The 144,179-nt window shown below is 47.1% G+C and overlaps 1 protein-coding gene across 2 annotated transcripts; it reads left to right on the forward strand.

Moving 5' to 3' along the window:
* Positions 1–1,158: 1,158 nt before the first annotated feature.
* Positions 1,159–117,587, forward strand: WBP2 (WW domain binding protein 2). 2 transcript variants are annotated; one of them, XM_063960574.1, is made up of 8 exons: positions 1,159–1,345; positions 49,012–49,120; positions 75,834–75,969; positions 77,493–77,585; positions 80,013–80,144; positions 113,966–114,091; positions 114,888–114,961; positions 117,096–117,587. In XM_063960574.1, the coding sequence occupies exons 2-8, from the start codon at positions 49,019–49,021 to the stop codon at positions 117,147–117,149; spliced, it is 717 nt and encodes a 238-aa protein (XP_063816644.1). In that variant the 5' UTR covers positions 1,159–1,345; positions 49,012–49,018; the 3' UTR covers positions 117,150–117,587. The 2 variants fall into 2 exon arrangements, with proteins under 2 accessions (XP_063816644.1, XP_063816643.1); XM_063960573.1 differs by lacking the exon at positions 1,159–1,345 and adding an exon at positions 27,535–27,727.
* Positions 117,588–144,179: the final 26,592 nt, after the last annotated feature.

Genomic DNA, 144,179 nt, shown 5'->3' on the forward strand with positions numbered 1-144,179 from the left:
TGGGTCATACTAAATATAGTGCCACATGATAATGGCACCTAACAGATATACCCAAATTGAGAGCTAACTTACCTGGAGCCACCCCTGGGATCTCCATATGGCACTGTAGGAACCAGCATGCCCTCCAAACACTGGTCCCATCTATGCCTCTCATACTAGCAAAACAGAATGCAAGTTGCTCATATCAATTTGACAATATACTTCAGGTGCTTGAAAGGGAGGGGTAATTCTAAGCAAGAGACAGGATGGGGATTAACCCCTGGTGTCCCCCAGCACACCAAACTATATGGGTAACATGACTTCCCTTTTACTAAGCTGTTTCAGAATATTTACTTAGATCACCTCCATTGCATTTTTTGAAGTGCAATGGAGGTGATCTAAGTAAATTTAGCTTTAAAGCACTGGAGCATGTTAGGTTAGATGATAGAGGGAGAGATATTCTGAAACAGCTTAGTAAAAGGGAGGTTTTTTGGATCCATGCGCTAGAGACAATTAGTCCATTAGGACTAAACGAGAATTATGATATTACCCCTTTTTTACATTAGATGTACCACAGGGACCTCGCTTTGTGCGGCATTGTAGTCGGATCATTGATCCCTTTGCCCCCACTGTGAGCTGAGCTCCTACGGGTATATTGGAATACAGGCTTAAAGGGGTTAACTTATAATAAATGCCTTTGCTAAACCTAAGCATATCAAAATAAGTATTATTATCTGGATTTATCCCTTGAAATGATTTATTATGAAGGTTGTATCTGTTGCCAGTCACCGTTTCATTTACTCTCTTTCAGGTTGTATTGCGCTAATATGTGATATCTGGAGTACCTATATTTGTTGTGTCTTTTTAAAATTCCTTTTTAAATTCGTTATTATATGAGAGCTACCAGGTAGAGATATGATGTTGATATATAGTAGCGGTTTTATAAATAATGGTATATGAATAGATATTTGTAAAAGTTTTTTGGAGAGATTACACTGTATATAAATCTCTTAAAAGCATATGATTCTGATATTTATATATGTGTATAGAATGTGTTAGCAAGAATGCTTCCAATCCTTGTAGATTGCACAGGTTTATAGGATAATTACGTACAGGTGTTTCTTGAGGTATAAATGAAGTGTGAGATAGTTCATAGCCACACCCCCTGACGAAGTCCATTGACGAAACGCGTTGGGCGTGGCCTGTGGAGCTGGTGACAGATTGTCATACTCTGGTCTTGTTCCCGGTGAAAGAAGGACTGACTGCCCGTGATTCCTAACAGAGAGACGGAGGATCGGTTGTGGGAGAGAGCGGCTCCGGGGCTTGATTGCTGTGAAGGACGGAACACACCATTTTAAACTGAGATGTATGTGAGCATTTGTTTTTAATAAATGGAATTGTAAACCTTTTACTTACACCTGCGCCCTCCATTCTCCTTTCGATATATATATACATATAGTGTGTGTATGTGTAATATATATATATATATATATATATATATAATACAGGAGCATGCAAAGAATCTCTAATTTTGGAGTTGGGGGGGAGGGTTGATTCTATTTCGGAGTGGGAGAAGGGACCTTCTGACGTATCTAGGGGAGGAGACACGTCACCAGGGGGAGGAGCTACGGGCGAACAGGGTAACCGAAAAGTACTCTCACGGGCTCGGTGGCTCGCTCCGCTCCGCTCGCCACCTGATTACTAAAGGTAATAGTTGGTGGCGTGGATAGTAGAGGAACTATCCCGCTGGCCTTGCTCCTCCCCCTTGTGTTGTGACTCCTCCCCCAGACGGAAAAGGTCCCTTAGCCCACTTGATTCTAGCATCTACCTGGGGGGGAGGGTGGTGGACTTGGACGGGATGAGAGTGGGGCCCAAAGCATTTTGTTGCACCTGGGCCCACTGCTCGCTAGTTCCGCCACTGCTCCATACAGTCATTAACCATCACCCATCCATGTGCTCTGTTCCATGTCTCCATGCCCTATACCATGTACAGTGCAATCTATGCAGATCCTGCGCTCCATTCTTCAGTCTCCCTCTACCAGTGGCGTGCGGTGAGGTCAGAGGCTGGTGAGGCACTACAGCCATAATGTCCGCCAAATCCTGCCGATGACCCCTACCGCCGCCGAGCCAATGCCTGCTACTGCCTCTGAGCCGATGCCTGCTGCCACCGCCAATGGCTTACAAACTCGCCCACCATCAACTGACCCAGCCCTCCGCCACTAATTTGCATCTCAATCCGATGCCGCCAATGCCCGCTGCCTGCCTGCTCATCATACTTGTGATATATTGTACATTTTTATAGAAAAAAAATAAAATTAGTGTTTGGGAAGGGAGTGGGAGGAGGACATGAATGCAATTTTGTTGTCCAGGGCTTCCATTAACTTAATGGAGAAGGGTCTGAATGGGTTAAAAAAATAAGAATTTACTTACCGATAATTCTATTTCTCGTAGTCCGTAGTGGATGCTGGGGACTCCGTCAGGACCATGGGGAATAGCGGCTCCGCAGGAGACAGGGCACAAAAAGTAAGCTTTTAGGATCACATGGTGTGTACTGGCTCCTCCCCCTATGACCCTCCTCCAAGCCTCAGTTAGGTACTGTGCCCGGACGAGCGTACACAATAAGGAAGGATATTGAACCCCGGGTAAGACTCATACCAGCCACACCAATCACACCGTATAACTTGTGATCTGAACCCAGTTAACAGTATGACAAACGTAGGAGCCTCTGAACAGACGGCTCACAACAAATAACAACCCGATTTTTTTGTAACAATAACTATGTACAAGTATTGCAGACAATCCGCACTTGGGATGGGCGCCCAGCATCCACTACGGACTACGAGAAATAGAATTATCGGTAAGTAAATTCTTATTTTCTCTAACGTCCTAAGTGGATGCTGGGGACTCCGTCAGGACCATGGGGATTATACCAAAGCTCCCAAACGGGCGGGAGAGTGCGGATGACTCTGCAGCACCGAATGAGAGAACTCAAGGTCCTCCTCAGCCAGGGTATCAAATTTGTAGAATTTTGCAAACGTGTTTGCCCCTGACCAAGTAGCAGCTCGGCAGAGTTGTAATGCCGAGACTCCCCGGGCAGCCGCCCAGGATGAGCCCACTTTCCTTGTGGAATGGGCCTTGACAGATTTAGGTTGTGGCAAGCCTGCCACAGAATGTGCAAGTTGAATTGTGCTACAAATCCAACGAGCAATCGTCTGCTTAGAAGCAGGAGCACCCATCTTGTTGGGTGCATACAATATAAGCAGTGAGTCAGACTTTCTGACTCCAGCCGTTCTTGAAATATATATTTTCAATGCCCGGACCACGTCCAACAACTTGGAATCCTCCAACTCGTTAGTAGCCGCAGGCACCACAATAGGCTGGTTCAGGTGAAACGCTGACACCACCTTAGGCAGAAAATGAGGACGCGTCCGCAGTTCTGCCCTGTCCGTATGGAAAATCAGATATGGGCTCTTATATGATAAAGCCGCCAATTCTGATACTCTCCTGGCTGAAGCCAGGGCCAGTAGCATGGTTACTTTCCATGTAAGATACTTCATCTCCACCGATTTGAGCGGCTCAAACCAATGGGATTTTAGAAAATCCAAGACTACGTTAAGATCCCACGGTGCCACTGGGGGCACAACCGGGGGCTGTATATGTAGTACTCCTTTTACAAAAGTCTGGACTTCAGGAACTGAAGTCAATTCTTTCTGGAGGAAAATCGACAGGGCCGAAATTTGAACCTTAATGGACCCCAATTTGAGGCCCATAGACAATCCTGTTTGCAGGAAATGTAGGAATCGACCCAGTTGAAATTCCTCCGTGGGGGCCTTCCTGGCCTCACACCACGCAACATATTTCCTCCAAATGCGGTGATAATGTTGTGCAGTCACCTCCTTCCTGGCCTTTACCAGTGTAGGAATGACCTCTTCCGGAATGCCTTTTTCCTTTAGAATTCGGCGTTCAACCGCCATGCCGTCAAACGCAGCCGCGGTAAGTCTTGGAATAGACACGGTCCCTGCTGAAGCAGGTCCCGTCTTAGAGGTAGAGGCCACGGATCCTCCGTGAGCATCTCTTGAAGTTCCGGGTACCAAGTTCTTCTTGGCCAATCCGGAGCCACTAGTATCGTTCTTACTCCCTTTTGCCGTATAATTCTCAGTACTTTTGGTATGAGAGGCAGAGTAGGGAACACATACACTGACTGGAACACCCACGGTGTTACCAGAGCGTCCACAGCTATTGCCTGAGGATCTCTTGACCTGGCGCAATACCTGTCCAGTTTTTTGTTGAGGCGGGACGCCATCATATCCACCATTGGTTTTTCCCAACGGTTCACAATCATGTGGAAGACTTCTGGATGAAGTCCCCACTCTCCCGGGTGTAGATCGTGTCTGCTGAGGAAGTCTGCTTCCCAGTTGTCCACTCCCGGAATGAACACTGCTGACAGTGCTATCACATGATCTTCCGCCCAGCGAAGAATCCTTGCAGCTTCTGCCATTGCTGTCCTGCTTCTTGTGCCGCCCTGTCTGTTTACGTGGGCGACTGCCGTGATGTTGTCCGACTGGATCAACACCGGCTGACCCTGAAGCAGAGGTTTTGCCAGACTTAGAGCATTGTAAATCGCTCTTAGCTCCAGTATATTTATGTGAAGAGACATCTCCAGGCTTGACCATACTCCCTGGAAGTTTCTTCCTTGTGTGACCGCTCCCCAGCCTCTCAGACTGGCATCCGTGGTCACCAGGACCCAGTCCTGTATGCCGAATCTGCGGCCCTCTAACAGATGAGCACTCTGCAACCACCACAGAAGAGACACCCTTGTCCGTGGCGATAAGGTTATCCGCTGATGCATCTGCAGATGCGATCCGGACCATTTGTCCAGCAGATCCCACTGAAAAGTTCGTGCGTGGAATCTGCCGAATGGAATTGCTTCGTAAGAAGCCACCATCTTTCCCAGGACTCTTGTGCATTGATGCACAGACACTGTCCCTGGTTTTAGGAGGTTCCTGACAAGTTCGGATAGCTCCCTGGCTTTCTCCTCCGGAAGAAACACCTTTTTCTGAACCGTGTCCAGAATCATTCCCAGGAACAGCAGACGTGTCGTCGGGGTCAACTGAGATTTTGGAAAATTCAGAATCCACCCGTGTTGTTGCAGCACTAGTTGGGTTAGTGCTACTCCGTCTTCCAGCTGTTCTCTGGATCTTGCCCTTATCAGGAGATCGTCCAAGTAAGGGATAATTAATACGCCTCTTCTTCGTAGAAGGATCATCATTTCGGCCATTACCTTGGTAAAGACCCGAGGTGCCGTGGACAATCCAAACGGCAGCGTCTGAAACTGATAATGACAGTTTTGCACCACGAACCTGAGGTACCCTTGATGTGAAGGGCAAATTGGGACATGCAGGTAAGCGTCCTTTATGTCCAGGGACACCATAAAGTCCCCTTCTTCCAGATTCGCTATCACTGCTCTGAGTGACTCCATCTTGAACTTGAATTTTTGTATGTACAGGTTCAAAGATTTGAGATTTAGAATAGGTCTTACCGAGCCGTCCGGCTTCGGTACCACAAATAGCGTGGAGTAATACCCCTTTCCCTGTTGTAGGAGGGGTACCTTGACTATCACCTGCTGAGCAAACAGCTTGTGAATGGCTTCCAATACCGTCGCCCTGTCTGAGGGAGACGTTGGCAAAGCAGACTTTAGGAACCGGCGAGGGGGAGACTTCTCGAATTCCAATCTGTAACCCTGAGATACTACCTGTAGAATCCAGGGGTCCACCTGTGAGCAAGCCCACTGTGCGCTGAAATTCTTGAGTCGACCCCCCACCGTTCCTGAGTCCGCTTGTAAGGCCCCAGCGTCATGCTGAGGGCTTTGCAGAACCCTGGGAGGGCTTCTGTTCCTGGGCAGGGGCTGCTTGCTGCCCTCTCTTACCCCTTCCTCTGCCCCGAGGCAGATATGACTGTCCTTTTGTCCGCTTGTTCTTATAGGAACGAAAGGACTGCGGCTGAAAAGACGGTGTCTTTTTCTGTTGGGAGGGGGTCTGAGGTAAAAAAGTGGATTTTCCGGCAGTTGCCGTAGCCACCAGATCCGATAGACCGACGCCAAATAATTCCTCCCCTTTATACGGCAATACTTCCATATGTCGTTTGGAATCCGCATCACCTGACCACTGTCGCGTCCATAAACTCCTTCTGGCAGATATGGACATCGCATTTACTCTCGATGCCAGAGTGCAAATATCTCTCTGCGCATCTCGCATATAAAGGAAAGCATCCTTTAATTGCTCTATAGTCAATAAAATACTGTCCCTATCCAGGGTATCAATATTTTCAGTCAGGGAATCCAACCAGACGACCCCAGCACTGCACATCCAGGCTGAGGCGATGGCTGGTCGCAGTATAACACCAGTATGAGTGTATATACTTTTCAGGGTAGTTTCCAGCCTCCTATCAGCTGGATCCTTGAGGGCGGCCGTATCAGGAGACGGTAACGCCACTTGTTTTGATAAGCGTGTGAGCGCCTTATCCACCCTAGGGGGTGTTTCCCAGCGCGCCCTAACCTCTGGCGGGAAAGGGTATAATGCTAATAACTTTTTTGAAATTAGCATTTTTCTATCTGGGTTAACCCACGCTTCATCACATACATCATTTAATTCCTCTGATTCAGGAAAAACTACAGGTAGTTTTTTCACCCCCCACATAATACCCCTTTTTGTGGTACTTGTAGTATCAGAGATATGCAAAGCCTCCTTCATTGCCGTGATCATATAACGTGTGGCCCTACTTGAAAATACGTTTGTTTCATCACCGTCGACACTAGATTCAGTGTCTGTGTCTGGGTCTGTGTCGACCGACTGAGGTAAAGGGCGCTTTACAGCCCCTGACGGTGTCTGAGACGCCTGGGCAGGTACTAACTGGTTTGCCGGCCGTCTCATGTCGTCAACTGATTTTTGTAATGTGCTGACATTATCACGTAATTCCATAAACAAAGCCATCCATTCCGGTGTCGACTCCCTGGGGGGTGACATCACCATTATCGGCAATTGCTCTGCCTCCACGCCAACATCGTCCTCATACATGTCGACACACACGTACCGACACACAGCAGACACACAGGGAATGCTCTTATCGAAGACAGGACCCCACTAGCCCTTTGGGGAGACAGAGGGAGAGTTTGCCAGCACACACCCAAGCGCTATAATATATATGGGAACAACCCTATATAATTGTTGTTCCTTATAGCCGCTTAAATATATAAAAATATCGCCACAATATGCCCCCCCTCTCTGTTTTACCCTGTTTCTGTAGTGCAGTGCAGGGGAGAGTCCTGGGAGCCTTCCTCACAGCGGAGCTGAGCAGGAAAATGGCGCTGTGTGCTGAGGAGAATAAGCCCCGCCCCCTATTCCGGCGGGCTTTTCTCCCGGAGTTTTAGACATTTGGCATGGGTTAAATACATACATATAGCCTTAATGGCTATATGTGATGTATTCTTTTGCCATAAAAGGTATTATATATTGCTGCCCAGGGCGCCCCCAGCAGCGCCCTGCACCCTCCGTGACCGTCTGGTGTGAAGTGTGTGACAACGATGGCGCACAGCTGCAGTGCTGTGCGCTACCTTCATGAAGACTGAAGAGCCTTCTGCCGCCTGTTTCCGGACCTTCAATCTTCAGCATCTGTAAGGGGGGTCGGCGGCGCGGCTCCGGGACGAACCCCAGGGTGAGACCTGTGTTCCGACTCCCTCTGGAGCTAATGGTGTCCAGTAGCCTAAGAATCCAATCCATCCTGCACGCAGGTGAGTTGAACTTCTCTCCCCTAAGTCCCTCGATGCAGTGAGCCTGTTGCCAGCAGGACTCACTGAAAATAAAAAACCTAAAAAACTTTTTCTAAGCAGCTCTTTAGGAGAGCCACCTAGATTGCACCCTGCTCGGACGGGCACAAAAACCTAACTGAGGCTTGGAGGAGGGTCATAGGGGGAGGAGCCAGTACACACCATGTGATCATAAAAGCTTACTTTTTGTGCCCTGTCTCCTGCGGAGCCGCTATTCCCCATGGTCCTGACGGAGTCCCCAGCATCCACTTAGGACGTTAGAGAAATAAAAAAAAAAAATGCGTGAGGTCCCCCTTCCTAAGTATAACCAGCCTCGGGCTCTTTGAGCCGGTCCTGGTTGTTTAAATACTGGGAAAAATTTGGACAGGGGTTCCCCGTATTTAGACAACCAGCACCGGGCTCTTAGACCGGTCCTAGTTCCAAAAATACGGGGGACAAAAGATGTAGGGGTCCCCCGTATTTTTAAAACTAGCATCGGGCTCCACTAGCCAGGGACATAATGCCACATCCGGGGGACACATTTATGTAGGTCCCTGCGGCCGTGGCATTACCCCCCCAACTAGTCACCACTGGCCGGGGTTCCCTGGAGGAGTGGGGACCCCTTAAATCAAGAGGTCCCCCTCCTCCAGGCACCCAAGGGCCAGGGGTGAAGCCCGAGGCTGTCCCCAGCAACCCTGGGCGGTGGGTGCCGGGCTGATAGCCATAAGTGTGTATAAAAAAGAATATTGTTTTTAGTTGTGGAACTACAATGCCCAGCAAGCCTCCCCCGCTTGCTGGTGCTTGGAGAACCTCAAGTACCAGCATGTAGGGAAATAACGGGCCCGCTGGTACCTGTAGTTCTACAACAACAAAAAATAAGAATTTACTTACCGATAATTCTATTTCTTGTAGTCCGTAGTGGATGCTGGGAACTCCGTAAGGGAATAGCGGCTCCGCAGGAGACTGGGCACATCTAAAGAAAGCTTTAGGACTATCTGGTGTGCACTGGCTCCTCCCCCTATGACCCTCCTCCAAGCCTCAGTTAGGATACTGCGCCCGGACGAGCGTACACAATAAGGAAGGATTTTGAATCCCGGGTAAGACTCATACCAGCCACACCAATCACACCGTACAACTTGTGATATGAAACCCAGTTAACAGCATGATAACAGAGGAGCCTCTGAATAGATGGCTCACAACAAGAACCCGATTAGTTAACAATAACTATGTACAAGTATTGCAGACAATCCGCACTTGGGATGGGCGCCCAGCATCCACTACGGACTACGAGAAATAGAATTATCGGTAAGTAAATTCTTATTTTCTCTGACGTCCTAGTGGATGCTGGGAACTCCGTAAGGACCATGGGGATTATACCAAAGCTCCCAAACGGGCGGGAGAGTGCGGATGACTCTGCAGCACCGAATGAGAGAACTCCAGGTCCTCCTCAGCCAGGGTATCAAACTCGTAGAATTTTGCAAACGTGTTTGCCCCTGACCAAGTAGCTGCTCGGCAAGTTGTAAAGCCGAGACCCCTCGGGCAGCCGCCCAAGATGAGCCCACCGTCCTTGTGGAATGGGCTTTTATTGATTTAGGCTGCGGTAATCCTACCGCAGAATGCGCCAGCTGAATAGTGCTACAAATCCAGCGCGCAATAGACTTCTTAGAAGCAGGAGCACCCAGCTTGTTGGGTGCCATCAGGATAAACAGCGAGTCAGTTTTCCTGACTCCAGCCGTCCTGGAAAAATAAAATTTTCAGGCCCCTGACTACGTCCAGCAACTTGGAATCCTCCAAGTCCCCAGTAGCCGCAGGCACCACAATAGGTTGTTTCAAGTGAAAACCTGAGACCACCTTCGGGAGAAACTGAGGACGAGTCCTCAACTCTGCCCTATCCATATAGAAAATCAGATAAGGCCTTTTACATGACAAAACCGCCAATTCTGACACACGCCCGGCCAAGGCCAACAGCATGACCACTTTCCACGCGAGATACTTTAGCTCCATGGTTTTAAGTGGCTCAACCAATGCGACTTTAGGAAATCCAACACCACGTTGATATCCAAAAAGTGCCACAGGAGGCACAAAAGGAGGCTGAATATGTAGTACTCCTTTAACCAAAGTCTGAACTTCAGGCAGTGAAGCCAGTTCTTTCTGGAAGAAAATCGACAGAGCCGAAATCTGGACCTTGATGGACCCCAATTTGAGGCCCAAACGTCACCCCTGCTTGCAGGAAGTGCAGGAATCGACATAGTTGAAATTCCTCCGTCGGGGCCTTCATGGCCTCCCACCAAGCAACAAATTTTCGCCAAACGCGGCGATAATGTCTTGCGGTGACATCCTTCCTGGCTATGATCCGGGTAGGGATGACTTCCTTCGGAATACCCTTTTCCTTTAGGATCCGGTGTTCTACCGCCATGCCGTCAAACGCAGCCGCGGTAAGTCTTGGAACAGACAGGGTCCCTGCTGCAGCAGGTCTTGTCTGAGCGGCAGAGGCCAAGGGTCCTCTGCCAGCATCTCTTGAAGTTCCGGGTACCAAGCTCTTCATGGCCAATCCGGAACCCCGAGTATGGTTTTCACTCCTCGCCTTCTTATTATTCTCAGTACCTTGGGTATGAGAGGTAGAGGAGGAGACACATAAACCGACTGGTACACCCACGGTGTCACTAGAGCGTCCCCAGCGATCGCCTGAGGGTCCCTTGACCTGGCGCAATATCTTTTCAACTTCTTGTTGAGGCGGGACGCCATCATGTCCACCCGTGGTCATTCCCAACGGTTTACCCGCATTTGGAAAACATCTGGATGAAGTCCCCATTCTCCTGGGTGTAGGTCGCCCATCGGAGAATCCTTGTGGCTTCTGCCATCGCCATCCTGCTTCTTGTGCCGCCCTGTCTGTTTACATGGGCGACCGCCGTGATGTCGTCTGATTGGATCAGTACCGGCTGGTTCTGAAGCAGGGGCCTTGCTTGGCTTAGGGCATTGTAAATGGCCCTTAGCTGCAGAATATTTATGTGAAGCGAAATCTCCTTGGAAAATTTCTTCCCTGTGTGACTGCACCCCAGCCCGGAAGGCTGGCATCTGTGGTCACCAGGACCCAGTCCTGTATTCCGAATCTGCGGCCCTCTAGTAGATGAGCCCTCTGCAGCCACCACAGCAGCGACACCCTGTTTCTTGCTGACAGGGTTATCCGCTGTTGTATCTGTAGATGGGACCCGGACCATTAGTCCCACAGGTCCCACTGGAACGTCCTTGCGTGGAGTCTTCCGAATGGAATTATGCTTCGTACGAAGCTACCATTCTTCCCAGGACTCGTGTGCATTGATGTACCGACACCTGTCCTGGTTTTAGGATGTCTCTGACTAGAGATGACAACTCCTCGGCTTTTTCCACTGGAAGAAACACTCATTTCTGGTCTGCGTTCAGAAACCTTCCCAGGAACAGAAGACGTGTCGTCGGGACCAGCTGTGACTTTGGAATATTGAGAATCCAGTCGTGCTGTTGTAGCACTTCTGCTACCCCCACTACCAACTGTTCTTTGGACCTCGCCTTTATCAGGAGATCGTCCAAGTACGGGATAATAAAAACTTCCTTCTTGCGAAGGAGTATCGTCACTTCGGCCATTACCTAGGTAAAGACCTTCGGTGCCGTGGACAACTCCAACGGCCGCGTCTGGAACTGATAGTGACAGTCCTGTACCACATATCTGAGGTACTCCTGGTGAGGGGGGTAAATGGGGACATGCAGGTACGCATCCTTGATGTCCAGGGAGACCCTGTAATCCCCCTCGTCCAGGCTCGTAATAACCGCCCTGAGCGATTCCATCTTGAACTTGAATCTTCTGATATAAAAGTTCAAGTATTTTCATTTCAAGATGGGTCTCACCGAACCGTTTCGGTACCACAACCACTGTGGAATAGTAACCCCTTCCTTGCTGAAGGAGGGGTACCTTGACAATCACTTGTTGTGATTATAGTGTTGAATATCCACCAACACCGTCTCCCTGTCAGAGGGAGGTGCCGGTAAGGCAGATTTTAGGAAACGGCGGGGGGAAGAACGTCTCGAACTCCAGCCTGTACCCCTGAGATCCTGCTTGAAGGACCCAGGGATCCATGTAAGAGAGCCCACTGTCCGCTGAAATATCTGAGACGGGCCCCCACCGTACCCGGGTCCGCCTGAGCAGCCCCAGCACCATGCTGTGGACCTACCGGACGCAGGGAGGACTTCTGCTCTTGGGAACTAGCTGTGTGTTGCAGCTTTTTCCTCTACCCTTGCCTCTCGGCAGAAAGGATGAGCCTCTAGCCCTCTTGCTTTTCTGGGGCCGAAAGGACTGTACTTGATGATACGGTGCTTTCTTTTGTTGTGGGGTAGCCTGTGGCAAAAATAAGAATTTACTTACCGATAATTCTATTTCTCATAGTCCGTAGTGGATGCTGGGGACTCCGAAAGGACCATGGGGAATAGCGGCTCCGCAGGAGACTGGGCACAAAAGTAAAAGCTTTAGGACTACCTGGTGTGCACTGGCTCCTCCCCCTATGACCCTCCTCCAAGCCTCAGTTAGGATACTGTGCCCGGACGAGCGTACACAATAAGGAAGGATTTTGAATCCCGGGTAAGACTCATACCAGCCACACCAATCACACCGTACAACTTGTGATTTGAACCCAGTTAACAGCATGATAACAGAGGAGCCTCTGAAAAGATGGCTCACAACAATAATAACCCGATTTTTGTAACAATAACTATGTACAAGTATTGCAGACAATCCGCACTTGGGATGGGCGCCCAGCATCCACTACGGACTATGAGAAATAGAATTATCGGTAAGTAAATTCTTATTTTCTCTGACGTCCTAGTGGATGCTGGGGACTCCGAAAGGACCATGGGGATTATACCAAAGCTCCCAAACGGGCGGGAGAGTGCGGATGACTCTGCAGCACCGAATGAGAGAACTCCAGGTCCTCCTCAGCCAGGGTATCAAATTTGTAGAATTTAGCAAACGTGTTTGCCCCTGACCAAGTAGCTGCTCGGCAAAGTTGTAAAGCCGAGACCCCTCGGGCAGCCGCCCAAGATGAGCCCACTTTCCGTGTGGAATGGGCTTTTACAGATTTTGGCTGTGGCAGGCCTGCCACAGAATGTGCAAGCTGAATTGTACTACAAATCCAACGAGCAATCGTCTGCTTAGAAGCAGGAGCACCCAGCTTGTTGGGTGCATACAGAATAAACAGCGAGTCAGATTTTCTGACTCCAGCCGTCCTGGAAACATATATTTTCAGGGCCCTGACTACGTCCAGCAACTTGGAATCCTCCAAGTCCCTAGTAGCCGCAGGCACCACAATAGGCTGGTTTAAGTGAAATGCTGAAACCACCTTAGGGAGAAATTGAGGACGAGTCCTCAATTCTACCCTATCCGTATGAAAAATTAGGTAAGGGCTTTTATAGGATAAAGCCGCCAATTCTGATACACGCCTGGCTGAAGCCAGGGCTAACAGCATTACCACTTTCCATGTGAGATATTTTAAGTCCACAGTGGTGAGTGGTTCAAACCAATGTGATTTTAGGAATCCCAAAACTACATTGAGATCCCAAGGTGCCACTGGAGGCACAAAAGGAGGCTGTATATGCAGTACCCCCTTGACAAACGTCTGAACTTCAGGAACTGAAGCTAGTTCTTTTTGGAAGAATATTGACAGGGCCGAAATTTGAACCTTAATGGACCCTAATTTTAGGCCCATAGACAGTCCTGTTTGCAGGAAATGCAGGAAACGACCCAGTTGAAATTCCTCTGTAGGGGCCTTCCTGGCCTCACACCACGCAACATATTTACGCCAAATACGGTGATAATGTTGCACAGTTACATCCTTCCTGGCTTTGATCAGGGTAGGGATGACTTCATCCGGAATGCCTTTTTCCTTCAGGAACCGGCGTTCAACCGCCATGCCGTCAAACGCAGCCGCGGTAAGTCTTGGAACAGACATGGTCCCTGCTGGAGCAGGTCCTTTCTTAGAGGTAGAGGCCACGGGTCTTCCGTGAGCATCTCTTGAAGTTCCGGGTACCAAGTCCTTCTTGGCCAATCCGGAGCCACGAGTATAGTCTTTACTCCTCTCCTTCTTATGATTCTCAGTACCTTGGGTATGAGAGGCAGAGGAGGGAACACATACACTGACTGGTACACCCACGGTGTTACCAGAGCGTCCACAGCTATTGCCTGAGGATCCCTTGACCTGGCGCAATATCTGTCCAGTTTTTTGTTGAGGCGGGACGCCATCATGTCCACCTTTGGTTTTTCCCAACGGTTCACAATCATGTGGAAGACTTCTGGGTGAAGTCCCCACTCCCCCGGGTGGAGATCGTGTCTGCTGAGGAAGTCTGCTTCCCAGTTGTCCACTCCCGGAATGAACACTGCTGACAGTGCTATCACATGATTTTCCGCCCAGCGAAGAATCCTTGCAACTTCCGTCATTGCCCTCCTGCTTCTTGTGCCGCCCTGTCTGTTTACGTGGGCGACTGCCGTGATGTTGTCCGACTGGATCAACACCGGCTGACCCTGAAGCAGAGGCCTTGCCTGACTTAGGGCATTGTAAATGGCCCTTAGTTCCAGGATATTTATGTGAAGTGACGTTTCCATGCTTGACCACAAGCCCTGGAAATTTCTTCCCTGTGTGACTGCTCCCCAGCCTCTCAGGCTGGCATCCGTGGTCACCAGGACCCAATCCTGAATGCCGAATCTGCGGCCCTCTAGGAGATGAGCACTCTGTAACCACCACAGGAGAGACACCCTTGTCCTTGGAGACAGGGTTATCCGCTGATGCATTTGAAGATGCGATCCGGACCATTTGTCCAGCAGATCCCACTGAAAAGTTCTTGCGTGGAATCTGCCGAATGGAATCGCTTCGTAAGAAGCCACCATCTTTCCCAGGACCCTTGTGCATTGATGCACTGACACTTGGCCTGGTCTTAGGAGGTTCCTGACTAGGTCGGATAACTCCCTGGCTTTCTCCTCCGGGAGAAACACCTTTTTCTGTACTGTGTCCAGAATCATCCCTAGGAACAGCAGACGTGTCGTCGGAATCAGCTGCGATTTTGGAATATTTAGAATCCATCCGTGCTGTCGTAGTACTACTTGAGATAGTGCTACTCCGACCTCTAACTGTTCTCTGGACCTTGCCCTTATCAGGAGATCGTCCAAGTAAGGGATAATTAAGACGCCTTTTCTTCGAAGAAGAATCATCATTTCGGCCATTACCTTGGTAAAGACCCGGGGTGCCGTGGACAATCCAAACGGCAGCATCTGAAACTGATAGTGACAGTTCTGTACCACAAACCTGAGGTACCCTTGGTGAGAAGGGCAAATTGGGACATGGAGGTAAGCATCCTTGATGTCCAGAGACACCATATAGTCCCCTTCTTCCAGGTTCGCTATCACTGCTCTGAGTGACTCCATCTTGAACTTGAACCTTTTTATGTAAGTGTTCAAGGATTTCAGATTTAAAATAGGTCTCACCGAGCCGTCCGGCTTCGGTACCACAAACAGCGTGGAATAATACCCCTTTCCCTGTTGTAGGAGGGGTACCTTGATTATCACCTGCTGGGAATACAGCTTGTGAATGGCTTCCAATACCGCCTCCCTGTCGGGGGGAGACGTTGGTAAAGCAGACTTCAGGAACCGGCGAGGGGGAGACGTCTCGAATTCCAATTTGTACCCCTGAGATACTACCTGCAGGATCCAGGGGTCCACTTGCGAGTGAGCCCACTGCGCGCTGAAATTCTTGAGACGGGCCCCCACCGTGCTGAGGACTTGGCAGAAGCGGGGGAGGGCTTCTGTTCGTGGGAAGAGGCTGTCTGCTGCAGTCTTTTTCCCCTTCCTCTGCCCCGGGGCAGATATGAGTGGCCTTTTGCCCGCTTGCCCTTATGGGGATGAAAGGACTGAGCCTGAAAAGACGGTATCTTTTTCTGCTGAGAGGTGACCTAGGGTAAAAAGGTGGATTTCCCAGCCGTTGCCGTAGCCACCAGGTCCGATAGACCGACCCCAAATAACTCCTCCCCTTTATACGGCAATACTTCCATATGCCGTTTGGAATCCGCATCACCTGACCACTGTCGCGTCCATAACCCTCTTCTGGCAGAAATGGACATCGCACTTACTCTTGATGCCAGAGTGCAAATATCCCTCTGTGCATCTCGCATATATAGAAATGCATCCTTTAAATGCTCTATAGTCAATAATATATTGTCCCTGTCCAGGGTATCAATATTTTCAGTCAGGGAATCCGACCAAGCCACCCCAGCACTGCACATCCAGGCTGAGGCGATTGCTGGTCGCAGTATAATACCAGTATGTGTGTATATACTTTTTAGGATATTTTCCAGCTTCCTATCAGCTGGTTCCTTGAGGGCGGCCGTATCAGGAGACGGTAACGCCACTTGTTTTGATAAGCGTGTGAGCGCCTTATCTACCCTAGGGGGTGTTTCCCAACGCGCCCTAACCTCTGGCGGGAAAGGGTATAATGCCAATAATTTTTTAGAAATTAGCAGTTTTTTATCGGGGGAAACCCACGTTTCATCACACACCTCATTTAATTCATCTGATTCCGGAAAAACTACGGGTAGTTTTTTCACACCCCACATAATACCCTTTTTTGTGGTACTTGTAGTATCAGAAATGTTCAAAACCTCCTTCATTGCCGTGATCATGTAACGTGTGGCCCTACTGGAAAATACGTTTGTTTCCTCACCGTCGACACTGGAGTCAGTGTCCGTGTCGACCACCTGAGGTAACGGGCGCTTTAGAGCCCCTGACGGTGTTTGAGACGCCTGTACAGGTATTAACTGATTTGCCGGCTGTCTCATGTCGTCAACAGTCTTTTGTAAAGTGCTGACACTATCACGTAATTCTTTCCATAAGACCATCCAGTCAGGTGTCGACTCCTTAGGGGGTGACATCACTAACACAGGCAATTGCTCCGCCTCCACACCATTTTCCTCCTCATACATGTCGACACAACGTACCGACACACAGCACACACACAGGGAATGCTCTGATAGAGGACAGGATCCTACTAGCCCTTTGGGGAGACAGAGGGAGAGTTTGCCAGCACACACCAGAGCGCTATATATATATATATAGGGATAACCTTATATAAGTGTTTTTCCCTGATATAGCTGCTGTATATATTTATCTGCCAAATTAGTGCCCCCCCTCTCTTGTTTTACCCTGTTTCTGTAGTGCAGGACTGCAGGGGAGAGTCAGGGAGCCTTCCTCCAACGGAGCTGTGAGGAAAAAATGGCGCCAGTGTGCTGAGGAGATAGGCTCCGCCCCCTTCTCGGCGGCCTTTCCCCCGCTTTTTTAAGGAAAAATTGGCAGGGGTTAAATGCATCCATATAGCCCAGGAGCTATATGTGATGTATTTTTTGCCAAATAAGGTGTTTTTATTGCGTCTCAGGACCTCTTCAGTCTTCTGGCTCTGTAAGGGGGCCGGCGGCGCGGCTCTGGGACCCATCCATGGCTGGGCCTGTGATCGTCCCTCTGGAGCTAATGTCCAGTAGCCTAAGAAGCCCAATCCACTCTGCACGCAGGTGAGTTCGCTTCTTCTCCCCTTAGTCCCTCGGTGCAGTGAGCCTGTTGCCAGCAGGTCTCACTGAAAATAAAAAACCTACTTTAAACTTTTACTCTAAGCAGCTCAGGAGAGCCCCTTAGTATGCACCCTTCTCGTTCGGGCACAAAAATCTAACTGAGGCTTGGAGGAGGGTCATAGGGGGAGGAGCCAGTGCACACCAGGTAGTCCTAAAGCTTTTACTTTTGTGCCCAGTCTCCTGCGGAGCCGCTATTCCCCATGGTCCTTTCGGAGTCCCCAGCATCCACTAGGACGTCAGAGAAAAAATCGATTTCCCAGCAGTAGCTGTGGAAACGAGGTCTGAAAAACTATCCCCAAACAGTTTTACCCCCTTATAGGGCAACTTCCATGTGCCGATTCGAGTCGGCATCGCCTGACCATTGTCAAGTCCATAACCCCCGTCTGGCGGCAATGGACCTAGCGCTTATTTTTGATGCCAGACGGCAAATATCCCTCTGTGCATCACGCATGTATAAGACCACGTCTTTTATATGCTCTATTTTCAGCAAAATATTGTCCCTATCCATAGTTATTTTCCGACAGGGAATCTGACCACGCAGCGGGAGCACTGCACATCCATGCCGAAGCAACGGCTGGTCGCAATATAATGCCCTAGTGTGTGACCATATCTTATAGGGTAACCTCCTGCTTTCTATCAGCAGGTTCCTTCAGGGCGGCCGTATCCGGAGACGGTAGTGCCACCTTTTCTGATAAGCGTGTAAGCGCTGTATCTACCCTATGGGGTGTTTCCCCGCGTGACCTATCCTCTGGCGGGAAAGGGTACGCTGCCAATAACCGTTGTAGAAATTATCAATTTCTTACCGGGGGAAGACCACTCTTCCTCACACACCTCATTTAATTTCTCAGATGCAGGAAAAACTACTAATAGTTTTCTCTCACCAAACACAATACCCTTTTATGTGGTACCTGGGGTATAATCATAAATGTGTAATACATTTTTCATTGCCTCAATCCTGTAACGGGTGGACCTATTTGGAGGGTACACCAGTCTCATCGATGTCGACACTGGAGTCAGTATCCGTGTCGACATTTGTGTCTGTTATCTGAGGTAGCGGGCGATTTTAAAGCCCCCCATGACATTTGAGACGCTGGAACAGGCACAAGCTGAGTAGCCGGCTGTTCCGTGTCGTCGACCTTTTATGTAAGGAGTTGACACTTTCACGTAATCCTTCCATAAGTTCAACCACCCCAGTGTCGACCCCGCAGGGGGTGACAACATATTTACAGGCATTCGCTCCGCCTCCACCTCATTATCCTCCACATACCTGTCGACACAGCCATACCGACACACAGCACACACACAGGGAATGCTCTGATAGAGGACAGGACCCCACAAAGCCCTTTGGGGAGACAGAGGGAGAGTATGCCAGCACACACCAGGGCGCTATATATCACAGGGATAGCACCTATAAAAAAGTGTTTTCCCTTATAGCTGCATATATTTGTATACTGCGCCTAAATTGTGCCCCCCCTCTCTTTTTAACCCTTTCTGTAGTGTATTAACTGCAGGGTAGAGCCAGGGAGCTTCCCTCCAACGGAGCTGTGAGGGAAAATGGCGCCAGTGTGCTGAGGAGATAGGCTCCGCCCCCTTCTCGGCGGACTTTTCTCCCGCTTTTTTCTGGAATCTGGCAGGGGTTAATATACATCCATATAGCCCTGGGGGTTATATGTGATGTATTTTTGCCAGCCAAGGTGTTTATATTGCTGCTCAGGGCGCCCCCCCCCAGCGCCCTGCACCCATCAGTGACCGGAGTGTGTGGTGTGCATGAGGAGCAATGGCGCACAGCTGCAGTGCTGTGCGCTACCTTGGTGAAGACTGATGTCTTCTGTCGCCGATTTTCCGGACCTCTTCTTGCTTCTGGCTCTGTAAGGGGGCCGGCGGCGCGGCTCTGGGACTGGACTCCGAGGCTGGGCCTGTGTTCGATCCCTCTGGAGCTAATGGTGTCCAGTAGCCTAAGAAGCCCAAGCTGGCTGCAAGCAGGCAGGTTCGCTTCTTCTCCCCTTAGTCCCTCGATGCAGTGAGCCTGTTGCCAACAGGTCTCACTGAAAATAAAAAACCTAAAACTAACTTTTATCTAAGAAGCTCAGGAGAGCCCCCTAGATTGCACCCTGCTCGGTCGGGCACAAAAATCTAACTGAGGCTTGGAGGAGGGTCATAGGGGGAGGAGCCAGTGCACACCAGATAGTCCTAAAGCTTTCTTTAGATGTGCCCAGTCTCCTGCGGAGCCGCTATTCCCCATGGTCCTTACGGAGTTCCCAGCATCCACTAGGATGTCAGAGAAATACCCAAATAAAAACATAACACACACACCGTGAAAGTAAAAATTTATTAAAACACACTTACACACTCACACATACTTACCTACATCCCACGCCGATCACGTCCACTTGTCCATGTAGGATCCAATAGGTGGTTCCTGTAAAAATGAGAGAGAGATTACTTACCTACATCCCACGCCGGTCACGTCCACTTGTCCAGTAGAATCCAATAGGGCCGGCACCTGTAAAAATGAAAAATAAGATTTTACTTACCGATAAATCTATTTCTCGTAGTCCGTAGTGGATGCTGGGGACTCCGTCAGGACCATGGGGATTAGCGGCTCCGCAGGAGACAGGGCACAAAAATAAAGCTTTAGGATCAGGTGGTGTGCACTGGCTCCTCCCCCTATGACCCTCCTCCAAGCCTCAGTTAGGATACTGTGCCCGGACGAGCGTACACAATAAGGAAGGATTTTGAATCCCGGGTAAGACTCATACCAGCCACACCAATCACACCGTACAACTTGTGATCTGAACCCAGTTAACAGTATGACAAACGTAGGAGCCTCTGAACAGACGGCTCACAACAATAACAACCCGATTTTTTTGTAACAATAACTATGTACAAGTATTGCAGACAATCCGCACTTGGGATGGGCGCCCAGCATCCACTACGGACTACGAGAAATAGATTTATCGGTAAGTAAAATCTTATTTTCTCTGACGTCCTAGTGGATGCTGGGGACTCCGTCAGGACCATGGGGATTATACCAAAGCTCCCAAACGGGCGGGAGAGTGCGGATGACTCTGCAGCACCGAATGAGAGAACTCCAGGTCCTCTTTAGCCAGGGTATCAAATTTGTAGAATTTTACAAACGTGTTCTCCCCCGACCACGTAGCTGCTCGGCAGAGTTGTAATGCCGAGACCCCTCGGGCAGCCGCCCAGGATGAGCCCACCTTCCTTGTGGAATGGGCCTTGACAGATTTAGGCTGTGGCAGGCCTGCCACAGAATGTGCAAGTTGAAATGTGCTACAAATCCAACGAGCAATCGTCTGCTTAGAAGCAAGAGCACCCAGTTTGTTGGGTGCATACAGGATAACAGCAAGTCAGTTTTCCTGACTCCAGCCGTCCTGGAAACCTATATTTTCAGGGCCCTGACAACATCTAGCAACTTGGAGTCCTCCAAGTCCCTAGTAGCCGCAGGTACCACAATAAGCTGGTTCAGGTGAAACGCTGACACCACCTTAGGAAGAAAACTGGGGACGAGTCCGCAGCTCTGCCCTGTCCGAATGGACAATCAGATATGGCTTTTGTGAGACAAAGCCGCCAATTCTGACACTCGCCTGGCCGAGGCCAGGGCCAACAGCATGGTCACTTTTCATGTGAGATATTTCAAATCCACAGATTTGAGCGGTTTAAAATGTGATTTGAGGAATCCCAGAACTACGTTGAGATCCCACAGTGCCACTGGAGGCACAAAAAGGGGGTTGTATATGCAATACTCCCTTGACAAACTTCTGGACTTCAGGAACTGAAGCCAATTCTTTCTGGAAGAAAATTGACAGGGCCGAAATTTGAACCTTAATGGACCCCAATTTGAGGCCCATAGACACTCCTGTTTGCAGGAAATGCAGGAATCGACCGAGTTGAAATTTCTTCGTGGGGCCTTCCTGGCCTCACACCACGCAACATATTTTCGTCACATGTGGTGATAATGTTATACGGTCACCTCCTTCCTGGCTTTGACCAGGGTAGGAATGACCTCTTCCGGAATGCCTTTTTCCCTTAGGATCCGGCGATCCACCGCCATGCCGTCAAACGCAGCCGCGGTAAGTCTTGGAACAGACCTGGTACTTGCTGAAGCAAGTCCCTTCTTAGCGGCAGAGGCCATGAGTCCTCTGTGAGCATTTCTTGAAGTTCCGGGTGCCACGTCCTTCTTGACCAATCCGGAGCCACGAGTATAGTTCTTACTCCTCTACGTCTTATAATTCTCAGTACCTTGGGTATGAGAAGCAGAGGAGGGAACACATACACCGACTGGTACACCCACGGTGTTACCAGAACGTCCACAGCTATTGCTTGAGGGTCTCTTGACCTGGCGCAATACCTGTCCAGTTTTTTGTTCAGGCGGGACGCCATCATGTCCACCTTTGGTCTTTCCCAACGGTTCACAATCATGTGGAATACTTCCCGATGAAGTCCCCACTCTCCCGGGTGGAGGTCGTGCCTGCTGAGGAAGTCTGCTTCCCAGTTGTCCACTCCCGGAATGAACACTGCTGACAGTGCTATCACATGATTTTCCGCCCAGCGAAGAATCCTTGCAACTTCCGTCATTGCCCTCCTGCTTCTTGTGCCGCCCTGTCTGTTTACGTGGGCGACTGCCGTGATGTTGTCCGACTGGATCAATACCGGCTGACCTTGAAGCAGAGGTCTTGCTAAGCTTAGAACATTGTAAATTGCCCTTAGCTCCAGTATATTTATGTGGAGAGAAGTCTCCAGACTTGATCACACTCCCTGGAAATTTTTTCCCTGTGTGACTGCTCCCCAGCCTCTCAGGCTGGCATCCGTGGTCACCAGGACCCAGTCCTGAATGCCGAATCTGCGGCCCTTTAGTAGATGAGCACTCTGCAGCCACCGCAGAAGAAACACCCTTGTCCTTGGAGACAGGGTTATCCGCTGATGCATCTGAAGATGCGATCCGGACCATTTTTCCAGCAGATCCCACTGAAAAGTTCTTGCGTGAAATCTGCCGAATGGAATCGCTTCGTAAGAAGCCACCATTTTTCCCAGGACCCTTGTGCAATGATGCACTGACACTTTTCCTGGTTTTAGGAGGTTCCTGACTAGCTCGGATAACTCCCTGGCTTTTTTCTCCGGGAGAAACACCTTTTTCTGGACTGTGTCCAGAATCATCCCTAGGAACAGCAGACGTGTCGTCGGAAACAGCTGCGGTTTTGGAATATTTAGAATCCACCCGTGCTGTCGTAGAACTACTTGAGATAGTGCTACTCCGACCTCCAACTGTTCTCTGGACCTTGCCCTTATCAGGAGATCGTCCATTTTCTTTGAAGAAGAATCATCATTTCGGCCATTACCTTGGTAAGGACCCGGGGTGCCGTGGACAATCCAACCGGCAGCGTCTGAAACTGATAGTGACAGTTCTGTACCACGAACCTGAGGTACCCTTGGTGAGAAGGGCAAATTGGGACATGGAGGTAAGCATCCCTGATGTCCCGGGACACCATATAGTCCCCTTCTTCCTGGTTCGCTATCACTGCTCTGAGTGACTCCATCTTGATTTGAACCTTTGTATGTAAGTGTTCAAATATTTCAGATTTAGAATAGGTCTCACCGAGCCGTCTGGCTTCAGTACCACAATATAGTGTGGAATAATACCCCTTCCCTTGTTGTAGGAGGGGTACTTTGATTATCACCTGCTGGGAATACAGCTTGTGAATTGTTTCCACTACTGCCTCCCTGTCGGAGGGAGACGTTGGTAAAGCAGACTTCAGGAACCTGCGAGGGGGAGACGTCTCGAATCTCCAATCTGTACCCCTGGGATACTACTTGTAGGATCCAGGGGTCCACTTGCGAGTGAGCCCACTGCGTGCTGAAACTCTTGAGACGACCCCCCACCGCACCTGAGTCCGCTTGTACGGCCCCAGCGTCATGCTGAGGACTTGGCAGAAGCGGTGGAGGGCTTCTGTTCCCGGGAATGGGCTGCCTGCTGCAGTCTTCTTCCCTTTCCTCTATCCCATGGCAGATATGACTGGCCTTTTGCCCGCTTGCCCTTATGGGGACGAAAGGACTGAGGCTGAAAAGACGTTGTCTTTTTCTCCTTTATACGGCAATACTTCCATGTGCCGTTTGGAATCTGCATCACCTGACCACTGTCGTGTCCATAAACAACTTCTGGCAGATATGGACATCGCACTTACTCTTGATGCCAGAGTGCAAATATCCCTCTGTGCATCTCGCATATATAGAAATGCATCCTTTAAATGCTCTATAGTCAATAAAATACTGTCCCTGTCAAGGGTATCAATATTTTCAGTCAGGGAATCCGACCAAGCCACCCCAGCGCTGCACATCCAGGCTGAGGCGATCGCTGGTCGCAGTATAACACCAGTATGTGTGTATATACTTTTTAGGATATTTTCCAGCCTCCTATCAGCTGGCTCCTTGAGGGCGGCCCTATCTGGAGACAGTACCGCCACTTGTTTTGATAAGCGTGTGAGCGCCTTATCCACCCTAAGGGGTGTTTCCCAACGCGCCCTAACTTCTGGCGGGAAAGGGTATACCGCCAATAATTTTCTATCGGGGGAAACCCACGCATCATCACACACTTCATTTAATTTATCTGATTCAGGAAAAACTACAGGTAGTTTTTTCACACTCCACATAATACCCTTTTTTGTGGTACTTGTAGTATCAGAAATATGTAACACCTCCTTCATTGCCCTTAACAAGTAACGTGTGGCCCTAAAAGGAAATACGTTTGTTTCTTCACCGTCGACACTGGAGTCAGTGTCCGTGTCTGTGTCGACCGACTGAGGTAAAAGGACGTTTTAACGCCCCTGACGGTGTTTGAGACGCCTGGACAGGTACTAATTGGTTTGCCGGCCGTCTCATGTCGTCAACCGACCTTGCAGCGTGTTGACATTATCACATAATTCCTTAAATAAGCCATCCATTCCGGTGTCGACTCCCTAGAGAGTGACATCACCATTACAGGCAATTGCTCCGCCTCCTCACCAACATCGTCCTCATACATGTCGACACACACGTACCGACACACAGCACACACACAGGGAATGCTCTGATAGAGGACAGGACCCCACTAGCCCTTTGGAGAGACAGAGGGAGAGTTTGCCAGCACACACCAAAACGCTATAATTATACAGGGACAACCTTTATATAAGTGTTTTTCCCTTATAGCATCTTAATATATATAATCATATCGCCAAATAAGTGCCCCCCCTCTCTGTTTTAACCCTGTTTCTGTAGTGCAGTGCAGGGGAGAGCCTGGGAGCCTTCCCACCAGCATTTCTGTGAGGGAAAATGGCGCTGTGTGCTGAGGAGAATAGGCCCGCCCCCTTTTCGGCGGGCTTCTTCTCCCGTTTTTCTGAGACCTGGCAGGGGTTAAATACATCCATATAGCCCCAGGGGCTATATGTGATGTATTTTTTAGCCAGAACAAGGTATTCTCATTGCTGCCCAGGGCGCCCCCTGCAGCGCCCTGCACCCTCCGTGACCGTTGGTGTGAAGTGTGTGACAACAATGGCGCACAGCTGCAGTGCTGTGCGCTACCTCATGAAGACTGAAAAGTCTTCTGCCGCCGGTTTCTGGACCTCTTCGCTTTTCGGCATCTGCAAGGGGGTCGGCGGCGCGGCTCCGGGACCGGACTCCATGGCTGGGCCTGTGTTCGATCCCTCTGGAGCTAATGGTGTCCAGTAGCCTAAGAAGCCAATCCATCCTGCACGCAGGTGAGTTCACTTCTTCTCCCCTAAGTCCCTCGTTGCAGTGAGCCTGTTGCCAGCAGGACTCACTGTAAAATAAAAAACCTAAAAACTTTTTCTAAGCAGCTCTTTAGGAGAGCCACCTAGATTGCACCCTGCTCGGACGGGCACAAAAACCTAACTGAGGCTTGGAGGAGGGTCATAGGGGGAGGAGCCAGTGCACACCACCTGATCCTAAAGCTTTATTTTTGTGCCCTGTCTCCTGCGAAGCCGCTAATCCCCATGGTCCTGACGGAGTCCCCAGCATCCACTAGGACGTCAGAGAAATTATACTTACAAAGTAATCCACAGGAGGAGAGAGAGAAATTAATGAATATTGGGGGTAATTCCAAGTTGATCGCAGCAGGATTTTTTTTAGCAATTGGGCAAAACCATGTGCACTGCAGGGGAGGCAGATATAACATGTGCAGAGAGAGATAGATTTGGGTGTGGTGAGTTCAATCTGCAATCTAAATTGCAGTGTAAAAATAAAGCAGCCAGTATTTACCCTGCACAGAAACAAAATAACCCACCCAAATCTAACTCTCTCTCTGCACATGTTACATCTGCCCCACCTGCAGTGCACATGGTTTTGCCCAACTGCTAAAAAATTTCCTGCTGCGATCAACTTGGAATTACCCCCATTATACACTCGCTGACGCGGGAGGACGTTAGCATAGACAGGGGAGAGTGCTGCTGCTAGCTGGGATGATGGAGCAGGCTCCCCCAATAGTTGTGAGCCTAGTAGCTGTACCCCTAGTAGCTTTGCCCCCTGTAGCAGTGCCCCCAGTAGCAGTGCCACGAGTAGTTGTGACCCCTGTAGTTGTGCCCCCAGTCGCTGTGCCCCCTGTAGCTTTGCCCCTTGTGGCTGTGCCCCCAGTAGTTGTGACCCCTGTAGCTGTGCCCGTTGTAGCTGTGCCCCTTGTAGCAGTGCCCTGAGTAGTTGTGCCCCCAGTCGCTGTGACCCCTGTAGCTTTGCCCCCAGTCGCTGTGCCCCCAGTAGTTGTGACCCCAGTCGCTGTGCCCCTTGTAGCTTTGCACCCAATAGCTGTGCCCCGAGTAGTTGTGCCCCCAGTCGCTGTGCACCCTGTAGCTTTGCCCCCAGTAGCTGTGCCCCCAGTAGCTGTGACCCCTGTAATTGTGCCCCCAGTTGCTGTATCCCTTGTAGTTGTGCCCCCAGTTGCTGTATCCCTTGTAGTTGTGCCCCCCAGTTGCTGTGCCCCCCAGTTGCTGTGCCCCTTGTAGTTGTGCCCCTGTTGCTGTGCCCCTTGTAGTTGTGCCCCTTTGCTGTGCCCCTTGTAGTTGTGCCCCTGTTGCTGTGCCCCTTGTAGTTGTGCCCCTTTTGCTGTGCCCCTTATAGTTGTGCCCGTGTCTGTGCCCCTTGTAGTTGTGCCCCTTTTGCTGTGCCCCTTATAGTTGTGCCCCTTTTGCTGTGCCCCTTATAGTTGTGCCTCTTTTGCTGTGCCCCTGTTGCTCTGCCCCTTATAGTTGTGCCCCTGTTGCTGTGCCCCTTGTTGTTGTGCACCCCAGTTGCTGAACCCCTGTTGCTCTGCCCCCAACACACACATAAAAAAAACACACACACACATACTTACCGCTCCAGCAGCGCAGCTCCATTAGCGCTGTCCTCCGTCTCCGACCGCCGTCTCGTCTCTGCTGTACTATGGGAGAGACGTCATGACTCATGACGTCTCTCCCATAGTAGCGCCGCTGGCTGCAGCGGGCGCCCACACAGCCCACGGCGCCCGCTGCAGCCGGGAAGGGGGCTCGCTAGTGATTGGACAGCGGATCCAGCACTGGATCCGCTGGGCCAATCACATCTGGGGCACTGACAGGGGCGTGCATTCATCGGGGCTGAATGCACGCCCCTGTCATTGCGGCACCAGTATAGGTGCCGCTTCCCCATTCATTTTCAATGTTCACAGCCCATTGCTGCGCCCCGCCCCCCGCTGCCCGAAGTTTTAGTGTTAGCAGCGGGAGGCACCTCTCCCGTGCCTCCTACCCTCACAAGCAGCCACAGGGGGGGGGATTATTAAAATAATGAAAAAAGATATTTATAACAGACTGTGTTATAAATATCTTCTTTTTATTATTTTAATCATTATGACAGGGGAGGCACTGCCTCCCCTGACTGCACGTCCCTGCCCTCTACCAACAGGGTTGTGTACCCTATCAACAGTGGTGATGGCGTGGATAGTGAAAGAGAACTACCCCACCTGCCTAGCCCCTCCCCCTACGTCAGAGGTCCTTTAGCACACTTGGTTCTAGCATAACCGATATCTACCATAACCTATACCGTCCCGCCCAGGTACGTTTTCCGTCCACTTCCGGGTGTTGAGTCTACCAGCCAATCAGATCGTCGCAACAGTGTCAGGGTACCGTTCCAATAACGCCATAACGGAGGAAGACGTGGTTAAGGCGGTTGCTAGGTGACAGTATCGCCGAGGGCACTGATTGGCTGCAAGCAAGGTGCGGGAGGTGTGTCTCTGCGTATCTGCAACATGGCGCTGAACAGAAACCATCTGGATAGCGGAGGCATCGTAGTTAACAACAGCGAGAGGTGAGTGAGCGCCCGGACATAGAGATGGCCGCTGTCACTGCAACCGCCTGGCTCACCCTCCCGGATTCTCGTTGCAACACGCAGCGTCAGTGAGGGCGGGGCTCTGTGTGATGGGCACGACTGCCGACCAGTCAGGGAGCGCGGAGGCTGTAATGCGCACTTGTCCTGCCAGCGTATGCTAGTTGTAGTTCAAGTGCATCAGACATTGCTTGCACAGACAGTGAGACACTGCAGCAGGGATGGGACATCGAAAGAAAACATTGGTTAAACACTGGGGGTTTTTTAATACTGGTCACAAAACATTGTTTAGTCCTAATCATTGGTTCTGTAAGTCCGATGGTGACCACTGTAAATCAATGTTTCTAGTTATTTAAACAAACTGGCTACCTAGGCAAATAATCCTAGGCGTGCGCAGAAGCTGTCATGGAGGTGCTGCTCTGGGGTGTACCTCCGCCACATTATGGTGAAATATAAATAGCATTGTGAAAATAAAACAGTCCAGCATTTGTGGGCTACATGCAAAAGCAGTCCGTATTTACGCTGCGTCTGAGGACAGTAAATGTTTTTGCACCCCTTCAGTTAAGGTGCATACACACTAGAGATGAGCGCCTGAAATTTTTCGGGTTTTGTGTTTTGGTTTTGGGTTCGGTTCCGCGGCCGTGTTTTGGGTTCGAACGCGTTTTGACAAAACCTCACCGAATTATTTTTGTCGGATTCGGGTGTGTTTTGGATTCGGGTGTTTTTTTCCAAAAACACTAAAAAACAGCTTAAATCATAGAATTTGGGGGTCATTTTGATCCCAAAGTATTATTAACCTCAAAAACCATAATTTACACTCATTTTCAGTCTATTCTGAATACCTCACAATATTATTTTTAGTCCTAAAATTTGCACCGAGGTCGCTGTGTGAGTAAGATAAGCGACCCTAGTGGCCGACACAAACACCGGGCCCATCTAGGAGTGGCACTGCAGTGTCACGCAGGATGTCCCTTCCAAAAAACCCTCCCCAAACAGCACATGACGCAAAGAAAAAAAGAGGCGCAATGAGGTAGCTGTGTGAGTAAGATTAGCGACCCTAGTGGCCGACACAAACACCGGGCCCATCTAGGAGTGGCACTGCAGTGTCACGCAGGATGGCCCTTCCAAAAAACCCTCCCCAAACAGCACATGACGCAAAGAAAAAAAGAGGCGCAATGAGGTAGCTGACTGTGTGAGTAAGATTAGCGACCCTAGTGGCCGACACAAACACCGGGCACATCTAGGAGTGGCACTGCAGTGTCACGCAGGATGTCCCTTCCAAAAAACCCTCCCCAAACAGCACATGACGCAAAGAAAAAAAGAGGCGCAATGAGGTAGCTGTGTGAGTAAGATTAGCGACCCTAGTGGCCGACACAAACACCGGGCACATCTAGGAGTGGCACTGCAGTGTCACGCAGGATGTCCCTTCCAAAAAACCCTCCCCAAACAGCACATGACGCAAAGAAAAAAAGAGGCGCAATGAGGTAGCTGTGTGAGTAAGATTAGCGACCCTAGTGGCCGACACAAACACCGGGCCCATCTAGGAGTGGCACTGCAGTGTCACGCAGGATGTCCCTTCCAAAAAACCCTCCCCAATCAGCACATGATGCAAAGAAAAAGAAAAGAAAAAAGAGGTGCAAGATGGAATTATCCTTGGGCCCTCCCACCCACCCTTATGTTGTATAAACAAAACAGGACATGCACACTTTAACCAACCCATCATTTCAGTGACAGGGTCTGCCACACGACTGTGACTGATATGACGGGTTGGTTTGGACCCCCCCCAAAAAAGAAGCAATTAATCTCTCCTTGCACAAACTGGCTCTACAGAGGCAAGATGTCCACCTCATCTTCACCCTCCGATATATCACCGTGTACATCCCCCTCCTCACAGATTATCAATTCGTCCCCACTGGAATCCACCATCTCAGCTCCCTGTGTACTTTGTGGAGGCAATTGCTGCTGGTCAATGTCTCCGCGGAGGAATTGATTATAATTCATTTTAATGAACATCATCTTCTCCACATTTTCTGGATGTAACCTCGTACGCCGATTGCTGACAAGGTGAGCGGCGGCACTAAACACTCTTTCGGAGTACACACTTGTGGGAGGGCAACTTAGGTAGAATAAAGCCAGTTTGTGCAAGGGCCTCCAAATTGCCTCTTTTTCCTGCCAGTATAAGTACGGACTGTGTGACGTGCCTACTTGGATGCGGTCACTCATATAATCCTCCACCATTCTATCAATGTTGAGAGAATCATATGCAGTGACAGTAGACGACATGTCCGTAATCGTTGTCAGGTCCTTCAGTCCGGACCAGATGTCAGCATCAGCAGTCGCTCCAGACTGCCCTGCATCACCGCCAGCGGGTGGGCTCGGAATTCTGAGCCTTTTCCTCGCACCCCCAGTTGCGGGAGAATGTGAAGGAGGAGATGTTGACAGGTCGCGTTCCGCTTGACTTGACAATTTTGTCACCAGCAGGTCTTTCAACCCCAGCAGACCTGTGTCTGCCGGAAAGAGAGATCCAAGGTAGGCTTTAAATCTAGGATCGAGCACGGTGGCCAAAATGTAGTGCTCTGATTTCAACAGATTGACCACCCGTGAATCCTTGTTAAGCGAATTAAGGGCTGCATCCACAAGTCCCACATGCCTAGCGGAATCGCTCCCTTTTAGCTCCTTCTTCAATGCCTCCAGCTTCTTCTGCAAAAGCCTGATGAGGGGAATGACCTGACTCAGGCTGGCAGTGTCTGAACTGACTTCACGTGTGGCAAGTTCAAAGGGCATCAGAACCTTGCACAACGTTGAAATCATTCTCCACTGCACTTGAGACAGGTGCATTCCATCTCCTATATCGTGCTCAATTGTATAGGCTTGAATGGCCTTTTGCTGCTCCTCCAACCTCTGAAGCATATAGAGGGTTGAATTCCACCTCGTTACCACTTCTTGCTTCAGATGATGGCAGGGCAGGTTCAGTAGTTTTTGGTGGTGCTCCAGTCTTCTGTACGTGGTGCCTGTACGCCGAAAGTGTCCCGCAATTTTTCTGGCCACCGACAGCATCTCTTGCACGCCCCTGTCGTTTTCTAAAAAATTCTGCACCACCAAATTCAAGGTATGTGCAAAACATGGGACGTGCTGGAATTTGCCCATATTTAATGCACACACAATATTGCTGGCGTTGTCCGATGCCACAAATCCACAGGAGAGTCCAATTGGGGTAAGCCATTCCGCGATGATCTTCCTCAGTTGCCGTAAGAGGTTTTCAGCTGTGTGCGTATTCTGGAAAGCGGTGATACAAAGCGTAGCCTGCCTAGGAAAGAGTTGGCGTTTGCGAGATGCTGCTACTGGTGCCGCCGCTGCTGTTCTTGCGGCGGGAGTCCATACATCTACCCAGTGGGCTGTCACAGTCATATAGTCCTGACCCTGCCCTGCTCCACTTGTCCACATGTCCGTGGTTAAGTGGACATTGGGTACAACTGCATTTTTTAGGACACTGGTGAGTCTTTTTCTGACGTCCGTGTACATTCTCGGTATCGCCTGCCTAGAGAAGTGGAACCTAGATGGTATTTGGTAACGGGGGCACACTGCCTCAATAAATTGTCTAGTTCCCTGTGAACTAACGGCGGATACCGGACGCACGTCTAACACCAACATAGTTGTCAAGGACTCAGTTATCCGCTTTGCAGTAGGATGACTGCTGTGATATTTCATCTTCCTCGCAAAGGACTGTTGAACAGTCAATTGCTTACTGGAAGTAGTACAAGTGGGCTTACGACTTCCCCTCTGGGATGACCATCGACTCCCAGCGGCAACAACAGCAGCGCCAGCAGCAGTAGGCGTTACACGCAAGGATGCATCGGAGGAATCCCAGGCAGGAGAGGACTCGTCAGACTTGCCAGTGACATGGCCTGCAGGACTATTGGCATTCCTGGGGAAGGAGGAAATTGACACTGAGGGAGTTGGTGGGGTGGTTTGCGTGAGCTTGGTTACAAGAGGAAGGGATTTACTGGTCAGTGGACTGCTTCCGCTGTCACCCAAAGTTTTTGAACTTGTCACTGACTTATTATGAATGCGCTGCAGGTGACGTATAAGGGAGGATGTTCCGAGGTGGTTAACGTCCTTACCCCTACTTATTACAGCTTGACAAAGGGAACACACGGCTTGACACCTGTTGTCCGCATTTCTGGTGAAATACCTCCACACCGAAGAGCTGATTTTTTTGGTATTTTCACCTGGCATGTCAACGGCCATATTCCTCCCACGGACAACAGGTGTCTCCCCGGGTGCCTGACTTAAACAAACCACCTCACCATCAGAATCCTTCTGGTCAATTTCCTCCCCAGCGCCAGCAACACCCATATCCTCCTCATCCTGGTGTACTTCAACACTGACATCTTCAATCTGACTATCAGGAACTGGACTGCGGGTGCTCCTTCCAGCACTTGCAGGGGGCGTGCAAATGGTGGAAGGCGCATGCTCTTCACGTCCAGTGTTGGGAAGGTCAGGCATCGCAACCGACACAATTGGACTCTCCTTGTGGATTTGGGATTTCAAAGAACGCACAGTTCTTTGCGGTGCTTTTGCCAGCTTGAGTCTTTTCAGTTTTCTAGCGAGAGGCTGAGTGCTTCCATCCTCATGTGAAGCTGAACCACTAGCCATGAACATAGGCCAGGGCCTCAGCCGTTCCTTGCCACTCCGTGTGGTAAATGGCATATTGGCAAGTTTACGCTTCTCCTCCGACAATTTTATTTTAGGTTTTGGAGTCCTTTTTTTTCTGATATTTGGTGTTTTGGATTTGACATGCTCTGTACTATGACATTGGGCATCGGCCTTGGCAGACGACGTTGCTGGCATTTCATCGTCTCGGCCATGACTAGTGGCAGCAGCTTCAGCACGAGGTGGAAGTGGATCTTGATCTTTCCCTAATTTTGGAACCTCAACTTTTTTGTTCTCCATATTTTATAGGCAGAACTAAAAGGCACCTCAGGTAAACAATGGAGATGGATGGATTGGATACTAGTATACAATTATGGACGGACTGCCACGGTTAGGTGGTATAAAAAAACCACGGTTAGGTGGTATATAATACAATTATGGATGGACGGACTGCCTGCCGAGTGCCGACACAGAGGTAGCCACAGCCGTGAACTACCGCACTGTACACTGGTTGATAAAGAGATAGTAGTATACTCGTAACAACTAGTATGACGACGGTATAAAGAATGAAAAAAAAACCACGGTTAGGTGGTATATATTATAATACAATTATGGTTGGACGGACTGCCTGCCGAGTGCCGACACAGAGGTAGCCACAGCCGTGAACTACCGCACTGTACACTGGTTGATAAAGAGATAGTAGTATACTCGTAACAACTAGTATGACGACGGTATAAAGAATGAAAAAAAAACCACGGTTAGGTGGTATATATTATAATACAATTATGGATGGACGGACTGCCTGCCGAGTGCCGACACAGAGGTAGCCACAGCCGTGAACTACCGCACTGTACACTGGTTGATAAAGAGATAGTAGTATACTCGTAACAACTAGTATGACGACGGTATAAAGAATGAAAAAAAAACCACGGTTAGGTGGTATATATTATAATACAATTATGGTTGGACGGACTGCCTGCCGAGTGCCGACACAGAGGTAGCCACAGCCGTGAACTACCGCACTGTACACTGGTTGATAAAGAGATAGTAGTATACTCGTAACAACTAGTATGACGACGGTATAAAGAATGAAAAAAAAACCACGGTTAGGTGGTATATATTATAATACAATTATGGATGGACGGACTGCCTGCCGAGTGCCGACACAGAGGTAGCCACAGCCGTGAACTACCGCACTGTACACTGGTTGATAAAGAGATAGTAGTATACTCGTAACAACTAGTATGACGACGGTATAAAGAATGAAAAAAAAACCACGGTTAGGTGGTATATATTATAATACAATTATGGATGGACGGACTGCCTGCCGAGTGCCGACACAGAGGTAGCCACAGCCGTGAACTACCGCACTGTACACTGGTTGATAAAGAGATAGTAGTATACTCGTAACAACTAGTATGACGACGGTATAAAGAATGAAAAAAAAACCACGGTTAGGTGGTATATAATACAATTATGGTTGGACGGACTGCCTGCCGAGTGCCGACACAGAGGTAGCCACAGCCGTGAACTACCGCACTGTACACTGGTTGATAAAGAGATAGTAGTATACTCGTAACAACTAGTATGACGACGGTATAAAGAATGAAAAAAAAACCACGGTTAGGTGGTATATATTATAATACAATTATGGATGGACGGACTGCCTGCCGAGTGCCGACACAGAGGTAGCCACAGCCGTGAACTACCGCACTGTACTGTGTCTGCTGCTAATATAGACTGGTTGATAAAGAGATAGTATACAATACTACTAATATACTGGTGGTCAGGCACTGGTCACCACTAGTCACACTGGCAGTGGCACTCCTGCAGCAAAAGTGTGCACTGTTTAATTTTAATATAATATTATTTATCATGTACTCCTGGCTCCTGCTATAACAACCTGCAGTGCTCCCCAGTCTCCCCCACAATTATAAGCTTTATATACAATACATTGATGTGCAGCACACTGGGCTGAGCAGTGCACACAGACTGAGTCACTGTGTGACTGTGTATCGTTTTTTTCAGGCAGAGAACGGATATATTAAATAAAACAAACAACTGCACTGTCTCTGGTGGTCACTGGTCACTGTGGTCGTCAGTCACTAAACTCTGTCTGCACTCTCTTCTAATCTACAGTATCACAGCAATCTCTCTCTCTCTTCTAAATCTAATCTAAATGGAGAGGACGCCAGCCACGTCCTCTCCCTATCAATCTCAATGCACGTGTGAAAATGGCGGCGACGCGCGGCTCCTTATATAGAATCCGAGTCTCGCGAGAATCCGACAGCGTCATGATGACGTTCGGGCGCGCTCGGGTTAACCGAGCAAGGCGGGAAGATCCGAGTCGCTCGGACCCGTGAAAAAAAAAGTGAAGTTCGTGCGGGTTCGGATTCAAAGAAACCGAACCCGCTCATCTCTAATACACACTGGGCGTTTTTGCCCAGCGTGTATGCAGAGCGATGATCGCTGACATCGCTGGGCTGAAAAGCTTTCCCTCCCTACCCAGCGATGTCAGCAGGGGTGAGCGGCTTTCCATAGCAAGACGCCATAGAAAGCCACTCACCTCGCCGTTCATGTACTGGTAATACTGGTAGATGAATAGCGTCCGCCAGCGATGAAGCGGGAGCGCGCATCAGCGCTCATCGCTCATCGCTGGGGCATACACACTGGGCGGCTTTGAGCTGAAAGCAGCTCAATACTCCAAAAGTAGCTGCTTTCAGCTCAAAATTGTCCATTGTGTATGGGCCTTTACAACATGGTTTGTCCAAGTGCAACATTACTTCTGTTTTTCACTTTGCTCCTAAGTCCCAAATCAGAATCAGCCCTTTGGGGCAATTTTCTATGCATTCGCGGTAGGCAGATGTTGTTTCAGCTCAATAGCCTGCAAGCAGAATCTGCCATCGACAGTTAATGCCTGGAAGCAGGGCCAGATTAAGGTCCTCATGGGCCTGGAGCTGAAGATATTCTAGGGCCTATTGTGAGAATCGGGGCCTATTGTTAGAATCGGGGAGGTGTGGCAAGTGCTGTGTGGGTGTGGCCAGAGCCGTATGGGCATGTACTCCCCTACAATATAAGCCCCAATGTCTCCCTAATTATCTAAAAATAGTCAAATTGCATCATTTTGTGGGGATAAAATAGAAATAGAATCTTAATAGATATGATTTATGGCAACTATGTGGCCAGCTGATGGCTGGTCATCATCATGATGGGCCTATTTTAATGTGGAGGCCTGGATATGTAGGTCCATCCACCCCATTTTTAATCTGGTCATGCCCGGGAGCCCCCTTGACCCGTTCCTGTGGCTTACGCATCTGATGGAATCTGCCTCTAAAGGGCCCCATACACTAGAACGATTATGCCCGATTTCAGCCCAATTCGGGATGATATATTGGGTGAAATCGGACAATTTGGCTGTGGATCCGATTCGATGCGCGGCCCTGTGAGCGTCGGTTCGACTCCTCTAGGTCGTTAGTGCTGCACTCGTGATATGTCGGTTCCCGCAGGTATGGCTGGGATCGCATACGATATATTGCTTGCAAAATGTACCAAATCATATGGAACCGCTCTCGGGAGAGTTTAAGGGAAATCACCTCTGACTTCAGCCTCAGACATATCGTTGTAGTGTATGGGGCCCTTAAGTGTTCAATCAACATGAGTTACAACAGTCTGAGACTCTCACCCTGAGAACTCCGGAATAGAATAGAGTCACACTAACTACAGTATAACATTGGCCCTCATTCCGAGTTGTTCGCTCGCAAGTGAATTTTAGCAGATTTGCTCATGCTAAGCCGCCGCCTACTGGGAGTGAATCTTAGCATCTTAAAATTGCGAACGATGTATTCGCAATATTGCGATTACACACCTCGTAGCAGTTTCTGAGTAGCTTCAGACTTACTCGGCATCTGCGATCAGTTCAGTGCTTGTCATTCCTGGTTTGACGTCACAAACACACCCAGCGTTCGCCCAGACACTCCTCCGTTTCTCCGGCCACTCCTGCGTTTTTTCCGGAAACGGTAGCGTTTTTTCCCACACGCCCATAAAACGGCCTGTTTCCGCCCAGTAACACCCATTTCCTGTCAATCACATTACGATCGCCAGAACGATGAAAAAGCCGTGAGTAAAAATCCTAACTACATAGCAAATTTACTTGGCGCAGTCGCAGTGCGGACATTGCGCATGCGCATTAAGCGGAAAATCGCTGCGATGCGAAGATTTTTACCGAGCGAACAACTCGGAATGAGGGCCATTGTTCCATGCAACAAAGCTTACGTATGTTAAGTGTTTGTTGTTGGTGAATATATTGATCATCTTTTCAATACTTAATTTGTTATTTATACATTGTAATTTGAATTAAAAAATATTGTAATTTAAAACTTTTTGTCAATTATCTTTATAACGCAGAGCTGTATGGTCTTTGACGTCTCTGTATACTCACAGTTCAAGGGTATTTTAATAGAGATGGATTACTCCTGTCACTATGGCCAACAGTCCAAAATTATGATCAAAATGTTGACACTCTTACATTCTGTTTGACTTATAAATGATTGTGGTCAATTCATTTAGGTGTGAGATAGGTCCTGCGAACCGTTCTCACAGCGAAGTCGCAAATTACATTGCAATCCAATATCAAACTTGCATTCGTTTTTTTAGAGTAAATTTCCTTTTTATTTTGTGTGCACACCTCTGGGCAGGTGAAAAGGTAAGGAAAAATCTTTATTTCAAGGTAAAAATGTCAGAGGTGCACAACCTCTAGTGCACCCCTCTCAATGTAAATTCATGTACTTGTAGGGGTTTAAATAGTATGTTTTTGCCCAATAAAGACATCAGTTTTCAAGTGAATTTCTCTAAAAGTCTCAATAATGGGTTAAATGATGTGGGACAGGTACCTGAAGTTGTATTTATGGAAGAGGAGTTTAAGAACTTGCAGATGGGAGCTAAAATTGTTTATTCCAACTTTTTACAGACTTGTATAAAAACACTGGAAAATCATTTTAAAAACATTTTTCCGTAGCCCGAAAATGCTGGAAACACTTTAATGAAAAACATTTGCTTGCTATCATTTTTCCACCAGTGCGAAAAAAAAAAAGGTTGACATTTTTTGAGAACCTCCAGTGCTTTCCTTATGGCCACTAATAGCCTTATATATGGTCCTGCTATCTCTGTTGCCACTTTTGGGGTCAAGGGTGGTTTCCCACTTTCTCTGACGTCCTAGTGGATGCTGGGTACTCCGTAAGGACCATGGGGAATAGACGGGCTCCGCAGGAGACTGGGCACTCTAAAAGAAAGATTAGGTACTATCTGGTGTGCACTGGCTCCTCCCTCTATGCCCCTCCTCCAGACCTCAGTTAGAATCTGTGCCCGGCCACAGCTGGATGCACTCTAGGGGCTCTCCTGAGCTTCCTAGAAAGAAAGTTTCTCTATCGTCCTAGTGGATGCTGGGGTTCCTGAAAGGACCATGCTGAATAGCGGCTCCGCAGGAGACAGGGCACAAAAGTAAAGCTTTCCGATCAGGTGGTGTGCACTGGCTCCTCCCCCTATGACCCTCCTCCAGACTCCAGTTAGATTTTTGTGCCCGGCCGAGAAGGGTGCAATTCTAGGTGGCTCTCCTAAAGAGCTGCTTAGAGAAAGTTTAGCTTAGGTTTTTTATTTTACAGTGAGTCCTGCTGGCAACAGGATCACTGCAACGAGGGACAGAGGGGAGAAGAAGTGAACTCACCTGCGTGCAGGATGGATTGGCTTCTTGGCTACTGGACATCAGCTCCAGAGGGACGATCACAGGTACAGCCTGGATGGTCACCGGAGCCGCGCCGCCGGCCCCCTTGCAGATGCTGAAGTAAGAAGAGGTCCAGAATCGGCGGCTGAAGACCCTTGCAGTCTTCTAAAGGTAGCGCACAGCACTGCAGCTGTGCGCCATTTTCCTCTCAGCACACTTCACACGCAGTCACTGAGGGTGCAGGGCGCTGGGGGGGGGCGCCCTGGGAGGCAAATGTAAACCTATATACTGGCTAAAAATACCTCACATATAGCCCCCAGAGGCTATATGGAGATATTTAACCCCTGCCAAACTTCACTAAAGAGCGGGAGACGAGCCCGCCGGAAAAGGGGCGGGGCCTATCTCCTCAGCACACAGCGCCATTTTCTCTCACAGAAAGGCTGGAGAGAAGGCTCCCAGGCTCTCCCCTGCACTGCACTACAGAAACAGGGTTTAAACAGAGAGGGGGGGCACTAATTGGCGATATAAATATATATATAAAGATGCTATTAGGGAGAAACACTTATATAAGGTTGTCCCTATGTAATTATAGCGTTTTTTTGGTGTGTGCTGGCAAACTCTCCCTCTGTCTCTCCAAAGGGCTAGTGTGTCCTGTCCTCTGTCAGAGCATTCCAGGTGTGTGTGCTGTGTGTCGGTACGTGTGTGTCGACATGTATGAGGACGATGTTGGAGGAGGCGGAGAAATTGCCTGTAAGGGTGATGTCACTCTCTAGGGAGTCGACACCGGAATGGATGGCTTATTTAGGGAATTACGTGAGAATGTCAACACGCTGCAAGGTCGGTTGACGACATGAGACGGCCGACAAACAATTAGTACCGGTCCAGGCGTCTCAGAAACACCGTCAGGGGTTTTTAAAAAAAACAACAAAAAAAAAAATAACGCCCATTTACCTCAGTCGGTCGACACAGACACAGACACGGACACTGAATCCAGTGTCGACGGTGAATAAACAAACGTATTCCTCATTAGGGCCACACGTTAAGGGCAATGAAGGAGGTGTTACATATTTCTGATACTACAAGTACCACAAAAGATGGGTATTATGTGGAAGTGAAAAAACTACCTGTAGTTTTTCCTGAATCAGATAAAATAAAATGAAGTGTGTGATGATGCGTGGGTTTACCCCGATAGCAAATATTGGCGTTATACCCTTTCCCGCCAGAAGTTAGGGCGCGTTGGGAAACACCCCTTAGGGTGGATAAGGCGCTCACACGCTTATCAAGTGGCGTTACCGTCTCCAGATACGGCCGCCCTCAAGGAGCCAGCTGATAGGCAGCTGGAAAAATATCCTAAAAAGTATATACACACATACGGTGGTTATACTGCGACCAGCGATCGCCATCAGCCTGGAGATGCAGTGCTGGGTTGGCTTGGTCGAATTCCCTGACTAAAAATATTTTATTGATATAGAGCATTTAATAGGATGCATTCTATATATATACTGTATGCGAGATGCACAGAGGGATATTTGCACTCTGGCATCAAGATAAGTGCGTTGTCCATATCTCCCAGAAGATGTCATGGACACGACAGTGGTCAGGTGATACAGATCCCATACGGCACATGGAAGTATTGCCGTATAAAGGGAAGGAGTTATTTGGGGTCGGTCCATCGGACCTGGGGGCCACGGCTACAGCTGGGAAATCCAACCTTTTTACCCCAAGTTACATCTCAGCAGAAAAAGACACTGTCTTTTCAGCCTCAATCCTTCCGTTCCCATGTGGGCAAGCGGGCAAAAGGCCAGTCATATCTGCCCAGACATAGAGGAAAGGGAAGTAGACTGCAGCAGGCAGCCCCTTCCCAGGAAAAGAAGCCCTCCACCAGTGGGGGGGTAGTCTCAAGAGTCTCAGCGCGCAGTGGGATCACTCGCAAGTTGACCCCTAGATCGTACAAGTATTATCCCAGGGGTACAGATTGGAGAGTCGAGACATTTTTTCCTCGCAGGTTCCTGAAGCCTGCTTTACCAACGGCTCCCTCCGACAGGGAGGCAGTATTGGAAAAAAATTCACAAGCTGTATTTCCAGCAGGTGATAATCAAAGTACCCCTCCTACAACAAGGAAAAGGGTATTAGTCTTCCACACTATATTGTGGTACTGAAGCCAGAAGGCTTGGTGAGACATAGTCTAAATCTGAAATCTTTGAACACTTACATAAAAAGGTTCAAATCAAGATGGAGTCACTCAAAGCAGTGATAGAGAACCGGAAAAAAGGGGACTATATGGTGTCCCTGGACATCAAGGATTACCTCCATGTCCAAATTTGCCCTTCTCAACAAGGGTACCTCTGGTTCGTGATACAGAACTGTCAATATCAGTTTCAGACGCTGCCGTTGAATTATCCACGGCACCCCGGGCCGTTACCAAGGTAATGGCCGAAAAGATGATTCTTAAAAGAAGAAAGGCATCTTAATTATCCCTTACTTGGACGATATCCTGAAAGGGGCAAGTTTCCAGAGAACAGTTGGAGGTCGGAAAAGAACTATCTAAAGTAGTTCTACGACAGCACGAGTGGATTCTAAATATTCCAAAAATCGCAGCTGTTTTCCGATGATACGTCTGCTGTTCCTAGGAATGATTCTGGGCATAGTCCAGAAAGAGGTATTTCTCCTGGAGGGGAAAGCCAGGGAGTTATCCGACCTAGTCAGAAACCTCCTAAAACCAGGCCAAGTATCAGTGCATCAATGCACAGGAGTCCTGGGAAAAATGGTGGCTTCTTACGAAGCGATTCCATTCGGCAGATCTCACGCAAAAACTTTTCAGGGGGATTTGCTGGACGAATGGTCCGGATCGCATCTTCAGATGCATCAGCGGATAACCCTGTCTCCAAGGACAAGGGTGTCTCTTCTGTGGGGGCTGCAGAGTGCTCATCTTCTAGAGGACAGCACATTCAGCATTCAGGACTGTGTTCTGGTGACCACGGATGCCAGCCTGAGAGGCTGGGGAACAGTCACACAGGGAAGAAATTTCCAAGGAAGTGTGGTCAAGTCTGGAGATTTCTCTCCACATGAATATACTGGAGCTAAGGGCAATGTACGATGCTCTGAGCCTAGGAAGAACTCTGCTTCAAAGTCAACCGGTGCTGATCCAGTAGGACATCATCATGGCAGTCGCCCACGTAAACAGACGGGGCGGCACAAGAAGCAGGAGGGCAATGACAGCAAGGATTCTTCGCTGGGCGAAAGATCATGTGATAACACTGTCAGCAGTGTTCATTCCGGGAGTGGACAACTAGGAAGATTTCCTCAGCATGAATGAATTCCACCCGGAAAAGTGGGAACTTCATCTGGAAGTTTCCACATGTTTGTAAACCGTTGGGAAAGACCAAAGGTGGTTATGATGGCGTCTCACATGAAGCGCCAGGTCTAGAGACCCTCAGGCAATAGCTGGGACGCTCTGGTAACACCGTGGGTGTACCAGTCGGTGTATGTGTTCCCTCCTCTGCCTTTCATACCCAGTGTATGGAGAATGATAGGAAGGAGAGGAGTAAGAACTATACTCGTGGCTCCGGTTTGGCCAAGAAGAACTTGGTACCCGGAACTTCAAGAGATACTAGAAAGGATCTTGATTCAGCAAGAATCATGTCTGTTCCATGACTTACCGCAGCTGCGTTGACGCCAGGGCGGGTGAACGCCGGATCCTAAGGGAAAAAGGCATTCCGGAAGAGGTCATCCCTACCCTGGTCAGAACCAGGAAGGAGGTGACCGCACAACATTATCACCGCTTAGGTGAAAATATGTTCCATGGTGTGAGGCCAGGAAGGCTCCTCGGAAGAATTTCAACTAGGTTAATTCCTACATTTCCTGCAAACAGGAGTGTATATGGGTCTCAAATTGGGGTCCATTAAGGTTCAAATTTCGACCGGTCGATTTTCTTCCAGAAAGAAATTGGCTTCAGTTCCTGAAGTCCAGAAGTTGTTAAGGGAGTACTGCATATACAACCCCCTTTTGATGTCTCCAGTGGCACTGGGCGATCTCAACGTAGTTTGGGATTCCTAAAATCACATTGGTTTAAACAACTCAAATCTGTGGATTTGATATATCTCACATGGAAAGTGACCATGCTGTTGGTCCTGGCCTCGGCCAGGCGAGTGTCAGAATTGGCGGCTTTATCTCATAAAGCCATATCTGATTGTCCATTCGGACAGAGCAAAGCTGTGGACTCGTCCCCAGTTTCTCCCTAAGGTGGTGTCAGCGTTTCACCTGAACCAGCTTATTGTGGTACCTGCGGCTACTAGGGACTTGGAGGACTCCAAGTTGCTGGATGTTGTCAGGGCCTTGAAAATATAGTTTCCAGGTCGGCTGGAGTCAGGAAATCTGACTTGCTGTTTATCCTGTGTGCACCCAACAAGCTGGGTGCTCCTGCTTCTAAGCAGACTATTGCTCGTTGGATTTGTAGTACAATTCAGCTTGCACATTCTGTGGCAGGCTTGCCACAGCAAAAAATATGTAAATGCCCATTCCACAAGGAAGGTGGGCTCATCTTGGGCGGCTGCCCGAGGGGTCTCGGCATTACAACTCTGCCGAGCAGCTACGTGGTCAGGGGAGAACACGTTTGTAAAATTCTACAAATTTGATACCCTGGAAAAAGAGGACCTGGAGTTCTCTCATTCGGTGCTGCAGAGTCATCCGCACTCTCCCGCCCGTTTGGGAGCTTTGGTATAATCCCCATGGTCCTTTCAGGAACCCCAGCATCCACTAGGACGATAGAGAAAATAAGAATTTACTTACCGATAATTCTATTTCTCGGAGTCCGTAGTGGATGCTGGGCGCCCATCCCAAGTGCGGATTATCTGCAATACTTGTACATAGTTATTGCTAACTAAATCGGGTTAGTGTTATTGTGAGCCATCTTTTCAGAGGCTCCCCTGTTATCATACTGTTAACTGGGTTCAGATCACAGGTTGTACAGTGTGATTGGTGTGGCTGGTATGAGTCTTACCCGGGATTCAAAATTCCTCCCTTATTGTGTACGCTCGTCCGGGCACAGTATCTAACTGGAGTCTGGAGGAGGGTCATAGGGGGAGGAGCCAGTGCACACCACCTGATCGGAAAGCTTTACTTTTGTGCCCTGTCTCCTGCGGAGCCGCTATTCCCCATGGTCCTTTCAGGAACCCCAGCATCCACTACGGACTCCGAGAAATAGAATTATCGGTAAGTAAATTCTTATTATTTGTTAGGTTTTTTATTTTCAGTGAGATCTGCTGGCAACAGACTCACTGCTACGTGGGACTTAGGGGAGAGAAGTAAACCTACCTGCTTGCAGCTAGCTTGTGCTTCTAGGCTACTGGACACCATTAGCTCCAGAGGGATCGAACACAGGGCCCGACCTCGATCGTCCGTTCCCAGAGCCGCGCCGCCGTCCCCCTTGCAGAGCCAGAAGACGGAAGAAACCGGAGAAAATCGGCGGCTGAAGACTCCGGTCTTCATTAAGGTAGCGCACAGCACTGCAGCTGTGCGCCATTGCTCCCACAGCACACCACACGCTCCGGTCACTGGTGGGTGCAGGGCGCTGGGGGGGGCGCCCTGGGCTGCAATTAATATACCTTTTGGCACAAAACAGCACATAATACAGTGTATAACACTGTATATATGCAAATACCCCCGCCATTAATATTATAAAAAGCGGGAGAAGCCCGCCGCTGAAGGGGCGGGGCTATCTTCCTCAGCACAGCCAGCGCCATTTTCTCTTCACAGCTCCGCTGGAAGGACGCTCCCCAGGCTCTCCCCTGCAGTATACAACTACAGAAAGGGTAAAAAAGAGAGGGGGGGCACATAAATTTAGGCGCAAATTGTGATATAAGCAGCTATAGGGGGAAAATTCACTTGTGTATAGTGTATATCCCTCTGTTATATAGCGCTCTGGTGTGTGCTGGCATACTCTTTCTCTGTCTCCCCAAAGGACTTTGTGGGGTCCTGTCCTCAGTCAGAGGATTCCCTGTGTGTGTGTGCGGTGTGTCGGTACGGCTGTGTCGACATGTTTGATAAGGACGCTTACGTGGAGGCGGAGCAGGTGCCGATAAGTGTGATGTCGCCCCCTGCGGGGCCGACACCTGAGTGGATGGATATGTGGAAGGTATTAACCGACAGTATCAACTCCTTGCATAAAAGGTTCAATGACGCAGCTTTGGGACAGCCGGCATCTCAGCCCGCGCCTGCCCAGGCATCTCAGAAGCCGCCAGGGGCTCAAAAACGCCCGCTACCTCAGATGGCAGACACAGATGTCGACACGGAGTCTGACTCCAGTGTCGACGAGGATGAGACAAATATACAATCCACTAGGGCCATCCGATGCATGATTACGGCAATGAAAAATGTGTTGCACATTTCTGACATTAACCCGGTTACCACAAAAAAGGGTATTATGTTTGGGGAGAAAAAGCAGCCAGTGACTTTTCCCCCCTCTGATGAGTTAAATGAATTGTGTGAAGAAGCGTGGGGTTCCCCAGATAAGAAACTAGTAATTTCTAAGCGGTTACTAATGGCGTACCCTTTCCCGCCAACGGATAGGTTACGCTGGGAGACATCCCCTAAGGTGGACAAGGCGCTCACACGCTTATCAAAAAAGGTGGCACTGCCTTCTCAGGATACGGCCGCCTTAAAGGAGCCTGCAGATAGAAAGCAGGAGGCTATCCTGAAGTCTGTATATACACACTCAGGTACTATACTGAGACCTGCTATTGCTTCAGCATGGATGTGTAGTGCTGCAGCAGCGTGGTCTGATTCCCTGTCTGATAACATTGATTCCCTTGACAGGGACACTATATTGCTAACCATAGAGCATATTAAAGACGTAGTCTTATATATGAGAGATGCACAGAGGGACATTTGCCGGCTGGCATCTAGAATTAATGCAATGTCCATTTCTGCCCGGAGAGTATTATGGACTCGGCAGTGGACAGGTGATGCTGATTCTAAAAGGCACATGGAAATTTTGCCTTATAAGGGTGAGGAATTGTTTGGGGACGGTCTTTCGGACCTCGTATCCACAGCTACAGCTGGGAAGTCGACTTTTTTACCTCAGGTTCCCTCACAGCCTAAGAAAGCACCGTATTATGAAGTACAGTCCTTTCAGCCTCAGAAAGGCAAGCGGGTTAGAGGCGCGTCCTTTCTGCCCAGAGGCAGGGGTAGAGGGAAAAAACTGCACCATACAGCCAGTTCCCAGGAACAAAAATCCTCCCCTGCTTCCACTAAGTCCACCGCATGACGCTGGGGCTCCACATGTGGAGCCAGGTGCGGTGGGGGCCCGTCTCCAGAACTTCAGCGACCAGTGGGTTCGCTCACAGGTGGATCTCTGGGTTCTACAAGTGGTATCTCAGGGATACAAGCTGGAGTTCGAGACGTCTCCCCCTCGCCGTTACCTCAAATCAGCCTTGCCAGCTACTCCCCAGGACAGGGAGGTAGTACTGGCGGCAATTCACAAGCTGTACCTCCAGCAGGTGATAATCAAAGTTCCCCTCCTTCAACAGGGACGGGGTTACTATTCCACAATGTTTGTGGTACCGAAACCAGACGGTTCGGTGAGACCCATTCTAAATTTGAAATCCTTGAACACTTATATAAGGAAGTTCAAGTTCAAAATGGAATCGCTCAGGGCGGTTATTGCAAGCCTGGAAGAGGGGGATTACATGGTATCACTGGACATCAAGGATGCTTACCTACATGTCCCCATTTACCCACCTCACCAGGTGTACCTCCGTTTTGTGGTACAGGACTGCCATTACCAATTCCAGACGTTGCCGTTTGGTCTGTCCATGGCACCGAGGGTATTTACCAAAGTAATGGCCGAAATGATGATACTCCTTCGAAAGAAGGGAGTTATAATTATCCCGTACTTGGACGATCTCCTTATAAAGGCGAGGTCCATGGAGCAGTTGTTGGTCGGAGTAGCACTGTCTCAGGAAGTGCTACAACAGCACGGCTGGATTCTGAATATCCCAAAGTCGCAGCTGGTTCCTACGACGCGTCTGCTGTTTCTGGGTATGATTCTGGACACAGAACAGAAGAAGGTGTTTCTCCCGGAGGAGAAGGCCAAGGAGTTGTCATCTCTGGTCAGAGACCTCCTGAAACCAAAACAGGTGTCGGTGCATCACTGCACGCGAGTCCTGGGAAAGATGGTAGCTTCTTACGAAGCAATTCCCTTCGGCAGGTTCCATGCAAGGATCTTTCAGTGGGATCTGTTAGACAAGTGGTCCGGATCGCATCTTCAGATGCATCGGCTGATCACCCTGTCCCCGAGGGCCAGGGTGTCTCTGCTGTGGTGGCTGCAGAGTGCTCATCTTCTCGAGGGCCGCAGATTCGGCATACAGGACTGGATCCTGGTGACCATGGATGCAAGCCTCCGAGGTTGGGGGGCAGTCACTCAGGGAAGAAACTTCCAAGGACAATGGTCGAGTCAGGAGGCTTCCCTGCACATAAATATTCTGGAACTAAGGGCCATTTACAATGCCCTAAGTCAGGCAAAACCCCTGCTTCAAAACCAGCCGGTGCTGATTCAGTCAGACAACATCACGGCGGTCGCCCATGTCAACCGACAGGGTGGCACAAGAAGCAGGATGGCGATGGCAGAAGCCACAAGGATTCTCCGATGGGCGGAAAATCACGTGATAGCACTGTCAGCAGTGTTCATTCCGGGAGTGGACAACTGGGAAGCAAACTTCCTCAGCAGGCACGACCTCCACCCGGGAGAGTGGGGACTTCATCCTGAAGTCTTCCAGCTGATTGTAAATCGTTGGGTAAGGCCACAGGTGGACATGATGGCGTCCCGCCTCAACAAAAAGCTAAAAAGATATTGCGCCAGGTCAAGGGACCCTCAGGCGATAGCTGTGGACGCTCTAGTGACACCGTGGGTGTACCAGTCGGTTTATGTGTTCCCTCCTCTTCCTCTCAGACCAAAGGTACTGAGGATAATAAGAAAGAGAGGAGTAAGAACTATACTCATCGTTCCGGATTGGCCAAGAAGGACTTGGTACCCAGAACTACAAGAAATGATCTCAGAGGACCCATGGCCTCTGCCGCTCCGACAGGACCTGCTACAGCAGGGGTCCTGTCTGTTCCAAGACTTACCGCGGCTGCGTTTGACGGCATGGCGGTTGATTGCCGGATCCTGATGGAAAAGGGCATTCCGGTTGAAGTCATTCCTACGCTGATAAAAGCTAGGAAGGATGTGACAGCAAAACATTATCACCGCATATGGCGAAAATATGTTGCTTGGTGTGAGGCTATGAAGGCCCCAACAGAAGAATTTCAGCTGGGTCGATTTCTGCACTTCCTACAGTCAGGAGTGACTATGGGCCTAAAATTGGGATCCATTAAAGTCCAGATTTCGGCCCTGTCTATTTTCTTTCAAAAAGAACTGGCTTCACTGCCTGAAGTTCAGACGTTTGTTAAGGGAGTGCTGCATATTCAGCCCCCTTTTGTGCCTCCAGTGGCACCTTGGGATCTCAACGTTGTATTGGATTTCCTAAAATCACATTGGTTTGAGCCACTTCAGACCGTGGAGTTGAAATATCTCACGTGGAAAGTGGTCATGCTTTTGGCCTTGGCTTCGGCTAGGCGTGTGTCAGAATTGGCGGCTTTGTCATGTAAAAGCCCCTATCTGATCTTCCATATGGACAGGGCAGAATTGAGGACTCGTCCCCAATTTCTCCCTAAGGTGGTATCAGCGTTTCATTTGAACCAACCTATTGTGGTGCCTGCGGCTACTCGGGACTTGGAGGCTTCCAAGTTGCTGGATGTAGTCCGGGCCCTGAAAATCTATGTTTCCAGGACGGCTAGAGTCAGAAAAACTGACTCGCTGTTTATCCTGCATGCACACAACAAGCTGGGTGCTCCTGCTTCAAAGCAGACTATTGCTCGCTGGATCTGTAGCACGATTCAGCTTGCACATTCTGCGGCTGGACTGCCGCATCCTAAATCAGTCAAAGCCCATTCCACGAGGAAGGTGGGCTCTTCTTGGGCGGCTGCCCGAGGCGTCTCGGCTTTACAACTTTGCCGAGCTGCTACCTGGTCGGGATCAAACACGTTTGCAAAATTCTACAAGTTTGATACCCTGGCTGAGGAGGACCTTGAGTTTGCTCATTCGGTGCTGCAGAGTCATCCGCACTCTCCCGCCCGTTTGGGAGCTTTGGTATAATCCCCATGGTCCTTACGGAGTACCCAGCATCCACTAGGACGTCGGAGAAAATAAGATTTTACTCACCGGTAAATCTATTTCTCGTAGTCCGTAGTGGATGCTGGGAGCCCGTCCCAAGTGCGGAATTCTGCAATACTTGTATATAGTTATTGCTTAACTATAGGGTTTTTTGTTCTGAGCCATCAGTTTAATGAGGCTCAGTTGTTGTTCATACTGTTAACTGGGTATAGTTATCACGAGTTGTACGGTGTGATTGGTGTGGCTGGTATGAGTCTTACCCTGGATTCCAAATCCTTTCCTTGTAATGTCAGCTCTTCCGGGCACAGTTTCCCTAACTGAGGTCTGGAGGAGGGGCATAGAGGGAGGAGCCAGTGCACACCAGATAGTACCTAATCTTTCTTTTAGAGTGCCCAGTCTCCTGCGGAGCCCGTCTATTCCCCATGGTCCTTACGGAGTACCCAGCATCCACTACGGACTAAGAGAAATAGATTTACCGGTGAGTAAAATCTTATTTTTTCATGCACTTTTCCTAGTTAGCTTTCTCTAGAAAAGTCGCACAACTTCACCACGGGTACTGCAACTTCTAATTGAATTTAAAAATCACAATTTGCCGATCCTAACTGAAAATGGGGAAATGGGGCCAATGATGTATGGATGCCTTTAGCTCTGTGGCATGTAACATAGCTGTTCCCTGGTTTCTTTCAGTGTTTTGATGTCCTATGAACATGTGGAGGTTACATTTAGCGACATGGAGAACACACCAGATGTCTTTCGAGGGACCAAGAAAGGCAGAGTCATACTAACCCCGTACAGAGTAAGAGCATACGGTTATGACTTATTTGCAGATGGTGGCCAGTGACACAATTACATTTTACATTATTAAGTAATACAGTATCTATATAGATCATTTCTGAATGCTGTAAAATATTGGAATACAGCACTAAAATTATTTACTTATTGTTCTGTGCGTTAATATATAATTGTACATGGATGTAAATAGCAATGCAATTATTACCATCTAGATAATGGGGTAGATTGGTGCATTCCACACTGTACACATAGAAAATGGGGACGCAGAGTGCACATGACTGTTTGCATTCCCATTTTACAAGGGCTCTGAGTATGCCCCTGGACCGGGATGTAATCTCAATATCGCTCTCAATGCCAACTCTGGAATACCGACTGCCTGCATCCTGATCATAAGTATGCCTTAGGGTTAGGGGGCGGCTGCAGGGCATTAGGTTTAGGCACTAGGGGGGGGGTTAGGTTTAGGCACTAAAGTAGGGCGGTTAAGGTTAGGCTGTGGAGGGTTAGGGTTAAGCATCAGATAGGGAGGGTAAGGGGGTAGGAGATGAGGGTAGTATACTTACATACTACCTGTCAGCATAATGACCAGCGGGACGTCTTATGACCGCCGGCATTCTCAGCGCAGGGAATGCATATCACATCCCCTGGACCTGCTTATTGTAATGTGGTATACAATGACCTGGAGAGCATTATAATGTTACATAATATGAACTGTGAACACTGTAATGTGACATAATATGAACTGGAGACACTGTATATCATAATGTGAATTGAGGGTACTGTGTGGTATAATGTTACTGGCAGCCCTACAATGTGACATAACGTGAGCTAAGGCACTACTTTGGTCCAGAAAATAAACTAGGGCACTACTATGGGGCATACCATTAACTAAGGGACTTCTATGGTTCAGAAAATAAGCTAGAACACTACTGTGGGTAAAACAACTGCGGAGAGGTGTCTCTCTAGAAACTCTGGGACAGGACCACCTTCAAAATGTTGCTATGAGGCCCACAACTTTCTGGTTATGATCCTGAATAGCCATGCTGTTCTCTCAGTCTGATATTCCTTCCTCTGATAGCCACCGGATTCATCTAAAGCAGGATTACCCAACCTCGCTCCTCAAGGCACACTAACAGTGCAGGTTTTAGTAATATCCATGCGTGAGCGCAGATGGTTAAATCAAAATAACTGTGATACCTAAATAAGCCACCTATGCTTATGCAAGGTTATCTCTAAAACCTGGACTGTTAGTGTGCCTTGTCGTTGGAAAACCCTAATCTAAAGGCTTTCAACTTGATGTCGTATTCCTGCAGGAGACGCACTGGGTTTTCTCTGCCTCTTCCACCCTTAAATCCCCTTGGATTGATTCTTATATACTGCGCAAAGTCCTGAGGTATGGCCATTCCCTTTCATCATCTTCTGTCCTATAATCGATCAACATCTGAATGGAAAATCTATTATCTTGAAGGTGATATTTTTCAGTCTGGTTATATTCTAGTGAACATTTATGCCACAAACACTGACACAGCACCTTTTTTTCAAATTACACAACTTTTGGCGCAAAGAGATCACAGAAATATTATGGGTGGCGAGTTAAATGCTGTAGCTGACTTATTAGTTGTTAAGTCTCCCACTCCAATAAACTTTGGCTCCTATCACTGGAAATATATTCTTATATTTTTTTCTAACCATCACCTCACAGGCCCCTGGACCCTATGTTCTGTAGGATTACTACAGACCATCCTTCACATTTTACTTAGCAGTACACTGTTCCTTCTCGTGCATTGACTACCTTCTTTTATCTGACCATCCTCCTGATCAATTAAACAGTTTGAATTCTGATCTCTGATCATTCCCCGATATCTCTGTCCCTCTATCCTACATCAGCACATTCTGTTTATTGTCAATGGTGGTCATTCCGAGTTGTTCGCTCGGTAATTTTCTTCGTATCGCAGCGATTTTCCGCTAACTGCGCATGCGCAATGTTCGCACTGCGACTGCGCCAAGTAAATTTGCTATGCAGTTAGGTATTTTACTCACGGCATTACAAGGTTTTTTCTTCGTTCTGGTGATCGTAATGTGATTGACAGGAAGTGGGTGTTTCTGGGCGGAAACTGGCCGTTTTATGGGTGTGTGTGAAAAAACACTACCGTTTCTCTATCGTCCTAGTGGATGCTGGGGTTCCTGAAAGGACCATGGGGAATAGCGGCTCCGCAGGAGACAGGGCACAAAAGTAAAGCTTTCCGATCAGGTGGTGTGCACTGGCTCCTCCCCCTATGACCCTCCTCCAAGCCAGTTAGATTTTTGTGCCCGGCCGAGAAGGGTGCAATCTAGGTGGCTCTCCTAAAGAGCTGCTTAGAAAAGTTTAGCTTAGGTTTTTTATTTTACAGTGAGTCCTGCTGGCAACAGGATCACTGCAACGAGGGACTTAGGGGAGAAGAAGTGAACTCACCTGCGTGCAGGATGGATTGGCTTCTTGGCTACTGGACATCAGCTCCAGAGGGACGATCACAGGTACAGCCTGGATGGTCACCGGAGCCTTGCCGCCGGCCCCCTTGCAGATGCTGAAGTAAGAAGAGGTCCAGAATCGGCGGCAGAAGACTCCTCAGTCTTCTAAAGGTAGCGCACAGCACTGCAGCTGTGCGCCATTTTCCTCTCAGCACACTTCACACGGCAGTCACTGAGGGTGCAGGGCGCTGGGAGGGGGGCGCCCTGGGAGGCAAATGAATACCTATTTTGGCTAAAAATACCTCACATATAGCCTCCGGAGGCTATATGGAGATTTTTAACCCCTGCCAGAATCCGTTAAGAGCGGGAGACGAGGCCGCCGAAAAAGGGGCGGGGCCTATCTCCTCAGCACACAGCGCCATTTTCCCTCACAGAAAGGCTGGAGGGAAGGCTCCCAGACTCTCCCCTGCACTGCACTACAGAAACAGGGTTAAAACAGAGAGGGGGGGGGCACTAATTTGGCGTTAGAAATATATAAAAAAGATGCTATAAGGGAAAACACTTATATAAGGTTGTCCCTATATAATTATAGCGTTTTTGGTGTGTGCTGGCAAACTCTCCCTCTGTCTCTCCAAAGGGCTAGTGGGTCCTGTCCTCTATCAGAGCATTCCCTGTGTGTGTGCTGTGTGTCGGTACGTGTGTGTCGACATGTAGGAGGACGATGTTGGTGAGGAGGCGGAGCAATTGCCTGTAATGGTGATGTCACTCTCTAGGGAGTCGACACCGGAATGGATGGCTTATTTAGGGAATTACGTGATAATGTCAACACGCTGCAAGGTCGGTTGACGACATGAGACGGCCGACAAACAATAGTACCGGTCCAGACGTCTCAAAAACACCGTCAGGGGCTTTTAAAACGCCCGTTTACTTTAGTCGGTCGACACAGACACAGACAGGGACACTGAATCCAGTGTCGACGGTGAATAAACAAACGTATTCCTTATTAGGGCCACACGTTAAAGGCAATGAAGGAGGGGTTACATATTTCTGATACTACAAGTACCACAAAAGAGGGTATTATGTGGGATGTGAAAAAACTACCATAGTTTTTCCTGAATCAGATAAATTAAATAAAGTGTGTGATGATGCGTGGGTTCCCCCCGATAGAAAATTATGGGCGGTATACCCTTTCCCGCCAGAAGTTAGGGCGCGTTGGGAAACACCCCTTAGGGTGGATAAGGCGCTCACACGCTTATCAAAACAAGTGGCGGTACCGTCTATAGATAGGGCCGTCCTCAAGGACCAGCTGACAGGAGGCTGGAAAATATCATAAAAAGTATATACACACATACTGGTGTTATACTGCGACCAGCGATCGCTTCAGCCTGGATGTGCAGAGCTGGGGTGGCTTGGTCGGATTCCCTGACTAAAAATATTGATACCCTTGACAGGGACAGTATTTTATTGACTATAGAGCATTTAAAGGATGCATTTCTATATATGCGAGATGCACAGAGGGATATTTGCACTCTGGCATCAAGAGTAAATGCGATGTCCATAACTGCCAGAAGATGTTATGGACACGACAGTGGTCAGGTGATGCAGATTCCAAACGGCACAAAGGTGTATTGCCGTATAAAGGAAGAGGAGTTATTTGGGGTCGGTCCATCGGACCTGGTGGCCACGGCAACTGCTGGAAAATCCACCGTTTTTACCCTAGGTCACATCTCTGCAGAAAAAGACACCGTCTTTTCAGCCTCAGTCCTTTCGTCCCTATAAGATCATATCTGCCCAGGGATAGAGGAAAGGGAAGAAGACTGCAGCAGGCAGCCCATTCCCAGGAACAGAAGCGTTCCACCGCTTCTGACAAGTTCTCAGCATGGCGCTGAGACCGTACAGGACCCCTGGATCCTACAAGTAGTATCCCAGGGGTACAGATTGGAACGTTTCCCCTTCGCAGGCTCCTAAAGTCTGCTTTACCAAGGTCTCCCTCCGACCAAGGAGGCAGTATGGGAAAAAATTCACAAGCTGTATTCCCAGCAGGTGATAATTAAATTACCCCTCCTACTACAAGAAAAGGGGTATTATTCCACACTATATTGTGGTACTGAAGCCAGAAGGCTAGGTGAGACTTATTCTAAAAAAATTTTTGAACACTTACAAAGGTTCAAATCAAGATGGAGTCACTCAGAGCAGTGATAACGAACCAGGAAGAAGGGGACTATATAGTGTCCCGGGACATCAGGGATGCTTACCTCTATGTCCCAAATTTGCCCTTCTCACTAAGGGTACCTCAGGTTCGTGGTGCAGAACTGTCACTATCAGTTTCAGACGCTGCCGTTTGGATTGTCCACGGCACCCCGGGTCTTTACCAAGGTAATGGCCGAAATGATGATTCTTTTTCGAAGAAAAGGCGTCTTAATTATCCCTTACTTGGACGATCTCCTGATAAGGGCATAGTCCAGGGAACAGTTGGAGGTCGGAGTAGCACTATCTAGGATACTGCTACAACAGCACGGGTGGATTCTAAATATTCCAAAATCGCAGCTGATCCCGACGACACGTCTGCTGTGCCTAGGGAGGATTCTGGACACAGTCCAGAAAAAGGTGTTTCTCCCGGAAGAGAAAGCCAGGGAGTTATCCGAGCTAGTCAGGAACCTCCTAAAAACAGTGCATCATTGCACAAGGGTCCTGGTAAAAATGGTGGCTTCCTACGAAGCAATTCCATTCGGCAGATTTCACGCAAGAACTTTTCAGTGGGATCTGCTGGACAAATGGTCCGGATCGCATCTTCAGATGCATCAGCGGATAACCCTATATCCAAGGACAAGGGTGTCTCTCCTGTGGTGGTTATAGAGTGCTCATCTTCTAGAGGGCCGCAGATTCGGCATTCAGGATTGGATGCTGGTGACCACGGAGCCCAGCCCGAGAGGCTGGGGAGCAGTCACACAAGGAAAAAATTTCCAGGGAGTGTGATCAAGTCTGGAGACTATTCTCCACATAAATATACTGGAGCTAAGGGTAAATTTATAATGCTCTAAGCTTAGCAAGACCTCTGCTTCAAGGTCAGCCGGTATTGATCCAGTGGGAAAAACATCACGGCAGTCGCCCACGTAAACAGACAGGGCGACACAAGAAGCAGGAGGGCAATGGCAAAAACTGCAAGGACTTTTCGCTGGGCGGAAAATCATGTGATAGCACTGTCAGCAGTGTTTCATCCCGGGAATGGAAACTGGGAAGCAGACTTCCTCAGCAGGCACGACCTCCACCCGGGAGAGTGGAAACTTCATCGGGAAGTTTTTTCCACATGATTGTAAACCGTTGGGAAATACCAAAGGTGGACATGATGGCGTCCCGTCTGAACAAAAAACGGGACAGGTATTGCGCCAGGTCAAGAGACCCTCAGGCAATAGCTGTGGACGTTCTGGTAACACCGTGGGTGTACCAGTCGGTGTATGTGTTCCCTCCTCTGCTTCTCATACCTAAGGTGCTGAGAATTATAAGACGTAGAGGAGTAAGAACTATACTCATGGCTCCGGATTGGCCAAGAAGGACTTGGTACCCGGAACTTCAAGAGATGCTTACAGAGGTCTTATGGCCTCTGCCGCTAAGAAGGGACTTGCTTCAGCAAGTACCATGTCTGTTCCAAGACTTACCGCGGCTGCGTTTGTCGGCATGGCGGTGGAAAGCCGGATCCTAAGGGAAAAAGGCATTCCGGAAGAGGTCATTCCTACCCTGGTCAAAGCCAGAAAGGAGGTGACCGCACAACATTATCACCACATGTGGCGAAAATATGTTGCGTGGTGTGAGGCCAGGAAGGCCCCACAAAGAAATTTCAACTCGGTCGTTTCCTGCATTTCCTGCAAACAGGAAGTGTCTATGGGCCTCAAATTGGGGTCCATTAAGGTTCAAATTTCGGCCCTGTCGATTTTCTTCCAGAAAGAATTGGCTTCAGTTCCTGAAGTCCAGAAGTTTGTCAAGGGAGTATTGCATATACAACCCCCTTTTGTGCCTCCAGTGGCACTGTGGGATCTCAACGTAGTTCTGGGATTCCTCAAATCACATTGGTTTAAAACCAGTCAAATCTGTGGATTTGAAGCATCTCACATGAAAAGTGACCATGCTCTTGGCCCTGGCCTGGACCAGGCGAGTGTCAAATTGGTGGCTTTTTCTCAAAAAAGCCCATATCTGTTTGTCCATTCGGACAGGGCAGAGCTGCGGACGCGTCCCCAGTTCTCTCCCTAAGGTGGTGTCAGTGTTTCACCTGAACCAGCTTATTGTGGTGCCTTGCACCTACTAGGGACTTGGAGGACTCCAAGTTGCTAGATGTTGTCAGGGCCCTGAAAATATGTTCCAGGACGGCTGGAGTCAGGAAAACTGACTTGCTGTTATCCTGTATGCACCCAACAAACTGGGTGCTCTTGCTTCTAAGCAGACTATTGCTAGTTGGATGTGTAATACAATTCAGCTTGCACATTCTGTGGCAGGCCTGCCACAGCCAAAATATGTAAATGCCCATTCCACAAGGAAGGTGGGCTCATCTTGGGCGGCTGCCCGAGGGGTCTCGGCTTTACAACTTTGCCGAGCAGCTACTTGGTCAGGGGCAAACACGTTTGCTAAATTCTACAAATTTGATACCCTGGCTAAGGAGGACCTGGAGTTCTCTCATTCGGTGCTGCAGAGTCATCCGCACTCTCCCGCCCGTTTGGGAGCTTTGGTATAATCCCCATGGTCCTTTCAGGAACCCCAGCATCCACTAGGACGATAGAGAAAATAAGAATTTACTTACCGATAATTCTATTTCTCGGAGTCCGTAGTGGATGCTGGGCGCCCATCCCAAGTGCGGATTATCTGCAATACTTGTACATAGTTACAAAAATCGGGTTATTGTTGTGAGCCATCTTTTCAGAGGCTCCGCTGTTATCATACTGTTAACTGGGTTTAGATCACAAGTTGTACGGTGTGATTGGTGTGGCTGGTATGAGTCTTACCCGGGATTCAAAATTCCTCCCTTATTGTGTACGCTCGTCCGGGCACAGTACCTAACTGGCTTGGAGGAGGGTCATAGGGGGAGGAGCCAGTGCACACCACCTGATCGGAAAGCTTTACTTTTGTGCCCTGTCTCCTGCGGAGCCGCTATTCCCCATGGTCCTTTCAGGAACCCCAGCATCCACTACGGACTCCGAGAAATAGAATTATTGGTAAGTAAATTCTTATTTTCTGGGAAAAACGCGGGAGATGCTGGAGAAACGGAGGAGTGTCTGGGCGAACGCTGGGTGTGTATGTGACGTCAAACCAGGAACGACAAGCACTAAACTGATCGCACTGGAAGAGTAAGTCTCGAGCTACTCAGAAACTGCAAAGAAATTTCTATTCGCAATTTTGAGAACCTTTCGTTCGCAATTTTGATAAGCTAAGATTCACTCCCAGTAGGCGGCGGCTTAGCGTGTGCAATGCTGCTAAAAGCAGCTTGCAAGCGAACAACTCGGAATGAGGGCCAGTGGTGGTTTCCCTCATACTTTTCTAACTCTAATTACATTAAGACATTTTCAAATGCTGCTTGGACTGAATATTTAAATCACAACATAGAAAACTGGTACAACACAGTCCTCTTTTGGGAGAGTTCTATCTAGATATGTGCGGGTTCGGATTTACTCGGTTCTTAACGCTTAAAATTAACAAGTTCAGATTTATCCGGATATTTCTTATTGGCTATCCAAAACACGTGACATCAGAGAGCCAATAAAATGCCGTTTGGAGATCTGAGTAAATCCGAACCTGCACGTCTCTACTTCTAATGCAGTCGTACATACTGTAGGTGAATTATTATATCCATTTCTGGGGAAAAAAACCATGAAGCAATACATTTATATTTAATGACATAATGCCATGACTTCAGCTTTTCATACTTAACTCCACAACCCTCTCAGATGATAACCTTTCACTTTATAAACAGTCCAAGCTGCTCAAAGAAATTTTTTTTTTTTTTAACCAATGTTCATTTCTCTTACGTCCTAAAGGATACTGGGGACTCCGTAAGGACCATGGGGTATAGACGGGCTCTGCAGGAGACATGGGCACTTTAAGTCCTTTTAATGGGCGTGAACTGGCTCCTCCCTCTATGCCCCTCCTGCAGACCTCAGTTAGATTCTGTGCCCAGAGGAGACTGGTTGCACACTAGGGGATCTCTACTGAGTTTCTCTGGAAAAAGACTTTGTTAGGTTTTTTATTTTCAGGGAGCACTGCTGGCAACAGGCTCCCTGCTTCGTGGGACTGAGGAGAGAGAAGCAGACCTACTTCACTGATAGGCTCTGCTTCTTAGGCTACTGGGCACCATTAGCTCCAGAGGGTCGGAACACTTGGTACGCCTAGCTGTTCGTCTCAGAGCCGCGCCGCAGTCCTCCTCACAGAGCCGGAAGATAGAAGCCGGGTGAGCATGAGAAGCAAGAAGACTTCAAAGGCGGCAGAAGACTTCAGACCTTCGTGAGGTACCGCGCAGCGGTAGCGCTGCGCGCCATTGCTCCCACACACACACACACAAAGCACAGCAAGGGTGCAGGGCGCAGGTCGGGCGCCCTGGGCAGCAATGATTACCTCATAAAAGTGCACTGGCACACATAGATACTGCATGGGCAGTATATACAGACCCCCGCCAGTATAAAAATTAGCGGGACCGAAGCGCGCCATCGAGGGGGCGGAGCTTAGTCCCTCAGCTCTAATCAGCGCCATTTTCTCCACAGCTTGCTGCAGAGACGCTGCTCCCGGACTCTCTTCACCGCTGTATACAAGTAACAGAGTGCAAAACAAGGGGGGGGGGCACATTAATTTGGTGCTAGTGTGATACAAAAAGCGCTTACAGGTCTGGGACATTATTAATATTTCAGACCGCAGTGGCGCTGGGTGTGAGCTGGCAGACTCCCTCTCTGTCTCTCTAAAGGACCTTATTGTGGGTCTGTCCCCTATATCCCAGTGTGTGTGGGGGTGTCAGTACGTGTGTGTCGACATGTCTGAGGGGGAAGGCTCTTCCAGAGAGGATGCGGAGCAGAATGTAATAGTGACTCCGTCGGCACCGCCGACTGCTGATTGGGTAGACATGTGGAATGTTTTGAATGCAAGTGTGGCTTTATTACATAAAAGGTTGGACAAATCTGAGTCCCAGAACCAGGCATGGAGACAATCCATGGATATTAATGTGTCACAGAACCCATCAGGGTCCCAGAAACGTCCTTTTACCCAGATAGCAGACACTGATACCGACACGGATTCCGACTCCAGTGTCGACTATGATGACGCTCGGTTACACCCAAGGGTGGCCAAGAGTATTCAGTACATGATTATTGCAATAAAAGATGTATTACATATCACAGAGGACCCTTCTGTCCCTGCCACACGGGTCTGTATGTTTAAGGGGAAGAAACCTGAGGTAACATTTCCCCCATTCCATGAGCTGAACGCTCTATTTGAAAAAGCTTGGGAAACTCCAGACAAAAGACTGCAGATTCCTAAGAGAATTGTTATGGCGTATCCTTTCCCCTCACAGGACAGGTTATGGTGGGAATCATCACCCACGGTAGTGTCAAAGTCAGAAAAATATCTCTACACACACTGCCATATTTGCACCTCATACTGGTCCGCGCTGCGCATGCGTACGCTCTCCCGTACGTGCACATACTCACAGTCGCGGGCACCCGCAGGCGCACGGTATGCGTATTTACGGTAGAGTTTATGTAATCGTAGCGTGCGACTCATTCGTTACATATTTTCACTAATAATGTATTTTGTAGATCATGGTCCCTTTGATAGATACTGAAAGTTTAGTTAACATAGCATGTTCCTGAACAGAGAGATCCCTCTTTGTATTGTACGAAGGGTCTAACAGGGGTCATACAGTAGTGTTTGGTACCCATCGGAAGAGTATTTAAATAGCAATATTTCGGTGTTGGTTTGGAGCGGATTAATCGCTCGTGCGAATAGTTATGGACATAAGAAGTTTATGTCCATTTACTATTATTTGTTCTTACTTAGTCATGCGGCGGGAACCCCAGTATCCCACCCACCTGGACAGTTGGAAACAGTCACAGCCCACCTGTATGAATCAACCTATGACCTTTTGTTATAATGCGAAGCCGAATTCCTGTGTCCAATGAACAATGAGATTGTAGGGACCATTGAATTGTATTGTGTGTGGGGCATAAATAGGCAGGCCAACCGTATCCAGTACACTCTCTCTTCAACGGTTCTCATTGCTGATAATCGGGAGCTGGATATCGAGGCGCATGCGATCGTTTCCCCTTGTGCGTAAGTGTTTCTCCGCAATCATATTGTCTTGATGTTATTGTGAGCCATTTCTCTCTCTCTCTCTCTCTCTCTCTCTCTCTTCTATTTCTCCCGTATTTTTCCCTTAATTGTATTGTATTGTATTTCCTGTGTAGTTATCTGGTTAGTTAGTCTATGTTATATTGTAGTGTATGCTTTGTACTGTGATTCTTTTGCAAGTATAATAGTCATAATACATATAATAGGTTTTGGACCCTAAGCCCAGGTATCTGTGTATTTCTTATAGTGTTAAGTATTCCCTGAGCGTCGGTGACGCTCAAGCAGCTTTGTAGTTAATCAGGTTACACCAGGTTGCACTTACACTCTGTCACCACACTAAGGTTTACTGTATATTTCGTTGTTAAAGGTATAAATATAAAGGTTTAACGTTATAAGCGTCTGCACCGCTGGTGATCTCCTCGTGGTCCCGAGCGTCCGCTACGCTATAGCGAATCATTACGTTAGTCGGCAGACAATAGCGTGCCTGCCTGTGATCTCTGGGCCGTAAGCGAACGTGACGCTTGAGCGTCTCGACTACGGTTGAGCGATCGTTACGCAACTTGCGTACCCTTACGGTACTTCTTACGTAGATAGCGTACAGTGTTCTTAGACCTCTTAAAGTGTTTTATATACGATAAATATTTAGCTTTATCAATTGCGGGCTCGTCCAGTCCTTCACATATCTGCACTAGGTAGATCAGCAGACATTATCCATCAGCAAAGGGCGGGAGGTTGTATCCCTCGTAGTGCTGACGGGATAAGCGTCTGCTTCGCTTAGGTAAAGGGTGCTGAAGGAATCCGGGAACCGGAGGTAAGAGCAAAACGCTAGTGTCTTTTAAAACTGTTTATTTTTCTGTCTTGCGTACACACGCACGCACACATATATATCTGCATTTCTTTTCCATTTGTGTATTTTCGTATATCACTCTCCTGTTTGCCAGGTTTATAGTTGATAAACGTGCTAAAAGAGATTTGCCGTTATTTCATAGTTTAAGAATAGAGGTAATATAGTTAAAGTGTAGACAAACACACAGTTTTTGCCTGGGAGATAAGGCGAAGTCAGTGTGGTGTGTGGTAGATGATCAAGGATCATCTACATTGATAAAAGTATAAATTGTGTTACGGTGGATCTTTGCTTTGCGTACACGTGTCTCTAACAAAGACTTGCGTACGCAATCCAAAGGCCGACGCACGCAGCGTATATTACGCAACGGAGCGTCTGGGTACGCCCACGTAACTCAAACAACAGGCGATAAGTAGAGCAACACGGTAAATAACGCAAAGCGATAAATAGCACAAATTGATTTCAGCTTTCCAAAACTTAGTTTAAATACCTTACTTTACTGCAACACCTCTGGGGAGAGCTATCAGACTACGGGAAATTATTTTTTTTTCTGATCAGAAAACTATAAGAATGATAGTGGGTTGAAAACGGTATGAGTGTATTGAATCCCGCTTTGTGGACTTTGTGGTCTATGTGATAAAACGGTATTAAATCCCGCTTTGTGGACCTTGTGATCTGTGTGATCTATGAGCACGGCCTGAAGTGAAAACGTGCAACAGAGTGTGATAAAGTTTTCGTTGTGTTACGCTCTGGCTGTTTTGGAGCACAGTAGGGAGACTCCAATGATCCTACCATTTATGGGCAACAAGTGTCTATAAGTGGTACGATTGGACCGCACGGTTGTATGTGTGACCAATAACGCAACGTGATATGAGGTCGTATATCTTGCCCTCATACGTGTTGTAGGGAGCACATGCAAGCGTGATTTGTGTAAAGAAAAAGGAAGGGAATTTTCTCAGGAAAATCTCTAAAGATAGGGCCTGCAACGGCTACACGTGTCTGCTAGAAGGCGGACCGGAGATACCCGGAGCAGAAGAAGTTCAGTGGAAGAGCTTTAAGGATTTCCAACGAAGTTCTGTGTTTGGTGCATTTTAGGAAGTTTTTCTGTGTTAGAAAGGTCCACAATGGCAGCCAAGTGCACAATACAGAGACGGTCGGAGGTCAGGATTCAGACTCCAGAGGCTTGCAGACCCCGAGGGTCTGCTCGGTTAGTAATGTGGAGGAGGTATGGTCCCCACACTGAGACCTTTTGTGATGAATGGACACGAATGACTGCGGGGGATAAGGCACCATTTCCCGGGATAGGTAGTTTTGACTTAGAAGTGTTGCATAATTTAAGGCGGAGGATCGGTCTCATAAAATCCTGGAAACAACGAGTTAAAAATGATGATTGTTTGCAGATATGGCTACAGGAAAGTGATATGCAGAGAAATGTAACTTACATACCTAACTTTCATCTTGAGAGGAGAGACATGGCAAGGGAGAGAATTATGGTTGCGGAGAAAGGCACAATGGGGTGTGATAAAAATGCACTTAGTAACTGTGTTAAGAATGAAAGTGTAAAATGTAATAAGGTTTATAAAAATGAAAGTGTTAAATGTACAACTATTAACCCATGCAAGTCGCACCCCATGTTAAACTTTCCTCAGGAACACCAACAAGAAAGCGAGCCCAGAACGATGTCGGCACCTTTTCCAGCAGCCATCACACAAGACATCCAGGTGGACACGACCAAATCGGTAAAGACTGTAATCAAACCCCCTAACGGAGGGTCAGGTGAGGTCGTGTCCACAGGTACGTATGGTATTATACATTACGCACAAACAAATGTACCTCATATTGTAGAATCAATTCAGAATGACGTTACTGGACTTAATCCTGTCAGGGTAATTGCAGTACCAAATGGGAAAACTGACTCTTCAGGAGTCACCCCCGTCAGGAACATCGCCATGTACTGCCCTTTTTCCCGAACAGAATTAAGAACAATTCTGTCTGAATTTCCTGATCCCAGGAAAGACTTAGTTGCTTGTCAAAGATACATTAGAGTGCTAGGACACACTGCAGAGCCAAATAACAAAGATTGGAGGACAGTTTTGAGGGCATGTTTACCCCCCGATGTTGATTCATTGAAATTTATCGCTGATTGTAAGCTAGATGAGGAAGTGCCACTAACAAACGAGTATAACCAAGATAATGTAAAAAGAATCAATCTACAGTTGAAAGAATATTTTCCTACAGTAGTAAAGTGGAATAAAATCTTTACAATAAAACAAAAAGAAGGTGAATCCGCATCAGAGTATTTTCACCGGGCTCTGCAGGATATGGCTAGGTACACTGGTATAGATGACATTGAAACTAATGTACACCACAGAGAGGTAGCTGTGTCCGTATTAATGAACAACTTAAAAGACACACTAAAAATTAGGGTACAAACTTCCATACCACATTGGAGAGGTATCTCGGTGGCGGCATTAAGAGAGTCCGCTATCGAGCATGACCGAAATATCCAAAGAACCAGGGAAGCGCAGGGAGAGCGGTTGATGGCACTGAACATCCAAGCACTAGAGGATGCATCAAGTCGACCGGAATCCCAGGCCCCTAGCACATGGAGAAAGCCAAGGATTTGTTATCATTGTAGAAGAGAAGGGCATTATGCCAGCAACTGTAATAACCCACATAAAGTCAGACCCCCTAGACCAAGAAATGAGCAAAATTATAACACACACCATTATAATCAGAGATCAGACAGGAAGAATTTTGGCCCACACCCATGAGATATAGTCAGGAAAGGTGATTATTAGGACTGATGGTAAGCCTGAGGTAACGGTTAATAAATTGGGAGGTCATTCACTAAAGACACAGGAATGACCGGGTGAAAAGTTGTAAATGTATCTGTGAAATGTTTCTTTTTCTATCCCCATCTCTGACGATTATTGGTAAGAATTCAAACATTGCATATCCGCTTGGTCCTTGCAGAAGTCTACCAAACCCCAGCATGACCTATCCGCCACAATGTATTCTGGCCAGATACAGACAGTGGAGTAATGCAGGTGCTGGTGGGGAGGGACTGCTCAAGGAAACCATTTGACACGTAGATATGACATCCTGATAATCTGACAATGTTTTCTTAATGCTGACAATGTTTTAAAAATGCTTTGTTTCTCTTTTCCTATTGATGGTTATTGTCGAGTTATGTAAAATATATATGCATATGAATTGTTCTCTATCTCTTTTTGTTTTTTTTTTCGTTTTCTCTCTCTTCTCACTCATGTTTTCATGGTTTAAAGATGGTATGTCACCCCTCAGTTGGACCAATGGTAATGCCAGATTTTTGCTCCTTACAGAAAGATCGCTGGTTAGGAAGGAATATTGCATCACCAGAATGTTCGTTTGGAAGACTGAGAGATAGCACCTTTGAGATGACAGCAGAACAAGAAGAACTACAAGACTAGAGAACTTATTATCGTAACAAGTTCTCTCCCCCACAAACTGTTTTCTTATACCCCCTTTACAAATTTCTTCTTTTCTCCTCCTGTAAGATGGACTTGCCCCAAGAGACTGTGATATGGATTTTCATGTTGACCCTGATGTTGACCAGAGCAGTCTGTTTCGGTGAGAGTACCAGTGAGGTCGAGAAAGGATCCAGAAAGGTTCTGATGACTGAGACGGAGGTGTAAATTTCCAATAGCAACCCAATCACCAAGCAAAGGCGAGTACCGGAAACGATCCAGCAGCATGTTATCTGTAAACATTTTTCTTTTAAGGATTGTTGGCTGAAGAAAACTGTATCTGTAGGCTCTGTAACAATGTCATTGAGGATGGGTGCATTGAGAAATGCCAATCCAGTTTTAATATCCATATGGACCGGCATCCATTGAGTAACTATCACTCCTTAGTGGGTAGTGTGTTAAACAAAACAGATTGTTGGGTATGCTCTCAAGTACCTCAAGGTCATAGCAAATCAGGGCTAGTACCATTTCCTTTAACGTTAGGGGAGGTACTTGAGTTAAGTGGTGGGAGACCGGTGGACAGGAGGTTTAACATCTCCAGCCCTCCTAGTTTGAAGCTCCACCAATACCACGTGGATAGGTCCCTATTATGTTTCAACATCTCCAATCCCAGAAAGCCGGGAAATTGGGAAGTGTCATGGAGTAACCACACCATGACCTTTTCGTGTAGAGCAGATAGAATGCCTACAGATACAGAACTTGTACGCCACATAGCCAGTAGAGGAAAATCTTTCCGGTATAGGTACACCTTAGGAAATAGGATTACGAGAGTTGGAGAAGTATCACCAGGATACTGTGCACATATCGTACAACCTGATACGTGTACTAAGCAGATGGAAGAATTAGGGTCAGGAGATTTCACATGGAAGGTGTGTAATATGGTTATGTCCTACTCCGTCCCATATGTTCTCCCCGATGATGCATATTTCATATGCGGGAGAAAGGCGTACAAGTGGCTTGCCCCAAACTCTGAAGGATTGTGTTATATTGGAAAAGTATTGCCTGAAGTAATGACTGTGTCACATGACAAAATGAAAGACATACACCGTGGTGCCCAAGCTCCTTATACTCACACTCATTACGAGCACATTGTTAAAAGGCAACTGACAGAAAGGTTAGAGCATCCGGCCTCTGATCTGATCCACCGGGATTCAGGTTCTGGTGGCGTTAGATTTCACTCGCACCGCTCGAGGAGTGATGAATTATAGATACATCTCTGCGCTCGCAAATTTGTTAGATAATATCACTGAAATGTATGATGACACGTTTAGATATACTGGAAGGGAACTTCAAGCTTATAAAACAGAACTGGTGCAGCATAGAATGGTTCTTAATTACCTCACAGCAGTGACAGGCGGATATTGTGTTACATTGGCAACACAGTATGGCGTGAAGTGTTGCACGTATATCACGAATAGCACCGAGGATCCGGTCGAGGTCATAGACCAAAAGATGGACGATATTCTCCAATTGAAGTGGGAATTTCGCCGAAAACACAATCTCACTCTTGCTGCTGTAGGTAATGAGCTGACTGGTTGGGTGTCATGGTTGAACCCGCGAAATTGGTTCTCGGGTTTAGGAGACTGGGCTCAAGGAGTCATAATGGATGTTGGGAAGTTTCTCCTATGTATCTTAGGTGTTGTCATATCGATTGGATTGATATTTAGATGCGGTCAGGCTTTAATGAAGTGCAAACAGAGTACAAGAGTGATGAGTTTGAGGAGTGAGGAAACTGTAATTAACCTGGATTTGATTTATGACCCAACAGTAGAAACAATGATGTAATGAAAATGCGATTATACGGTCCGTTTCTTTTACCTGTTTTTCTGGTTTTTCTCCAAGATAAAAAGACCCACTTGGACGAGGAAGTTGACGAGACGATATACAGACAACGGATTGACCAAAGAAGAAGTTTTGACCACTTTAGATACGGACATTTGATGAACTTTGCCATGGATCCCCAGTTTCCCTAGAATTCTTAAACTTACGCTAGCCCAACATTTTTTGTAAATCTATTGGCATTGACAAAGCTTTTTGCTCGCACCTAATGGGCAAAACAGCGCAAAGAACACGACTTTCAACTGATACCGAACAAAACTTCAACCGACAGATGTACATTAACCTGACATAGAATACCACTGCATTTTCCATAAGTGTTCTTTATCTTCATCTCTACAACCCTCAGGTAATAACACACATAGTCGATAGGGAATACAGGCACAGATATCAGCAACCACATACCTCCCCTATTCATGTATCATCAACTAAAATGTGCTTCCCCATTTTTTTACAACTGAAAGCCGAAATGAGCTCGGTAGAGTTTGACAGCCCATCCACAGACCCTTAATACGGGATAAGAAGGAATTCAAATGTATACTTCGCAATACCTCGAAGCTTGATTTACAACACGTACGGCACGATGATACATGACCCCCCAAACATGGACTCATACACACATGCTTCTGCTATCTCACTAGGTCATACCCTCTTCCCACCTACTCCTCTCTCCTCCCTTACCCAACCATGGAAATGAATTAACCCCTGACATATATTTTTCTCCTTTTGAAATGTTTTAGAAGGTGGCAGTTATTATTGACTGCCAAAGGGTGGACTGTCAAAGTCAGAAAAATATCTCTACACACACTGCCATATTTGCACCTCATACTGGTCCGCGCTGCGCATGCGTACGCTCTCCCGTACGTGCACATACTCACAGTCGCGGGCACCCGCAGGCGCACGGTATGCGTATTTACAGTAGAGTTTATGTAATCGTAGCGTGCGACTCATTCGTTACATATTTTCACTAATAATGTATTTTGTAGATCATGGTCCCTTTGATAGATACTGAAAGTTTAGTTAACATAGCATGTTCCTGAACAGAGAGATCCCTCTTTGTATTGTACGAAGGGTCTAACAGGGGTCATACAGTAGTGTTTGGTACCCATCGGAAGAGTATTTAAATAGCAATATTCCGGTGTTGGTTTGGAGCGGATTAATCGCTCGTGCGAATAGTTATGGACATAAGAAGTTTATGTCCATTTACTATTATTTGTTCTTACTTAGTCATGCGGCGGGAACCCCAGTATCCCACCCACCTGGACAGTTGGAAACAGTCACAGCCCACCTGTATGAATCAACCTATGACCTTTTGTTATAATGCGAAGCCGAATTCCTGTGTCCAATGAACAATGAGATTGTAGGGACCATTGAATTGTATTGTGTGTGGGGCATAAATAGGCAGGCCGACCGTATCCAGTACACTCTCTCTTCAACGGTTCTCATTGCTGATATCGAGGCGCATGCGATCGTTTCCCCTTGTGCGTAAGTGTTTCTCCGCAATCATATTGTCTTGATGTTATTGTGAGCCATTTCTCTCTCTCTCTCTCTCTCTCTCTTCTATTTCTCCCGTATTTTTCCCTTAATTGTATTGTATTGTATTTCCTGTGTAGTTATCTGGTTAGTTAGTCTATGTTATATTGTAGTGTATGCTTTGTACTGTGATTCTTTTGCAAGTATAATAGTCATAATACATATAATAGGTTTTGGACCCTAAGCCCAGGTATCTGTGTATTTCTTATAGTGTTAAGTATTCCCTGAGCGTCGGTGACGCTCAAGCAGCTTTGTAGTTAATCAGGTTACACCAGGTTGCACTTACACTCTGTCACCACACTAAGGTTTACTGTATATTTCGTTGTTAAAGGTATAAATATAAAGGTTTAACGTTATAAGCGTCTGCACCGCTGGTGATCTCCTCGTGGTCCCGAGCGTCCGCTACGCTATAGCGAATCATTACGTTAGTCGGCAGCCAATAGCGTGCCTGCCTGTGATCTCTGGGCCGTAAGCGAACGTGACGCTTGAGCGTCTCGACTACGGTTGAGCGATCGTTACGCAACTTGCGTACCCTTACGGTACTTCTTACGTAGATAGCGTACAGTGTTCTTAGACCTCTTAAAGTGTTTTATATACGATAAATATTTAGCTTTATCAGTAGATAAGGCTTTAACGCGTTTATCCAAAAAGGTGGCCCTACCGTCTCCGGACACGGCGACACTAAAGGATCCTGCGAATCGCGGGCAGGAAACTACCTTGAAATCGAATTATGCGACTACGGGAACCCTGCTCAGACCGGCGGTAGCGTCGGCATGGGTAAGTAGCGCGATTGCAGGATGGGCAGATAACTTGTCATCTGACATGGACACCCTCGACAGGGAGAGTGTATTGTTGACATTGGGTCACATCAAGGACGCAGCGTTATACCTAAGGGAGGCTGCGAGAGATATTGGCCTCTTGGGATCAAGGGCCAATGCCATGGCAATTTCAGCTAGGAGGGCGTTGTGGATCCGTCAATGGACTGGTGATGCTGACTCCAAGAGGCTTATGGAGGCCTTGCCTTACAAGGGTGAACTTTTGTTTGGGGACGGTCTCGCTGACCTGGTTTCCACAGCTACCGCGGGTAAGTCTTCTTTTTTGCCTTTTGTTCCCCCACAGCAAAAGAAAACGCCTCCATACCAGATGCAGTCCTTTCGGTCTCATAAATTCAGAAAGGGACGTGGATCATCCTTCCTCGCCAGAGGCAAGGGTAGAGGGAAAAGAACACCAGCTGCGGCTAGTTCCCAGGAGCAGAAGTCCTCTCCGGCCTCTACCAAATCCACCGCATGACGCTGGGGCTCCGCTGTGCTAGAAATTGTAACCCAAGGATACAGACTGGAGTTCGAAGACGTGCCTCCACACCGATTTTTAAAATCGGCCTTACCAGCTTCTCTCCCAGGGCGGGATGTATTAACATACATCGCCGCCCCTCGCCGGTTACCGCAGCGATGTTGATCGCATATGTACTAACATATGCGATCAACATCGCGATGCGGTGACGGAGGCCCCCCGCGATACCTGTTAGGTGGTCTGCTGGGGGTCTCCGTCACCTCCCCGGGGTCCCCACACTGGCTAGATGCCGGGAAGCAGCAGCAGGCTGCCCCCGGCACCACCTCCTCCCCCCTGCAGCCGGAAGGACGTCCGGCTGCGTTGCTAGGGGGAGGAGGACACTACCTTCCGGGTCCAGGGCAGCCTGGAGGAAGGTAAGCCAGGGGGAAGGGGGGTCGGCGTCTGCGGCGGGGGTCGACGGTGTCGGCGGGTTGCGGCGGTCGGCGAAAAGAAGCCCATAGGCTTCTATAGGGTTTCGCCATCCAGAGATGGCGAAACCCTGGACGCCGAAAACGCTGCGGTAGGGTCTTAGTAAATATGAAAATGCGGTAAAACCCCCGTTTTCGGGGGTTTTACCGCATTTTTGCTTTAGTACATCCCGCCCCCAGAGAGAGAAATAGTTTCAGCTGCGATACAAAAGCTGTGTCAACAGCAAGTGATTATCACGGTTCCCCTGTTGCAACAGGGAAAAGGGTTTTATTCAACTCTATTTGTGGTCCCGAAGCCAGACGGCTCGGTCAGACCAATTCTGAACCTAAAATCCCTAAACCTGTATTTGAAAAGATTCAAATTCAAGATGGAATCTCTCCGGGCAGTGATTTCCAGTCTGGATGGGGGGGATTTTATGGTGTCACTAGACATAAAGGATGCATACCTTCATGTCCCCATATATCCTCCTCATCAGGCGTTCCTGAGATTCGCTGTGCAGGATTGTCATTACCAATTTCAGACGTTGCCGTTTGGGCTTTCCACAGCCCCGAGGATTTTCACCAAGGTAATGCCGGAAATTATGGTGCTCCTGCGCAAGCAAGGTGTCACAATTATCCCGTACTTGGACGATCTCCTGATAAAGGCGAGATCAAGAGACCAGTTACTGAAAAGCGTGGCACTCTCTCTGAGGGTACTACAACAACACGGCTGGCTATTAAATTTGCCAAAGTCGCAGTTGATGCCGACAACTCGACTGTCGTTTTTGGGCATGATTCTGGACACGGAACGGCAGAGGGTTTTTCTCCCAATGGAAAAAGCTCTGGAACTCCAGAACATGGTCAGGGATCTGCTGAAACCAAAAAGAGTGTCGATTCATCAATGCACTCGGGTGTTGGGAAAGATGGTGGCGGCCTACGAGGCCATTCCGTTTGGCAGGTTCCATGCAAGAACATTTCAGTGGGACCTACTGGACAAATGGTCAGGGTCCCATCTCCAAATGCATCGGATGATAAGCCTGTCCCCCAGGGCCAGGATATCTCTCCTGTGGTGGCTCCACAGTGCTCACCTCCTAGAGGGTCGCACGTTCGGAATCCAGGATTGGGTTCTGGTGACCACGGACGCGAGCCTCCGAGGCTGGGGAGCAGTCACACAAGGAAAAAATTTTCAGGGAATATGGTCAAGCCAGGAGGCTTGTCTGCACATAAATGTGCTGAAATTGAGGGCCATATACAACGGCCTGAGACAGGCGGAGCATCTTCTTCGCAACCTACCGGTACTGATCCAGTCAGACAACATCACAGCCGTGGCGCATGTAAACCGCCAGGGCAGAACAAGAAGCAGAGCAGCGATGGCGGAGGCTACCAGGATTCTCCGCTGGGCGGAAAATCATGTAAGCGCTCTGTCAGCTGTTTTCATCCCGGGAGTGGACAACTGGGAAACAGACTTCCTCAGCAGACACGATCTCCATCCAGGAGAGTGGGGGCTTCATTAAGAGGTCTTTGCAGAAGTGACAAATGGTTGGGGACTCCCTCAAATAGACATGATGGCGTCACGCCTCAACAAAAAGCTTCGGACGTATTGTTCCAGGTCAAGGGACCCTCAAGCAATAGCAGTAGACACACTAGTGACACCGTGGGTGTATCAGTCGGTCTATGTGTTCCCTCCACTTCCACTCATCCCAAAGATATTGAGGATCATAAGAGGAACAAGAGTTCAAACGATACTCATTGTTCCAGACTGGCCTCGAAGGGCCTGGTATCCGGATCTTCAGGAAATGCTCACAGAAGATCCTTGGCCTCTTCCTCTAAGAGAGGACCTGTTACAACAGGGGCCGTGTATGTTCCAAGACTTACCGCGGTTACGTTTGACGGCATGGCGGTTGAACACCAAATCCTAGCTAGGAAAGGTATTCCAGGAGAGGTCATCCCTACTCTAAATAAAGCTAGGAAGGAGGTAACGGCGAAGCATTATCACAGTATCTGGAGGAAGTATGTGTCTTGGTGTGAATCCAAGAATGCTCCTACGGAGGTTTTTCAGCTGGGTCGTTTTCTCCATTTTCTACAGGCAGGGCTGGATATGGGCCTAAAGTTAGGCTGCATTAAGGTGCAGATTTCGGCCTTATCAATATTTTTTTTCAGAAGGAATAGGCCTCTCTTCCAGAAGTGCAGACTTTTGTGAAGGGAGTACTGCACATCCAACCTCCTTTTTGCCCCCAGTGGCACCGTGGGACCTTAACGTGGTGTTACAGTTCCTTAAATCACATTGGTTTGAACCACTTAAAACTGTTGAGTTAAAATTTCTCACTTGGAAAGTGGTCATGTTATTGGCCTTGGCATCTGCAAGGCGGGTGTCAGAATTGGCGGCCTTATCTTACAAGAGCCCCTATCTGATTTTCCATGCGGATAGAGCGGAATTGAGAACTTGTCCGCAATTTCTACCTAAGGTGGTTTCGTCGTTTCACATGAACCAACCTATTGTAGTGCCGGTGGCTACGGATGTCTTGGAGGATTCCAAGTACCTTGATGTAGTCAGGGCTTTAAAAATCTATGTAGCCAGAACGGCTTGTATTAGGAAAACGGAGGCTCTGTTTATCCTATATGCAGCCAACAAGGTTGGCGCTCCTGCTTCCAAGCAGACTATCGCACGCTGGATCTGTAACACGATTCAGCAGGCTCATTCTACGGCTGGATTGCCGTTACCAAATTCGGTAAAGGCCCATTCCACTAGGAAGGTGGGCTCTTCTTGGGCGGCTGCCCGAGGCGTCTCGGCGTTACAGCTTTGCCGAGCAGCTACTTGGTCGGGTTCAAACACTTTTGCAAAATTCTATAAGTTTGATACCCTGGCTGATGAGGACCTCTCTTTTGCTCAATCGGTGCTGCAGAGTCATTCGCACTCTCCCGCCCTGTCTGGAGCTTTAGTATAAACCCCGGGTCTGGGACTCCAGGTCGACACACCTTAGGTCAACGCCAATTGGTCGACACACCTTAGGTCGACATGGACAAAAGGTTCGACATGGACAAGAGGTCGACAGGAACAAGGTCGACATGGAAAAAGGTCGACATGAGTTTTTTATGGGGTTTTTGTGTTGTTTTCTTCGTAGAGTGACCGGGAACCCCAATTAGTGCACCGCGTCCCCTCGCATGGCTTGCTTCACTCGCCATGCTTCGGGCATGGTGCCTTCGCTTCGCTCGGCACAGATTACCGTTCCAATCGTAGTCCACGTGGATCGTTAAGTATGAAAAGGTTCCAAAAAAGAAAAAAAAATTGTGAAAAACTCATGTCGACCTTTTTCCATGTCGACCTTGTTCCCGTCGACCTTTTGTCCATGTCGACCTAAGGTGTGTCGACCAATTGGTGTCGACCTTTTTGTTGTCGACCTGGAGTCCGGATACCATAAACCCCATGGTCCTTACGGAGTCCCCAGCATCCTCTAGGACGTAAGAGAAAATAAGATTTTAAACCTACCGGTAAATCTTTTTCTCCTAGTCCGTAGAGGATGCTGGGCGCCAGTCCCAGTGCGGAATAAATCTGCAGTACTTGTACATAGTTATTGATAAGTCTACACAAGGGTTGTGTTGCAGTTCAGATCAAGCTGTTGCTGATCTTATTTGTTCATACTGTTAACTGGTTTAGTTATATCCCAGGTTGTACGGTGTGTTTGTGGTGTGAGCTGGTATGTATCTCACCATTAATTAACAAAATCCTTTCCTGGAAATGTCCGTCTCCTCTGGGCACAGTTCCTATAACTGAGGCCTGGAGGAGGGGCATAGAGGGAGGAGCCAGTTCACGCCCATTAAAAGGTCTTAAAGTGCCCATGTCTCCTGCGGAGCCCGTCTATACCCCATGGTCCTTACGGAGTCCCCAGCATCCTCTACAGACTAGAAGAAAAAGATTTACCGGTAGGTTTAAAATCTTATTATTTCACTATCCCTTAGTAAACTCCAATGTTGTTATTGGGGAAAAAAGCAGGAGCGTCTTCTTGACCAAATGGCAAAACCTATGCATAAACTGAATTATATTGTAGGTAGCAAGCATCCCGTCTACCACTTGCAAATATATACTTACACTGTTTCAGGACTTCTATCGTGATCTTTATAGTGATTCTTTAGTTGACTTTGATCTCGTTCTAGTCTTCTCAGAGGTACCAACCTCCTTCAGTTGACTGCCTCCTACTAGGCTCATTTGGACACTGAAATAACTAAGGAAGCATTCAGTTTTACCATTAAACATCTGCCTCTCCGGAAAACTCTAGGACCAGAAGAAGGCCTTCCCGGAGAGCACTACAAAATCTTCATCGTAACCTTGTTTCGACTGTTCTAGAACTGTATCGTACTATTCAACATGAAACCCCCTCATTTCCCACTTTTAATGACTCTCATACTAAACTTCTCCCCAACGTTTGGAATCTTATCACCCAATAAGGTTGGTCTTTTCTCCAATCTCTCCCACTTCTTCTAGTACTCAAATATGTCTCGGCACATTAGGGCTATTTTCTGTGGATTTCTCTGGAATGGAGGTTGCTTTGTCTTGCTCAGCTGCTACAGTGATATTCTAATGGTAAGTATTGGCTATACTGAGGAAATGAGTAACAATACTATAGCGAGGACTATGGGGGTCATTCCGAGTTGATCGCTAGCTGCATTTGTTCACAGCGCAACGATCAGGCTAAAAAATGGCAGTTCTGCGTATGCAGCGCAATGCGTACGCACAACGTACGGGCACAACGAACGATGTAGTTTTGCACAGGGTCTAGTGATGCATTTCAGTCGCACTGGTTGTCGCAGAGTGATTGACACCCAGAAGGCGTTTCTGGGTGGCAACTGACCGTTTTCAGGGAGTGTTCGGAAAAACGCAGGCGTGGCTGGGCAAACGCTGGGCGGGTGTGTGACGTCAAATCCAGAACTGAATAGTCTGAATTGATCGCAAGCGCAGAGTAGGTTTTGAGCTACTCTGAAACAACACAAAACTTTTTTGCAGGCGGTCTGCACTGTGTAGTAAAGAGACTGGTAAGACTGGAGTAATAAGGACTGTGGCTTCCCTTTTATTACTTTCATCTTCTTGTTTCAAATACTTGCAAAAGGAAAAGCGGGAACTTCATAGTGCATATAAATATTTTGGGGCAGATGTATTAAACCTGGAGAAGTGATAAAGTGGACAGAGATAAAATACCAGTCAAAAAGCTCCTAACTACCATGTTACAGGTTGGGTTTGACAAATGACAGTTAGGAGCTGACTGGTGTGTTACCACCTTCCACTTTATCACTTCTCCAGGCTTAATACATCTGCCTCACTGTTTCTAAAAATTTCCTTTTAACACATTAAAAACTTGTACTTGATAAAATAGGATACAAAGTATCTTAATTCGTGCTAAATATGATGCAACTTGAGAATGTGCCAAGCTGCTCGCCAACACACTTTGTCACACAGGGACATTGTCCTGTCTAAAGGCCCATACACACTGGGTGATTTTTAGCTGAAAGCAGCTCACTTTTTGTGTTTTGAGCTGCTTTCAGCTCAAAACCGTCCAGTGTGTATACCCCGGCGATGAGCGCTGATGCGCGCTCCCGCTTCATGAGCGGCAGGGTGGGCGGCTTTCCATAGTGTCCGGCTATGGAAAGCCGTTCACCCCTGCTGACATTGCTGGGCAGGGGGGAAAAGCGCTCAGTGTGTATGCACCTTAAGGCAATATGAGAGCGCAAGGACCGGAATCCTAAGGTCTGCAGCAGCTTCCATATATGAATACCTTTCCCAATTCAGTGTGTGACAGAACACGTCAGGGTGTGACTTGTTGCAAGTTTTGGAGTTTTCTCACAGGTCACATTCATATTCTTGATGCTGGTACATTGAGAAGAGATTATTGTAACAGCTTCCCACATTTAGTAAAGAAATATGTACAATAGCATATTTAAGGTCAAAAAGTTAGAAAATAGAGCCCATAGCCTTCATTGCCCTTTACTGTGGTTTATAGTATTATATTACTTTAACATATTCTAAGGGCCGGATTCAAATGTGCTCTCCCCCACCCGGCCGTGATCGCGCCCACCAGCAGATTTCTAATGTTACTGCAGATGGGCGCGACAAGTTCATTTTAGCTCGTTACCCCTTGGGGTAGCGAGCTGAATTGGGCTTAAAGAGAGCCCAAACGGGTCTTTTCATGATCGCACCCATTAGTTTAGTTGGGTTTAGGTGCTTTGCGCGCCTAAACCCGACTGTACTGGGCGCGATAGGGGCGATAACGGGGGCCATTTGAATATCGCCCCTCTATCTCCCGTCACTTTAGACGGGAGATAGGGGGGAATTCAAATCTTTACGCGCCCCCTAAGTGTCAGTATCCATAACACACTGAAACCTGAACAGGTGCTCTGACAGTTGGCTGCTGCCAATAGTAAATTAGCGAACGTTTTGAATATGCCATGTGCTGGATGCTTAAATTGCAATTACAGCTTGCTAATGAGGTGTTACAATTAATTCTGCAGGTGATATTTATTTCCAAAGGAAGGGACCCTATGCAGTCATTTATGATGCCCTTCTACCTGATGAAAGATTGTGAGATCAAGCAACCTGTTTTTGGAGCCAACTTTATCAAGGGCAGTGTGAGAGCGGAGCCTGGTGGTAGGAAGCACATTTATTGTTATTGTTGATTGTAAGGTACCATACTTCTCCACAGCACAGCAAACAGAGCAAACATAAAACAGGGACATACCAGGTGAACACAATAAATGCAGGTATGAAAACAAAGAATAGAGGGGCACTACTTATGAGAGAGTTTACATTCTAACTGCAAGAGGGCACAGCTGAGACAATAGGAGTAAGGGTGGCTCAGTGGAGACTGTGATAGTTGTGAGGGTTCCTTAGTTTGGGCAGCACAGGAGGAGTAGGTAACCTCTAATAAAGAGATGTGTTTTTATAGAATGTCAAAAGATTTGAAGGCTGTGGATGAGTCTGATGAGACTGTGGTAGTGAGTCCCATCAGTCAGTAGCAGCGCCAGAGAAGTCTTGTGGGTGTGTGTTTGAAGTGTACACATTAGACAATATGAGGTGCAGGTCAGGGTAAGAAGAGGGCAAGAGGAATATTATTATGACATAAGGTTTGAGCTGTATGAAGGGTTGTGGTGTCTGTAGTTATTATGGGATTGTGAGCCTTGACAATTGGTTTCCATTTGCATTCAAATTTTCTATCCAGTTTGAAGTTAGAGACAAAAGTATATTTTTTTCACGAAGTGTAGAGCAGTACTTATGGGCCCTGAACACTTACAGATCTCACTGCACAATATGAACGTTCTCTAACTCGTTCATATCGTGCAGTGTGTAGGCACCAGCGATTAACAATGCGCGGCCCCGCGCTCGTTAATCGTTGGTTCCGGGTCACTTATGCATGCAGGCCGATATGGACAATCTCGTCCATATTAGCATGCACTGCTATGGTGATGGGGGGAGTGAAGAAACTTCACTCCCCCAACCGCCGGGTCGGCCATATCCGCCGTTGGGCAGCTCGGCGGCGGATCGCCGAGTGTGTAGGGCCCTTTAGTGTAATGGTGCCACAGATTCTTCATTCTTGCAAATAACAATAATGCATTATTTTTAGGAAAAGACTCCTTTATGTTCCAATAATCAATTTCCTCAGCCATACAAACTCTTACACTATAAGACTTGCACCAGGTATACCAGGTTTATATTGTAACAAGTGAGCGCATATTTAGTTTTATAGTTTAGTATTTATTATGTCTTTTGCATGCCAAGACAGGGATGAATGTGCTCATACCCTATTTGCCATTAGATAATTATGATGATTACATTTTATTTTAATATTAGATGGACTTATGTAATTGTCATTTATCATAATGAAATACATGCAATACAAAGCTTATTAAGAGTGCGCTTTGTGTCTCCATATTAATGCTCTATCTTAGATATCAGCTGTGACAAGTAACCAGCTTAATTCTTGGAGAGTCATTGAATAGTTATTCTATTACTGTGAGTGGAAAGATAACACAGCCCATTGCATTGCTGCTGCGTGCTTATACAATATCTGAGTTGACATGAACGGTTACTCATCACACATCTAATTGTAAAGAAATTAATTGTAAGAAAAGCAGTAAGTGTCATTTCACAGCTTCTTTATCCTATTTCTGCAGGTGGCTGGGAAGGCTCTGCCACATTCAAACTCAATTTTCCTGCTGGGGGAGCTATAGAATTTGGCCAGCACATGTTACAAGTGGCCTCTCAAGGTAAGCAGTTTCCCTTCCTCTCCTCTAATAATGGGGTCTATACACGAAACAGTGAAAAGTATGGAGAGGTTGCCCATTGCAACCAATCAGCTGCTACGTATGATTTTATAGAAGTGATTTTATAGAATGTACTTTATAAACGTTACCTCAACACTGATTGGTTGCCATGGGATACTTCTATACTGGCTCACTTCACACTTTTCACTGCTTCATAAATAGACCCCAATATGTGGTGATGGTATCCCCCACTATTAGCTGTATTTGGCAAGGTCCAAGCACTCTTACATCTGGGCCTGTGGCCTTTGTGATTATGGGCGAAGCTGCTATGCTGTATTTTAACTGGTTATCTCTGGTGCAAACTTGATCACCAGTAGCTAAAGCCTTCCTAAACCCTAGGGTTCAATAATCCTTATACATGACTGAGATAGTCACTTAGGTTGTGGCCTGGTTATGAACCTTACTGAAGAACAGCTTTTACTCTTCTCAGTTTAATGAGCCAGTAGTAATCTTCATTAGAAGTTTAACATGTATCTCAAGTCTTAAAATACAAAACTCTGAATTAGTGCATAAACTAATAATAATCCAGTGTTTACAGTATCAACAAAAATGAGCAAAAATAAAAAGCATACAATTATTTCCTCTAATAAACAGTTTAAAAACCATACAAAATAAAGTCTAAAATTAAGAATAAAGATAAGTATATACATCTTGCTTCAATAGCAACACATTTCTCGGGACCAAGTCCACTTCCTCAAGCAGTTGCTATAGTTGGAGCAAGAAAGATCCAACAGCTGAACATGAAAGCCACTAGTGATTACCACCGTTCCTGCTAGTTAATGTACAAAACCTGTAATGGATATATTAGTCATTTGATTTATGCTCTGTTTACTTTTGATGTCTCTGATGAACCCCCAAAGTGTAATCTTCTCTAGTGCTCAAAGCCTTGGCTGATAGTGGGAAAATCTGGGAGACGAAAAGCATGGGCTTCCCCTAAAAAGTCACTACCGCCACTAAACTTAGACAATAACAGGAGAACATTCAGCACTATGTTCCCAGCCATAATGTTCCCCATCTCTAGCCTGTTCAGCAAAAGCCCTAATTACCAAGGGGAACCATGGATGCAGAATATGTGTGGGCCTTGTAGCAGATGGAGATTTTTTACATTTGCAGTGCATTTCTATGGGCTTCCTGCATCCATTAAAATCCATTGAAAGGAATAGGACATCTAGATCATCTCTCTGGTTTTCAGGCAACGCTGACTGTCTGAAATCAGTGAGATTATTACTGTTCACACTAGGCTTTTTTAGCAGGGTGCCACGCCCTGCTTGATTTTTAAAGAGCAAAATGTGACCAGCAATTTTACCGGCGCCCCTGATGAAACAGCTTTCCCGCTGCCGTGCTGCCATGTAATTAGATGCCATGCACATGCGCACAGCATCTATTCACATAAAAGGGAGAGCTTAGGGGAAGCCCTGCACCTCTGTATGTGCTGGGCACCAGTGACATGCGGTGAGGTGAGCAGGTGAGGCAGAGCTTTTCCTGTCATACTCCAGTGTACGCCAGCATTTTGACTGTATAAAGTATATGAAAAATGCAAAGAATATATTCTAAATATCTTCTTTGTATTATTGTAATCATTTACATAGTCAAAAAGCTATGACAGGTGAAGCAGTGCCTCCCCTGCCTATCTTCTCCACACATCTCTCATCAAAGGTCACCAAATTTCCAGCAATATATACTGATGCATCTTTGTATTATGCCCACATGAACTCTTGGGGCCAAATGTAATAGAGTGAGAGTTTCAGAAAGTGAGAGATTTGGTAAGGTTTTGCAGGTTTTTCTTAAAGTGGCAATCATTTACACAGCAAGATCAACCTGGTTTTGCAGTGTAAATGATTGCCACCTTAAAAAAAACTGCAAAACCTTACCAAATCTCTCCCTTTGTGAAACTCTCACTCTATTACATTTGGGCCTAGGGCTGATATTCTTTTTTTATCTGGCTCTGGTACTAGCCAGTGCCTCCTGGGCCATTTACCTCACCGCACGTCCCCGCTGGGCACACCCCCATTAGTGATGCCGACAGCTGGGTATGCCCCCATTTTGATGCTGACGGGGCTGCACCACTTGCATTAGTGTCATTGGTGGGTTCGCGCCACCTCTTCGACTGGCCGCGCCTCCTTTTTGAAAGCATTCCCCTGGGCACTGCCCTGCCTGCATCCTAGCGGAATTATGATAGATCATTTCTTCGACTGTGAGATGTAAAGTGCAATATTTATATTTGGGGTATTTTAAAAAGTGGATATTTACATGGCCACTTGTATTCAGCAGACTAGGTAAATTGCAAATGGTCGTAAATCATTAAGCAGTATATTTGGTCAAAATTGACCCTTAGTAGATCTCCTCATAAATCTTCTTCTGTCTCTCCAGCTTCAAGAGGAGAACCTCCTGCTAGTTCATTTCCATATACCTCCAACGGAGGATATGCCTATCCACCAACTGCAGCCAATGGGATCTATCCTCCTCCTCCTGCTGGGTATGCGTTTCCCCCACCTCCTTCTGGTAAGTGCTTCACAATTACAGCAATAATTGATAGATTTATAGTCTGTAGATCTGAAACCATTAAAGGCTAATTCTACTTAGAACTTTAGAAAAAAATTGGGGCTTAAATAAGGTGACGTAAAAATAAAATACATTTTACTTCTCAATGCTTAGTAAATCTGTGTAATGGTCCAATCAGATGTTGTCTATCTTTTTCTATAAGGAAATAGAGAAATCATAGCATGTGATTGGTTGCTATGGGCAACACCACCAATTCTCTGTTTTAGAAGCTTAGTAATTGTATCCCTAAGTCTAAGGAGGTGTCGAATCCTTTTGAAGTAAGGTAAGAGAAATTTCTTAAGAAGGGCATTTGGTCAGACAAATCTTTCCTGACAAAAGCTATAAAGCTGCCCAGCATATTGAAGCAGTCTAGCTTATATTAAGCAACCCCTGTTTACTTGACAGGAAACCCTGCATTACAAGCCCATAAACAATTAATTATGGTATTGGAATGGTTAAAACCCATAGGTAGGGGGTGTGACAAGGAGCAGTTTACTGGAAGTAATAAAATATGTGGTTTTAGCTGAATCAGTGTTCACTCCCTGGAAAGAAGTCACAAGACTAAGGTGTGCATCAATATTCTGTGACCTTTCCAACAGCAAGAGTCTGGGCCTCATACGTAAGCAACCTGGAACCTTGTTTTTCTGTTTTACCCTTTTTGTTATTTATTTATTTTTATTTTTTTAATCGTCTACAATTTGTGTGTATTTTTTAAAATATAGTAATCTTTGAAACTCTTTGTAATTTTAATCGCTGAAGGTGGGCAGCAAGGATACTGTAATGGTTGCCATTACTGCCTCACAGCACTGAGGTCATGGGTTCGATTCCCACCATGGCCCTAACTATGTGGAGTTTGCTTGCGTTATTTTCCTTCGGGTACTCCGGTTTCCTCCCACAATCCAAAAATATACTGGTAGGTTAATTGGCTCCCAACAAAAATGAATCTTAGTGTGAACGAGTGTGCGTGTACATGTGGTAGGGAATATAGATTTTATATTTAAAATATGCAGACTGCACTGTAGTATGCTAAATTGCTCCAGATTAATCAATTTGGTGATGGGGTATGGGAGCATTATTTGTATAACTGTGTGTCAGAGCAAAGCTGAAAAGTAAAAAGAGAACGTTAATATATTTAAAATGTTTACGCTGTTTTCAGAAGTAGTGGGTTCGCTGGTGCCTTGCGGGTATTCGCAGTTCTTATCAGAGTGCCTTTGCTTTTGCCGGTGTAAAGGTGGATCCCTATCTGACTGCCCCTGTCCTACCTTCCTTCCTTTCTGGTGCTGGTCCTTCTCTTTTCGCGGTCGGCTTCCCTGGCCGGCGCCGCTCATGTGGCCAGAAGATACGATGCGTCACTTCCGGTTTTCTGCACTTCCAGTCTCAGCATTATACGCGTTTCGTGACGTTGCACTTTGTCAAGGATGATTTGTTTGGCCACTGGGTCCATTTTTAAAAGGAAAAGAACGTAAATAACTTTTAAATCTAAATAACTATTGTTCCATTCAAATATCCATCGTGTTTCCGTTTTTTTCAATTCTGTTGTCATATCTCCTCCTCTCCATTGGTTGGGAGTGTACTTTTTGGATGTCTGTGAATTTTAAGCCTGATGGATTATTCTGATGTTTCTCTTGAAGATGTTCTGATGCATTCTGTGTGGTTAGTCCTTTCTTGATGTTATAGATGTGTTTTGCTACACGAATCTTCAATTTTCTTTTCATCTTTCCTATGTATTGTTGTCCACAGGGACATTCCAGGAGATAAATTACTGTCACATGTTAGTCATTGTTTGATACTGTATTCTTTATTTGTTTGGTTTGATTTTAAACCTAAAATGAATTTTGTTTGTTCCGCTTTGACATTTTTGCAACAGATGCAGTTAAGGCACTTGGACAAAACCTTTTGTGTTTGTTTTCTCTATTGTGCTTTTAGTCGGGATGTAGCTTCTTGTAAGTTCGTGTTTAAGGTTCCTTGCCCATATATAAATGATGCAAGGTTTTTCTGAAAGCAGTGTTTTAAGCTCCGTGCCCAACTGTAGTATGTGCCAGTGTTTTCTAAATATTGTTTCAATGTCCTTATGATTTCAGTAATACTGAGTAATAAAGGCTGTATTCATTTTTTCATTGTTATTGTCTTGGCTGGTATACTTGATCATTTTTGTTCTATCCAAATGTGACTTTCTAAATCTCGTCTATTAAAGTGTCTCTATTGTATCCCTTATTACCAAATTTGTTTATAAAGCCTTTGATCTGGTTGTGGAATGTGTCATCCTGGCTGCAGTTTCTCCAAATTCTTCGTAGCTGCCCCTCTGCAATATTTATTACCCATTGTCTGTGATGATTACTATTATGTGGTAAGATAATGTTTCCGTCTACCTCTTTTGTGTGAGTTCTTGTGTGGATTTTTCCATTTTCCACAAATATCTTCAAATGTAGACATATCACTTCTATTTAGCTCATGGTGGTTGTGAATTCCAATCCAATATCATTGTTGTTCATTTATTTTAAATATGTTTTCAATTCATTATCTTAGCCTTCCCAAATGGAAAATAAGTTGTCTATGCACCATTGCCAATATATCAGATTTTTTTCCCGAAGACATTATTGGTCCATATTTTATTGTCTTCCCATTTGGGGGCTACTGGTGTGCCCATAGCGGTCCCTTTTGGTTTCTAAATAAAATTCCCTGTTAAACCAGAAAAAGTTGTGAATTCTATTTGTTCCATGATAATATTGATCTGTGCATTGGGTAAATCTGTTTGGTTAGTGACATAATGCATGGTGTGTTCACACCTAATTGCATATCTAATATAAGTATAAAGTGACTTCACATCACAAGTGCAAAATATGTGCGATTGCTTCTATTCAACATTGTCCAATATCTGTAAAATGAGTAATGTGTCCTTTTTAATTAACTTTTGTTTATGTACTAATGGTTGTGGAAAATGGTCTGTCGAGAACCCATAGTTTCTGTGATCGGATCACTGATGGCAAATCTTTTTCAATATACAGACCATTTTCTATAACCATTAGTGCAGCTGTGGCCAACACGTGGCTCTTGAGCCTCATGCGGCTCTTTCTTTATTCAAATGTGGCTCCCAACACTCAAAGTCACCTGACCACATCAGATCCTGGAAACCGGTGCACTCCAGCTAGACACACAGCAGCACTATGGTGACTGAAAACTGAGGGAGCCAGATACTGGGCTGTAGTGACATATGAGGGTGGGCTGGAGTGACACAAGGGGGTTCTGACTTGAGGGACACAGAAGGATCCTGGCAGGAGAGACATAATGGCGGAGCTGACTGGAGTGATAAAAGAGGGTGCTGGCATTAGTGATACATGGGGGAGCTGGCTGGAGTGACACATGTGAAAGCTGGCTGGAGTGACACAGGAGGCAGGAGTGACACATTCACACATGGGCTGGCTGGAGTGACACAGGAGGGTGCTGACTGGCGTAACACATGGAGGAGCTGGCTGGAGTGACACATGGGGAAGCTGGCTGGAGTGACACAGGAGGGTACTAGCTGGATTGACACATTCACACATGGGCTGGCTGGAGTGACACAGGAGGGTGCTGACTGGCGTAACACATGGAGGAGCTGAAGTGTATTATGTGAATATGGCTGTTTCAATATATGTTATATGGATCTGGATTTTTTTATTATTTTATGTGGAAGTGTCTATTTCAATGTATTTTATGTTGGATCTGGCTTTAAAATGTATTTAATGTGGATCTGGCATTTTCATTATATTTTATACCAGGGGTGTGGCCTAGCAGGCACAAGGCCACACCCCATTTTTACACACGTGCCTTCGGCATGATGTCGGCTCTTTGACATACCTAACAAGATTTTTTGTCTCTTTGTCTCTGACTGGTTGGCCACCCCTGCATTAGTGCATAAACAAAAAAGTTATTTTAAAAAAACGGAAACACGATGGATATTTGAATTAAAACATTTGCTCCGAGAGGTCTAAATATAGATACAGAATTAAAAGTGTCCTTATAATAACTTTTCATCTACACACAAAAAGTGTGTGTGTGTGTGTGTGTGTGTATGTATGTATGTATGTGTGTGTGTATATATATGTGTATATATATATATATATATATATATATATTATTTTTTTCTCACTCATACATTGCAAAACTGAAAATGTGCTTCCTGCTTTTTTTATACTCCCTTCTGGTTTTAAGACTAGGGAACAATAAAGTTTTTACATTTTAAAAATGGACCCAATGGCCAAGCGAATCATCCTTGACAAAGTGTAACGTTACGAAATGCTTTGGTAACCAGGACCGGAAGGGCGCAATACTGGAAGTGACATATTGCAATTTTGGCTTACATGTGCGGCACCGACCACAGAAGGAGGCGTGACCAGTGCCAGGCGGTAAGGAAAGTAGGACGGGGCAGTCTGATAGGGATCCACCTCCCCACCCGCAAAGGCACTCTAATAAGAACTGCGGACCCCCACAAGGCACGACCAGACCCACTAGTTCTGAAAACAGCATAAACATTTTAATTATATTAACATTCTCTGTTTACCTTTCAGCTTGCACTGACACATAGTTATACAAATAGCGCTTCCAGGGAATGTAGATTGTGAGCTCCACTGCGGCAGGGACTGGTGTGAATGGCCAAATATTCTCTGTAATGCTTTGCTGAATAAGTGTGCCTTATATAAGTAATTGGTAATAATAATCAAAGTGATTCTTGAAATTAAAACTTCATTTGCTGTTCTGATATTCTGTGTTCTTAATCTACGGCCTTGTGAGGCAAACATGCTACTGATTTTTAAAACATATAAACTTTGAGCATAACAGAGAGGCCACTGTGGGAGGAGCCATGAAACCTTTGGTGTTGGCCAACCAATATACACTGCTCAAAAAAATAAAGGGAACACTTAAACAACACAATGTAACTCCAAATCAGTCACACTTCTGTGAAATAAAACTGTCCACTTAGGAAGCAACACTGATTGACAATCAATTTCACATGCTGTTGTGCAAATGGAATAGACAACAGGTGGAAATTATAGGCAATTAGCAAGACACCCCCAATAAAGGAGTTGTTCTGCAGGTGGTCACCACAGACCACTTCTCAGCTCCTATGCTTTCTGGCTGATGTTTTGGTCACTTTTGAAAGCTGGCGGTGCTTTCACTCTAGTGGTAGCATGAGATGGAGTCTACAACCCACACAAGTGGCTCAGGTAGTGCAGCTCATCCAGGATGGCACATCAATGCGAGCTGTGGCAAGAAGGTTTGCTGTGTCTGTCAGCGTAGTGTCCAGAGCATGGAGGCGCTACCAGGAGACAGGCCAGTACATCAGGAGACGTGGAGGAGGCCGCAGGAGGGCAACAACCCAGCAGCAGGACCGCTACCTCCGCCTTTGTGCAAGGAGGAACAGGAGGAGCACTGCCAGAGCCCTGCAAAATGACCTCCAGCAAGCCACAAATGTGCATGTGTCTACTCAAACGATCAGAAACAGACTCCATGAGGGTGGTATGAGGGCCCGACGTCCACAGGTGGGGGTTGTGCTTATAACCCAACACCGTGCAGGACGTTTGGCATTTGCCAGAGAACACCAAGATTGGCAAATTCGCCACTGGCGCCCTGTGCTCTTCGCAGATGAAAGCAGGTTCTCACTGAGCACATGTGACAGAGTCTGGAGACGCCAAGGAGAACGTTCTGCTGCCTGCAACATCCTCCAGCATGACCGGTTTGGCAGTGGGTCAGTAATGATGTGGGGTGGCATTTCTTTGGGGGGCCGCACAGCCCTCCATGTGCTCGCCAGAGGTAGCCTGACTGCCATTAGGTACCGAGATGAGATCCTCAGACCCCTTGTGAGACCATATGCTGGTGCGGTTGGCCCTGGGTTCCTCCTAATGCAAGACAATGCTAGACCTCATGTGGCTGGAGTGTGTCAGCAGTTCCTGCAAGACGAAGGCATTGATGCTATGGACTGGCCCGCCCGTTCCCCAGACCTGAATCCAATTGAGCACATCTGGGACATCATGTCTCGCTCCATCCACCAACGCCACGTTGCACCACAGACTGTCCAGGAGTTGGCCGATGCTTTAGTCCAGGTCTGGGAGGAGATCCCTCAGGAGACCATCTGCCACCTCATCAGGAGCATGCCCAGGCGTTGTAGGGAGGTCATACAGGCACGTGGAGGCCACACACTACTGAGCCTCATTTTGACTTGTTTTAAGGACATTACATCAAAGTTGGATCAGCCTGTAGTGTGTTTTTCAACTTTAATTTTGAGTGTGACTCCAAATCTAGACCTCCATGGGTTAATAAATTTGATTTCCATTGATAATTTTTGTGTGATTTTGTTGTCAGCACAATCAACTATGTAAAGAACAAAGTATTTAATAAGAATATTTCATTCATTCAGATCTAGGATGTGTTATTTTAGTGTTCCCTTTATTTTTTTGAGCAGTGTATTTTATTGTTTGGATAATTGGCATAACACCAAGTCACGACCACCTGACTTGGAAGGAGTACTGAGGGCAGGCGCGACACCTCTGGTTTATTAATAGATTTTACATGATCTATATATCAAGGTAAGCAACCTACTGTCATCAAAACCGAAAAGGATGACAGCAGAAGACATCTTCAAAAAACTATTTTAGACATGTATTTAAAGAGCGAGTAAAGCCAGTTTTCTATTACTATATATCAAATGTTGTGTCATGCTGAGCTGAATATTTTTCATGAAGTAACTGATTTCTCTGACGTCCTAAGTGGATGCTGGGACTCCGTAAGGACCATGGGGAATAGCGGCTCCGCAGGAGACTGGGCACAACTAAAAGAAAGCTTTAGACTACTGATGTGCACTGGCTCCTCCCACTATGACCCTCCTCCAGACTTCAGTTAGAATCTTGTGCCCGGCTGAGCTGGATGCACACTAGGGGCTCTCCTGAGCTCCTAGAAAGAAAGTATATTTTAGGTTTTTTATTTTACAGTGAGATCTGCTGGCAACAGACTCACTGCAGCGAGGGACTAAGGGGAGAAGAAGCGAACCTACCTAACTGGTGGTAGTTTGGGCTTCTTAGGCTACTGGACACCATTAGCTCCAGAGGGATCGACCACAGGACCCGACCTCGATGTTCGGTCCCGGAGCCGCGCCGCCGGCCCCCTTACAGAGCCAGAAGCAAGAAGTGTTCCGTAAAATCGGCGGCAGAAGACTTCTGTCTTCAACAAGGTAGCGCACAGCACTGCAGCTGTGCTCCATTGTTCCTCGTGCACACCTCACACTCCGATCACTGATGAGTGCAGGGCGCTGGGGGGGGGGGGGGGGGCTGAGGGCAATATAATATACCTTGGCTGGCAAATCTACACCATATATAGTCAGGAAGGCTATATAGGTGTAAAAATACCCCTGCCAGAATTCCAGAAAAAGCGGGAGAAGTCCGCCGGAAAAGGGGCGGGGCTATCTCCCTCAGCACACTGGCGCCATTTTTCCCTCACAGCTCCGCTGGAAGGACCCTCCCTCTCTCTCCCCTGCAGTGTCAAGCTACATAAGGGTAAAAAAGAGAGGGGGGGCACTAAATTTAGGCGCAGTATATATAATATAAGCAGCTATAAGGGAAAAAACACTCATTTATAGTGGGATCCCTGTGTTATATAGCGCTCTGGTGTGTGCTGGCATACTCTCTCTCTGTCTCCCCAAAGGCCTTTGTGGGGTCCTGTCCTCTGTCAGAGAATTCCCTTGTGTGTATGCGGTGTGTTTGTACGGCTGTGTCGACATATTTGATGAGGAGGCTTATGTGGAGGCGCAGCAAATGCTGATAAATGTGATGTCACCCCCTGCGGGGTCGACACCTGAGTGGATGGTTCTGTGGAAGGAATTACGCGACAGTGTCGACTCCTTGCATAAAAGGTTTGACGACATACCAAATATGGGACAGCCGGCTTCTCAGCCTGTGCCTGCCCAGGCGTCTCAAAAGCCATCAGGGGCTCTAAAACGCCCGCTACCTCAGATGGCAGACACAGATGTCGACACGGATACTGACTCCAGTGTCGACGACGATGAGACTAATGTATCTTCCAATAGGGCCACACGTTATATGATTGAGGCAATGAAAAATGTGTTGCATATTTCTGATGTTACCCCGGGTACCACAAAAAAGGGTATTATGTTTGGAGAGAAAAAACTACCAGTTGTTTTTCCTCCATCTGAGGAATTAAATGAAGTGTGTGAAGAAGCGTGGGCTTCCCCCGATAAGAAACTGGTAATTTCTAAGAGGTTACTAATGGCGTACCCTTTCCAGCCAGAGGATAGGTCACATTGGGAAACATCCCCTAGGGTGGATAAAGCGCTCACACGCTTGTCAAAGAAGGTGGCACTACCGTCTCCGGATACGGCCGCCCTGAAGGAATCTGCTGATAGAAAGCAGGAGAGGCTATCCTGAAGTCTATATATACACACACAGGTGTTATACTGAGACCAGCTATTGCTTCAGCATGGATGTGCAGTGCTGCAGCTGCGTGGTCAGATTCCCTGTCGGAAAATATTGATACCCTAGACAGGGACACTATATTGCTAACCGTAGAGCATATTAAAGATGCACTCTTATACATGAGGGATGCACAGAGGGATATTTGCCGGCTGGCATCTAAAATAAGTGCAATGTCCATTTCTGCCAGGAGAGGGTTATGGACTCTGCAGTGGACAGGAGATGCAGATTCTAAAAGGCACATGGAAGTTTTGCCTTATAAGGGTTAGGAGTTGTTCGGGGATGGTCTCTCGGACCTCGTTTCCACAGCAACAGCTGGGAAATCTACATTTTCTCTGACGTCCTAAGTGGATGCTGGGGACTCCGTCAGGACCATGGGGAATAGCGGCTCCGCAGGAGACAGGGCACAAAAATAAAAGCTTTAGGACTAGGTGGTGTGCACTGGCTCCTCCCCCTATGACCCTCCTCCAAGCCTCAGTTAGGTTTTTGTGCCCGGCCGAGAAGGGTGCAATCTAGGTGGCTCTCCTAAAGAGCTGCTTAGAATAAAAGTTTGTTAGGTTTTTTATTTTCAGTGAGTCCTGCTGGCAACAGGCTCACTGCATCGAGGGACTAAGGGGAGAAGAAGTGAACTCACCTGCGTGCAGGATGGATTGGCTTCTTAGGCTACTGGACACTAGCTCCAGAGGGACGATCACAGGTACAGCCTGGATGGGTCACCGGAGCCGCGCCGCCGGCCCCCTTACAGATGCTGAAGAGAGAAGAGGTCCAGAAATCGGCGGCTGAAGACTTCCCAGTCTTCTTAAGGTAGCGCACAGCACTGCAGCTGTGCGCCATTGCTCTCAGCACACTTCACACCGCGGTCACTGAGGGTGCAGGGCGCTGGGGGGGGCGCCCTGGGCAGCAATGTAATTACCTTTACTGGCTAAAAATACATCACATATAGCCCCTGGGCTATATGGATGTATTTAACCCCTGCCAGGATTCCAGAAAAAACCGGGAGAAGAGCCCGCCGTGAAGGGGGCGGGGCCTATCTCCTCAGCACACAGCGCCATTTTTCCCACACAGATCCGCTGGTGGGGAAGGCTCCCAGGCTCTCCCCTGCACTGCACTACAGAAACAGGGTTAAAACAGAGAGGGGGGGCATATTTTGGCGATATAAATATATATTAAGCTGCTATAAGGGAAAACACTTACTATAAGGTTGTCCCTGTATAATTATAGCGCCTTGGTGTGTGCTGGCAAACTCTCCCTCTGTCTCCCCAAAGGGCTAGTGGGGTCCTGTCCTCTATCAGAGCATTCCCTGTGTGTGTGCTGTGTGTCGGTACGTGTGTGTCGACAGGTATGAGGACGATGTTAGTGGAGGCGGAGCAATTGCCTGTAATGGGATGTCACCCCCTAGGGAGTCGACACCGGAATGGATGGCTTTATTTATGGAATTACGTGATAGTGTCAACACGCTACAAGGTCGGTTGACGATATGAGACGGCCGGCAAACCAATTAGTACCTGTCCAGGCGTCTCAAACACCGTCAGGGGCTTTAAAACGCCCATTACCTCAGTCGGTCGACATAGACACAGACACGGACACTGACTCCAGTGTCGACGGTGAAGAAACAAACGTATTTTCCAGTAGGGCCACACGTTACATAATCACGGCAATGAAGGAGGCGTTACATATTCTGATACTACAAGTACCAAAAAAATGGGTATTATGTGGGGTGTGAAAAAAACTACCTGTAGTTTTTCCTGAATCAGATAAATTGATTGAAGTGTGTGATGAAGCGTGGGTTACCCCCGATAGGAAGTGCTAATTTCAAAGAAGTTATTGGCATTATACCCTTTCCCGCCAGAGGTTAGGGCGCACTGGGAAACACCCCCTAGGGTAGATAAGGCGCTCACACGCGTATCAAAACAAGTGGCGTTACCGTCTCCTGATACGGCCGCCCTCAAAGATCCAGCTGATAGGAGGCTGGAAAATACTCTAAAAAGTATATACACACATACTGATGTTATACTGCGACCAGCATCGCCCCAGCATGGATGTGCAGTGCTGGGGGGGTTTGGTCGGAATCTCTGACTGAAAATATTGATACCCTTGACAGGGACAGTATTTTATTGACTATAGAGCATTTAAAGGATGCATTTCTATATATGCGTGATGCACAGAGGGATATTTGCACTCTGGCATCAAGAGTAAGTGCGATGTCCATTTCTGCCAGAAGATGTTTATGGACACGACAGTGGTCAGGTGATGCGGATTCCAAACGGCACATGGAAGTATTGCCGTATAAAGGGGAGGAGTTATTTGGGGTCGGTCTATCGGACCTGGTGGCCACGGCAACAGCTGGAAAATCCACCTTTTTTATCCCAAGTCACCTCTCAGCAGAAAAAGACACCGTCTTTTCAGCCTCAGTCCTTTCGTCCCCATAAGGGCAAGCGGGCAAAAGGCCAGTCATATCTGCCCCGGGGTAGAGGAAAGGTAAAAAGACTGCAGCAGGCAGCCCCTTCCCAGGAACAGAAGCCCTCCACCGCTTCTGCCAAGGCCTCAGCATGACGCTGGGGCCTTACAAGCGGACTCAGGTACGGTGGGGGGTCGTCTCAAGAGTTTCAGCGCGCAGTGGGCTCACTCGCAAGTGGACCCCTGGATCCTACAGGTAGTATCCCAGGGGTACAGATTGGAATTCGAGACGTCTCCCCCTCGCAGGTTCCTGAAGTCTGCTTTACCAACGTCTCCCTCCGACAGGGAGGCAGTATTGGAAGCAATTCACAAGCTGTATTCCCAGCAGGTGATAATAAGAGTACCCCTCCTACGACAGGGAAAGGGGTATTATTCCACACTATTTGTGGTACCGAAGCCAGACGGCTCGGTGAGACCTATTTTAAATCTGAAATCTTTGAACACTTACATACAAAGGTTCAAATTCAAGATGGAGTCACTCAGAGCAGTGATAGCGAACCTGGAAGAAGGGGACTATATGGTGTCTCTGGACATCAAGGATGCTTTCCTCCATGTCCAAATTTGCCCTTCTCACCAAGGGTACCTCAGGTTCGTAGTACAGAACTGTCACTATCAGTTTCAGACGCTGCCGTTTGGATTGTCCACGGCACCCCGGGTCTTTACCAAGGTAATGGCCGAAATGATGATTCTTCTTCGAAGAAAAGGCGTCTTAATTATCCCTTACTTGGACGATCTCCTGATAAGGGCAAAGTCCAGGGAACAGTTGGAGGTCGGAGTAGCACTATCTTGGATACTGCTACAACAGCACGGGTGGATTCTAAATATTCCAAAATCGCAGCTGATCCCGACGACACGTCTGCTGTTCCTAGGGATGATTCTGGACACAGTCCAGAAAAAGGTGTTTCTCCCGGAGGAGAAAGCCAGGGAGTTATCCGAGCTAGTCAGGAACCTCCTAAAACCAGGAAAAGTGTAAAAATGGTGGCTTCCTACGAAGCGATTCCATTCGGCAGATTTCACGCAAGAACTTTTCAGTGGGATCTGCTGGACAAATGGTCCGGATCGCATCTTCAGATGCATCAGCGGATAACCCTGTCTCCAAGGACAAGGGTGTCTCTTCTGTGGTGGCTGCAGAGTGCTCATCTACTAGAGGGCCGCAGATTCGGCATTCAGGACTGGGTCCTGGTGACCACGGATGCCAGCCTGAGGGGCTGGGGAGCAGTCACACAGGGAAAAAATTTCCAGGGAGTGTGGTCAAGTCTGGAGACTTCACTTCACATAAACATACTGGAGTTAAGGGCAATTTACAATGCTCTAAGCCTAGCAAGACCTCTGCTTCAAGGTCAACCGGTGCTGATCCAGTCGGACAACATCACGGCAGTCGCCCACGTAAACAGACAGGGCGGCACAAGAAGCAGGAGGGCAATGGCAGAAGCTGCAAGGATTTTCCGCTGGGCGGAAAATCATGTGATAGCACTGTCAGCAGTGTTCACGATCTCCACCCGGGAGAGTGGGGACTTCATCCGGAAGTCTTCCACATGATTGTGAACCGTTGGGAAAGACCAAAGGTGGACATGATGGCGTCCCGCCTCAACAAAAAACTGGACAGGTATTGCGCCAGGTCAAGGGACCCTCAGGCAATAGCTGTGGACGCTCTGGTAACACCGTGGGTGTACCAGTCAGTGTATGTGTTCCCTCCTCTGCCTCTCATACCCAAGGTACTGAGAATTATAAGACGGAGAGGAGTAAGAACTATACTTGTGGCTCCGGATTGGCCAAGAAGGACTTGGTTCCCGGAACTTCAAGAGATGCTCACAGAGGACCCATGGCCTCTGCCGCTAAGAAGGGACTTGCTTCAGCAAGGACCCTGTCTGTTCCAAGACTTACCGCGGCTGCGTTTGACGGCATGGCGGTTGAACGCCGGATTCTAAGGGAAAAAGGCATTCCGGAAGAAGTCATACCTACCCTGGTCAAAGCCAGGAAGGAGGTGACCGCACAACATTATCACCGCATTTGGCGAAAATATGTTGTGTGGTGTGAGGCCAGGAAGGCCCCCACGAAGAAATTTCAACTCGGTCGATTCCTGCATTTCCTGCAAACAGGAGTGTCTATGGGCCTCAAATTGGGGTCCATTAAGGTTCAAATTTCGGCCCTGTCGATTTTCTTCCAGAAAGAATTGGCTTCAGTTCCTGAAGTCCAGACATTCGTCAAGGGAGCACTGCATATATAACCCCCTTTTGTGCCTCCACTGGCACCGTGGGATCTCAACGTAGTTCTGGGATTCCTCAAATCACATTGGCTTGAACCGCTCAAATCTGTGGATTTGAAATATCTCACATGGAAAGTGACCATGCTGTTGGCCCTGGCCTCGGCCAGGCGAGTGTCAGAATTGGCGGCTTTGTCTCACAAAAGCCCATATCTGATTTTCCATTCGGACAGGGCAGAACTGCGGACTCGTCCCCAGTTTCTCCCTAAGGTGGTGTCAGCGTTTCACCTGAACCAACCTATTGCGGTGCCTGCGGCTACTAGGGACTTGGAGGACTCCAAGTTGCTAGACGTTGTCAGGGCCCTGAAAACATATGTTTCCAGGACGGCTGGAGTCAGGAAAACTGACTCGCTGTTTATCCTGTATGCACCCAACAAGCTGGGTGCTCCTGCTTCTAAGCAGACGATTGCTCGTTGGATTTGTAGTACAATTCAGCTTGCACATTCTGTGGCAGGCCTGCCACAGCCAAAATCTGTAAATGCCCATTCCACAAGGAAGGTGGGCTCATCTTGGGCGGCTGCCCGAGGGGTCTCGGCTTTACAACTTTGCCGAGCTGCTACTTGGTCAGGGGCAAACACGTTTGCAAAATTCTACAAATTTGATACCCTGGCTGAGGAGGACCTGGAGTTCTCTCATTTGGTGCTGCAGAGTCATCCGCACTCTCCCGCCCGTTTGGGAGCTTTGGTATAATCCCCATGGTCCTGACGGAGTCCCCAGCATCCACTTAGGACGTCAGAGAAAATAAGAATTTACTTACCGATAATTCTATTTCTCGTAGTCCGTAGTGGATGCTGGGCGCCCATCCCAAGTGCGGATTGTCTGCAATACTTGTACATAGTTATTGTTACAAAAATCGGGTTATTATTGTTGTGAGCCATCTTTTCAGAGGCTCCTCTGTTATCATGCTGTTAACTGGGTTCAGATCACAAGTTGTACAGTGTGATTGGTGTGGCTGGTATGAGTCTTACCCGGGATTCAAAATCCTTCCTTATTGTGTACGCTCGTCCGGGCACAGTATCCTAACTGAGGCTTAGAGGAGGGTCATAGGGGGAGGAGCCAGTGCACACCACCTAGTCCTAAAGCTTTTATTTTTGTGCCCTGTCTCCTGCGGAGCCGCTATTCCCCATGGTCCTGACGGAGTCCCCAGCATCCACTACGGACTACGAGAAATAGAATTATCGGTAAGTAAATTCTTATTTTTACCCCATGTTCCCTCACAGCCAAAGAAAGCACCGTATTATCAGGTACAGTCCTTTCGGCCCAATAAGGGCAAGCGGGTTAAAGGCGCGTCCTTTCTGCCCAGAGGCAGAGGTAGAGGGAAAAAGCTGCAGCATACAGCCAGTTCCCAGGAGCAAAAGTCCTCCCCCGCTTCCTCTAAGTCCACAGCATGACACTGGGGCTCAACAGGCGGAGCCAGGTACGGTGGGGGCCCATCTCAAAAATTTCAGCGATCAGTGGGCTCGCTCACGGGTGGATCCCTGGATCTTTCAAATAGTATCTCAGGGGTACAAGCTGGAATTCGAGACGTCTCCCCCCCGCCGTTTCCTCAAATCTGCCTTACCAACAACTCCCTCAGGCAGGGAGACAGTGTTAGAGGCAATTCACAAGCTGTATTCCCAGCAGGTGATAGTAAAGGTGCCCCTACTTCAACAAGGATGGGGTTACTATTCCACAATGTTTGTGGTACCGAAACCGGACGGTTCGGTGAGACCCATTTTAAATTTGAAATCCTTGAACACGTATATAAAAAAATTCAAGTTCAAGATGGAATCGCTTAGGGCGGTTATTGCAAGCCTGGACGAGGGGGATTACATGGTATCACTGGACATCAAGGATGCTTACCTGCATGTCCCCATTTACCATCCTCACCAGGAGTACCTCAGATTTGTGGTACAGGATTGTCATTACCAATTCCAGACGTTGCCGTTCGGTCTATCCACGGCTCCGAGGGTCTTTACCAAGGTAATGGCCGAAATGATGATACTCCTTCGAAAGAAGGGAGTTTTAATTATCCCGTACTTGGACGATCTCCTGATAAAGGCGAGGTCCAGGGAGCAGTTGTTGGTCGGGGTAGCACTATCTCGGGAGGTGCTACAACAGCACGGCTGGATTCTAAATATTCCAAAGTCGCAGCTGGTCCCTACGACACGTCTACTGTTCCTGGGGATGGTTCTGGACACAGAACAGAAAAAAGTGTTTCTCCCAGAGGAGAAGGCCAAGGAGCTGTCATCTCTAGTCAGAGGCCTCCTAAAACCAAAACAGGTGTCGGTGCATCACTGCACGCGGATCCTGGGAAAGATGGTAGCTTCCTACGAAGCAATTCCATTCGGCAGGTTCCATGCAAGAACCTTTCAGTGGGACCTGTTGGACAAGTGGTCCAGATCGCATCTTCAGATGCATCGGCTGATAACCCTGTCTCCAAGGACCAGGGTGTCTCTGCTGTGGTGGCTGCAGAGTGCTCATCTTCAAGAGGGCCGCAGATTCGGCATACAGGACTGGGTCCTGGTGACCACGGATGCCAGCCTTCGAGGCTGGGGGGCAGTCACACAGGGAAGAAACTTCCAAGGACTATGGTCAAGTCAGGAGACTTCCCTGCACATAAATATTCTGGAGCTGAGGGCCATTTACAATGCCCTAAGTCAGGCAAAACCCCTGCTTCAAAACCAGCCGGTACTGATCCAGTCAGACAACATCACGGCGGTCGCCCATGTAAACCGACAGGGCGGCAGGAGAAGCAGGACGGCGATGGCAGAAGCCACAAGGATTCTCCGATGGGCGGAAAATCACGTGTTAGCACTGTCAGCAGTGTTCATTCTGGGAGTGGACAACTGGGAAGCAGACTTCCTCAGCAGGCACGACCTCCACCCGGGAGAGTGGGGACTTCATCCAGAAGTCTTCCAACTGATTGTAAACCGTTGGGAAAGGCCACAGGTGGACATGATGGCGTCCCGCCTAAACAAAAAGCTAGAAAGATATTGCGCCAGGTCGAGAGACCCTCAGGCGATAGCTGTGGACGCTATAGTGACACCGTGGGTGTACCGGTCGGTTTATGTGTTCCCTCCTCTTCCTCTCATACCAAAGGTACTGAGGATAATAAGGAGAAGAGGAGTAAGAACTATACTCATTGTTCCAGATTGGCCAAGAAGAGCTTGGTACCCGGAACTTCAAGAAATGATGTCAGAGGACCCATGGCCTCTGCCGCTCAGACAGGACCTGCTGCAGCAGGGGCCCTGTCTGTTCCAAGACTTACCGCGGCTTCGTTTGACTGCATGGCGGTTGAACACCGGATCCTGAAGGAAAAGGGCATTCCGGAGGAAGTCATTCCTACGCTGATTAAAGCTAGAAAAGAAGTAACCGCAAACCATTATCACCGCATATGACGAAAATATGTTGCGTGGTGTGAGGCCAGGAAGGCCCCAACGGAGGAATTTCAGCTGGGCCGTTTCCTGCACTTCCTACAGTCAGGGGTGACTATGGGCCTAAAATTGGGTTCCATTAAGGTCCAAATTTCGGCTCTATCGATTTTCTTCCAGAGAGAACTGGCTTCACTACCTGAAGTTCAAACTTTTGTTAAGGGAGTGCTGCATATTCAGCCCCCTTTTGTGCCTCCAGTGGCACCTTGGGATCTCAACGTGGTGTTGGATTTCCTAAAGTCACATTGGTTTGAGCCACTTAAAACCGTGGAATTGAAGTATCTCACGTGGAAAGTGGTCATGTTGTTGGCCTTGGCTTCGGCCAGGCGGGTATCAGAATTGGCGGCTTTGTCCTGTAAAAGCCCTTATCTGATTTTCCATATGGATAGGGCAGAATTGAGGACTCGTCCCCAATTTCTCCCTAAGGTGGTATCAGCCTTTCATCTGAACCAACCTATCGTGGTGCCTGCGGCTACTAAAGACTTGGAGGCTTCCAAGTTGTTGGACGTAGTCAGGGCCCTGAAAATTTATGTTTCCAGGACAGCTGGAGTCAGAAAGACTGACTCGCTATTTATCCTGTATGCGCCCAACAAGTTGGGTGCACCTGCTTCAAAGCAGACTATTGCTCGCTGGATCTGTAGTACGATTCAGCTTGCACATTCTGCGGCTGGACTGCCGCATCCTAAATCAGTGAAAGCCCATTCCACGAGGATGGTGGGCTCTTCTTGGGCGGCTGCCCGAGGGGTCTCGGCTCTACAACTTTGCCGAGCAGCTACTTGGTCGGGGTCAAACACGTTTGCTAAATTCTACAAGTTTGACACCCTGGCTGAGGAGGACCTAGAGTTTGCCCATTCGGTGCTGCAGAGTCATCCGCACTCTCCCGCCCGTTTGGGAGCTTTGGTATAATCCCCATGGTCCTTACGGAGTCCCAGCATCCACTTAGGACGTCAGAGAAAATAAGAATTTACTCACCGGTAATTCTATTTCTCGTAGTCCGTAGTGGATGCTGGGCGCCCATCCCAAGTGCGGATTGTCTGCAATACTTGTATATAGTTATTGTTTAACTAAAGGGTTATTGTTGAGCCATCTGTTGAGAGGCTCAGTTGTTCTCATACTGTTAACTGGGTATTGTATCACGAGTTATACGGTGTGATTGGTGTGGCTGGTATGAGTCTTACCCAGGATTCAAAATCCTTCCTTATTGTGTCAGCTCTTCCGGGCACAGTATCCTAACTGAAGTCTGGAGGAGGGTCATAGTGGGAGGAGCCAGTGCACACCAGTAGTCTAAAGCTTTCTTTTAGTTGTGCCCAGTCTCCTGCGGAGCCGCTATTCCCCATGGTCCTTACGGAGTCCCAGCATCCACTACGGACTACGAGAAATAGAATTACCGGTGAGTAAATTCTTATTTTTTTTTAAGCAGTTTTGTCTGAAATGGCAAAGAACAGCCCAATGAAAATATTCTTATTGCATTCCATATTTTTGTATTGGTTGTGACTGAACTATCAGTTATAACCATAACCTTTTCAGTAACAAAAACACTGATGGACACACATGTGTGTCATTCACTATGAATATGCACTCCCCCTCATTCTTTACTTCTTCACATGTTTATTGATTAACTGACATACAGTAGTAAATACAATAGACCATTCACTGCTCTCAGTAAATTACTAACTGCAGTACAGAGGAAAATAGGGACAGGCAGTAACTTTTCACATGCCTGAAACCTCCGCAATGCCTGCTGTTTGTACTCTAAGAGGATTCTACAAACATACTGTAATGTTCTAGTAACACGTTCCCTGCTTTGTGACTAGCTCTGTATGTGATGAGAAACATAATGCTGCAACATCCCCCCCTTTGAGTCAAGTGCTCCATGAAGTTAGCTGCATTGAAAATAAGAATTTACTCACCGGTAATTCTATTTCTCGTAGTCCGTAGTGGATGCTGGGAACTCCATAAGGACCATGGGGAATAGCGGGCTCCGAAGGAGGCTGGGCACTCTAGAAAGATTTATGACTACCTGGTGTGCACTGGCTCCTCCCACTATGACCCTCCTCCAAGCCTCAGTTAGGACACTGTGCCCGGACGAGCTGACATAATAAGGAAGGATTTAGAATCTTACCAGCCACACCAATCACACCGTACAACTCGTGATACTATATCCAGTTTGACAGTATGAAAAACAACTGAGCCTCTCAACAGATGGCTCAACAATAACCCTTTAGTTAACAATAACTATTTACAAGTATTGCAGACAATCCGCACTTGGGATGGGCGCCCAGCATCCACTACGGACTACGAGAAATAGAATTACCGGTGAGTAAATTCTTATTTTCTCTGACGTCCTAGTGGATGCTGGGAACTCCGTAAGGACCATGGGGATTATACCAAAGCTCCCAAACGGGCGGGAGAGTGCGGATGACTCTGTAGCACCGAATGAGAGAACTCCAGGTCCTCCTCAGCCAGGGTATCAAATTTGTAGAATTTTGCAAACGTGTTTCCATCTTTCCTGGCCTTAATAAGCGTAGGAATGACTTCTTCCGGAATACCCTTTTCCTTTAGGATCCGGTGTTCAACCGCCATGCCGTCAAACGCAGCCGCGGTAAGTCTTGGAACAGACAGGGCCCCTGCTGTAACAGGTCCTGTCTGAGCGGTAGAGGCCACGGGTCCTCTGAGAGCATCTCTTGAAGTTCCGGGTACCACGCTCGTCTTGGCCAATCCGGAACCACGAGAATTGTGTTTACTCCTCGTTTTCTTATTATTCTCAATACCTTTGGAATGAGAGGCAGAGGAGGGAACACATAAACCGACTGGTACACCCACGGTGTCACTAGAGCGTCCACCGCTATCGCTTGAGGGTCCCTTGACCTGGCGCAATATCTTTTTAACTTTTTGTTGAGACGGGACGCCATCATGTCCACCTGTGGTTTTTCCCAACGGTTTACCAGCATCTAGAGACTTCTGGGTGAAGTCCCCACTCTCCCGGGTGGAGGTCGTGTCTGCTGAGGAAGTCTGCTTCCCAGTTGTCCACTCCCGGAATGAACACTGCTGACAGTGCTAGTACATGATTCTCCGCCCATCGGAGAATTCTTGTGGCTTCTGCCATCGCCATCCTGCTTCTTGTGCCGCCCTGTCGATTTACATGGGCGACTGCCGTGATGTTGTCTGACTGGATCAGCACCGGCTGGTGTAGGAGCAGGGATCTTGCTTGACTTAGGGCATTGTAGATGGCCCTTAGTTCCAGAATATTTATGTGAAGGGAAGTCTCCTGACTCGACCATAGTCCTTGGAAGTTTCTTCCCTGTATGACTGCCCCCCAGCCTCGAAGGCTGGCATCCGTGGTCACCAGGACCCAGTCCTGTATGCCGAACCTGCAGCCCTCTAGAAGATGGGCACTCTGCAGCCACCACAGTAGAGACACCCTGGTTCTTGGAGACAGGGTTATTAAGCGATGCATCTGAAGATGCGATCCGGACCACTGGTCCAACAGGTCCCACCGAAAGATTCTGGCATGGAACCTGCCGAAGGGAATTGCTTCTTAAGAAGCCACCATCTTTCCCAGGACCCGTGTGCAGCGATGCACTGATACCTGTTTTGGTTTCAGGAGGTCTCTGACTAGAGATGACAACTCCCTGGCTTTCTCCTCCGGGAGAAACACTTTCTTCTGGACTGTATCCAGCATCATACCCAGGAACAGTAGCCGTGTCGTCGGAACCAGCTGTGACTTTGGGATATTCAGAATCCAGCCGTGCTGGTGCAGCACCTCCTGAGATAGTGCTACTCCCACCAACAACTGTTCCTTGGACCTCGCTTTTATTAGGAGATCGTCCAAGTACGGGATAATTAAAACTCCCTTTTTTCGAAGGAGTATCATCATTTCCGCCATAACCTTGGTAAATACCCTCGGTGCCGTGGACAGGCCAAACGGCAGCGTCTGGAATTGGTAATGGCAATCCTGTACCACAAATCTGAGGTACTCCTGGTGAGGATGGTAAATGGGGACATGCAAGTAAGCATCCTTGATGTCCAGGGATACCATGTAATCCCCCTCGTCCAGGCTTGCAATAACCGCCCTGAGCGATTCCATCTTGAACTTGAATTTTTTTATGTACGTGTTCAAGGATTTTAAATTTAAAATGGGTCTCACCGAACCGTCCGGTTTCGGTACCACAAATAGTGTGGAATAATAACCCCGGCCTTGTTGAAGTAGGGGTACCTTAATTATCACCTGCTGGGAATACAGCTTGTGAATTGCCGCTAGCACCGCCTCCCTGTCTGAGGGAGCAATCGGCAAGGCAGATTTTAGGAACCGGTGGGGTGGGGACGCCTCGAATTCCAGTTTGTACCCCTGAGATACTATTTGCAGGATCCAGGGATCCACCTGTGAGCGAGCCCACTGATCGCTGAAATTCTTGAGGCGACCCCCCACCGTACCTGGCTCCGCCTGTGGAGCCCCACCGTCATGCGGCGGACTTGGAAGAAGAAGCGGGGGAGGACTTTTGCTCCTGGGAATCTGCTGTTTGTTGCTGCCTTTTTCCCCTACCTCTGCCTCTGGACAGAAAGGACCCGCCTTTTCCACGCCTGTTTTTCTGGGTCCGAAAGGACTGAACCTGATAAAACGGCGCCTTCTTAGGCTGTGAGGGGACATGGGGTAAAAATGCTGACTTCCCAGACGTTGCTGTGGAAACTAGGTCCGAGAGACCATCCCCAAATAATTCCTCACACTTATATGGCAACACTTCCATGTGCTTTTTAGAATCTGCATCTCCTGTCCACTGGCGAGTCCATAAGCCTCTCCTAGCAGAAATGGACAATGCACTTACTTTAGATGCCAGTCGGCAGATTTCCCTCTGTGCATCTCTCATATATAAGACTGAGTCTTTTATATGGTCTATGGTTAACAGGATCGTGTCTCTGTCTAATGTGTCAATATTTTCTGACAGCTTATCTGACCACGCAGCGGCAGCACTGCACATCCAAGCTGACGCAATAGCTGGCCTAAGTATAATGCCTGAGTGTGTATATACAGACTTCAGGATCGCCTCCTGCTTTCTATCAGCAGGTTCCTTGAGGGCGGCCGTATCCGGAGACGGTAGTGCCACCTTTTTAGACAAACGTGTGAGCGCTTTATCCACCCTGGGGGGTGTTTCCCAACGTGACCTATCCTCTGGCGGGAAAGGGAACGCCATTAGTACCTTCTTAGGAATTACCAATTTTTTTATCAGGGAAAGCCCACGCTTCTTCACACACTTCATTTAATTCATCTGATGGGGGAAAAACTACGGGTAGTTTTTTCTCTCCAAATATAATACCCTTTTTAGTGGTACCTGTAGTTATATCAGAAATGTGTAACACCTCTTTCATTGCCTCAATCATGCAGTGAATGGCCTTAGTGGGCATCAGGTTAGACTCATCGTCGTCGACACTGGTGTCAGTATCAGTGTCGACATCTGGGTCTGCTTGCGGTAGCGGGCGTTTTAGAGCCCCTGACGACCCATGCGACGCCTGGGCAGGCACGAGCTGAGAAGTCGGCTGTCCCACATTTGGCATGTCGTCAATTTTCTTATGTAAGGAGTCTATACGTGCACTCATTACTTTCCATAAGCTCATCCACTCAGGTGTCTGCCCCGCAGGGGGTGACATCCCTTCTAAAGGCATCTGCTCCGCCTCCACATCATTATCCTCATCAAACATGTCGACACAGCCGTACCGACACACCGCACACACACAAGGAATGCTCCGAATGAGGACAGGACCCACAAAAGCCCTTTGGGGGGACAGAGTGAGAGTATGCCAGCACACACCAGAGCGCTATATAATGCAGGGACTAACTGAGTTATGTCCCCTATAGCTGCTTTTTCTATATATTATATACTGCGCCTAAATTTAGTGCCCCCCCTCTCTGTTTTTACCCTGTTCTGTAGTGTAGACTGCAGGGGAGAGCCAGGGAGCTTCCTTCCAGCGGATCTGTGAAGGAGAAATGGCGCCAGTGTGCTGTGAGAGATAGCTCCGCCCCTTTTCCGCTGACTATTCTCCCGCTTCTTTCCATATTCTGGCAGGGGTATTTTCCACATATATAGCCTCTGGGACTATATATTGTGGAATTTTTGCCAGCCAAGGTGTTATTATTGCTTCTCAGGGCGCCCCCCCCCCAGCGCCCTGCACCCTCAGTGACCGGAGTATGAAGTGTGTATGAGGAGCAATGGCGCACAGCTGCAGTGCTGTGCGCTACCTTGGTGAAGACTGATGTCTTCTGACGCCGTTTTTCCGGACCTCTTCTTGCTTCTGGCTCTGTAAGGGGGACGGCGGCGCGGCTCCGGGACCGAACACCAAGGACTGGGCCTGCGGTCGATCCCTCTGGAGCTAATGGTGTCCAGTAGCCTAAGAAGCCCAATCCGGCTGCAAGCAGGCGAGTTCGCTTCTTCTCCCCTTAGTCCCTCGCTGCAGTGAGCCTGTTGCCAGCAGGTCTCACTGAAAATAAAAAACCTAAATCTATACTTTCTTTCTAAGGGCTCAGGAGAGCCCCTAGTGTGCATCCAACCTCGGCCGGGCACAAAATCTAACTGAGGCTTGGAGGAGGGTCATAGTGGGAGGAGCCAGTGCACACCAGGTAGTCATAAATCTTTCTAGAGTGCCCAGCCTCCTTCGGAGCCCGCTATTCCCCATGGTCCTTACGGAGTTCCCAGCATCCACTAGGACGTCAGAGAAAGTTTGATAGCTTTATCCTTTCAGTGGAGGAGTTTATTCCAATATGCCAAAAAGGTAGATAAGGCAAACTACAATAAACATGTAAAATATAAATTTATGTAAGGTGGTAAAGCACTACTCCTGCAGATATACAGTGCATCCAGAAAGTATTCACAGCGCTTCAATTTTTCCACATTTTGTTATGTTACAGCAGGGGTGGGGAACCTTTTTTCTACCGAGGGCCATTTGGATATTTATAAAATCCTTCGGGGGCCATACAAGTCTGCCCCCGCTCGCGCCAAAAAAATAGGTGTGGCCAGTTAAAAAGGGACGTGATACACATATGCCCCCAATAGTGCAGTGCAAGATCCACAATTGCCCCTACAGTGCCAAGTATACAAATGCCCCTCACAGTGCCAGGTATACAGATGCCCCCACAGTGCCAGGTATACAAATGGCCCCACAGTGCCAGGCATACAAATGCCCCTCACAGTGCCAGGCATACAAATGCCCCTCACAGTGCCAGGTATACAAATGCCCCCACAGTGCCAGGTATACAAATGCCCCTCACAGTGCCAGGTATACAGATGCCCCCACAGTGCCAGTTATACAGATGCCCCCACAGTGCCAGGTATACAAATGCCCCCACAGTGCCAGGTATACAAATGCCCCCACAGTGCCAGGTATACAGATGCCCCTCACAGTGCCAGGTATACAGATGCCCCTCACAGTGCCAGGTATACAGATGCCCCTCACAGTGCCAGGTATACAAATGCCCCTCACAGTGCCAGGTATACAGATGTCCCCACAGTGCCAGGTATACAAATGCCCCTCACAGTGCCAGGTATACAGATGCCCCCACAGTGCCAGGTATACAGATGCCCCCACAGTGCCAGGTATACAGATGCCCCCACAGTGCCAGGTATACAGATGACCCCCACAGTGCCAGGTATACAGATGCTCCCCCGTCTCCCCCCCCCCTTCCCCCGTACCCCCGTCCCGCTTACCGCTCCTTTCGGCGGGTACACGGAGGAGAGCGCGGCTATGTTGGGCGGCGGCGTGTAAGACTTGAAACCAGCCGCCGGTTCGAGAGCCAATCAGAGCTCGCGGACCGGCAGCCGCGGCTCCTGATTGGCTGCCGGTCCGCGAGCTCTGATTGGCTCACGAACCGGCGGCTGGTTTCAAGTCCTACACGCCACCGCCGCCCGACAATAGCCGCGCTCTCCTCCGTGTGGTGACAGCTGAGATACGCTGCCGCCGGACTGTGCGGCGGCGTGTCTCACTGAGAGGAGCGGGTGGGCCGGACCAAACGGCTTTGCAGGCCTTATACGGCCCGCGGGCCGGAGGTTCCCCACCCCTGTGTTACAGCCTTATTCCAAAATGGAATAAATTCATTTTTTCTCTCAAAATTCTACATACAATATCCCATAATGACAACATGAACAAAGTTTTTTTGTGATTTTTGAAAATTTATTAAAAATAAAAAACTAAGAAATCACACCTACACAAGTATTAACAGCCTTTGCCATGAAGCTCAAAATTGAGCTCAGGTGCATCCTGTTTCCACTGATGTTCCTACAGCTTAATTGGAGTCCACCTGTGGTAAATTCAGTTGATTGGACATGATTTGGAAAGGTACACACCTGTCTATGTAAGATCCCACACTTGACAGTGCATGTCTGAGCACAAACCAAGCATGAAGTCAAAGGAATTGTCTGTAGACCTCCGAGACAGGATTGTCTCGAGTCACAAATCTGGGGAGGGTGCAGAAAAATATCTGCTGCTTTGAAGGTCCCAATGAGCACAGTGGCCTTCATCATCCGTAAATGGAAGAAGTTCGGAACCACCAGGACTCTTCCAAGAGCTGGCCAGCCGTCTAAACAGAGCGATCGGAGGAGAAGGGCCTAGTCAGGGAGGTGACCAAGAACCTGATGGTCACTCTGTCAGAGCTACAGCATTCCTCTGTGGAGAGAGGGGAACCTTCCAGAAAGACAACCATCTCTGCAGCATACACACTAAGTGGCCAGACGGAGGCAACTCCTTAGTAAAATGCACATGGCAGCCCGCCTGGAGTTTGCCAAAATGCACCTAAAGGACCATGAAAAACAAAATTCTCTGGTCTGATGAGACAAGGATTGAACTCTTTGGCGTGAATGCCAGGTGTCATGTTTAGAGGAAACCAGGCACCGCTCATCACCAGGCCAATACCATCCCTACAGTGACACATGGTGGTGGCAGCATCATGCTGTGGGGATGGTTTTCAGCGGCAGGAACTGGGAGACTAGTCAGGATTGAGGGAAAGATGAATGCAGCAATGTACAGAGATATCCTGGATGAAAACCTGCTCCAGAGCGCTCTTGACCTCAGACTGGGGTGACGGTTCATCTTTCAGCAGGACAATGACCCTAAGCATAGAGCCAAGATATCAAAGGAGTGGCTTCAGGACATCTCTGTGAATGTCCTTGAGTGGCCCAGCCAGAGCCCAGACTTGAATCCGATTTGAATGTCTCGGGAGAAATCTGAAAATGGCTTTGCACCGACACTTCCCATTCAACCTGATGGAGCTTGAGAGGTGCTGCAAAGAGGAATAGGCGGAACTGCCCAAAGATAGGTGTGCCAAGCTTGTGGCATCATATTCAAAAAGACTTGAGGCTGTAATTTCTGCAAAAGGTGCATCAACAAAGCATTTAGCAAAGGCTGTGAATACTTATGTACATGTGATTTCTTAGTTTTTTATTTTTAATATATGTGCAGAAATCTCCAAAAAACTTTTTCACGTTGTCATTATGTGGTATTGTGTGTAGAATTTGAGGGGAAAAATGAATGGAATAAGACTGTAACAGAACAAAATGTGGAAATAAGTTAAGCGCTGTGAATACTTTCGGGTGCACTGTATAGTGTTCAAAAGTACTTGCATGGCCTTGATCAGATAAACAAGAAGAGAGAAAACATATTTTCTGTGTAGCTATCTCTAAAAAGCTGGGAAACTATCATTGGTCCTACTCACAAAGTTTTAGCTTTATCACTGCATGTAAGAGACCTTTTTTCGGGTTAAACAATTAAGATGTTGCAATCTTAAATAAAAGCAATAACTCTCCTCGTTGTGTAGTATATCAATTTATTTAAAAAAATTCACAAATAAGAAATCACCATAAATTGGTGTACTTTCCGTTATGTACAGTTGTAGGCGCTACAGTCCTAGGTGTGAAAGTTTACCTTTCTTAGGGTATATAAGGGAGGTCTAAGGAACCTAGCTATAGTCCACTTTATCCAGGATATAGTATACCAGCAGTCTCCACCAATGCGTTTCGACTGTAGTAGCCATTAGCAAGGTGACATACTCTGTTGTATTATACAGTACAATAGTTTATTAGTAATTCATAGGTGACTTTTGACCCCTCACATGAACAGCTTTGTGCTTCAGTGCTGCACACCCTAGTTAGTGCACTATGGGGTATATTCAATTGCGGTCGAATTGCCGCAAATGTCGAAAAACGGGGCATTTTCGACACAAAAAAATGCACTACAGTACAGCGGCTGACCGAGAGTAACCTCACCGCTGACCGCAAAGTTCCCACCATTGAAGATAATGGAGTGGCATACTGCTATGCGCCGTCAGACAGCTCAGACGCGCACAGCCAATCAGGAGAGTGCCACGACGTGGCGCTCCCTGATTGGCTGAAGGGACCCTCTGTGACAGGAGTCACGGGGTGTCCCGGCATTCGGGGAAAGGGGTCCTATGTGTAAACATGGGACCCCTTTCAGTGCGTGGTCCGGCTTTTGCGTTTTATTTTTTTGCCAAGTACGTGGATTACAAAAAAGAAGAGAACAGATCTACACTGGATTATGGTGAGTATAATTTTATTTTCAGGTACCCCTTGGATTCTACTTGGAGAAGTGGACAGAGTCGGCGTGTGAACATAGATAAGTATGTGTGTGTCGGTATGCATGTATGTAATAAAGATTTACTTTCACGGTGTGTGTGTACTGTTTTTATTTGGGTATTTTTTTGCAGTAGAACTACAGGTACCAGCGGTCCCGTTTCCCCCCCGCATGCTGGTACTTGTGGTTCTCCAAGTACCAGCTTGCGGGGGAGGCTTGCTGGGACTTGTAGTTCTGCTACAAAAAACTATATTCTTTTATTTGACACAAGGCTATCAGCCCCCCATCCGCAGCCCTTAGATGGGGGGGACAGCCTCGGGCTTCACCCCTGGCCCTTGGGTGGCTGGATGGGGGGGGACCCCTTGATTTAAGGGGTCCCCACTCCTCCAGGGTACCCCGGCCAGGGGTGACTAGTTAGTGATTTAATGCCAGGGCCGCAGGGACCGATATAAAAGTGTCCCCCGGCTGTGGCATTATCTCTCTGACTAGTGGAGCCCGATGATGGTGTTAAAAAATACGGGGGACCCCTACGTTTTTTGTCCCCCGTATTTCTCTGACGTCCTAGTGGATGCTGGGAACTCCGTAAGGACCATGGGGAATAGCGGCTCCGCAGGAGACTGGGCACAAAAGTAAAAGCTTTATGACTAGCTGGTGTGCACTGGCTCCTCCCCCTATGACCCTCCTCCAAGCCTCAGTTAGATTTTTGTGCCCGGCCGAGAAGGGTGCATGCTAGGTAGCTCTCCTGAGCTGCTTAGAGTAAAAGTTTAAATAGGTTTTTTATTTTCAGTGAGACCTGCTGGCAACAGGCTCACTGCATCGTGGGACTAAGGGGAGAAGAAGCGAACTCACCTGCATGCAGAGTGGATTGGGCTTCTTGGCTACTGGACATTAGCTCCAGAGGGACGATCACAGGCTCAGCTTGGATGGGTCCCGGAGCCGCGCCGCCGGCCCCCTTACAGAGCCAGAAGAGCGAAGAGGTCCGGAAAAATCGGCGGCAGAAGACGTTCCTGTCTTCAATAAGGTAGCGCACAGCACTGCAGCTGTGCGCCATTGCTCTCAGCACACTTCACACTCCGGTCACTGAGGGTGCAGGGCGCTGGGGGGGAGCGCCCTGAGACGCAATAAAACACGTTTTAAACCTTATATGGCTAAAGAAATGCATCACATATAGCTCCTGGGCTATATGGATGCATTTAACCCCTGCCAGTTTTCCTAAAAAAAGCGGGAGAAAAGGCAGCCGAAAAGGGGGCGGAGCCTATCTCCTCAGCACACAAGCGCCATTTTCCCTCACAGCTCCGCTGGAAGGACGGCTCCCTGACTCTCCCCTGCAGTCCTGCTACAGAATCAGGGTAAAACAAGAGAGGGGGGGCACTAATTGGCAGATAATACAAATACAGCAGCTATAGAAGGGAGAAACACTTATATAAGGTTATCCCTGTATATATATAGCGCTCTGGTGTGTGCTGGCAAACTCTCCCTCTGTCTCCCCAAAGGGCTCGTGGGGTCCTGTCCTCTATCAGAGCATTCCCTGTGTGTGTGCTGTGTGTCGGTACGATTGTGTCGACATGTATGAGGAGGAAAATGATGTGGAGGCGGAGCAATTGCCTGTAATAGTGATGTCACCCCCTAGGGAGTCGACACCTGACTGGATGGTCGTATGGAAGGAATTACGTGACAGTGTCAGCACTTTGCAAAAAACTGTTGACGACATGAGACAGCCGGCAAATCAGTTAGTGCCTGTCCAGGCGTCTCAAACACCGTCAGGGGCTCTAAAGCGCCCGTTACCTCAGATGGTCGACACAGACCCAGACACGGATACTGACTCCAGCGTCGACGGTGACGAGACAAACGTAATGTCCAGTAGGGCCACACGTTACATGATCACGGCAATGAAGGAGGCTTTGAACATTTCTGATACTACAAGTACCACAAAAAGGGGTATTATGTGGGGTGTGAAAAAACTACCCATAGTTTTTCCTGAATCAGATGAATTAAATGAGGTGTGTGACAAAGCGTGGGTTTCCCCCGATAAAAAACTGCTGATTTCTAATAAATTATTGGCATTATACCCTTTCCCGCCAGAGGTTAGGGCGCGTTGGGAAACACCCCCTAGGGTAGATAAGGCGCTCACACGCTTATCAAAACAAGTGGCGTTGCCGTCTCCTGATACGGCCGCCCTCAAGGAACCAGCTGATAGAAAGCTGGAAAATATCCTAAAGGGTATATACACACATACTGGTGTTATACTACGACCAGCAATCGCCTCAGCCTGGATGTGCAGCGCTGGAGTGGCTTGGTCGGATTCCCTGACTGAAAATATTGATACCCTGGATAGGGACAGTATATTATTGACTATAGAGCATTTAAAGGATGCATTACTATATATGCGAGATGCACAGAGGGATATTTGCACCCTGGCATCAAGAGTAAGTGCGCTGTCCATTTCTGCCAGAAGAAGTTTATGGACACGACAGTGGTCAGGTGATGCGGATTCCAAACGGCATATGGAAGTTTTGCCGTATAAAGGGGAGGAGTTATTTGGGGTCGGTCTATCGGACCTGGTGGCCACGGCGACGGCTGGGAAATCCACCTTTTTACCCCAGGTCACCTCTCAGCAGAAAAAGAAACCGTCTTTTCAAACTCAGTCCTTTCGTCCCCATAAGGGCAAGCGGGCAAAAGGCCACTCATTTCTGCCCCGGGGCAGAGGAAGGGGAAAAAGACTGCAGCAGGCAGCCTCTTCCCAGGATCAGAAGCCCTCCCCCGCTTCTGCCAAGTCTTCAGCATGACGCTGGGGCTTTACAAGCGGACTCAGGCACGGTGGGGGCCCGTCTCAAAAATTTCAACGCGCAGTGGGCTCACTCGCAAGTGGACCCCTGGATCCTGCAGGTAGTATCACAGGGGTACAAATTGGAATTCGAGACGTCTCCCCCTCGCCGGTTCCTGAAGTCTGCTCTACCAACGTCTCCCTCCGACAGGGAGGCAGTATTGGAAGCTATTCACAAGCTGTATTCCCAGCAGGTGATAATCAAGGTACCCCTCCTACAACAGGGAAAGGGGTATTACTCCACGCTGTTTGTGGTACCGAAGCCGGACGGCTCGGTGAGACCGATTTTAAATCTGAAATCATTGAACACTTACATAAAAAGGTTCAAAATTCAAGATGGAGTCACTCAGAGCAGTGATAGCGAACCTGGAAGAAGGGGACTATATGGTGTCTCTGGACATCAAAGATGCTTATCTCCATGTCCCAATCTACCCTTCTCACCAAGGGTACCTCAGGTTTGTGGTACAAAACTGTCATTATCAGTTTCAGACGCTGCCGTTTGGATTGTCCACGGCACCACGGGTCTTTACCAAGGTAATGGCCGAAATGATGATTCTTCTTCGAAGAAAAGGCGTCTTAATTATCCCTTACTTGGACGATCTCCTGATAAGGGCAAGGTCCAGGGAACAGTTAGAGGTCGGAGTAGCACTATCTCAGGTAGTGCTACGTCAGCACGGGTGGATTCTAAATATTCCAAAATCGCAGCTGATTCCAACAACACGTCTGCTGTTCCTAGGGATGATTCTGGACACAGTCCAGAAAAAGGTGTTTCTCCCGGAGGAGAAGGCCAGGGAGTTATCCGAGCTAGTCAGGAACCTCCTGAAACCAGGACAAGTGTCAGTGCATCAATGCACAAGGGTCCTGGAAAAGATGGTGGCTTCTTAAAAGCGATTCCATTCGGAAGATTCCATGCAAGAACTTTTCAGTGGGATCTGCTGGACAAATGGTCCGGATCGCATCTTCAGATGCATCAGCGGATAACCCTATCTCCAAGGACAAGGGTGTCTCTCCTGTGGTGGTTGCAGAGTGCTCATCTTCTATAGGGCCGCAGATTCGGCATTCAGGACTGGATTCTGGTGACCACGGATGCCAGCCTGAGAGGCTGGGGAGCAGTCACACAGGGAAGAAATTTCCAGGGCTTGTGGTCAAGCATGGAAACGTCTCTTCACATAAATATCCTGGAACTAAGGGCAATTTACAATGCCCTAAGTCAAGCAAGGCCTCTGCTTCAGGGTCAGTCGGTATTGATCCAATCGGACAACATCACGGCAGTCGCCCACGTAAACAGACAAGGCGGCACAAGAAGCAGGAGGGCAATGGCAGAAGCTGCAAGAATTCTTCGCTGGGCGGAAAATTATGTGACAGCACTGTCAGCGGTGTTCATTCCGGGAGTGGACAACTGGGAAGCAGACTTCCTCAGCAGACACGACCTCCACCCGGGGGAGTGGGGACTTCACCCAGAAGTCTTCCACGTGATTGTAAACCGTTGGGAAAAACCAAAGGTGGACATGATGGCGTCTCGTCTCAACAAGAAACTAGACAGATATTGCGCCAGGTCAAGGGACCCTCAGGCGATAGCGGTGGACGCTCTGGTAACACCGTGGGTGTACCAGTCAGTGTATGTGTTCCCTCCTCTGCCTCTCATACCCAAAGTATTGAGAATCATAAGAAGGAGAGGAGTAAGAACTATACTCGTGGCTCCGGATTGGCCAAGGAGGACTTGGTACCCGGAACTTCAAGAGATGCTCACGGAGGACCCGTGGCCTCTACCTCTAAGAAAGGACCTGCTCCAGCAGGGACCTTGTCTGTTCCAAGACTTACCGCGGCTGCGTTTGACGGCATGGAGGTTGAATGCCGGATCCTGAAGGAAAAAGGCATTCCAGATGAAGTCATCCCTACCCTGATCAAGGCCAGGAAGGATGTAACCGCGAAACATTATCACCGCATTTGGCGAAAATATGTTGCGTGGTGTGAGGCCAAGAAGGCCCCTACAGAGGAATTTCAACTGGGTCGTTTCCTGCATTTCCTGCAAACAGGACTATCTATGGGCCTAAAATTAGGGTCCATTAAGGTTCAAATTTCGGCCCTGTCAATATTCTTCCAAAAAGAACTGGCTTCAGTGCCTGAAGTTCAGACGTTTGTCAAAGGGGTACTGCATATACAGCCTCCTTTTGTGCCTCCAGTGGCACCTTGGGATCTCAATGTAGTGTTGAGTATCCTAAAGTCAAATTGGTTTGAACCACTCACCACTGTGGAATTAAAATATCTCACATGGAAAGTGGTCATGCTGTTAGCCCTGGCTTCAGCCAGGCGTGTCTCAGAATTGGCGGCTTTATCATATAAAAGCCCTTACCTAATTTTTCATTCAGACAGGGCAGAACTGAGGACTCGCCCTCAATTTCTCCCTAAGGTGGTTTCAGCGTTTCACATGAACCAGCCTATTGTGGTGCCTGCGGCTACTAGGGACTTGGAGGACTCCAAGTTGCTGGACGTGGTCAGGGCCCTGAAAGTATATGTTTCCAGGACGGCTGGAGTCAGAAAATCTGACTCGCTGTTTATCCTGTATGCACCCAACAAGCTGGGTGCTCCTGCTTCTAAGCAGACGGTTGCTCGTTGGATTTGTAGTACGATTCAGCTTGCACATTCTGTGGCAGGCCTGCCACAGCCAAAATCTGTAAAAGCCCATTCCACAAGGAAGGTGGGCTCATCTTGGGCGGCTGCCCGAGGGGTCTCGGCTTTACAACTTTGCCGAGCAGCTACTTGGTCAGGGGCAAACACGTTTAATTCGATACCCTGGCTGAGGAGGACCTGGAGTTCTCTCATTCGGTGCTGCAGAGTCATCCGCACTCTCCCGCCCGTTTGGGAGCTTTGGTATAATCCCCATGGTCCTTACGGAGTTCCCAGCATCCACTAGGACGTCAGAGAAAATAAGAATTTACTTACCGATAATTCTATTTCTCATAGTCCGTAGTGGATGCTGGGCGCCCATCCCAAGTGCGGATTGTCTGCAATACTTGTATATAGTTATTGTTACAAAAATCGGGTTGTTTATTGTTGTGAGCCATCTTTTCAGAGGCTCCTACGTTTATCATACTGTTAACTGGGTTCAGATCACAAGTTGTACGGTGTGATTGGTGTGGCTGGTATGAGTCTTACCCGGGATTCAAGATCCTTCCTTATTATGTACGCTCGTCCGGGCACAGTATCCTAACTGAGGCTTGGAGGAGGGTCATAGGGGGAGGAGCCAGTGCACACCAGCTAGTCATAAAGCTTTTACTTTTGTGCCCAGTCTCCTGCGGAGCCGCTATTCCCCATGGTCCTTACGGAGTTCCCAGCATCCACTACGGACTATGAGAAATAGAATTATCGGTAAGTAAATTTTTATTTTTTTACACCAGGACCGGACGCAGAGCCCGGTGCTGGTTGTAAAAATACGGGGGATCCCCTGTCAATTTTTTCCCCGTATTTTTACAACCAGGACCGGCTCAAAGAGCCGAGGCTGTTTATGCTTAGGAGGGGGGGACACCACGCAATTTTTTTCTGGGTTTTTTAAACACTGTTGTGCCGTCCAAAAAGTCGAATCCAGGACGCACACTATCCGTCAATTGGTCCGTTTTTCGACAGCGGGACTGTCGAATCCGTTTTTTTATTGAATATGTCGAATTCGGGTCCTGGCGGCAGGGTATCTGACTGTCGAATTGTGTCGAATTAAAAATGGCCGAATTCCAGACGGAATTCGACCGCAATTGCATATACCGCTATGTGTTGATTTCACTTTATCCTGTATTCTGTTACAGAGTTTTATCCTGGACCTTCAGTGCAAGATAGTTCTTTGACGTACATGCACCCTCCTCCTCCTCCTTATCCAGGCCCCATGGAGCCGCCATCTGCATGTGCTTCTGACCTGCCTTTTTCTACAGCAGGTAGGACAGTAACAGCCAATTAAGCACTGATAAATGTGGTCAAATATCAATAAGGCTGGTTAGCCACTAGTGATAAAACATGTTTTTTCTAGCCAGTAAAAGAAAGCATATGGGTATGGGGATATAACTTATTGGTTCCAATAACCCAATACTGACTTCTACTTGCACCTAAGGTATGGTACGACAGTCGCTCTTGAATGTATCTATTGCATATTCATTGACCACTCCCGGCTGCAGGTGCAAGCACTGAGTACACTCCACATATCAAACACCGATGCAGTATGTAATCAGCCTTAAAGACACATCCATTGAATTATTTTTGTAAACATTGTTATTCCTAAAATGATCATAGGATAATCTCCATTTCACAAGTAGATGCCTGAAACAACTGTAATATAAGGCTGTTGTTTCACTGTAAGGCAGCAAATAATTTAATGACTACACAATGCAATTGCTCTAATATATATATATATATATATATATATATAAAATATAAAATCAAGTTGTCTACATTAATGTATTGAAATGAGTTTTCCTGTCAGCTGCATAATTATTTGCTGACCTTACACATTTGTACTATGATATACAATACAGATTTGAAAAAGTGAAATCTGTGGCAGTAACTCAAAATAGAAATTAATGCTCTGTACCAAAATATGTTTTTTTTTAATGTGTTTAAAACCAGTGCTACTTTTTTATTAACGATAACCTAAGCACCATGTTGTATTGGTAATGTGAATGAATAGAATATCTTCAGGAACATTAAAGTTCAGTTATGCTCTTATTCCTTCTGTAGCTGAGGCCAAGGCAGCGGAGGCAGCTGCCAGTGGTTACTGCACTCAGCCCAGCGCTCCCCAGTACATGCCAATGGTAAGTCTGTCACAGTGTGATTTCTTCTTCAACCAGACACTAAGGGGGATTCAAATTAACCGTGGGACTTAATGCACGGCTACATCTTCTGGGTTTAACGTCCAGAGTGTGGTATGTGTGGTAACCCATATATTTCGGGTTAAGTTAACCATACTGCTTACCCCAGTTTTCTGTTTGCACCTCAGGAGCTTGCGAACAGAAATTAGCATTAAGTGCAGCCTGTGGCTTGTAATTGAATAGCCTTGGACACTTTACCCGGGACTTACAAACCTGCGGTTAGTGCTGCGGATAATTGAATTCGACACTTAGAGCTTGATTTATAATTAGAAGTAAGCGCATTTGCACGTGAAGGTTGCAGACCCTCCAACATGACCCGCCCCACTAGGTATAAAATGCTCTGTTTCTGGACTTCCCTCTTAATTTATGATTTCCATCACCTGTGTTGAACTAGTTAAATGATAAGAAAGCTGTTTCTTCACAGGTGATGGCAATAATAAATTAAGAGGGAAATCCAGAAACAGAGCATTTTGTACCTAGTGGGGCGGGTCATGTTGGAGGGTATGAGGTTGCACTGTTGCTCTGGTTTGCACTATTTGCACCAGTATTTTGAGCTGCATATAGCTAACACTTATTATTTATTTATTTATTTATTATTTATTAACAGTTTCTTACATAGCGCAGCAAATTCCGTTGCGCTTTACAATTGGAAATAACAATGATATAACAAAACTGGGTAATAACAAACAGTCATAGAGGTAGGAAGGCCCTGCTCGCAATCTATAGATTATAGAACACTTGCAACTCTTTGCATTTTGATAAACTGATCAGGGACATTTGCATGCAAACACACTACAGTAATAGTATGGAGAGGCAATATAACCATGTATCCTTCAGCTGTGCATTTATTTAGGGTTAGTTACTTCCAGGGGCGGATTGGGAACAAAAAGTGGCCCTGGAAAAATTTGTACTAGTGGCCCCACATGGGCAGCACCAGAGGTGTAAGTTCTACCATGGGCCATGGCACCGTCGGCCCACCGGGAATCTTCCCTATAGGCCCTATGGCCAATCCGCCTCTGGTTACTTCTGAAAGGTGTGTCTTTAAAAGTCCTACTCTTTGCATGCAGCTACTAACTTGCACATCGATTATGTCCTTATTAGTAGTTGCGATGTGCCTAACTGTAACTATAAGCGCCTTGGGTCCTATTGGAGAAAGAGTGCTATATAAGTAAAATTATTATAAATTATTATTATACACATTACAAGTTAAGTATCCCTTATCTGAAATGCGTGGGACCAGCAGTGTTTTACATTTCGGATCTTTAAATATTTGCATACACATAATAAGACATCTTAGGAAGGGATCCGGTCTGAAGATCGACAGTATCTAGGTCGACAATGTTTAGGTCGACCACTATAGGTTGACAGTCACTAGGTCGACAGGGTTTCTAGGTCGACATGTGCTAGGTCGACAGGTCTAAAGGTCGACATGAGTTTTTCACATTTTTTTTCTTTTTTTTGAATTTTTTCATACTTAACGATCCACGTGGACTACGATTGGAACGGTAATCTGTGCCGAGCGAAGCGAAAGCACCATGCCCGAAGCATGGCGAGCGAAGCGAGGCGGTGCACTAATTTGGGATCCCGGTCACTCTACGAAGAAAACGACACCAAAAAAAAAATATATCCTCATGTCGACCTTTAGACCTGTCGACCTAGCACATGTCGACCTAGAAACCCTGTCGACCTTCCATCCATGTCGACCTAGTGACTGTCGACCTATAGTGGTCGACCTAAACATTGTTGACCTAGATACTGTCGATTTGATGAACCACACCCCTTAGGAATGGGACCCAAGTCTAGACATGAAATTCATTTATGTTTCATATACATTTTATTCCATAGCCTGAATGTCATTTTATAGAATTATTTTTTTAATTGTGTGAACGAAGCAAAGTTTGTGTACATTGAGCCATCCGTAAGCAAAGCTGTCGCTATCTCGGTAGGTGCTCAGAAAATTTTGGATTTTGAATCATTTTGGTTTAAAGAATTTCCGATAAGGGAGGCGCAACCTGTATATAACTCTAAAATCTAAGCTACTGTAAGTAATGTGACCCATCTCTCTTCTTTATTTCAGGACTTCCCTCCACCGCCTCCCTATTTTCCACCAGATGAAAAGAAAAACCAGTAAGAAGCCTAGTACATGGCAACAACTGCTGTCCAAGCTCTTTTCATTCCTTTATGGCTTGTAAACTGTAACCAGATCTTCCGAAGACACCAGTTGTGTAACCTTCCTAGGAAAGATCTTCCTTCCACTGGATACCCCATAGCACCATTAAATGTATCACCGTGTGAGACAGACTTTTCTGGCAGTTGAGGTTTTATTCAGTTGTGAGCTTCGTTAAGAAAGCCATTCTAACACTTGTGTCTTACAGTGTGTCACTGGTGTTCAGCCCTTTTACGCTTCAATCAGTACAGTAGCAGACTGCACTTTGTAGCATACTGCCATATAACGCATGCACTAATTCTGGCTGATGTGCATATGCAAAACTAAATTAAAAATAATTTATTTTGAAGTAGTCTCGAAATGCACTGTGTATAATATATATTAAAATGAAGTAAAGATTTATTGGTGTTTTGTGGTGATGATATTCGGTGAGTGTTATGCATACTAAATGCATAGAAGCCAGTCCTCTGCTCTCTCAGGTGTTACACCTCACAGTCCCAACTCCTCCACTCTCTTCTGCTTCTCTCCGCATCCAAGGCACGTCCTGAGAAGAAGCTAGTTCTCTGCTCTCTCAGGTGTTACACCTCACAGTCCCAACTCCTCCACTCTCTTCTGCTTCTCTCTGCATCATAGGCACGTCCTGAGAAGAAGCTAATTTTCTGCTCTCTCAGGCAATACTGGCTACTTGATCTTTTAGAACTTAACTCCGTATCAGAGAAAAAAAAACCTGAACCTCACCCTAATACTTTTATATAGCGCACACATATTCCGCAGCGCTGAACAGAGAATATTTGCCCATTCACATCAGTCCCTGCCCCAGTGGAGCTTACTGTACAATCTGTATTCCCTATCACATGTACACACAGACACATTCATGCTAGGGTTAATTTCTCTGACGTCCTAGTGGATGCTGGGGACTCCGTAAGGACCATGGGGAACAGACGGCTCCGCAGGAGACTGGGCACATCTAAAGAAAGCTTTAGGACTATCTGGTGTGCACTGGCTCCTCCCCCCATGACCCTCCTCCAAGCCTCAGTTAGATTTCTGTGCCCGGCTGAGCTGGATGCACACTAGGGGCTCTCCTGAGCTCCTAGGAAGAAAGTATATGTTAGGTTTTTTATTTTCAGTGAGACCTGCTGGCAACAGGCTCACTGCACCGAGGGACTAAGGGGAGAAGAAGCGAACCTACCTAAGTGGTGGTAGCTTGGGCTTCTTAGGCTACTGGACACCATTAGCTCCAGAGGGATCGAACACAGGGGCTATATAGGTGTTTATTAACCCCTGCCAGAACTTTTACAATAGCGGGAGAAAGCCCACCGAAAAAGGGGCGGAGCCATCTCCCTCAGCACACTGGCGCCATTTTCCCTCACAGCTCTGCTGGAGGGATCGCTCCCTGGCTCTCCCCTGCAGTCCTGCACTACAGAAAAGGGTTAAAAAGAGAGGGAGGGGCACAAATTAGGCGCAGTATATATATATTATGCAGCTATAAGGGAAAACACTCTCTATAGGTGATATCCCTGTGATATATAGCGCTCTGGTGTGTGCTGGCATACTCTCCCTCTGTCTCCCCAAAGGGCTTTGTGGGGTCCTGTCCTCTGTCAGAGCATTCCCTGTGTGTGTGCTATGTGTCGGTACTGCTGTGTCGACATGTATGATGAGGATAATGATGTGGAGGCGGAGCAAATGCCTGTGAATGGGATGTCACCCCCTGCGGGGTCGACACCGGTGTGGATGGACTTATGGTGTGATTGGTGTGGCTGGTATGAGTCTTACCCGGGATTCAAAATCCTTCCTTATTGTGTCAGCTCTTCCGGGCACAGTGTCCTAACTGAGGCTTGGAGGAGGGTCATGGGGGGAGGAGCCAGTGCACACCAGATAGTCCTAAAGCTTTCTTTAGATGTGCCCAGTCTCCTGCGGAGCCGTCTGTTCCCCATGGTCCTTACGGAGTCCCCAGCATCCACTACGGACTACGAGAAATAGATTTACCGGTGAGTAAAATCTTATTTTTTGTTGGGAGCCAATTAATCTACCAGTATATTTTTGGAATGTGGGAGGAAACCGGAGTACCCGGAGGAAACCCACTCAAGTACGGGGAGAATATACAAACTCCACACAGTTAGGGCCATGGTGGGAATCGAAACCCATGACCTCAATGCTGTGAGGCAGTAATGCTAACCATTACATCACCCGTACTCCCGAATTAAAATCTGAATTAATTTTAAAATCTCAGATTGGGACATCTGGCAGGTGGCATTGGCAAGAAAACCAATACACGTGAGCCATCCACCATTTCTCTGACGTCCTAGTGGATGCTGGGAACTCCATAAGGACCATGGGGAATAGACGGGCTCCGCAGGAGACTGGGCACTCTAAAAGAAAGATTAGGTACTATCTGGTGTGCACTGGCTCCTCCCACTATGACCCTCCTCCAGACCTCAGTTAGATTTCTTTGCCCGGCCGAGCTGGATGCACACTAGGGGCTCTCCTGAGCTCCTAGAAAGAAAGTTTATTTTAGGTTTTTTATTTTACAGTGAGACCTGCTGGCAACAGTCTCACTGCATCGAGGGACTAAGGGGAGAAGAAGCGAACCTACCTGCTTGCAGCTAGCTTGGGCTTCTTAGGATCGACCGCATGGAACTTGCCTTGGTGTTCGTTCCCGGAGCCGCGCCGCCGTCCCCCTTACAGAGCCAGAAGCAAGAAGAGGTCCGGAAAATCGGCGGCAGTAGACTTCGGTCTTCACCAAGGTAGCGCACAGCACTGCAGCTGTGCGCCATTGCTCCTCATGCACACTTCACACTCCGGTCACTGAGGGTGCAGGGCGCTGGGGGGGGCGCCCTGAGGGCAATATATGACACCTTGGCTGGCAAATCTACATCATATATAGTCCTAGAGGCTATATAGATGTAAAATTACCCCTGCCAGTATTCCAGAAAAAGCGGGAGAAAGTCAGTTGAAAAAGGGGCGGGGCTTCTCCCTCAGCACACTGGCGCCATTTTCTCTTCACAGTGCAGCTGGAAGACAGCTCCCCAGGCTCTCCCCTGTAGTTTTCAGGCTCAAAGGGTTAAAAAGAGAGGGGGGGCACAAAATTTAGGCGCAATATTGTATATACAAGCAGCTATTGGGAAAAATTCACTCAATATAGTGTTAATCCCAAAATTATATAGCGCTCTGGTGTGTGCTGGCATACTCTCTCTCTCTGTCTCCCCAAAGGGCTGTGTGGGGTCCTGTCCTCAGTCAGAGCATTCCCTGTGTGTGTGTGTGTGTGCAGTGTGTCGGTACGGCTGTGTCGACACGTTTGATGAGGAGGCTTATGTGATGGCAGAGCAGATGCCGATAAATGTGATGTCGCCCCCTGTGGGGCCGACACCAGAGTGGATGGATAGGTGGAAGGTATAAACCGACAGTGTCAACTCCTTACATAAAAGGCTGGATGACGTAACAGCTATGGGACAGCCGGCTTCCACATTTCTGATAATACCCCAGATACCACAAAAAAGGGTATTATGTTTGGTGACAGAAAACTACCAGTAGTTTTCCTGCATCTGAGGAATTGATATGAGGTGTGTGAGGAAGCGTGGACTTCCCCCGATAAGAAATTGATAATTTCTAAGCAGCGTACCCTTTTCCGCCAGAGGATAGGTCACGTTGGGAAATAACCCCTAGGGTAGATAAAGCGGTTACACGCTTATTAAAAAAGGTGGCACTACCGTCACGGATACGGCTGCCCTGAAGGACCTGCTGATAGAAAGCAGAAAACTACCCTTAAAGCTATATACACACACACGGGCATTATATTGAGACCTGCTATTGCCTCGGCATGGATGTGCAGTGCGGCAGCTGCGTGGTCAGATTCCCTGTCGGATAATATTTATACTATAGATAGGGGCAAATATTTTGCTGAAAATAGAGCATATAAAAGACGCTGTCTTATACATGCGTGATGCACAGAGGGATATTTGCCGACTGGCATCACTAATAAGCGCTATGTAAAACCATTGCCGCCAGACGGGGGTTATGGACTCGGCAATGGTCGGGCGATGCCGATTCAAAACGGCACATGGAAGTTTGCCCTAGAAGGGGGTGGAACTGTTTGGGGATGGTCTTTCAGACCTCGTTTCCACAGCTACGGCTGGGAAATCAAAACTTTTGCCACAAGCTACCCCACAGCAAAAGTAAGCACTGTATTATCAGGTACAGTCCCTTCGGCCCCAGAAAAGTAGAGGGCTAGAGGCTCATCTTTTCTGCCAAGAGGAAAAGGTAGAGGGAAAAAGCTGCAGCACACAGCTAGTTCCCGGGAGCAGAAGTCCTCCCCTGCGTCCGGTAAGTCCACAGCATGACGCTGGGGCTGCTCAGGGGGACCCGGGTACGGTGGGGGCCCGTCTCAGAAATTTCAGCGCACAGTGGGCTCTCTCACAGGTGGATCCCTGGGTTCTTCAAACAGTATCTCAGAGGTACAGGCTGGAATTCGAGACGTCTCCCCCCCGCCGTTTCCTAAAATCTGCCTTACCGGCAACTCCCTCTGCCAGGGAGGCAGTGTTGGTGGCTATCCAAAAAACTGTATTCACAGCAAGTGATTATCAAGGTACCCCTCCTTCAACAGGAAAAGGGTTACTTTTCCACAATGTTTGTGGTACCGAAACCGGACGGTTCGGTGAGACCCATCTTAAATTTAAAATCCTTGAACACATATAACAAAAGATTCAAGTTCATGATGGAATCGCTCAGGGCGATTATTGCGATCCTGGACGAGGGGGATTACAGGGTCTCTCTGGACATCAAGGATACTTACCTGCATGTCCCCATTTACCCTCCTCACCAGGAGTACCTCAAGATTGTGGTACAGGACTGTCACTATCAGTTCCAGACGCTGCCGTTTGGATTATCCACGGCACCGAGGGTCTTTACCATGGGTAATGACCGAAATGATGATACTCCTTCGCAAGAAGGGAGTTTTAATTATCCCGTACTTGGACGATCTCCTGATAAAGGCGAGGTCCAAGGAACAGTTGGTAAGGGGGTAGCACTTTCTCGGGAAGTGCTGCAACAGCAGGACTGGATTCTCAATTCCAAAGTCACAGCTGGTCCCGACGACACGTCTTCTGTTCCTGGGAATGATTCTGGAAACAGACCAGAAAAAAGTGTTTCTTCCAATGGAAAAAGCCGAGGAGTTGTCATCTCTAGTCAGAAACCTCCTAAGACCGGGACAGGTGTCGGTACATCAATGCACACGAGTCCTGGGAAAAATGGTAGCTTCGTACGAAGCAATTCCATTCGGAAAGTTCCACGCAAGGATTTTCCAGTGGGACCTGTTGGACAAATGGTCCGGGTCCCATCTCCAGATACAGCAGCGGATAACCCGGTCGGCAAGAACCAGGGTGTTGCTGCGGTGGTGGCTGCAGAGGGCTCATCTACTAGAGGGCCGCAGATTCGGAATACAGGACTGGGTCCTGGTGACCACAGATGCCAGCCTTCGGGGCTGGGGTGCAGTCACACAGGGAATAAAATTCCAAGGACTATGGTCCAAACAGGAGTTTTTCACTTAACATAAATTTTCTGGAGATAAGAGCCATTTACAAGGCCCTAAGCAAAACAAGGCCCCTGCTTCACCAGCCGTACTGATCCAATCAGACAACATCACGGCGCTCGACCCATGTAAACAGACAGGGCGGCACAAGAAGCAGGAGGGCGATGGCAGAAGCCACAGGGATTCCCCGTTGGGCGGAAAATCATGTGGTAGCACTGGCAGCAGTGTTCATTCCGGGAGTGGACAACTGGGAAGCGGACTTCCGCAGCAGACTCCACCCGGGAGAATAGGGACTTCATCCAGAAGTCTTCCAAATGCTGGTAAACCGTTGGGAAAGACCACAGGTGGACATGATGGCGTCCCGCCTCAATAAAAAAGATATTGCGCCAGGTCAAGGGAACCTCAGGCGATCGCTGTGGGCGCTCTAGTGACACCGCAGGTGTACCAGTTGGTTTATGTGTTCCCTCCTCTCCCTCTCATACCCAAGGTACTGAGGATAATAAGAAAAAGAGGAGTAAGAACTATACTCATTGTTCCGGATTGGCCAAGAAGGGCTTGGTACCTGGAACTTCAGGAGATGATCTCAGAGGACCCATGGCCTCTGCCACTCAGACAGGATCTGCTGCAGCAGGGGCCCTGTCTGTTCACAGACTTACCGCGGCTGCATTGCCGGCATGGCGGTTGAACACCGGATCCTGAGTGAAAAAGGCATTCCGGAGGAAGTCATTCTTATCCTGATCAAAGCCAGGAAGGATGTCAGCCTGAAGTTCAGACGTTGTAAGGGAGTGCTGCATATTCAGCCCCTTCTTTGTGCCCCAGTGGCACCTTGGGATCTCAATGTGGTTTTGGAGTTCCTGGAATCACATTGGTTTGAGCCACTTAAAACCGTGGATTTGAAATATCTCACATGAAAAGTGGTCATGTGTTGGCTCTGGCTTCGGCCAGGCATGTGTCAGAATTGGCGGCTTTGTCATAAAAAAGCCCTTACCTGACTTTCCATATGGATAGGGCAGAGTTGAGGACTCGTCCTCACTTTCTCCCGAAGGTGGTATCAGGTTTTCACTTGTACCAACCTATTGTGGTGCCTGCGGCTACTAGGGACCTGGAGGATTCCAAGTTACTGGACGTAGTCAGGGCCCTGAAAAATTATATTTCCAGGACGGCTGGAGTCAGGAAAACTGACTAGCTGTTTATCCTAGATGCACCCAACAAGCTGGGTGCTCCTGCTTCTAAGCAGACTATAGCGCGCTGGATTTGTAGCACTATTCAGCTTGCGCATTCTGCGGTGGGACTACCGCAGCCTAAATCTCTAAAAGCCCATTCCACAAGGAAGGTGGGCTCATCTTGGGCGGCTGCCCGAGGGGTCTCGGCTTTACAACTTGGCCGAGCTGCTACTTGGTCAGGGGCAAACACGTTTGCAAAATTTTATAAATTTGATACCCTGGCTGAGGAGGACCTGGAGTTCTCTCATTCGGTGCTGCAGAGTCATCCGCACTCTCCCGCCCGTTTGGAAGCTTTGGTATAATCCCCATGGTCCTTACGGAGTCCCCAGCATCCACTAGGACGTCAGAGAAAATAAGATTTTACTCACCGGTAAATCTATTTCTCGTAGTCCGTAGTGGATGCTGGGCGCCCTTCCCAAGTGCGGATTGTCTGCAATACTTGTAAATAGTTATTGTTACACAAATCGGGTTGTTATTGCGAACCATCTATTCAGAGGTTCCATTGTTATCATACTGTTAACCGGGGTTCCTATCACGAGTTATACGGTGTGATTGGTGTGGCTGGTATGAGTCTTACCCGGGATTCAAAATCCTTCCTTATTGTGTCAGCTCTTCCGGGCACAGTATCCTAACTGAGGTCTGGAGGAGGGTCATAGTGGGAGGAGCCAGTGCACACCAGATAGTTACAGAAAAAGAGAAAATAACACCTGCGCTCTGTTGTTCTAATGGGTATATCCCTCTATTCTCTCCAAAGATCAAAACAACATTAAAATAGTGAAAAATGGAACTGAAAATAAAACATATAAAAGGACGGTAGGTTTTAGGTTGAATTAATGATAAATGTAATAAAAATAATAATAATAATAATAATAATAATAATAATATTGTTTAAAAACATATAAGATTTAGAACATCTGGGATCAACTTTAGAAAACTCAGTTCGTGGGTCAAAAGACATTCACTAGTCCCCTTAGGAGAATTAAATAGTACCCCAGGCTAGGATTCTCTCCAGATTGTGGTCCACAAGTCAGATATTAGGTATTTCAACCTAAAACCTACCGTCCTTTTATATGTTTTATTTTCAGTTCCATTTTTCACTATTTTAATGTTGTTTTGATCTTTGGAGAGAATAGAGGGATATACCCATTAGAACAACAGAGCGCAGGTGTTATTTTCTCTTTTTCTGTAACTACATATATTGGGGATTGCCACCCCCTACACCAGCTGCTATTGACAGCGCACCCCACTTGTATATTTTTTTGCACACCAGATAGTACCTAATCTTTTCTTTTAGAGTGCCCAGTCTCCTGCGGAGCCCGTCTATTCCCCATGGTCCTTACGGAGTTCCCAGCATCCACTACGGACTACGAGAAATAGATTTACCGGTGAGTAAAATCTTATTTTCCTAGTGTCCAGCAGGGATGACCTGTACTGAAGAATACATGCTAGTAAGTGCTATTTTAGGCATCGGTGATAAATATCTGCAGCATTCAAAGAACAACAGCTATAAATTTCCATGCCTGAGCTTTTCTGGTGGGGAGTGCAGAAATCACTTGGCACCTAAACATCACTGCACATGCAGTGCTGCCCAGGTACCCCACCTTATATTAACCTTTGCCAGCAGGGTTATTCTACATTTACAGCAATCTTTAAGGAAATACTCATATAAACTTGAATTATGATTCATTAATTCACATGGACCCAGAAGGTAGGTTTCTAATTTTCATAGTGTCAGTTGGTCAGGAACAATTTTTTTATTAATGTACAGATGTAGCCATGCTCATGTAGCCTGCAGTTTTCCGTATTCACAGCAAACCAGGCGCGGCAAGTGTGCCTGCGACTAGTACTTGTATGTACGTCTAAGTACGCACACCCATAGGAATACATGGGCGGCGTACTAAGGCGCAGCTTGGTGTGCTAAGGCGCACGCACACGCCTAGACGTGGAGCTTGTGTCCGTGCGGCCATGCCGCATGCTGGATGAGCATGGCTACATCTGTATATACATCTCTCTGGTCTTTTCATTTTTTTTGCACAGAGAACAAACTTACAGGGATGTAGTATGAGTGACCGGCGGCCGGGATCCCGACCGCCGGCATACCGACAGCTGGGCGAGAGCTAATGAGCCCCTTGTGGGCGAGAGCTAATGAGCCCCTTGTGGGCGAGAGCTAATGAGCCCCTTGTGGGCTCGTTGCGCTCGCCACGCTGCGGGCAAGGTGGTGCGCTATGCGTACCGCGCATTTATTCTCCCTCCAAGGGGGTCGTGGACCCCCAAGAGGGAGAAAATGTGTCGGCATGCTGGTGGTCGGGATCCCGGCCGGCGGCATACTGAAGACCACCCACTTACAGAGTTGGGTCACCTCAAACTTTCTTCAGGGTTGACATGAACACAGTTCATAAGAATATACAGATACGTTTTCAGTCAGTCTATGTTAGATGGTGTGGCTGGGACCTCCCGACCCACGGGGTTAATGGTGGCCGTGACACTGAAGGGGTTAACCCTCCTTGCTGCTGCGCCATTGTTACATGGAAATTGGGTGCTAAGCACTCTAGAATAGACTACTACCTAGCCTCTTCTTATTTGCATGTTTGTATCCGTAATTCCGACTGTACCCAAATTTGTTTTTAATTTTAAGGTTATCACCAAAACATAGTCAGCATTTTGCCTAGAGAATCTCAACCTAATTGTATAAAATGTGAAGGATTGGGCCCATTTTATAGATAACATAGACCACACGATAATCATTCATTCTGTATTGCCTCTAAAGCAGTGCTTAGGAAACATGTAATGGAATACTTGACCCACAAAAAAGTGTATAAGAACCCTGAGCATAGCTATATGGCAACCATATCTATAAATTATCAGACAATGAGCAAACTGTATTGTCACATTGAAGTCCAAATAACCAGTACATATGCATCTTCAGTAGAAAGTCTTATCTCAATTGGACTGCCAATAAAAGATATAATGGCCACATTATATCGATATCTCAGAGGGCCGTGATTTATTTTAGGTATCTGGATTGAAAGTGTAAAGATTAACAGTCAAATAGGTAGACACCATATGTTTGACAGGTACAAGAGGTCGACAGTGCATGAGAACGACAGGTTTCAAAGGTCGACATGACAATTGTTGACATACAAATGGTCGACACGTGTTTCTTGGTGGGTTTACATGTTTTCCCAGCATGTGCTTGAGCTACTATCCACGTGGATTACGATTGAGAATCATAACCTTGCCCAAAGCATGGCAAGCGAAGCAAGCCCACACGTTTCGACTGATGGTGCTGACATATTATCAAACATGTCGACCATTTGTGTGTTGACATTGTCATATCGACCTTTTGAGCCTGCTGACCTTTTGTACCAGTCGACCTTAACCACTGTAGACCTTTTATCTGTCGACCTATTGCATATCGACCATTTGGTGTCGACCTAAACACTGTAGATCTTCTATACCACCCTTTATTATGCTGTTTGGGTGATCTTGATCCACTGAAAACCAACCAGTATGCCTGTCTCCTCCCAAATCAGATTGGCTTACAGTGTGCTGACCGGACACCAAAATATTCAAGATTGCCTAAGGAGAGTATGTTCTTGTTAAGTATAGTGTCCAGAAACCGCATTATTCTTGTGCTTTTCAATCAAGAGGTAATGACTAAGGTTGACTGCTTTATGTTGCACATTGTGATTTTTCCCTGAGCAGCATATATAACCCCTCTGGCATTCCAGAATTCCAGTATCCAGTTCATCGGAATCCCATATCCTGATTCTGTCTATTGCATCTGACCCATCTTGTTCCTGATGCTCCTCTTGTCTGCTGATGGTTTGTTTATTACTAACCTGACTTGCCTTGACATTCAATTCTGGCAATCCACTTATGTACTAGACCCAGCCTGTTGACTTTTCCTCATACCTGTCTCTGACATGCCATATCTGAGGATGCAGCTGAGAGGCGCAACCAAAGGACTTTCAGCGTTGAAGTCCTAATTCCTGTATGGCACAATACTATAAAAGGATCATGTACAGATAACTGGTTATTTTCAATCAGAAGCTCAGACTTGAAAGAAAAGAAAATAATAAAATAAAACAATAACTAAAGCAGAAATAAACATGTTAGCCCAGGGAGAGTCAGCCAGCCAAAGGTTTACATGATTGTTTTTCTGTTTTTAGTAGTAGTTGATGGGGTGGCCCTGCACCAATTCTCTCTATTGATACCAAATAGTTTGTTGCAGAATCCTTTTAAACACTTAACTGATGAAACACTGAACTGTGCCTCTGAAAGCAGCAGCAGCGGGAAGTTCCCCTTCCCTGCAGCTGCACACGCTGTCTGACTGGTTGCATCCTGTGTGGCCAGATCAGATAAAACACTTGCTGGTGTGGTCGCATTTGGGGGGTCATTCCGAGTTGATCGCTCGCTAGCAGATTTTAGCAGCCGTGCAAACGCATTGTCGCCGCCCACTGGGAGTGTATTTTCGCTTTGCAGAAGTGTGAACGCTTGTGCAGCAGAGCGCCTGCAAAATCTTTTTGTGTGCGTTGATTCTAACGACGGAGGTACGGCTTTTGATGTCACACACCCGCCCAGTGAACGCCCAGCCACGCCTGCGTTTTTCTAAGCACTGCCTGAAAACGGTCAGTTGACACCCAGAAACGCCCATTTCATGTCAATCTTCCTGCGTTCGGCCGTGCGACAGGAATGTTGGTTAGACTCTGTGCAAACCCACGATGATCATTGTACCGGTGCATACGCATGCGCAGAAATGCCGATTTTTAGCCTGATCGCCGCGCTGCTAACAACAGCAGCTAGCGACCAACTCGAAATGACCCCCTTGGTGCGACTATGCCAGGCAAGTGGTTAAATCTTATTAATTACCAGTTATTTTGCTATTAATATTCCGCAGAGCTTTTCTTCAGTTATACATTGACTGATATCAAACACACTCAGAATAGCACACTCAGGAATAAAAGGAACATCATTAAATGTTCTCCATATTGTCTAGTCAAATGACAGAAATATTTAATTACCAATCCAAGTAGGTACTGTATGCTTTTATAGAGTGACATCTAATTCTTTTTTACACCAACAGCGGTAGATCAAAAATGGTTTCTTGTCATGCAAACCACTTCCTGATATACAGGAAGTGGTCTGCATCCCAGAGGTGGAACGCAGACTTCAACAACCAGAAGTTCCCACTAGTTATGTGCTGACCAATTTGAGAGGACGGCGCTGAGGATTATGGGTAAGGGTGTGCTTTCCAAGCTGGAATAAAAAAATGACATACCAGTGTTTTAATTAGGGGATTTTTTATTAAATTGCACTGTGCTTTGGATATGTGTGACTATAACATCTAGGAGGATTTAGGACATCAGCACTTGAAATACATGTCCTTATTCCTGGGAGGTACCTGGAAGAGATGCAAAATACGATCTGAGGTGTACACCTCCCAATCTGGTATGCTACTTTTGCCTTTAGAATGTGAGAGGAAAAAACAGAAGGAAGTCTGTATTGTTGACGCACTGAGGAGATATGGATTTATTCTAAAATATAACCTTTATTCGATATACATTAAAATAAGATTGGATATTGTCCTGAACTACAGTGAAACATAAGAGTTAAAATCACAATACTAACAAATAAGTGAAAAGAATGGAAAAAAATGTGAATAAAGAGTTAAAAACGTGTCCACATGTGTTTCTCGTCTGATTCTTAGGAGTTGCTGTAAGGACTTATGTATTGATAGTCATTGTCCAGTATCAAAAGGGCTGTCACAATTTATAATATTGGAACCCGCTATGCTGTATTAATAGTCTAAACAGTCAATCTTCATGTGTGTATATCCTTCACTCCATAAAGGTTACCATCTAGAAGGTACTCCCCAATGTGGAGACTATAAAATCAAATAAATGCGCATATATCACCCGATTTCAAATAGAAGATTATCTTTAGTTATATATGGTCGCTTTAATCTTAATTTCCCTATAACTATAGTCACAAATCTCTACTGGAATACGGATCTCCATATATCAGAAGTCCTTCACACTTACTGTCTATACCGTTGGGAGGTCTATTATGTGTGTGGGTTAGGTTGCTTTGGAGGTTATAATAATCCCCACTTTTATGGGAGGCAACCTACGTGTATATTAATACACATTGGTTCTATTTTGCCTGATTATATCAGAGGTATAGCTGAAATTGCTTATATTAGGGGTATAGCAGCCCCAATTTTCCTAGGAAGCAATCCGCCTGTAGACGCAACTCATTTCCTATGCGTCTATAGTTTTACAGCTGAAAATTATTATGTATATCTTCAATTGATTGTAATATATTTCTCATTTACATAATTTCCAGAGTAAACTCCCATTTGTCAGTATAGTTCACTATTATGCCATTAAAGGAATAAACCTTATTGGATTGGTTAACAGTAACAGCAAAATTAGTAGTGGGGTATAGCAGTCCAAGTTTTAATGTAAAGTAACCCACATACACATTAGTAATGGTAGCTTTAAGGAATGTTCCTATTTTTTGGCAACCAATATGAAGAGTGGTGGTTGGGGGTATAGTACTTTTAATCCTCGTATAGTGTGATTCATATGCGTAATTGTTCTTAAATTGTTTGGCTTCAGATATAGGGAAATTTATTTATTTTTCTATTGAATTTATTACATCTATCCAAAAATCTTTATTGATAAGGCAACCACTATATAGGGAGACCTTTATATTGTAGGTCAATAATTATCATAAGATGAAATTGTGTATCCAAATTGCGGGTATCTCAAAGAGTATGTGTCATGATGTCATATATTCTGGCTGTCAGTTATACCACAGTCACATAATTATAACTGTATTAATAAGGTTTATAGTTTTAACATAAACTCTCTTGCTAGTAGCTACTTCAATGATCTCTTAGGACACGTAGCTGTCCTCTGGCTCCTGTATGTTGCCAGTTAATTTGCTACAGTGTGTTGTATTCAGTATATTAAATTAGAGCATGCAGCTGCTTCTGGTTTCTCAATGTTGCCAATTTGTTTCTATGTAACAGTAGTATGTTATTCCTATCTCAGCCACTTGTTTGACTGAATATGTTACAATTATACACAGTTGCAACAATGCTCTATTGCAACACTACTGGTATCTGTAGCTACTACCACAGTGTCAGGGATTTATAACACACCACCAGCTGTCACTAAGTGTGTCAGTCTAAACAGCTAGTGTAGAATTGGCTGCAGCTTAATACAGTCTCCCTATTCCTGAGGACTATTAGTTGTCACCATATTTTAATACATAGATTTCTGTATGTTAGGCAATAGATATCCTTTCATCTGATCTGTATATTCAGCCCTCTACAATATGGTGTCCCTGTCACTGAAAGCTGACAGCTAGCCTCCTGTGATTGTTCCTATATTAGCATCATGACATTACACATTATTAATCTTCATATTCAGCCCTCTGCAGTAAGGTATCCCTATTGCTGCAAACAGGGCCGATTCCGGGGCTTCTGGCGCCCCGGGCGACATTAGGGGGCGTGGCTTCATACGGGGGCGTAGTCATTTACGCCCCCTGTACAGACTGGAATGATGTGTGGTGCGCGATGACGTCATCGCGCACCGCACAGCAAAGGTCCTCTCCACGAAGGGAAACTAGATGCGGCAGCGGGGGGAGGGAGGGGGGGGCAGCGGCCGGCGGCAGCAGGCGGGCAGCGGGGGGCACACAGCAGCAGCGGATCTTGCCCTGGTGCGGCGCCCTCCGGAAGGCGGCGCCCCGGGCAAAAGTCCTGCTTGCCCGTGGCAAGATCCGCTACTGGCTGCAAACTACTAGCTAACATCCTGTAATCATATATTTGCATTATAGCATTTACACATTGAACACATGTGGACATGCTGTGCCCTACACTCGTGTTTCACTGCACTTATGGCAGCTTCGTCAGGGAGCAGCAAGAGCGCTTCCCGAGAGCATGTATAAATTGAATTCATTTAGCCCAATCAACATCCACTTTCAGGTCATGTGGGGCCACCAGCCTATCATAATTCCGCTGTATCCCGATACGTCACATGCAGCCGCCAGCCAATGGATTGCATTCATTATTATCACATGACACCGCTAGCCAATCGCGGTGCTCCAATGCTCTATGTTGTGTCTATGGAGATGGGGATTTCGTTACCACCATGCCCCGGTATCTGTATACAGCATATCCATCCATTATCTAGCAACATGATTTACAGTAAGGCCTTTATATACCATTGTTTACTGGCCCCACTGTATTTCTCCATCTTGCAGCATCTTGATTGTCATATTCCACGTGTCCAAGTTTTATTGCCTTCATTCCGTATAGAGTGCTTTAATGGATATATACATGTTCCTGGGTCAGTCTTTACATATACCCTGTGACGCCGCTACCCAATCGCGGTGCTCATGCGTTGGTAAGGAAGTAATTTGTATTATGCCAAAGGAGATGGAGATTTGATTACAGCTGGGCCCCGATTCTGTGTATATCATATCGCTCTATTTTCACACAGCATAGCCAGCAGTGGCACCTTTGTATGTTCTAAAGTTTACTGACCCCGCTGTATTCTTTCTTCTTACAGCAGCTTGGTTATCATATATCATATGTTCAGGTTTTGTTATCCTCATTTCTCATACAATTATTTAATAAATGAATACATGTTCCTGGGTTATTCCTTCCTTATCAAGCCCTGTCACAGACATAATGTGTGGTCCCTATCCCACACTCGTGCTATATCTGTTGTAATGATGCTGCATATTCAATTCAATTTAATTCAATATATTTCTGCTGTATTTTATAGTCTACAAAAATAAAAAATATTGTAGTCTAACTGTGTGCTTCTTTATGCGGAATAAAATTTTTGGTGAAAGCGTGCTAATACATTTCAAGTCGCATTTAGGGTACAGATTCCACATCACTCTAAAAATATATAAGTATTCATTAGATATATGGTTATTGGAATAACTCATAGTTTTGATGTTATAACATTCGGCAATTAATAATGTCCAGTATATTCAGAAGGTAAGTATATCCCTAAGGTAAGTATCCAGGTAAGTTAGTCTAATTCTTTCCCAATATAGCATATATGTCAGTTAACTGACAGGTAGGATGTTCGTCCCTTAATCATTTATCACTATGTAGATTTGTCATCTTAAGTGGCATTGGAATAAAATGGTCCAAGCTCTCACTGGTTGTAGCCTTTTCTGTCCCCTGCCAATATCTTGATATTATGGGAGATATACTTTCCCAGTATAATGTATATGAATTTGCTGACAAGGAGGATGTTTGTATTTTAATCGGTTGTCACCATATAAAGTTGTCATCTAGGTGATGTTAAGGTAAAATGGTCCAAATTGGCTAGTTGTGGCCTCTTTAGTCACCTGCCAGTGTCTTGGTACTATGGAGGACCATAATCATATAAATTTGGGCAATATTCCAAAAAGGGTATTAACAATAATTCAATATAGTGGATAGATGGTAATAAACCATTATTATCACATAATGTTGTGAGAAGTATGCAAACATAGGTGGTTTGCCCCGTGAGGGCAGTGAATTAAAATGAAAAATAAATAAAAAATAAAATAAAAAAGGGTCCAATATGATGTGCGTGAGATCTCACTGATGCATAGTGAAGTGGCAAAAGACACTATAACAGAGTGAATATAATACTGATGTGAGGACCATACGTGAACAACTTAAACAACGTGCATTAAAAGAATATTAATGAGTAAAGTGTACATGCTAAACAGTGAAAAGTGAGTAATATGGTGTCTTTGCATATTTTAATTGCAGGGATGCCTACATAAGTAGTAAAACATATATTGAAAAAAAAAAACATGTGCGACATGTCAAAGATATGAATTGGTAAGTGGGAGATAGAGTGCATCTCTCTAAGCAGTGATACCAACATAAGAAGTGTATGAGGTGATGAAAAATGGTTAGGATGGTATGCCCTCATAATTACAAGAACCCAATCCGAATAGTATGATCAATTCAAAAAGGAGATGTAACTATTTGATTCGTTCATCCCATATGGATGTACGGTATTTAGCAGGAAGATCATTTTCATTTCAAATTTGAATAATTACTGGTCTAGGTCCCCTCCCCTGATGCCAAGCTGTACATGTTTGATACCAAATGCTCTGAGACCCATTGGATCTCCATTATGGTGGTTTAAGAAGTGTCTGGCTACTGGTGGGAGAGGTTTGAATCTGGCTAGATCTTTTCTAGCATTCCGGATACTGCCGAAATGTTCTAGGAGTCTGACTTTCAATGGTCGTATCGTTTTTCCAATATATTTCTTGTGACAAGGACACTCAAGATAATATACGGTTCCTATCGAGGTACAGGTGATTTTTGAGGATATTATCCATTTTTTGTTATATTTATCAAAAAAATGCTTCGTAGGAGTCATAAATTTACAAGCCTTACAACTACAGCAGGGGAAGGATCCCTTCTTTGCCATTTCATTCGGTGAGATTTGAGATAGATGACTATGTACCACCTTGTCCCTCAGATTTGGTGATCTTCGCCAGCTGGTAAGTTGCTTATCAGGAAGTATCCTGGCCAGATCTTCGTCTGTGTGGAGAATGGGCCAATGTTTCTCTAAGATATTATTGATTTCTCTCCAATATATATTGAAGGTCCCCACGTATCTGATGGGTTCTTCCTGTTTCTGTTTGATTTTCGGTGTTAGTAAGGAGTCCCGTTGGTAAATCTCAACTTCTTGGATTGATTTTTTTTATCAATCTGTTACTGTATCCTCTTTTTGTGAAACGTTCGCTCAATTCAGTCTGCCTTGTATGGAAAGTATCCTCATTGGAGCAGTTTCTTTTTATTCTTAGTAATTCTCCTTTAGGAATTCCTCTAATAGTTGCCGGGAGATGTGAACTTGTTGAATGTAGCAGACTATTGGTGGCTGTTGGTTTTCTATAAAGATCTGTTGATATGTTCCCATCTTCATCAATGTAGATGGTTATATCTAAAAAATTGATTGATCTTTGACTGACTTCCAGAGTCAATTTTAAATTGAAATTGTTAGTGTTCAAGATGTTGATAAATTCACTCAATTCTCTGGGGGGGGGCTTCCCATAGTATTAGGATATCGTCGATATACCTTAAGTATATCAGTATGTTGTTAGTGTATTTCTCCAACGATTCCTGGAAGACCACCTCTCTCTCCCACCACCACCCCAGGTAGAGGTTGGTGAACGTGGGGGCATATGCTGTCCCCATCGTCGTCCCTCTAACCTGGAGGTAGTGGCGCTCGTTACAAGTGAAATAGTTATGAGATAATAAGAATTCTAACAATTCAACAAGGAAGTCACTTTGCTCATTCTGAGCCTCCATGTTGAGAAAATACCTTGTGGCTGCAACACCCTGGACATGATTGATGCTCGTGTAGAGACTCTCTACATCTCATGTCACGAGCCATACCCCCGGCCGGATTGACACTGAGATTGTTTAGCTTGTTCAGGACGTCCATTGTGTCTCGTACATAGGAAGGGAGGGTGATGACATGTTTATGTAGATGGTAATCTACATAAATGCTCGCATTTTCTGTTAAACTACCCATCCCAGATAGGATAGGTCTACCTGGTGGCTCTTTCTCATTTTTGTGTACCTTGGGTAGAAGGTATAGCATTGGTGTTTTTGTTTTTTTCATTTTTAGAAAATCCCAATCCTTTTTGGTTATAACATTGTTGTTATATGCTGTTTGGACAATATTATTATATTGTTGAAGAAACGTGTTTGTAGGGTTAAAGTAGAGTCTTTTATAGCATTTTTTGTCACTCAGCTGTCTCTCCAGTTCCTCCAGGTACATTATTCTGGGCCATAGTACAATGTTTCCCCCCTTATCTGAGGGCTTGACTATGGTGTCTTGCCATTTTATGATCTCATTCAATGCAGTTCTTTCTCCTGTGTTCAAGTTGTCAGTGTAGTTCTTATTGCATAGATGTAATTGATCAAGATCTTTACACACAAGTCTTTGAAAGACTTCAACTTGAGGGCAGATTTTGGTATCTGGGAAGAATTTGTATTTTCTCGTTATCCTAGATCTATCCTCTGCTTCATCACTGATTGTTTGGGTTAGGGCCAGATTCAGTAGTAAGTTCTTCCAACATCTGTAGGGCCAAAAGATCATCATCGTCAAAATTTGTAGTAGGAAAATTGGCTTTTCTATTCTCCTGATTGGAGAAGAATTTTTTGATGAGAATCTTTCTAGTGAATAGTTGAAGGTCCTTTTCACATTCGAAACGATCTGGCTTTCGTGCTGGGGAGAATAATAGTCCTTTACTTAGGACAGATATTTGGTTGGGGGGGTCAATATTTTCTCGGTTAGATTGATAATTTTCAATTCATCTGTTCTTTCCCCCAAAGTTGTTTCTAATTGGGATGTTACTTCCTGTATTGTCTCCTCTCCATCGGCTCCTCTCGCCAATCCAAAGTATCCCTCTTTCTTCTTCCTCCTCTTGCCCCTCCTGATCTTTCACCATCTGTGTTTGGATTGGCCCTGGGGTGTCTTGGGCCCTTCTCTAAAAAATCCCGCCTGAACATTCTATTGGTGGTTCCATTACTAGGGCCCTCACTTTCTGAGGAGTCCATCTCAGGGGTAGAGTAGCAGGGCCGTATTTTCGTATGGGCTCAATGGGCTCTTGCCCAAGGGCCCCAGGAGTAAAAGGGTCCTAGGCTGATAGCTGAGGGTCCCCTCTTTCCAGGGGTACCAGATTTTTGAAAATCGGCCCTGGGGAACCAGAGATATCAGACTTCAAAGCAGTGGTCCCCATCCAAGCCTGTTAATTGTTCTTCCCAGCCAGATATCTCGGTTTCTGTTTGACTTAGAGTTTTTATGAGGATATACTCCAAAAGCTGAGACTCTTCCCTTTTAGTGGACACTGGCAGCATGTCTCTACTGTGCCCAGAACCAGAGATATCAGCCTTCAAGCAGCTGGTCTCTGCTCCAGCTCCACACGCCTAATATGCAGTTTTATATTTTTGTTGGTAGATTGCTCTGGCTCCTGAACTCTGATCCCCAAGTCCCCAGAACCTTCTGAAAGGTGTCCCCAGTACCTCCTGACAGGTGTCCCCAGTACCTCCTGAAAGGTGGGACTCTCTAGTTTTTTTTTTCCCATTAAAGCTAAGAAATCTATTTCCAGGAACTGGAGATATCTGCAGTAAAGCAAGCTGCCCTGACCCCCCGGAAAATGATGAATATTTAGCCCACTCCACTATCCACCCCTCCCCTGTGTATTAAACACCCCCTACTACCCTGGAAGCCATGTACTGGGGCCCCTTCATTCAGCACAATGCCCCCTTCTACAGTTTAGCGTTCTCCTTCCCGCCCCATTTGTGCAGTAATTAGTAGAAATTATTTCTCCAGGTCCTACATGCTGAGCGTAAGATAGAACACCCCCTATCCCCCGCGGAACATCAAAGCTGCCGCTGATAGCACCCCCCACCCCTTCCGCTGATGGGTGGGTAGGGGCCCCAGTGCATTGCTGTGTCCAGGGGCCTACACTGCTGTTAAGACGGCTCTGTAGAGTAGTTAGTGGACCAACTGGTCCTATTCCGCTGGGTGGGTATGTTCCATTTAAAAACCCTATTCGATGCATAGTCCATTTTGTCCCTTTGGAATTTTCTACGTTTTTTCTCAATTATTTCCTTCTCTAATTCCTCTACATCCTTCCTATATTTCTCGCATCTTAACTGGAACTGCTCCAATGACTCAAAGTTTTTTAGTTTCTCTCCTAATAAGGTGATTTCCTGATTCAATTGGGCAAGTATTATCTCATCATGTTTCATGAGAATTTTTATTAGATCATTAGAACATTGGGTTAGTACTCCTCCTCATTCTTTTTTGAGTGTATCATTTGCTAACTCGTAAGCGGGAAATAGTGTGGGTCTCAGACCTCTTGGGATCAGTTTGTTACGTAAGTAGTTGTCAAAGGTACTTCTGTTCCAACTGGTTTTGCTCTGCTTCATAAGAGCTGTCTTAAGGCTATATAGATCCTCAGTCCAATTGGGATCGTTTATGTCCTGTTGATTGGGATTTAAATTAAAGATGGAATCGATATCATTCTTGAGTTTATCTCGTCTATTTTCTAGATCTTTAGTTAAGCTAAATGTAGACATGATTACAGGTAAACGCTTCAGAAGGGATTTCTTAAGAGATATCAAATTAACTCGTTGAGTTTAGAGGTGCTAGATACAAAAAAAAAAGGATTGGTCAAAAAAGCCAATAGTAACATACACAGAGATTGGGTATCTGCACACTCACCATATATTATTTATTGTATTCCTTGTGAGTGTATGTGGTTCATCACCATACATTCACTTGGCAAAAACCCTTTTCTTATATCATAAGTATTATTCAATATACTCAGGGGGTGCTGTCAACTACAGTGTATTGAAACTAAAATGTGAGAGGAAAAAACAGAAGGAAGTCTGTATTGTTGACGCACTGAGGAGATATGGATTTATTCTAAAATATAACCTTTATTCGATATACATTAAAATAAGTTTGGATATTGTCCTGAACTACAGTGAAACATAAGAGTTAAAATCACAATACTAACAAATCAGTGAAAAGAATGGAAAAAATGTGAATAAAGAGTTAAAAACGTGTCCACATGTGTTTCTCGTCTGATTCTTAGGAGTTGCTGTAATGACTTATGTATTGATAGTCTTTGTCCAGTATCAAAAGGGCTGTCACAATTTATAATATTGGAACCCGCTATGCTGTATTAATAGTTTAAACAGTCAATCTTCATGTGTGTATATCCTTCACTCCATAAAGGTTACCATCTAGAAGGTACTCCCCAATGTGGAGACTATAAAATCAAATAAATGCGCATATATCACCCGATTTCAAATAGAAGATTATCTTTAGTTATATATGGTCGCTTTAATCTTAATTTCCCTATAATTATAGTCACAAATCTCTACTGGAACATTATTAATCTTCATATTCAGCCCTCTGCAGTAAGGTAGTTGCTGCAAACTACCAGCTAACATCCTGTAATCATATATTTGCATTATAGCATTTACACATTGAACACATGTGGACACTTGCCCAATCACCTTATTAGGAGAGAAACTAAAAAACTTTGAGTCATTGGAGCAGTTTCAGTCAAGATACGAGAAATATAGGAAGGATGTAGAGGAATTCGAGAAGGAAATAATATAGAAAAAACGTAGAAAATTCCAAAGGGACAAAATGGACTATGCATCGAATAGGGTTTTTAAATGGAACATACCCACCCAGCGGAATAGGACCAGTTGGTCCACTAACTACTCTACCTCTGAGATGGACTCCTCAGAAAGTGAGGGCCTAAGTAATGGAACCACCAATAGAATGTTCAGGCGGGATTTTTTAGAGAAGGGCCCAAGACACCCCAGGGCCAATCCAAACACAGATGGCGAAAGATCAGGAGGGGCAAGAGGAGGAAGAAGAAAGAGGGATACTTTGGATTGGCGAGAGGAGCCGATGGAGAGGAGACAATACAGGAAGTAACATCCCAATTAGAAACAACTTTGGGGGAAAGAACAGATGACTTGAAAATTATCAATCTAACCGAGAAAATTTTTACCCCAACCAAATATCTGTCCTAAGTAAAGGACTATCATTCTCCCCAGCACAAAAGCCAGATCGTTTCGAATGTGAAAAGGACCTTCAACTATTCACCAGAAAGATTCTCATCAAAAAATTCTTCTCCAATCAGGAGAATAGTAAAGCCAATTTTCCTACTACAAATTTTGACGATGATGATCTTTCGGCCCTACAGATGTTGGAAGAACTTACTACCGAAACTGGCCCTACCCAAACAATCAGTGATGAAGCAGAGGATAGATCTAGGATAACGCGAAAATCCAAATTCTTCCCAGATACCAAAATCTGCCCTCAAGTTGAAGTCTTTCAAAGACTTGTGTGTAAAGATCTTGATCAATTACATCTATGCAATAAGAACTACACTGACAACTTGAACACAGGAGAAAGAACTGCATTGAATGAGATCATAAAATGGCAAGACACCATAGTCAAGCCCTCAGATAAGGGGGGCAACATTGTACTATGGCCCAGAATAATGTACCTGGAGGAACTGGAGAGACAGCTGAGTGACAAAACTTGCTATAAAAGACTCTACTTTAACCCTACAAACACGTTTCTTCAACAATATAATAATATTGTCCAAACAGCATATAACAACAATGTTATAACCTAAAAGGATTGGGATTTTCTAAAAATGAACAAACCAAAAACACCAATGCTATACCTTCTACCCAAGGTACACAAAAATGAGAAAAAGCCACCAGGTAGACCTATCCTATCTGGGATGGGTAGTTTAACAGAAAATGCGAGCATTTATGTAGATTACCATCTACGTAAACATGTCATCACCCTCCCTTCCTATGTACGAGACACAATGAACGTCCTGAACAAGCTAAACAATCTCAGTGTCAATCCGGGTGTATGGCTCGTGACATGCGATGTAGAGAGCCTCTACACGAGCATCAATCATGTCCAGGGTGTTGCAGCCACAAGGTATTTTCTCAACATGGAGGCTCAGAATGAGCGAAGTGACTTCCTTGTTGAATTGTTAGAATTCTTATTATCTCACAACTATTTCACTTGTAACGAGCGCCACTACCTCCAGGTTAGAGGGACTGCGATGGGGACAGCATATGCCCCCACGTTCACCAACCTCTACCTGGGGTGGTGGGAGAGAGAGGTGGTCTTCCAGGAATCGTTGGAGAAATACACTAACAACATACTGATATACTTAAGGTATATCGACGATATCCTAATACTATGGGAAGGCCCCTCCAGAGAATTGAGTGAATTTATCAACATCTTGAACACTAACAATTTAAATTTAAAATTGACTCTGGAAGTCAGTCAAAGATCAATCAATTTTTTAGATATAACCATCTACATTGATGAAGATGGGAACATATCAACAGATCTTTATAGAAAACCAACAGCCACCAATAGTCTGCTACATTCAACAAGTTCACATCTCCCGGCAACTATTAGAGGAATTCCTAAAGGAGAATTACTAAGAATAAAAAGAAACTGCTCCAATGAGAATACTTTCCATACAAGGCTGACTGAATTGAGCGAACGTTTCAAAAAAAGAGGATACAGTAACAGATTGATAAAAAAATCAATCCAAGAAGTTGAGACTTACCAACGGGACTCCATACTAACACCGAAAATCAAACCAAAACAGGAAGAACCCATCAGATATGTGGTGACCTTCAATATATATTGGAGAGAAATCAATAATATCTTAGAGACACACGGGTTCCGCCCCTACACTAGAGGACCTTCCCGGCTGTCTCTGTCCCTGTTCCGTGCATGCTGTACAGCGTGCTCAGCCTGCGGCAGGGACGGATTATTGCTGCAGCTCCAGGCCACCCCATGTAAATAGGCCCAGAGGATTGGCTGGTGCGGCTATCAGATGCCCCGACCACTGATCCCCGCCGCAGTTGTACTGTATAAAGATATAAGAGGGGGATCTTGAGGGGCCGTGGCTTGGCAATGGAGGAGAGCAGTCGTAGCTTCTCAGAGCTCCTGCTTTTGTGACATCTTTCCAGCCCTCCTTGCTACCCAAGCCGCTCTTTCTCACTATCCTGTCCCCTCAAGTCCTTTACTGACCCCCCCTGCCTGTTACTGACCTGACCCGCGGAATCGGGGAGCGCTGTGGAGGCTCCCGCGGATTGCGGCCTGGTCCCCTCGATTTTGGAGCGGGCCCGCCGACATCCGGACTCGCTGTACCTCCACCCTTCAGTGCACCTGACGTCCCCTCGGCACATCTGGCTGGCCTTACCGGGCTTGAATACGCCCGCGGTGCCCTGTAGCCGCCGGACCCCGGATCGGAGGACCGCCGTGAAGGCGGCCGGGACGGTGCCTCATCGCCGGAGCTGTGACGCTCCCACCTGCTCACTATGCCGCGGGATGGGCCGCTGTAAGGAGGAGAACGTCTACGGCTTCTCTTGCATGGGGAGCAGCCCCGCAGCCGCCGGCCCCACAGCAGATACCTTGCTCCCGTTGCCGGAGGGAGCCCTCCCGCCTGCGGCCCCCATCATCCTCCGTGGCCCTGCTGGCCCTACAGATACCGGGCTGCCTCTATTTTACAGCACCCTTTCTCCACCTGCATCTCGACGGTGGGACACCGGATGACCACCATAAAGGAGGTTTGGAAAGCCTCTGTCACTGGCATCTCCTTTCCTTTTTACATCCTCCCCGCTGGACCACGAACCGGACCCTGGTTGAAGGGTCTGTGCTCACTTTGACACCCGGCTGCCCCATACTTCCACCACCTGTCTGCGTAAGGAAAGTCTAGCTGTCACCCCATCTATCCTACCTCACCAACACACGGCAGGGCGGCCAATGATCCTATCCTGCTGAACCCCTGGCCATATCTGACTCTATCTGTCAGCCAGCTAACCTCTTTCATTGACCTGATATGTCATACCCTGCATTGCCTTCACTCCCCGCTGGGAAAACCTCGCACCTCTCTCACCTCCTGAGAGACGTGACCGAAATGGGGATGCCTTAAATACATATGCCTTGTAAGTGAGACCCGTTATATCCTTTACTACCTGAGCTCTTTGTGCCACAAATCTTGCCCTCATAAACTATCCCTGCATGGAAAGGTTCCTGATACCTCTGCCCGTAAAGTTCACTGGCGCTACTCAGCATACTCAAGAGGATACTCCCTGTGGTGATTCATCTGACACTGATCATTCGACCACACGTTCATTATCCCAGCGCTCTCGCAAATCATGGCCCCTTGTGAAACAACCTAAGATGAAGCACAAGGACTTGCTAGCGGTCTTAGGACCACTTCTCGATTAAAAGCTGGCAGGCATGAAGGAAGCTATAGAATCCTCCTCGATCCTACTTGGCCAACACTCCACCCGCCTGGACGAAGCGGAGCAGAGGATATCAACCTTGGAGGATGACTTGGAAGAGGCGCAACGCTCCCTTCAGGCCAAACACTTAGAGGTTTCTGCCCTCTCGGAAAAACTAGATGACCTCAAAAATCGCAGCAGATGTAACAACTTGAGGGTCATCGGCATCCCGGAGTCGATAAGAGGTCTTGAGCTCCTGGACCTCCTTTCAGTAGACATTCCAAAACAACTCTCTATGGATCTGAAGGGACTCCCCCTTATCCTCGAAAGAGCCCATAGATTGGGGCCTGAGCGCAGAAACCCTTCTGGACGCCCTCGGCCGGTCATAATGAGGATCCTAAATTATGCGGACAAATCACGACTCCTTGATCACTACCGCAAGGCTGGCAGCCTCTCAATCAATGGTGATCGCCTCCTCATCTTTCAGGACTATTCCGCGCCAGTAGCTGCAAGATGCAAAGAGTTCGCTCCTATCTGTAAACACCTATTTGAGACAAAGATCAGATTCTCTCTACTCTACTCGGCTCGCCTTAGGGTCTTCGAGGATGGCAAGCCGCTGGTCTTCGATGATCCTGGAGAGGCCAGGCGGCATTTCTCTATCACCGACACATGAATGATACCTGATTCTGTCTGTTGGTAGCCCTCCATTGCCTGAGCTTGCTCTTGGGTCTCACTTGCGAACTGCCTTGAGTGTAATTATTCCACACTCGGGACTTGCTTTGTATTTTTTGTCTTGTTATTTTCTGTTGTCTTTGTTTATGAGTTATGTTAGATTTACCTGCCTAGACCGGGTCCTCTGCCCTCCAATGGGGAAAACCCTCCCCCGCTCACTGGGACCGGGGGGGACCCTACTTTACCCTTCATTTTTTTCTGCTAATGTTTTGTCCGGTGGGGGTGGGTTGATATGTCCTCTGTCGCCCACCCACTATCTCATGTAGACGGACTGCCAGATAATACATCACTCCGCATCGTCTCTTGGAACGTAGAGGGTCTAAATCACCCGGTTAAACGAAAGAAGGTGGTGTCCCACCTGAAACGTAAGTCCCCCCATGTCGTCTTCTTTCAGGAGACGCACTGGTTGGATGACCCTAGACATACCTTACGCGCCCCGTGGATAGGAGATTGTATCTCGTCCTCGTATCATTCCAAATCTAGGGGGGTGGCGATACTACTACATACTAATCTACAATACTCTGTACTGAGAAAACTTTGTGATCCCGGGGGTAGATTCTTACTATTAGATCTCATGGTCAATGATACTGTTTATACCCTTCTCAATCTCTATGCACCCAATGTCTCACCTGATTCCTTTTTTGCAGATCTATTAG

Source organism: Pseudophryne corroboree, chromosome 3 (assembly GCF_028390025.1).
Source record: "Pseudophryne corroboree isolate aPseCor3 chromosome 3, aPseCor3.hap2, whole genome shotgun sequence".
Taxonomy (NCBI): domain Eukaryota; kingdom Metazoa; phylum Chordata; class Amphibia; order Anura; family Myobatrachidae; genus Pseudophryne; species Pseudophryne corroboree.

What these genes read in the sequence shown, in the direction of transcription:
- WBP2 (XM_063960573.1), top strand. Translation starts at nt 27,669, where the DNA reads ATGGCGCTGAACAGAAACCATCTGGATAGCGGAGGCATCGTAGTTAAC. An exon ending in GTTACAAGTGGCCTCTCAAG is followed by an intron (nt 77,586 to 80,012) that starts GTAAGCAGTTTC and finishes CTGTCTCTCCAG; the next exon opens with CTTCAAGAGGAGAACCTCCT. An exon ending in CCTGCCTTTTTCTACAGCAG is followed by an intron (nt 114,092 to 114,887) that starts GTAGGACAGTAA and finishes TTCCTTCTGTAG; the next exon opens with CTGAGGCCAAGGCAGCGGAG.